This window comes from Stegastes partitus, unplaced genomic scaffold, assembly GCF_000690725.1.
Source record: "Stegastes partitus isolate 25-593 unplaced genomic scaffold, Stegastes_partitus-1.0.2 Scaffold647, whole genome shotgun sequence".
Lineage (NCBI taxonomy): Eukaryota > Metazoa > Chordata > Actinopteri > Pomacentridae > Stegastes > Stegastes partitus.
Genome location: NW_007578378.1, coordinates 204600 through 347590, shown reverse-complemented (window position 1 = coordinate 347590; position 142991 = coordinate 204600). Strand labels below are relative to the sequence as shown.

The 142991-nt window shown below is 41.0% G+C and overlaps 11 protein-coding genes across 13 annotated transcripts in view; 5 read left to right on the top strand and 6 right to left on the bottom strand.

Annotated features, from left to right (window-relative positions):
- The window catches only part of rtn2b (reticulon 2b), a 9070-nt gene extending 7812 nt beyond the window's left edge, over positions 1-1258 (top strand). Inside the window, exon 7 of the mRNA XM_008289962.1 lies at positions 1-1258. This exon is cut by the window's left edge and continues 2796 nt beyond it. The gene's annotated coding sequence lies outside the window, so the exon portion shown is untranslated.
- A 16009-nt stretch (positions 1259-17267) lies between these two features.
- LOC103363279 (poliovirus receptor-related protein 3-like) lies at positions 17268-31562 on the bottom strand. The gene is made up of 6 exons (XM_008289960.1): positions 31484-31562; positions 23528-23875; positions 22392-22691; positions 21226-21343; positions 20775-20926; positions 17268-18384 (listed from the first exon to the last, which is right to left on the bottom strand). The coding sequence occupies exons 1-6, from the start codon at positions 31560-31562 to the stop codon at positions 17714-17716; spliced, it is 1668 nt and encodes a 555-aa protein (XP_008288182.1). The 3' UTR covers positions 17268-17713.
- A 5144-nt stretch (positions 31563-36706) lies between these two features.
- Positions 36707-37636, bottom strand: or93a1 (odorant receptor, family 93, subfamily A, member 1). Its single transcript, XM_008289963.1, has one exon. The coding sequence runs from the start codon at positions 37634-37636 to the stop codon at positions 36707-36709; it is 930 nt and encodes a 309-aa protein (XP_008288185.1).
- A 4671-nt stretch (positions 37637-42307) lies between these two features.
- On the bottom strand, positions 42308-49123 carry ppme1 (protein phosphatase methylesterase 1). Its single transcript, XM_008289959.1, has 14 exons — positions 48861-49123; positions 46884-46977; positions 46559-46651; positions 46376-46433; positions 45848-45899; positions 45329-45483; positions 45052-45142; positions 44759-44824; positions 44545-44671; positions 44326-44455; positions 44073-44117; positions 43893-43957; positions 43438-43505; positions 42308-42679 (listed from the first exon to the last, which is right to left on the bottom strand). Exons 1-14 carry the CDS (start codon positions 48944-48946, stop codon positions 42676-42678), a joined length of 1134 nt encoding a protein of 377 aa, XP_008288181.1. The 5' UTR covers positions 48947-49123; the 3' UTR covers positions 42308-42675.
- Positions 49124-55889: 6766 nt separating this feature from the next.
- On the top strand, positions 55890-58759 carry LOC103363277 (mitochondrial uncoupling protein 2-like). The gene is made up of 8 exons (XM_008289958.1): positions 55890-55996; positions 56234-56365; positions 56620-56757; positions 56863-57070; positions 57156-57353; positions 57483-57584; positions 57689-57869; positions 57962-58759. The coding sequence occupies exons 3-8, from the start codon at positions 56632-56634 to the stop codon at positions 58074-58076; spliced, it is 930 nt and encodes a 309-aa protein (XP_008288180.1). The 5' UTR covers positions 55890-55996; positions 56234-56365; positions 56620-56631; the 3' UTR covers positions 58077-58759.
- A 4278-nt stretch (positions 58760-63037) lies between these two features.
- Positions 63038-64528, top strand: ucp2 (uncoupling protein 2). The gene is made up of 6 exons (XM_008289956.1): positions 63038-63163; positions 63285-63501; positions 63588-63785; positions 63871-63972; positions 64059-64239; positions 64400-64528. Exons 1-6 carry the CDS (start codon positions 63038-63040, stop codon positions 64509-64511), a joined length of 936 nt encoding a protein of 311 aa, XP_008288178.1. The 3' UTR covers positions 64512-64528.
- A 110-nt stretch (positions 64529-64638) lies between these two features.
- On the bottom strand, positions 64639-68660 carry dnajb13 (DnaJ heat shock protein family (Hsp40) member B13). The gene is made up of 8 exons (XM_008289957.1): positions 68593-68660; positions 68395-68498; positions 66721-66882; positions 66487-66635; positions 66149-66262; positions 65248-65361; positions 65076-65152; positions 64639-64820 (listed from the first exon to the last, which is right to left on the bottom strand). The coding sequence occupies exons 1-8, from the start codon at positions 68658-68660 to the stop codon at positions 64661-64663; spliced, it is 948 nt and encodes a 315-aa protein (XP_008288179.1). The 3' UTR covers positions 64639-64660.
- Positions 68661-69989: 1329 nt separating this feature from the next.
- Positions 69990-80344, bottom strand: LOC103363273 (ras-related protein Rab-6A). 2 transcript variants are annotated; one of them, XM_008289954.1, is made up of 8 exons: positions 80017-80344; positions 77428-77486; positions 77265-77318; positions 76486-76591; positions 75399-75510; positions 75028-75121; positions 72841-72907; positions 69990-71609 (listed from the first exon to the last, which is right to left on the bottom strand). In XM_008289954.1, exons 1-8 carry the CDS (start codon positions 80084-80086, stop codon positions 71545-71547), a joined length of 627 nt encoding a protein of 208 aa, XP_008288176.1. In that variant the 5' UTR covers positions 80087-80344; the 3' UTR covers positions 69990-71544. The 2 variants fall into 2 exon arrangements, with proteins under 2 accessions (XP_008288176.1, XP_008288177.1); XM_008289955.1 differs by lacking the exon at positions 75028-75121 and adding an exon at positions 73587-73680.
- Positions 80345-86410: 6066 nt separating this feature from the next.
- Positions 86411-103834, top strand: LOC103363272 (gap junction delta-2 protein-like). The gene is made up of 2 exons (XM_008289953.1): positions 86411-86481; positions 102967-103834. The coding sequence occupies exons 1-2, from the start codon at positions 86411-86413 to the stop codon at positions 103832-103834; spliced, it is 939 nt and encodes a 312-aa protein (XP_008288175.1).
- Positions 103835-119057: 15223 nt separating this feature from the next.
- LOC103363271 (transgelin) lies at positions 119058-125150 on the top strand. 2 transcript variants are annotated; one of them, XM_008289952.1, is made up of 5 exons: positions 119058-119233; positions 123091-123277; positions 123373-123544; positions 123719-123821; positions 123944-125150. In XM_008289952.1, exons 2-5 carry the CDS (start codon positions 123098-123100, stop codon positions 124092-124094), a joined length of 606 nt encoding a protein of 201 aa, XP_008288174.1. In that variant the 5' UTR covers positions 119058-119233; positions 123091-123097; the 3' UTR covers positions 124095-125150. The 2 variants fall into 2 exon arrangements, with proteins under 2 accessions (XP_008288174.1, XP_008288173.1); XM_008289951.1 differs by having other exon boundaries at positions 123088-123277.
- A 12824-nt stretch (positions 125151-137974) lies between these two features.
- The window catches only part of pafah1b2 (platelet-activating factor acetylhydrolase 1b, catalytic subunit 2), an 8262-nt gene continuing 3245 nt past the window's right edge, over positions 137975-142991 (bottom strand). Inside the window, exons 4-6 of the mRNA XM_008289950.1 lie at positions 142465-142581; positions 141866-141988; positions 137975-140408 (exon numbers count right to left, since the gene is read on the bottom strand). Of these exons, the coding sequence (XP_008288172.1) occupies positions 140130-140408; positions 141866-141988; positions 142465-142581 (519 nt within the window). The 3' untranslated portion in view covers positions 137975-140129. The remainder of the gene's footprint in view (positions 140409-141865; positions 141989-142464; positions 142582-142991) is intronic.

The following is a 142991-nucleotide window of genomic DNA, read 5'->3' as shown; positions in this document are numbered from 1 at the left end:
GAACGATGGCATCGTGAGCTTTCTGTTTGATGTTTTTGCCGGTAACAACTGATTACTTCCAGTGAGGATCTGACATTTGCATCAGTGCAGCTGGCTGCTGGCAGAACTCCATGTCAACACTTTCCAAATCAACCAAACAATTCAAGAATGTGGTTGACGGTTGTTTCCAAAAATAGCCAACAAATCACCTCATTAAGCAAAAAACTTTCACTGCAGCATAACAGGGAAAGTTTTCTCATCGCTCACCAACCAGCTCCGAAGAACACTCGGATTGTTTATGATGAACCTTTACCTTAAACAACACTTCAGTTGTGATCTTATGTGGAGAAATGCTCTTGTTAACTTGCAGTGTGTCATGTCTACATTTTTACCCCTCGCAAACGACAACATCAGCTGAAAGACCAACAAGTTACATGAGGATGAAGAGACAAAAATGTGGGTAACTTTTCCTTTATTGTGACAACTAGCTGCTAAACCTGAGCCAGTAAACTGTGAGAAAGTGATTTCAATGCAGCTGTTTAGCCGGGGAGTGGATCAGGTGTTAAAGACCTCGAGGTCCTCTGTTTCAGATCTTAAAATGATGCTGCACTCATACTAACATGTCTTAATGAGCTTAAGTTACACATGTACGCATACATAGAAACACATGTTCTAACTCACATCTGGTGATGTTGAATTGGGTACCGAGATCTGCAGACAGTTTTGCTCATAGGATGCGCCGTCTAAACAATACTTCTGGTTGCTGCTGAATTTAATCCCATCAAAATGTACATGTTCTATGCTCTTAATGCCGCAAACAGCATTTCATTCACCTCCTCCTCTATACAGGGAAGACAGCAAAACTTGGATGTGCAAAACTATCTGCTCGGTTTCAAAAACACAAAATAAAATCCTCAATCTCACTTTTAACGATGCGCCAGTGTAACAGTTTACTATGGTACCACCTGATGTCACTTTGTACAACTACAATCAGCACAACATCTGTTTTACCGCCATCTTTTGGCTATTGATCTTTTTCTTTTTTCTTTTCTTTAACTCTGTTAATCTTAATGCAACTGTCAAATGCACAACAAAATAAAAACATCCTTAAGGTCTTGCCAAATGCCAGCTGCCTAAAGCTCGGCATCAACCACTACAGCTGTCACTTTTATCTTTTGTTTTAGGTTTACTCAGATTTCTATAGGTATTTATTGTTTTTTATTGTTATTTCCTATTGTCATTTTGCTCCCCAATAAAAAAGTTATTTACTACAAATGAAGGTTAGCACTTTGTAATGACTTCTGGTATGTGTTGCCTGTATTTACTTCTTTTAACGGCAAAGTTAAAGGCCTGTTTCATAGCGGGTCAATGAGCCGGTGTGCACAATATCGGGATCCTGAAACTGAAGATCCATTTATCCATTATCTATACACCGCTTAATCCTCACTAGGGTCATGGGGGGCTGGAGTCTATCCCAGTTGACTCAGGGTGAAGGCAGGGGACACTCTGGACAGGTCGCCAGTCTATCACAGGGCTACACTTAGAGGGAAGCTCGTACACACCTGAAATTTAGCCAGGACAAACAACAGGAGATGGTGATTCAATGTTAGTAAAATGCTCTGCAAAACTCTGACCACATGGAAATGGCAACCCCTGAAATTGGTCAAAACACCATAAAACACCATCATACCAGACATGATGAATAACTGCCTTGTATGTGCTCCGATCGGCCTAAATCTTTACACACATGCTCCGACTCTCAGCCAGACCATGTTTCCACCACGGCCAACATGCATGCCACTGCGGCTCACGACTAAACAGTGGCTTGTCTAGATGCCGCACGTGTTCCGATCTAGCTAAACTTCAACAACACAAATCAAAGTCCCGCCTGCAGCTCGTTTCTGCCAAACACCGACATGCGCAAAGGCCAACAAGCGTACGGCGAAGACCCGTCCATCTCCATTTTATTATTTCTTCATGACAATGAAACGCGTTTTTGAGGTACTAAACGAACTTGCACACACAAAAAACTCTATCTCAGAGGCTACATATATATAATTATTACTTTTGTCAGTTTCTACTTATTTCAGTGACAGCTGTTTTTTTTTTTTTTTTCTTCTTTAATGGGAGGGTATGAATACATTTGAGGACGACTGTATTACCTGAAACTCAGTCTTTTATTGGTGTGTTTATAATCAGTTCTGTTCATAGCTTCCTCTACCTCTCCTGACCCCTGCTGGTGATTTGGTTTATTGCATGGCACCGCTGAAAGAAGTTATCACCATAAAGGTAACTTGTCTTGCTGGCTTGTTTTTTTTAGGGTGGAAGTCCATCCATCCATTATCTATACACCGCTTAATCCTCACTAGGGTCGTGGGGGGCTGGAGTCTATCCCAGCTGACTCAGGGTGAAGGCAGGGGACACCCTGGACAGGTCACCAGTCTATCACAGGGCTACACTTAGAGACAAACAACCAACACACTCACATTCACACCTACGGACAATTTAGAGTCACCAATTAACCTCAACATGTTTTTGGACTGTGTGAGAGGAAGCTGGAGAACCCGGAGAGAACCCACGCTGCACGGGGAGAACATGCAAACTCCACGCTAAATGGAATTCAGGCATCAGTTATTTTGCAATTTATATTTTTATACTGACAAGATGTCTTCTGTGAAAATGACAGTTATAGCTCCTCTACCATCAAATATAGTTTTTATCAAACACACTCTCTTTGACAAAGAGCAGCCAAAGCACGGATGTGCAATCGAGTGACAAATTAAAGGAAAAACCAACATACAGTCTCTTACTAAAGTTTTGGGCCAACATGTGCTGCCAGAACACTTTCAAAGCACCTCAGTATCGATTCTCAAAGTTACTTTGAACAACTTTTAATTAATTTACAATGACTCTTCTCTCTAAGGAAACAGTTCACCAACAAAATGCCCAAACAGAGACACTAGATTCCCTCACTGTAGGGGTCAAGGGTTCAGGTTTTTCTTTTCATTTGCATATATTCAGTGATGCACTGAGACATGTAGCCACTAGGTGCTGCCCTTGTAAAGTCTCTGCTGCACCCCTGAACAAGACGGAGAAACCCAAAGCACTGACTGATCCAAACAAATAAATGAGATCTGTCAAACATTTCCCCCATCAGCAAGGCATCATCACCACGTCAGCTCCTGCTTTTCAAACAGACATCAAATCATCTCGCTCGAAAATGTTCGTGGTAATAAAAAAACCCCAAAAAAACCTGCTTTTTCTTTCTGTTGTCGGAATCACAGTAAATGATGTGACTGTGACCTTGAGATGATTTCTTTTTTTCTTCTCAAAAACCCTCCACGCATCTGTTCAAACTCTTGCTCAGATCTTCAAGGACTTCTTGTCTTGTTTCACCATGCAGTGACTCAGAGCCTCGATCTCTTAGAGTGTTTGCTTTAAAAAGGTCATTGAACACCCCCATGTGCTGTAGAGCTTTCTGACTTTACACAGCGCTTCACAAGAGTCTTTTCTTTTAGTCGACTTTCTTGATGGTTGCGTGTGATTTTTTTCAAAAATGTTTGCGACTACGGACAAATTTGGCAACAGTCTGCGCTTTATTCCATATATCAAACAAGAAAACGGCTCATAATCATCTAGTCACATTGGAGGAATGTGAACGCTACAGCATGCTAAAGAGGGAAAACCCCCAAAATGTCAATATGGCACTTAAAAAGGTTAGTTTGCAGGAGCTTCACAGTAAAAGTCAGACTTCAACAAAATGTCAGTCTGATCTGATAGAGAGAAAGTGAACATTTTCCGTGTATATAAAAAGTCACATATCAGTAGGAGGTTACAGATCTACATAATAACACAACACAAAGGCTACATTTACACATTTACAAATCTACACGTTCTGCTGCCAAAAAGGATTGTGTCATAGCATTACGGGACACAAACACCTTAATGAATCCCTTTATGTTTGTGCTGCAGCTCGTATATTTTAAATATATTTTTATATTGAAATACTCAGTGAGCTTTTGAATTGCCCCTAGGGGATAAATAAAGTTATTTGAATTGGATTGAATTGGATATTTAGTGTCACTGGACCTCAGAAGTCGGGTCTGGTGATGTGACTGCGATACAGAATCACAGATTTACATTCTCCAAGGGTTTGGGTTTCAGTGCATCACTTTGACCCGTCTAACTGCATCTACTCAAGCACAAAGTGATTATAGGGAAGATATCGTGAGTTTCACTAAAGCACCATCTTCGTATCCTAGGAGATATCAAACACTGAAAGCTGATAAATACAGAATATCTGCAAATGATATAACAAAGTAAAAAAAAATGAACTTATGGGATATGTTCACATTGTGGGTAATGCACTAGTTGTTTCGCCCTGATTCCAGTTTTGTGCTAAGCTAACTGGCTCTAGCTGAGAGTTGTGTCAATCAGCTCCAAAGTGTGTAAAAACTGAGAGATGTTTTCCTCTGACGCCGCCACCTGTTTGCTCTTCCAGATCTCAGCGGATCAGTCAGGTGATGGGTGGACTGTGTTCACGGCGTCAGTCAGACGTAGTGTTCTCGGTGGTTGATGTACACTCGGTCCGTGCCGCTCTGGTGACACACCCACTCCAGACGGGAGGGCTGCTGGGTGGAGCTCTGCGTTCCCGCCAACACCGGCCTTGTGGAGGGCGGCTGCTGCCTGTCAGCGAGCTCGTACCTGCGCTCTGCTCTGCGAGTCTGCAGATTGAAAAAAAACAAAACACATCATCATCCAGCCAACACTCTTTCGTGACACAAAATAATCTTCTGCAATCGTCATGTTAAGCGTGAGAAGAAACAGGAAAGGTTTTCCCTTTAGGCCACATTATGGTGTGAGACTAAAAAAAAGCGAGTTGAGCCGAGAACACAAATTAAACTTTAAACTATCCTACGTGCTATGAGTGCAGCCGTTAGGTGTTCTGCCTCATAAAAACAAGATAATGACCGTCAGTAGGTTGGTAGAACTGCCTGTTGTGACTCAGCACTCATCATTAGCTAACAAGGTGTTAGAGATGTGATGATTCACACACAGGATTTTGAATTGGCTTGGAAAAAAAAAAGAAAAAAGGAAAGAAAAAAAAAGAAAAAGGGGGAGTGGGGTTTACCTGACACAGCCAGGCTACTTGTGATGCGTGGACTCCCAGAGGAACAGCCGGTGCTCTCTCGGAGTAGGGCGGAGGCGGCTTGTGCGTCGGAGGAAGGTCAATCCTTCAGAGAAAGACAAAGACGAAAATGAAACGGCGCTGAAGAGAGATTTTCATTTTATTTCTGGAGCAGACGGACTCCGAAAAAGAGGCAACACTGTAATTACAGTAGAAAGAAGCAGAATAAAAGTTTGTGCGGGGTGCAAAATCTATTATTGGATCAAATCCGAAGGACGGCCGCTTAAAGAAACACCTTGTGAGTCAAATGAAGTCATATTGATGTTGCACAGCTTATCTTGGCTTTGAGATTGCACATTTATAACACAGAGCAGCTCGAGGTGCGGAGTTTTAAAGGGCATTTATTAGGCAGGGAGGATCAAGAAAAACATGGGAAATGCAAGATCCAGCAATTTCGCTGCTTGACCGAATCTAAGGAATAAAAGTCAGTTTTTGACGGTTATATTTTAAAAGTGTCTCCTGCAAACCCACCAACTTTATGGAAGTACAATCCTAAACCATTCGGGTATCTCTTTAGCCATTGATGTCCAGTGGCGGTAATGGCATTTTAACTAAATCAAAAGGCTTAAAGATATTTGACAACACGAGGATAAAGGTGATGGACTTTCATACATAGCAGCAAATTAGAAGATTTTTGACAGCTGTTCCTCTAAACTCCTGTAAGATGCTGAAGTCAGAGTGATTCCTTTAATTTGCTGAAATCCCCGTCCACTACTAAACCGAAACCTCAGAACTGACCTTGGCCATTCATAAAAAGACACCATGACAGGCATTGATTTTCTAACGCTGTGCATCGCTTAATGCTTCTCTTTCATATTTGGGAAGAAGAAATTACAGTCAGTCCTCCCGGTGACCTGCCGTCCTACACTCACGTGTGATGAAGCAGAGGGACGAGGCCTGCGTCAACCTCCCCACCCCCCCCCTTTCGTTCCACTGGGACTTCCAGCCACGGTCACACTTAAGATGCTAAGTTTGTCGTGGCATTGACCAGACCAACACATGGCGAGATAGACCGTCCTGTAGTGTCAGCGTGGTGATGCAGGGCCCACGCCCCAGCACGAACACCGAGCCGTAACTCACGCTGTTTACAGTCGCTGCTCAGACAGTCAGCAGGCTCTCTGAAACTCAGTCTGAAGCAGGCGCAGTAAATTCCCTGCAAATTTCCCTGAAGAGGGTGCTGTCACTGAAATTAGGATGAAAACGTTTGCACAGGAGAATAAGATCTGATGAAAGAAACAAATTCATTAATTCATGAGATGACTGAGTGATTTTATTTAGGATAATCAGAGAAAACGTGAGATTCCAGAACCCCATAGTTGGGTGGACTCTCTCTGCTGTACAACTTGTACATCCGGTCAGTTTTGACCTTTAAAAAAAAAAAATGTATCCATGGGCAAAGGTTTCATTACAATACTGGGGAACATGCCTCCCCCTGGAAATTTTGAGCATCTGGTGACTTTTTTTTGCACAAACATGTGCCTTTTCTGCATTATTTATGGTAGAAATATCTTAATTTATCTGAAGGAAAACACAAAAGGTGACATTTTATAATAAAAAGGAAAACATCTGGATCCAATCACATTTTCCGCAATGGATTTGGTGGTTGCATGAGCTCATAATTCATGACTCAGTGCTAAAATAAAATAGTGAGTGCTGTCCGAGGCATGGTTGCGTCTGTTGGTAAAGGTATAGCGAAGTCTTCACGTTTTTATCAGAGGAGACTAGTGCGGGTGTAACATGTACATTAATGACATAAATGCAGCTGATGTGAAATCAGTATTCTGGGAGGATTTAGTTTTTTAAAAACTACAGTTAGGGTTGTCACGATATCAGATTTTTACGACATGATCGTCATGACAATAGGACTCATGACAGCAGTGAAATTCATCTCAAATGTGTGTTTTGTCTCTTTTTTGACAAATAAATGAAAGTTGGAAAGAGTCACCATAACTGTACTGTATGTTGTTGGTTTGTTGGATAGTTACTGCTTCAGGATTATTTGCAATGTCATCATATTTGTATTATGAACATGACATCAATATTTCATCCCTTAAATGTCACAGTAATTGTCCAGACAGGTATATGGCAACACCTCTGACTCTGGAAATGTAAAGTGAGCATGCTGAATCTCAAACTAACAGCAATGGATGAGGGGATCGTCCTGCAGCCTTCATGGCATTATGTAAGGGCCAGTTGGCTCATCAGCGGTATTTGACACATGAAGCTCACCTCAGAGTGGCTGCATGAACTTCAGTGTCAGAAGCAGAGCTAATCAAAACCTACAAGGTTTCATCTCGGGGCACTGGAACCCACGAAAGAAAGCATTTAATGTCATTCATAGGACTCGGGCAGAGTGTGACCCAGCTCCCTCTGTAAATAATTTAACCTCAGAGTTATTCTTCTTTGCTCTAACATTAACATGAGCGCCGGTGCACTATAGGAACAGACCGAACAAAATAGGACAAGGGCTCGCTGCCAAGACAGCAATTATCTGCCACCCCTCAACCTTGTCCCGCGGCCCTCCTGCTCCAGGCCGCACACCCGCTGCAGCACTCTCCACAGGAGGAAGCAGCAACTCCCTGAACCCACCGGTGGGCTTCAGTCACCTCGCGAGGTATCATGTCATTAATTAACCAGCCGAGCATGTTCTACAGCATGAATTATTTGTCAGACTTACACTTTGTCAGTGAAGGCTGTCGGAGGGGTTTTGCGAGCGGTGAGGATCACGATGATGAAGACGGCGATGAGGAAGAGGGCGAGGACGGCGCCCATCACGGCTCCGGCCACGGTGATGGAGTTTGACCTGTCTGCTTGGGACTGTTCTGAGGAGAGAGCAGAGAGAAACTTCCAGTACACCACAAAAAAAACACGGGGAAGAAAGAAAGACAAATAACGGAGTCAGGCTGTAAATGAATCAACGCTGGCATTGTTCAGGTTCTGTGTTATTTCAAAGGTTCACAGTGCAGCCAGTCTCAGGCCCACAGTCCCAGTACAGCTTGTTCCCTCTAGAGGCAACGAGAGCAGAGTAATAAGAGTTCCAACTTGGAGATACAGAACACTGCTACAGTTTTGACATTTGCCCTGTTTGCAGGTAAAGAATGATACAATTTGGTAGCTGCTTTTTCAGGGAAGAAAGTGTTCATTTTTGAAATGCAACATGTCAGACTTTTTTTTTGTTAACTGGAGCACATTTTGTTCTGCATAGCACAAGCTGCTCTGTCATTATGTGTGCGCTGTGCTCAAGGACTGCTATAGGAAAGGCGGGGTGTAAAGCAACTTTGAGCATCTTGAAATGTGCTCTAAGATTAAAATGTATTATTATTTTGAATAAAAGGGACCCCTGAACGTAGAACTGCAGGATTTTACATATAAATGAACTTCTATTACATCCAAGCCCTTTCTGAACGAGTTCACACAACGCTGATTAAGCCTGTCAGCTCCTGGTAAATCTCTCTGTATTTCAGAGTGTACCAGAGTTTTAAATCTGGTGTCTGAGGTGACATTTCAATGCATTTTAACTGAACTAGCAATGATCGGGTTGACAGAGCTCAAGGAGCGACCGTATTGATGCAGACTGAGCAGGACACAGCAACTAGGAGGAGCCTTTGGTGGAAAAACCAAGGAGGTGTCCAAGAAAAGTTTCTGATGTTCCAGATAAAAAATGGAACTTAGCATTCAGAGGAAGCCACTGCCTGAAAGGGGAGACAAAAGTTCCGCACTGCAGGTTTGAATAATTAACATATTTGCTGGATACTAATACAATATCTACAAATGAAGTGACCTTCTCAGAACAGCCAACATTTACACTAACTTGTCTGACTGGCACCTGTCTGGAGAATATCAATGTTTTGGCTGCATCAAAAATCTACAGACGGAAATAAGCTTGAAAGAAAAACAGCAAAAAAAATTTTTAAGCTTTAACATTGTTACAGCGTCAACTACAAAGCAAGTTTGAAATAGCCAGGCTTTCACTGAGTTAGGCAGCTAAACAAAACCTAAAATCTCATTAGAGATAATGGGTATAATGACGGTGGCCTCAATTGTCTTTGGTAACCAAGGTTTCCTTCTGCAGACTCTGTGCACATTCACCTAAAAGGTGGCGTTTAATGCAGCAATTGACTGTTGTTCTGCACAAAACAGACCGATTATGTGCCACCTACTTCAGTCAAGAGGAACAGGTTGGTATAATGGAGAGCTATGACGAATGTAGAAATATATTGATGCAAGAGAACAAGGCTGGTAGAAAAATGTTAATCGTGTAGCTTTTAAAGTGACTTCTTACCTTAAGTTTAAACTAGACATATGAGCAATATACTCAAGAAGTGCATTTAGGTCTGTCACTGTCCCATGATGAAGGATACGTGAAAATCACTTTAGTTTTTAGCCAAATCAAAGTGAAATTAGAGTTTTTGATTGAATATTCTCTGTTATACATACCAATAGACTAATCATTCTTTTTAAAAAAATCGGTTCTATTAGCTGCAGTAGCAGCAGTGTTCAGTGGTGTTACTAAAGTACACCCCAACAGGTTTGTGGACCCCCTAAACCGAGATTCTGTATTGATCATAGAGAATATAGTCAGGACAAGAACTGATGAAATGGTTGCACCTCTTACAGCAGATTTAAACCCCAAACTCTGAAGATAACCTCCTCTGTACTAGGTTAGCTGCACAGCATCATTTGTCATGCTGTACTATAGCAGGTTAAAATTGAGCCACCTTCATGACACTGGGCACCCTGGTCTTAGACTCAACATACCTCAATAACCCATTAATCTTGCTTTGTAGTGCATCACTTTGGTGTCTAACCCTCCAATGTAGTGTTTAATTTGTATACAGATGAGGATGTATGGTCCCCCCCTTGCAAGACTGGCTCCGGCTCCTAAAGCAGGGTTCATCCTATGTTCCCATCTACTGTTCAACGCACCGAGGATCCTGAATAGAGCGCCACCCCGTCCGGGCGTCCATCCCAGTGGATGCATTTGGGGACCAGAAGGAAATAAAAATGTGCTTGGCTTGACACACAGTGTAGCTGTGATATAAAATGAGCAGCTTGCCAATGTGCCTTTTGTTATGATTTTGTTGTATAGTTTCTGTGGTAACCTTGCACATGACTACAGAGGTATTTGTCTAACTAGCTGGGGACTGGGCCAGCTGTAGAGACTAACATTCAACATTGCTGTGTTTAGCGGCACTACAATAAGGAGTGCTGTTTGACTGTCCGTCATCTTTTGTTTTAGTAAAAGGCGTTTAAACTCTTAAGAGACCTCTTTTGGTTATATTTATTTCACTGATTTAACAGCACTTGGGAGGGAGTCCCTTTCCCCTTATAGGGTTAGCCTCAGACATTTTGTTTTGTCAGTTGCCAAAGCTTCTTTGTTAAAAAAGTAATTTATTTAATGAAAAACAACTGGTTTAACAGTGCTTTCATTCCCTCTCACAAGTTGGTTTGCAATAAACACAGTTGGAGGCTCAAGTTAAAACGGCTACTGGGTGGATGCTAGTTTTAACCGCAGCAGTTACCTTCCTTTCTAAACACGTATAAATCCAGTTTGACACAAACACAAATGCACCTTTCACAGAACATGATAAACATGACTACATTACAGAAAAAGTTTGGGTAGTTATGGGCTTATTGACCAGATGAGGACTGAAATCATTGTGATATCTATATGCTAATTATGAAGCTAGCTAGAAGTTAGCTTAGCTTTGAAGTCACTGAAGTAGTTTCGCACCTAGATTAAAACCACAAATAGTACTTTTCACACTTTTTTTGTCAAGACTAAATAAACAACATATAAGTAATAAGCTTTAGAAGTGTGGGTAAGTAGAATTTGTTGCTGTTGGACAAAGCCAGGCCAGTTGTTTCCACCAGCTTACCATCTTAATGGTATGCTAAGCAGCTGCTAGCTTTAGCTTTAAATTAAAAGGAAAAACACTTGATTACTGTCTAATTTCTCTCATTTTTGGCAGGAAAGCAAGTTAGTGTATTTCCTAGCCACTTTTTTTTCCTCTTTTTTTACAAGTTTAACCCTGTGACATTTAAATTACTGTCAAAACAAATGACTTATGGTGTATTGACACCTCAAGCACTTGCACAATGGTGCTTGTTTAGTGATTGTTTTGTATCCATGTCTGTCTTGGATAGCAATTACGTACGCAACTATAGTGGTCAAACAAGTAGGGAAACATAACTGGTACAATAAACTAGGGCTGTTGAAGTTGAGTTACAACATCCTGCATCTTTAAAACTCAGTTATTCTGAACCTTTCTCCGCCCATCCATGTCTCCACATTGTTGTTTCTCAGTCTTTTGCACGCGGGTTATTACAGCGTGTGCTGAATTAGCTTTGTCAGACCATATGCTTGCATATGCTCCATTCTGTCCACTGAGGGGATTAGGATTAATCGTGATTAAGATGCATTAAACTCGCAGAACAGCACGCTTTGGCCAATCAGCAGTAATGTGTAAAACTCTGAATGTGCGACACTGGAGGACAAAAAGGTGACAGGGAAGGCAAAATGTGTAATGGTCAATCCCACTTGATTTAGCGGTTCAAGTAGGGAGAAAAAAAAAAATCAATAATGTGCTGAGATAAGAATTCTAAATAACAGTTCAATTATGATGCAGATTAAACAAGCTGGGATTTCTGTGCTCGCCCCTGAAAGCCACTTCTTCCCCTCCCCCCTTCTTTCCTCTCCTCTCTATTCATGCTGTCCTCTAACAGTTTAGAACCATTCGATTACCTTTGATGGCTGCTGAACTATGACAAGGGCCTCTTGAGTTGATCAAAATGGCTTTAAAAATGTAGCTCATCAAGCTTGCTGCTTTAATGCCTGGTGACAGATGTTTTCAGGGACTTTCACAGTGTGATAAGGAATGAAAAAAAAAAAAAAAAGCAATGCAAGGAGCACCTACAGGAATTTATACATGAGTCTAAGTCCACATCAAATAAGGTCCTTGTGAATGGTCAGATCTGACTGCTTGGGAAATGTGTTTTTTTTTTACATGCTTTAGCTAAAAATACGATTATTTAGGACAATTGCATTGTTCTGTTTTGAGTTTTTCCTTCCATTTGAGCTTTTTATTGTTTCAAATACCATCCATTCTGGAGGGGCTTGGATTACTGGTGTTAGTGGTGGATCAACTGTCCCCACACTGGAATCTGGCTCCAAGCTCTTTCTGTCCCTTGCAAGTCTCTCCTACTTCAGCACTTTATCACACTAACATCATCGCTTGCAAAGCCAGGAGAAGTGCCTGCTGATGCCCAGCGAGGTCAGAGTGGCAGACAGACTTATTATAAATTAAACACAGCACACATCGTGGCCTGAGCAGAAGTAAGGGAACAAGTGATGGCAAGACATACCACCACCACCCCCCGCTCCCCTCTATTCTTAAACCTCAAGGGTCACGCTATTGCCTAGACAACAGACCCCACAGGGAGCAGATGCCGGTGTAACAGGGTGGGGGAAGGAAGGTTATTTCAATATTTTCTGTTCGATGACGGTGACAATTTGATCCCACCTCTGCCGGGGAGTTGGTATCAAAGTCTGTGCCTCACACACAGTTGTCAGTGCTGCATCCCTCTGCGCTGCCTGAGACGTTTGCTCACTCCTTTGTGTGTTGTGAAAAGTATCCTTGGAAACTGTTGTGTCGCAGGCAAAAAGCAAATCCGCTGATCTTCTACACGAGTGTCTCAAACAAATTCAAGCAATGCCGGCTGACATCATTACTGCTACTGAGCTGCTCCACCATGTATTTCCAGACTGAGCATGCCCCGTTTCAAGGTCAGAATGACAGCTGCAGTGACCATGATAAGATCTGTAGAAGGCAGAGAGGTCAGCTGAAATGAAGACTTTTAGGGGAAGTGTGTCTAGAGGACCTGGAGTGCAAGCTTAACAATGTCAAGGTCACATTGGTGTGATACGTCCTCATAGCCAGAGGAGCTCTCTGTGGTGCAGCAGGGCGTAATGGGCCATTTTCAGTTCCAGCAGCTAATTCTCTCTTTCTGCTCTCGCCTTTCACAGCAGCACAGTTAACCTCTCAGCTCCACGCAGGCCCCTGCATCCGTCTCCCTCCGCTTTTCTGTGGCCAGGTAGAGCTTGTAGGAAGACAGCCTCCATCAGCAGCTCCAGATGAGCTTGTTGCCATGGGGACAGTCAATGGGCTGGAGAGTGGGGACTTCGGGCCAGTCAGAAACACTCAGCGTTTAATTTTACCAGCTGGTAGACAGTGGGAGAAAGACATGGGGGTGGGAGGGTGGTGGATTCACAAAGGAGAGGAGCTGTAGGGGAGAGCGAGGGCCTTTCTGTCCGGAAACAAAGCACACCGGTGAAGAGGTGGCTCTGGGTGTCCCCCCCCTGACCACAGGAATACCAGTGGACAGGGACAGTTCAGGCTTACAGTATTGAACCAAGCAACAAAAGCTGTAAATGAACACACTAAATCATCATTTGTTAATAAAGAGTAATAAAGAGAAGATAAAGTGAGGGAAAAATGAGTTTGGATTACATCATGCGCAGCGTCCCACATACGCGTACTGGTTTGGGGTGTGTGTGTGTGTGTGTGTGTGTGTGTGTGTGGGGGGGATGTTACGCAGCGTTATGCGTTGGGGAGCTAGAGATGATGTCATTTATAGATGAACAAAGAAGCCGAGACTGAGCAGTCTGAGTAACGGCGAGCTCAAAAAACCTCCAGAGAAAAGAACTCACAGGTGCTAAGGTGCTTTATTGAACTTAAGTATCTCAAAAAGATCGACAAAATAATGCTCCACTGCCGTCACTGACATAAATATTTTTTTTTTTCTTCCAGAAACTTACATTTTCTCCCGTATGTACAAAAACAAACATAACCACAAGGTGCTTTTCATTGACAATGTGAGACCGAAGCTAATTCTTCGGTCCTTTGAACACCAGTGACTCTATAGAAACCAAAACCCCTGACAGGTACCTGTGAAGTAGAGAAGACGTAACTAATTTTACATCCAAAGTCATTCAAGCTTTGTCTTTTTGTGTGTGTGTGTGTTTTTTTTTAATGCCTCTAGGTCTGCAAATATACTGAGTCATTTACTGTCATGTGACGAGGGCAGAAAAGTGAATATGGCACTACGAATTCCTCCTAACACACAATATGCAGTGAAAATCAACACAAAGACGCAACAAATAAACCTCAAAGAGCAACAAAACAGGTTCCATAAGTAAACAATAAGACATTATTTATTCTTCTAGGTATCTAAGGCACTAGTTGTATTTCTCAACCCAAAATGAAGGACTTTTTTTTTTTTTTCAAGGTAGGGATATTGATGACTGATTTCTATACAAAATGTCACAGTACAAAAGAACTTCATTAATCCAGTTGCAGGGCTCCAAACAGACGAGCCAAGCGAAAATAGTGTATCGATTAGAGGAATTTCCGTCTTAGTGCATAGAAGCAAACACAAGGGTTCAGCCTGCCGTGCTTCCTCTTGTTTTCTGCATTTGTGTGAAAGTGAGCAGAAAGGCAGAATGAATAGGTGTCAGCGGCACGCCAAACCCAAAAACAATACTTTTAATTAGTCAATCTAAATGAGGCTATGCAGCCAACAAACTGCCAGCTGTACATTTAATTCCCAATAAAGGGTCGGTTCACCCACAAAACACACACATTCTCACCTAAACATCCCCATGGGTCGGATGCTTTGCCCAAGTTCTGAGATATTCGTCTACGCCTCCACCCCAGTACAACAGAGGCGGATGGAATATTGTTTGTGATGCTTATGACGCTGAAAAGCAGTGCTGAAATTTAACAGCAAAACATCTTTGCAGAAATTGCACCCTTGGTGCTTTACACAATTCACACTGTAAATGCTTTTCATTCAAACCACTCCCTACCAAAGAAATGGTGCGAATGAAAATGTCTGATAGTGTGTTTTGGATTTTATGAAAGACATGAAAATATTTCAATGCTTTTAGCACCACAGATGATATTCCCTTAACCTCTATGGTACAGGGTTGGCAGCAGAAATCTCAAAAAGATGGAAAAAGGGCACATTAGAGGAAAATGCTTTGTTTTGATAAAGTAGGGAGATGAATTCTTTCAGTAACATGAACATTAAGGTGGTTACTGAAATGTGCACCTTTTGTCTATGGAGATAAATTACTTCTACTGTACTGCACAGCATTCCAAACAACACGGATTGCCGTTAGGGGTCATATTCTCTTGCTTGCAAGTTACAGTGGCTCATTATCAAATCTCATGATGACAACTGCGGCCTATTCACTGCACAAAATTCACACCCTGACAAATAATTAGTGAGGGTTCATAACAACATAACAACTAATTCCCAATTCGACAACTGTTACTGTAATATTAAAGCATCTTTTCATTTCTATTTCAGGCTACAAGACCCTGTATACAACAGTGATACGTTAGTCATTTATATAAGCTAAGGATCAGTTGTTATCTAGTCAGTAATACTTATGTGAGACGCTGCCATCATCATATTTATACATAAACAAATATTTGGCATCTGGCAGCAAATATTGTATAGGTGACCATACTACTAAAGTTGGCATGTATTCACAACTAGTGTACATGAAAGAAATTGTTGGATCTCCTCCATGCAGTCTGGTAAACAGGTGCATGTGCCAAAACAACGTAGATTTTATCTGTATACAAAAAGCGATATTCGCCTTGGAATCCACAATAGCTTCGTCTACGTTAGACTCCTGCACTACTGGGGCTCCACCGCCCGATGACACACACAGGTACAACACTTTGTCCTCAGTTCAATCACAGTACTTGGTTTGTCCTGCAACATTTGAGAGTCTTGATTGGCAATAAAATGTGACTGGTTACATATGAATGCAGATTTAATTGTAAATCCAGCCTGAAATATGTTTAAAAAAAAATAAAAATTAAATAAAACACATGGTGTATTATTTTATAGCTACTTGATCTAATGAGTGCAACAAAATATAGCCTGTCCCTGTGCTGTGGATGAAACGCTGAGTCAAAGTGCTGATAATCACAGGTGAGAGTGACAACACATCCATCACGATAAACTGATTTGTCTACATAATGTATATTTTACTGTGTCAGTCCTACTAAATGTTAAATTGTAAAAGAACTAGTGAATGTGAGAGCATGCAGTTGCACACTCTAATAACGGATAAGGGACAATAATCCTATTAATGCCTCAGATTGTAACTGTGACACAGTCAAGTCTTGTTTCTACAGATTACTCAGACCAGTGAAACTAGACCATCAGTGGCTGACTGTGGTAGAGTGTACTGGCGGCATTCTTGAATGATTTCATTGTGCAACTAAATACTTTGTGACTAGGAGGCCAGCGTATGGTGGCTGCCATACTGTAGCCTGCTTTAAACAATGCCCCTGCTGATAGCACTCCTGAATTTCCAAGAGCCCTGGTTTGGTGCCAGGGTTCAAATTCTCAAACGGATCCATTATCATTGGACAGACAACAGGATAATGCAGAAATAAGTGTCTAACTGAGTTATTTCTGCTCATTTTGACTCAGACAATTTTGTGGCAGTTTTGCACACTAAGGCTTGACCTGTATGACAAACCAAGTTTGTTGTTACAGTGCATGGTGGACCGTTCATGCAGACCTCCTGCTTGTTCTTTTGCCATCTCTCCCTCCTGGGGATATAAGACGAGCTGAGAAAATGCAGGTGAAATGCTCTTAAGGTTCACACATCGCCAGGACATTCAGTGGTCAAGTCCTCAAGCTCACAATTCTTCTACTGTGATTTACATAAGCGTAGAGAGTTCAAAAACAAAACAAATGGTCTAATGATTTAGTTATCCATTATAAAGTTCTGCAAAAGGCATTGCAATACATTTTATGACCATCAGTGTGGCGCGGTCATCAGTCAAGTAGGGACCAGATTTGTCAGGGAGATAAATCTTCTTTTAGATAAATGTGTCTGCTATGGCTCTGCTGTGTCTTACTGAGTTTTGGTAAAAGGACAATCTAAATTTCATTGATTTACAGCCAGTCTTGAATTCAGTACTATTCTTGAATATCAGCTAATCACACTGAGAGGTCAGAGGTCTTTTGAACTAATGTGTGTGACCGTATCAACACATACAAATACAAATGATCTAGTGTCACAAAAAATTGGGATTTTGTAGAAATACACGAAAAACTTTCTTCTAAATAAACATGTGATCTTGAAGCCCCCAGGGCTTCCACTCACAAGACATTAGTAATGCTAAATAAAGTGTGGCAGTCCATGTAGTAAGGCAGAGACAACACATACATCACATCTCTTGTTAGTCTCTACACACACAAACTAGTGGCATGCCCAATTCTGTTACCATGGATGTTGACTGTCAACCTGGTTGTACAGTTCATAGTCTGTCCACATCAAAAACAGAAACATCTCAAGTGTCGACCAGGACACTTGAACAAAACAAGGGAACTAAAGAAAAGAGATTAGTCAACAAGTATGTGCGTACAGAAGAGAAGTGTTTCTTCCTAACTTAATTAACAAAACCTTTCAATTTCTGTTGTATTTCTGCTCCCTCAGAGCCAGGTAGCTTGTCAAACATACCACTCCCTACGTGAAATGACTGAGCCATCTGTGTGCGACACATAATCACCCTCGGGACCGCTATCGTAGCAGTCATCTGACAGGTAGGGGGAGCCGTTTCCCTGTGGTTTAGGTGAATGAGGGTATCTGGCACATCGGGCTGGCTGTGGAGTTGAATATTGTGCGTGTTCATGATGGTGATTCTGCTGATGGTTGTGGCGATTGCTCTCCCTCATTGCCCTAGTGTACCCATTAACGGGATACTCCTCTCCGTTATAGTTGCTATGGTGACGGCGGTCACGCTCATGTTTGAGCTGGCGGTCGCCCCACTCCTCTCGGTCGTGGTCTCGATGGTTCGAGCTGCTGCCAGCTTTGGTAGGATGGAGTTCATGCTGCGTGGGGGCCTTTTGAAGATCATTGGGGCCCAGGTACTCCTTGGTGTAGTAGTTCCCATGAAACGTCTGTTGTTTCCGCAGGTAACACACGCCAACCAGAGACAACAGCAGTAGCAGGAACAAGGCCCCTCCCACGGCCCCACCCACTATGGAACCAAGATTACTTTCAGGTAGGGCTTCAAGGGTGGGGGAGCTCAGAAGGACAAGGCCTTTCTCATCCACAAAGGTGGAGGGGGAAGAGCCAGTTAGGACAGGAGCGGTAATGGTGGAAGGCATGGTGGGAGGATCTAATGGAGGGAAGGAGGGTGAGAGGGGAGTAGAGGGCGAAAGGGGAGAGATGAACAGACAGAGAAGCAGAGAATGTCAATGCCAACTACATCAGCATTTTACCAAGAAGGGATAGGTTGACATATAACATCAACTACACTATGGCGTACATGCTCACAGCAGACATTTCTTTAGAGCTTCTGTGCGCAGCCTTTGATTGTTACACAGATATTAGTACATAAAACCTGAAAACCTAGAGTTTGGCACAGTGGGCTGACACACGATATGATGGACGAATGAGGAAGCTCGTCTCCAGCAGGGTCTGAGCAGAGCTTCATAAAAGTAAAGAGCAGCGTTTCTTTACAAGCAACAGCACTACATCCCTGACAAGTTCAGATTACCACGACAAGAGTAGTAGTGTAGTGGTTTTCCTCCAAGATAAAAGCCACTCATCACAGTACTTACAGATCTGACATGTCTCAAACAAGAATCCACTAACTCTTTTAATGTTTTATTCCAATTTATATGTAGTTTTCACTTTGGTCAAAGAAGGCCATGTTGTCTTGACTTCAGAAATCTCATACGCTGATAGAAATCTTTGAAGTCTTCATGTTTCTGTTCTTTGATCAGAGTGAATAGCTGACAGCTAGAAAATGACATGTTTTTGGATTAGTGAATGCAGAAAATCACAGAGATCCTTGTTTTATTTAAATCTTTACAAATATTTTAAGAGTGTGTTGTTCTGCATTAGAGTTTGTATTTTATGCTTCTAAAATTGTGTTTGACTAGAGATTCAGGTGTCCATGCTTGTACCGTTTTATTTGTATGCAATAAAGACACTTGAAAAAGTGATTCTGCATATCTTTGGAAATTTTGAGGCCGAGTACAAAAAAACCAAAGACTACTGAAGAAATCAAAGAGTATCTTGTACACAAGTGAAAAAATAAATAAATAAATAAAAATCAGGGCCCTCACACACAAAGGTAAAAGAAAAACATATCTTTAAGTATTTAACTGAAATTCTTTTGTATTTTTCCTGGCTACCACTTCGCACCTGTGAATCTAGCACATTTTAGTAACTATCAAAGTAACTTGTAACTGAGATAATGTATGCCAGTATTTTTGATAAAGGTGTGAACACATGGGAAAGCAGGCCATATCTCCAGACAATTACAATTAGGATGAATGAACAGTAAAAAGCATTTTTAAATGTAGATGTCCAGTCATCATATATTCTTTTACATGCAGAGAAAAACGTGCCTTAATGACCGGACATGAAAAAAAATGGTGTCAGGGATCTCTCTACATTTCCGTTTTATATATATATATGGTATGTTTTATTGCGTGAGAATGTCCGTTTAAGACCCTGGTTAGCGAGTATATTTTTCACTACGCCACGAATGAAACGGCAAAGTTGAAATGAACTGGATTAGTGGTTATAGCCACCAACAGACCATCCAAAGGCTGTAATCCTAAGGAGCTAAAGTAATGGAAAGAATCTGAGGCTAAAAGCTTTAATGGTGCTGCTAAATTGCTCTGCCACTTTAACCTCTGTGCCAGGCCAGATGTGAGGCAAAGATTCACATCTGAGAGATCAGAAACATGAACCCGGAGGTCTGTAGTCTAAGTATATAAATTGTACTACTCCATGTGGAGGCAGTGCACTGATGTGAGCACACCCACAGCAACACATACAATGAAGGGTACACCAACATGCGTAAGCTTGTGCACGCCCATACAGGTCCTCTCAAAGGAAAATGAAATATGGATGATAAATAATAAATAAGAGTTGAAAAGAACTAGTTAATGTTTTATGAATCTGGGACATCATCTCACAGTCAGGCTGCAGGCTTTTGCCTCTTACTGCATGACACATGCAGAAATAAAAGAAACACAAGAAGAAGGCGAGAGAGATGAAAAAGAAAATCACATCATAATCAGAACTTCATTCAGGAAGAGAGTTTCCAAAGGCAAGACAGATCTTGTGAAACCAGAGGAACATGCTCATCATACACAAAGGAGAGACGTGACACACTTAGATGCCAAGCCAGCAGGACAGAGCAGAGGCAGTGCACTGTGGGCTGAAGAGGCTCTAACTATTTGCAGCTGTTTGGCCCAGGAACTCCCCTTCTGAACATCTGGAGACTTAATGTTAATCAAGGCTAATCAGCATGCAATTATGGCTGAATCTAATATTATCAGTGGCAACACACTTTTACCATGGGTGATTGCTTGATAAGACTGTCAGTATGTACAGAATGGGCGAGAGTGATACAGTGTCACATTTCAGTTTGAAGGACAATGTCACAGGCAGTGATACCCTCTATGACGCGCATGCACGCACAGTGCTTCCTAAGGGATAAGGAGGCAATAGGAGTCAGCTGTGTTCCGGTGTGTATACTCCGCTCACCTTGTATGAGAATGCGCACATCCCGACTGCGGAGGTTGATGTCATTGGCAACCTCACACCTGTAAACTCCAGAGTCATTCCGATGGAGGGGACACAGGAAGAGCAAAGTGCTGTTTATTATTTCCACCCCTTCTGGCATTTCACTGTCCAATCTGGGTCACAAAAGGGACACAAACATTTAGACACACAGACAAAAACAAATGTCTTCAAACTCTAAGTAAACATTTTAAGATTTTGGATGACTGTGAAAACGTTTTTTTAAGGTTTACAGAGATGACTTCCCAGGCCACAGCTCAGCTTTTCAGCGCATGTCCTTAAATTCAAAGTTCAAACTGTGTATCACCTAAATACACTTGGAAATTATTCACCATTGTTCTTTCAGTGTTTGGTACGGGAGTGCGTTAACTCAAGGAAAACAGATAATGTCACATACAGACACACAGATACACACCTGATCCATCTGAAGTGGTGAGCCGGTGGGTTTGCATTGGCTTTGCACGTCATTTGAACATTTTCTCGTCCCACATACCAATCTCCATCATACCCCACAACTGAGATATCAGGAGCAACTATAGCGAGAGAGAGAGAAAAGACAAAACAACATTTTGAGACAGGACAACAAACTGGCCAGAAACACTGAACAACGTATCAACAGCCATTTTCGATTGTAGTCAGCATTTCTGCACTGTGCCTAGTAAAACCTTTTGGCATACGGAGGCTATTCTATGGAATACTAAGGTAAATTTGTAAATGCTAAAATATGTGCATTGATAATTCTTGTAGACACTCTGATGCTGTACGTAGTCTGAGCTCAGTAACGTCTCAACAACACAAGGCCTTCAGGATGCAAAGTAATCTATAAAAATCAAAAACATACTACAGTGAAGAGAGAAGCAAAAAACTGTCTGTTATGATGGTTCTCACAATTCAAAGCAAAAATCATTTACACTATTCCACAACTGTGGGCCCAGACGTCATGTTTTTTTTTTCCTTGACAGTATTTTGACAGAGATTTATACTACTCTAGCTCCTGTGCTGGTTTGCATTTGTTTCACAGCAAGCCACCTGTTCTACAAAGTACAGGATATTATTTTATAGAAAAATAAGTGCTCTATTTTACCCCGTGTCATATATTGAATCAAAAAAATAGTAATTCTTGAAAGTTGTCATCTGTCAAAAACAGTAAGTCAGACCAAAGAGAAATGCATGCGTCACTTTACTCCTTTCCCATGTCTGTCTGCAGCTGGTACGCAGAGACGCATTTGTGCTGCACAAAGTACAGACATGTACTCTAACATCTATGGGGACTTACTGACAGAAAACATTTTCACTTCTGACAGTTTAGGGACACATTTGGGCATGTGCTGACATAAAAAAGCCTAAAGATATATTGGATTTCAGGAAAAAAAAACAAAAAAAAAAAACTGGAAACAACAAGGACAGCCCTTCTTAAACCATCATTAATAGCTGTAAGGAGCCTGCATGAATTCTGGGAACTGTTGGAGTGCTTCAAATGAATTGAAATGAAGCAGAATCAATTTTAATCAGCAATTTACTATATAGCTCTCCGTCAGTTGTTAATTTGTTAGCCCACATGGCCACTCATAAGGCACCCACACTGCACATTGAGCTGGTAGGGGATCCTGAAGTCAGTCTGCAGAGCCGGGTGGCGGACCACACAAGTCAGCGTGTGGCCCTGGACGTGGCGTGTGGGATGCCAGATGTAGCGCACTTGTGTGCTGGTCGTGCCGTTGACGTCGTCGAATAGCTGCACTTCTGACTGGCCAAAAAGGTTGGACTCCCAGGACACCTCGGCAGGGGGCCGAGCTCGCTCAGCGATGCAGATGGCCACCACAGTTTCATTGCCACCATCGATCAGGGCGGTCGAACCAGCAGACACATAGACCTTTGGCTCCACTGTGATTCAGAGAGTGACAAGGAGAAGAAAAGAGAAAAACAACAAAAAAAGAATTTCCCAATTAGAATTTCAAGAGCCTTCTAAGGTTTTTTTTTAAACTGAGTTAACCGCACTGTTACATTACGTCTGTTTTTCCTGCATCGTTAACTGCATTCTCTTCACTTCTGTCATTCCACTACAACTGAGTCCAACCCATCATTAGCAGCTCTAGCCACCCCTGTGATCTGTTCTGTGAAAACAGACTGAGTGAGTATACACACACTCTGTGTTTGTGAGCCAGCAGTGACAACCTGTGATCCAAATGAAAACAAAAAGGGTAATCCCTTCAGCAAAATTGAAAACAGCACTGGAATCTGCTCTTGCTCTCCATCTGAACAAACGGCCTGTAATACAAGAACTGCTAGTAGACAGTGACCAAACTCATGTTTTCTGGTGCTGCAAAACTAATTCCCCGGCCTCACCCGCTCTGGAATTTTCCATTTTATCCCACTGACGACTGGAAGAAGCGCATGTTCCCAGTGTAAAAGGGGATACTTATAAAGTGACAAGGTTGAAAAGACAAAGGCATACATCAAATACCATAATATCGTGTTAATGTTCATTATTTTTTATTGAAATGTGTTGTTTAGTTACATATATGCATGGATATGTTTTATATCTTTATTGGATGTAATTTTCACCAGTGAAATAAACTTCACTGCACTGAACATCGTACCATTGTCAGTCAAAGTCATGTAAATTAATCTGAAAATATCTGATTGATTGGCAGTGACTGATGTCACCAACAGGAAAATGTAGTTTATTTTTGAAGAGTTAGACTGAAACACATACGTACCTAGCACATTGACAGTAGTGGAGGCTTGAGTGTTTCCCAGAGGAAACGTGGCTACTTTACAGGTATAGATCCCGACGTCAGAAAAGCCCACGTTTTCCAGTACAATGGTGGCGTCATGAGAGGAGGGCGAGCGAAAATACAGGCGATTGATAAACTCCGGAGGGATGGAGGTGCCAAACTCTGGGTTGTAGACAGCCACTGTGACGGATCCTGAAGGCAGACGGCGCTCCCAGGAACTCTGAGTAAGAGTAAGGTTTGTGCCAACCTCCACCCTGCACTCTAATGTTACATTCTTCCCCAGCACGGCACTCACCCTCTGAGGCACCACCACCTGACTGCACCACACACCTGCCAACGAGACACACAAAACAACACTGTCATGTACAATCACGCTGTTTATTTGCAAACAGGCAAACACCATTAATACATTATCTGGACACCTTAATCAAGGACTAGAGCATATTAATCCCTGCAAATGGAAATTTTAAAATGACACACAAAAAAAAAGTCATTATGCATGTGTACCCAAGCTGAAGCAATTAGTCGACTGATAGAAGTTTCCTCTCCAAGACGACTCATAATCAATGAATGAGAAAACTGAAATTACAAATGATGGTCATTGTCAAAAAAATATCTGTTAATTATTTGATATTCTTGATTAATTAATTAATCACTGTACATAAAAATCTATTAAGTTACAGAAGACTTGGAAAACCAGTACACCGTGGAATCAAAACCGCTGTTTAATGTTTTCTATCCATCAACTAACTAACTGACTAATTGCTTTAGTTCAAGCATCTCAAATGTGAGGATTTGTTACTTTTTTATGTTTCATATCATTTTGAAATGAAAAATGTTTGGGCACTGAACTCCTCAGAGTAAAGACATCTAAAGATATCACTGAGCTCTCAGAACAGTATTCTCACAGAGTCATCCATCTAATACTGAGTCAGAAACACGGGCTGTAGATAGAGATTGATGAACACTCTGTGACGTCACCAATAGGTTTTCTGAGGAGCAGTTTTAAGCTCAGTGTGCTGGCGCTGGCCGCCACCAACTTGGCAGTACTTGACTCCTCCTAACTCCCAGCTAATCCAAAAATGGGCAAAGAGGTGGAGCATGACGGCAGCTGAGTTGGCCATGGACTGACCTGTGACAGCAACCATCTGTCACTCCATAATTATACATAACTTTAAGCCTTAATACAATTTAAATAAGTGAGTTATATAAAATCCACCCCACCCATGCACTAAAAGGGAAATAACAAATCAAAAAGATCCTTTTTTTTTCTGTGCCAGGCTTTGAACATGTTTATTTCTGCTGTAAAGTTGGCCACTTTACCATGAGGGTCTATGGGGAGTGACGATTTTGGAGCCAGCCTCAAGTGGCCATTTGAAGAGCTGCAGTTTTTGGAACTCACGCGGTGGCTTCATTTTTCAGCCCTGGAGGCAGCTGCTTGGTGAGCAATCACCAATACTATGATGGCATCAGCGGGGAAAGGGTATTTCTGGTGTTGCCTTTGACGTCAGTCATTAAAATCCATTTCATATCCGTACAAGTTCAGTACCATCTGACATCTGTGGGTATCAGACTGGAATCAAAACTTGATACCACCACAGCAGGCATGGGGCTCTTCAACAAATACACAGCTTACTGTGTGACTCAGTGTTCCCATTGATGAATTTGTTTTGTCTCTATAGACTTCCTCCTCCTGACCTGAATTCAGGAATTAAAAGCAGCCTGTCTGTACGTCTTTTGTCCAAATATAACTAACCCATGCACTCTGTCACCTGCACTTGTCAGAAATGTGGCATGTCTTGAAAGCAGGAGCTCAATGTCGTGCTGAGGAAGGTCAAAGGGATATGAAGAGAACAGACTGCGACCGGCAGGAAAAAAAAAAAAAAAAAAACCAAGGGAAGAGATATGCTAACATAATGATGACATCATCGCTGAGAGAAGAAAAGAAGGCTGAGAGTGAGGAGAGACGAGAGCGAAGTCACATATGAAACACAGTGGGAGGAAACGTATCACGAGGATCCCTGTACACAAAAAACTGATGAACTACGTTACTGATTTGAAAAGAAAATATAACACTATTCGATTGCCACAGCCTTCAACTAGATCACTAATTGCAACAAGCTGCCAGCAGGAAGACATCATCATAAATCAAAACCTGCTGCGCTGCTTGGCAACTGACTCCAAATATTCTATTGTTGTTTTGCCAAAAACAGCTCACTCTCTGATCAATCTCGCTCTAAAAGGCCATGTCCTCAAATACTGGCAGCGCTAAAGGAAATTTTGCTGCCCCTAAAGTATGAAGTACAAATGTCTTTATTTATTTAGTCTTTGAATGTTGCTGTCTGTGGAATGAAGTCTGAATTTGTGAATCAATTGTGCTTATTTGTCAGTTCTTCCATTTTTCACAAACATTTTATAAGCTTGGCTTGTAACTTTCAAAGTCCAGATTGTTGCCACAACAAAACCATATGTAGTGTGACTGATTTTTGTAATTATTGTACATTGGCAAACTTCAGCATCTGTCGTATGTTGTCCAAGATTAAGCAGAAAATAAATATCTCAACACAAGCTTATTACATGTGAATATTTTCTGGTTAAGCTGAACATCTTAAAGGTTGTGGACAAATCAAGACTTTTGGGTTTGTCATCTTGGGCTTTGAAAAACACTGTTCCACATGTTTAACCAGTTTATTGCCCCAAAACTAATTCATTCACCAAGAAAAATAATAATAATTAAAAAATAAAAAATAAATTAACAGATTAATTAATAATGAAAATTATAGTTAGCTGTAGCCCTAATTAAATCCTAATGTCATATTTTCTGTATACGAGGTGTCATGAGTCATTTCACAGCTCATACAGAGAAAGGCCTGCAGACGTTGGTTACTGGGTGTAGAGACTGATAGAAATTTATGCAATTTCAATACTTTCTGAATCCACTGTCTCAGTGCAGCAGCAGCAGGGAGATATTCATCTGTGTGAGCACTATTCCTGAATTTATCTGCTACTTAGGGTTATACTCACACACACAAACACACACTTGGCCATCTGATTTGACTCAGCCTGCTCAAACATCATATTAACTTCAGATGAGCTTTGAAATACATATTGAGACAAAAAAAGACGACGTCATCATTTCTGTTGGAAGTTAGGAAGGGACTTTTTAATGGTCTGTAGAAAGCGATTCTTTAAAAGAAATCCATCCATCCATCATCTATACACCGCTTAGCCTTGGAATAAATCCTCCTACATCATGGCATCCTGCATTATTGGTAAATTAATTTGACATTATTACACTTAGTATTAACATGATTTCACCATTACTGTTAAGTTGCTTGCAAAGAAGCACTTCCATCTGTAGCGAGTTTTTTTCGTCAAACAAAACAATGACATGCGAGTCTATAGAAATCTGGATCTACTTTAGATGATTTATCAAAGTGAGATTGTCTGCGTCTTCTCTTCCACTGTTAGCTTGCAATATCTATCAGTCTTTTCACAAATGCATGGCACGACATAAAAGAGCTAACTCATTAGGTCAGAGCTTAGTGCTGTTGATCCCTTTTAAGTTTAGAGCCCTAAAAAAAAAAAAAAATACAAATGCCGGATGGACAGAATGGATGGTTTGAACGAGCCAGCAGCAGTAGAGCTATGCTACAAGAGGCTTATCCCACATTTCCCATTACACACAGTTCTCAACTTCCTCCAAGGAGGAGCGAAGCTGTTCTGAACACAAAGGGATAGCCCCAAGCGAATGTTTGCTATTGGTTCAGTTGCTGAAGTTAATTAGCGAGTCACCCCAAACAGAGTATCCTTGAAACGAAGGATCGAGTCAGGTGAAACAAGGAGGCAGAGAACTGAGAACACATTTAAATAAACTGGTACCTAATTGCAAAAACTGTGCATGTCACCACAAATGCCTTACAGCAAGGTTAACAAGGGCACACCATAAAAACATTAAATAGATTGTAAAATAAAAATCTATATGTGAAGAAGTGGGATCATGGACGCAATACATTATTCAGACTTTCTGAATGAAATCCTAAATCGCAATATTTGCCCCACTGCTGAAACAGTCGAGTGGTTTGTATTAAAAGCGTTAAATGCCACAGCTGAATTCAGACGGCAAATACTGAACAATATTCTGTAAATAACCATTTCCTGGAGAAGAAAGCCAATTTTATGAGCTATTTAACGATAAGACTGGAATTCCAGCAGAGTGAGTGGAGAGAAAGCAGCATTTTCCCTGCACTGAATATGTAATGGAAGAGGTATAGCGACTGTATTAAATTTTTATTGGTGACATGACGACAACCTTACATAAGCGTGCCCTCGTTTTCTCCAACTCAGAAAAAAAAAAAGTGATGAGAATAAGGGCAAAGTCTATCTGATCTTATGTGCAGCCTATCTTGACATAGCAATAGTGATTCCTTCTTTTCATGCTCGCACTGAGAAAGAAAAGAAATTGTTTTAAGTTCTTGCAGCCCTTATATCCTCAAACAGAGCAGCGTCTGTAGACACTCTCAGTTCGGTTTGCAAATTCAACACTATGTGTCTCATTGACACACAGAGTAGAAAACAGATTATAGATATCCTGGCATCAAGGACACATTGCTCCCCGGGGACACTCGGCTGCTCGTTCTCACTTTAGTCAATATTACCTTCACATGCACCACTTATGTGGCGGCAAGTGTATTAATATGTGTATCTTGCTAGAGGGCAGCGTGTCTTGTTAAAAGCGGAAATCAGAACATAAACGGTGATGGTGTTAGGGTGGAAGTGGCAGAGCCAGCTGTGCAGAGCAGGCAAGGACTGAACAGTCGTTTAATAGCCTGATACTATCTCACCTTCATATCAACTTTGGATTCACATGCAGACTCCTGAACTGGCTTGGTTCTGTTGAGCTGTCCATCAGTCGGGAATCACCCGAGGACCCATTCATTCAGCACTGAGCTAACGTGTCATTGTGTGCACTATAGGTGTCTACCTATAATGTGGAGTTTTTCAGCTCCACTGGTGCAGAACTATTTGCATCTTGTGATTTATTGACAGACACACACACGAACACAGAGTCGTAAATTGTCGCCCGTTTCCCCGGCGGACACTTGACCAGCTGTGAGTCTGAGCAATCGACTAATAAAAGTCGAGTTTACGCTGTCACTGCACCGGATGCAACGTACGGATGCAAAACTCTGTTTTGCTAAACCTGCACTGTACGCAAACTTAGTACCGCCAGATGTGAACTTGTTTTGGATGCTATCCTAAGCAGCCATCTGCCACACCAAACTCACTATGTTATCACAGTGTTGTGCTCAACAGCACATTATTGACTGGCACACAAACTCCTGCGTTTTCTTTAACCTGCAAGACTTGAATGTTGATTTAGTGAATTAGTGTTTTAAGTCATGCATGCTTACTAAATGGTTGAACCTATGACACATAAACGCAAACTGATGCCAACGTTCCTCCATGGCAGCTGGATGTGAACACACAAATGGTTTGCTAACAGGTTAAACATTTCAACTTTGGAAGATGAAAATGGCTCCATTTCTGTCAGCTTATTGTCATGTTTTTATTCTCACTGTGGCCAGCAGTAAAATTTGATAGTCGGTACATACACCATTGAAATTCCACAATTCTCTGAACCAAAAACAAAAATTAATCAAATGAATGTGTTTAAAAACAAACTATTTGACAATGTTGCTGGTCAGGCAGAGTGCCAATACATATGGACGCACAACATTGTATTTTGACAAGTGTCTACTGATGATATTAGTAGCACCCAGCTCACACTAGAAGTTATTCCAACATCAGTGTAAAAAAGATAGGATTTAGAAAGCATTTGTGAAAACTGTGTGGAGCATTACAGGTGCTGTGATTTGCAAATAATGACAAACATTTTAGGACATGAACGTTTGGATGAAATGTTGTTGACGTAAAGTTAAAAACTGAAACTTAATCATGTTCATTTCTGCGTCAAACCAGAATGACTTCTTACGGTGCTTCGATAGATTTGCCATGTTGAGTTCGACATGCTCTGTGACACTGCTAGCACCCTTGCTTTTAGTAATCCAACTTGTCCCTGATCATCTAACTTTAACGCAAAACTCTTGGTGCGTTTATTCCCTGAAGTAACCTGTTGCCTTACCTGCACTTGCCACTGCTATCACACACATATTGGTGTTACTGCCCAGTATCTTGGGCAGCATCTATGTTGCCTCTTATACTTTCTATGCTATAAAAACAACAAACAAACACAGATTGTTGTCACATTGTCAGAATTTTGGCACAAACTCTGTTCTTGTGACGCTTCTAGGGGCCAGAAATACAAAGAATGCAGCTTTATTGAAACTGTGTGTTTGGGTGAAATACATTAAGGTGCAAGAAAACAGTTGGTTCCCCTTTAAGGCCTAGGCATTATTAGCTCTAAGGATGCTGGCATCTATTTTGCATTCAACAAATGCACAAGGTCAAAGCACTCATTTCAATGTACAGCAGACATAAACTGAACCTAAACAATTGGGCACCTGTCTCCGCTCCTTACTTTCGATTTCCTAAACTGAATAGGATGGGGCTTTGGTGTCTCAGTAATGGCATGAGGGGACATGCAGTACGTGAATAATGTTGCAAAGGATCTCTGGGTCACTTTGCTCACGTCACGTGTTTAACAAAAGAGTTATGGAATCTTCACTGGGTTTTGTTCTCGTACGGGAGCTTCTCTTCTCTGCACACTGTCCGGTTGTTTAATTGCGAGAGAGGCCCTCTGCAACATCAAACACTGGTCTAATGCCGGAGCATACACACAAGTTTCGTGGGATGTGCAACATACCCACTTCTTTTTCCACTTTGTTGCATATAACTGCATCACACTGAAAGATGCCCAGTCAACATATTACTTCTCCTACCTTCAGATGAGAAACAGTGTGGGTGAGAAACAAATCATCTGACTGGATTCGCAGTAGCTGGGTGATGGTTATACCTGGCTGCAGAGGCACGGCACATAACTATCCATTATCCTTGGGCACAACAAAGATTTAATCAGATGTGATTTACATGTTTCTAAGTAGTGCAGTCTGTCTAATTTGGCATGTCACGCCTGATAAAAACTTGTCCATATGCTGTATATTTAAAAAAGCTGCTTGATAACTAATCTGATTGATTCGTGACTAAGTTAATTTGGACATGAACAACACAACCAGTCACGTATTGTTACACTGAGTCATGCATCAGACAGTTCTGCTCAACTGTTATATTCTTGCTTTTGAGGTTTTTATTTTTAACAAAGCAGCTGTGCACAAAGTTGGCGTGTTTCAGGGTGGAGTTAGTGAAGTGCCCGCTCCTTGATTAAACCGTAATGAGCTCAGGCTCCACTGCAGGCACATGGTGGCTGACCCTCATCCGGACCTGAGGGTGCTGCATTAGCATTGTCTTCTCTGCTCACACCAATCTAAGTTCCTCAACATTTTTTTTTATTTTTTCTAAAACTGGAAGCGTGACGAGCGTCATAGCATCACATTACTTTAACAGAAAATGTTTCTGGAGCTAATATGGCTGCCGGTGAATCTGCACTGACCCAAGTGTAGGTTGGGTAACGGTATATGTAACTCAGCAGGAGCTCCTCGGCGGGTTCCGTGGACCGGTTCTATGGCAGCCTCCGGGTCGCACCATCATCCGCGCTGGTGGCGCTGGCTAGCTGCTAAACTCCGAGGCGATGAAGTGAACTTGGAACCAAGTTTCAGTCACTAAATAACGCCCGCTAAACTTGCCGAACTTCAGATAATCCCCCGCTTGAAGCCCGGGGAGGAGGCGAGTTTCTACCGACTCCAGCGCTCAGCTTTCTGCAGGATGCGCGAGACAGTAGTCGGCTGCCTCACAAAACTTCTGTGTAACGTTGAAGGAACAACAAAAAAAAAAAACTAGCGCAGAAAATCCAGGACTCACCTGTAATACTGCACAGAAGGTGAAACAACGCGACCTTGCTCTGCTGTCCGAGGTAACTCCGGTGTGAAGACGGTAACATTTTCAAAGGCAGTGCAGTCGGCTGCTCCAGGACCGAGGCGTAGGATGCATGCCAATTTAACGGTATGTGCCGAGCAGTGGAAGCTCCTCAGCAACAACTCCGAACTGCATGTGGACTGTACCACCTGCTCATCGCGGAGCGGGGGGACCGGGAGCTCACCTGACAATTGAAGTAAACGGTCATCTGTCGAGGTTCTACAACAACCTCCCCCTGGAGGAATAATCCATTAATATACACATTACGTCATCTCTGTTGATAACCCGACATATATTGATTCATCAGATCACTTTTTTCTTTACTGGCACCGCCAATTACACACTGGAAACACAAGCTTGCTTTACTGCTACGAAAGAGGAATGTGTATTTGGTATTTTTTTTGTTTGTTTCTCTGGTTGTCAGCCAGCATGATTTAAATTTTCTCAACACATTCCAATAAAATTTGGTGGAAAGTAATTAGGCCAAGTGATCCAGAAAAGCTGGTTCATTGTTAGTGCAGATAGGGCCATGATGTGAACATTGAAGATGCTACATCTTTTCTTACAACTTTCGAACTTTAAAGGGTATAAGCATTTTTTTTTTTCTTGACTGCTTGGCCCAACCATAGACTGTATATAAACATAAATGTATACAGTCTAAAGGCTGAACAATTAATCCAAATAGTATAAAAATCGCTGTGTGGCCAAGTGTAATATCCAAATCACATTAGCAACAATTTTATGATCAAGCTAAAAATGTGTCATGGAAAGCCATTATAAATGAGGTAATGTGGTGCTACAGAGATGCCCCAGGCTACAAATCATATTCTCCAGAGATAAGGGAACACGTTGTTTAGTTCAGAAAGCAGCAAAAATCACATTACCATTTTTAAACATTATTTATTTATTTGAAAAGAAATAGAAAAATTCTAAGTAAAATTGTGAATCATATCCTAATAGCTGTCAAAATAATTGCAATATGATTTTTTTTATGTGTGTCTATTGTTCAGCCCTACTATGGGTTCAGCTATATGTGGATGCCCACAGAGACTCTTCATAGATCTCCCACCATTTAAATTCGAGAAAAAACATTTGATCAACCCTGTGAACATGGTGATATTTCTGTTTTTATATTCTTCACCGTTTTCCACAAAGATCTGGTCACATTCAAAATGAAATCATGCTTGCGTCATGCAACTGCAATGATACAGATAAAATGTGCCCTCATCAACTCTGAGCAAACCTCGGATTCCTTCTGGAATTGTGATGGCATTTGACCTATAGGTGGCATTACAGCAGCAAGCATGCATGGCACAATACACCTTTTTCTTTTAACAGGTGGCATGTCATAGCAGGGAATGCACAGATGTGATTAATCATATTAATGACGGCTGCGTTCCATTTCGTTTTGCCACTGCCATTGGCCTCCTGGGACACTTAAACCAAACTGAGCCATCGTTAAAGTTATTACTTCCACCTGTGTTTATATGACAAGTCAAAATGTCTGCAGTAAAAACTATTCATCCTTGTCGGGGTCCTTAGGAAAAAAAAAAGCATGACATTTAAACTCTCAGGGCAACGTGTCTGTGGAATTCAACAGTTTATGGTGATGGTATTTAAAGTCTGTGACTAAATTATCTCATATATAACCTTTTAACTTTAAAATATTATAATGTGCTCTATTTTTTTTTTGCAGCAGACTCACACTTGAATCAATGATGGCTATTAAATACTAAATATCTGCAATTACACTTGTTTTCTCTTCTGCTTCTGGGTGCAGAAATACTGTATGCGGCTCGAGTTGCTGCTCATAGTTCAATCAGTCAACAAGTCAATCTTTGCAGAGTAAATGTGGGTGGGATGAGGTGGGAGCTGGGGGGCGGCCCACCCCTCCTTTACTGCTTACAGAAAGCTAACCAGGTCAGTACTTTAATTTGAGTCACAGGGGATACAATTACTCTCCCACCATCCCATTCATCTGCAACTCTATAGCGCAAACGGCGGTGCACATCCGTGTCTTCTTGAAGCTGTTTTGAAGTCCACAGATGCATCGCGCATTCTCATTGTTCTTAAATTCAGTCAGATATTTGCCTTGAGTGCAATGCATCTACATGAAAGCTATATGTTGCTGTATGTTCTAAGAATCTGAGACGAGGATGAGAGAGAAGAGTGTGCTGAAAGACAGGATAATTCAATTTAAGGGCTTCTTCTATATCAGAATTTGTACGTTATAAAGTTCCCCCCTGACTTTTCCACAACCCCTCCTCGTGGAGCGGAAAACCTACCCATCCATTATTCCACTATTATCCAGTAGGCCATTTTTGTGTTTCATATTTTCCTTTTCTTTCTTCAGCATCTTACTTATGAAATTCCATTTCTTCCTCGTGTTTCAAGAACTTGCCAGATCAGCAAACACAGACATATTTTGTACGTCCGAGGGTTTCATGTGACGGAATTTAGATGAATGAAAGTGCTGTAACTGAGACACGCTATTAATTGTGAGTCAACAATTCTTTTCTCATATCATACAACAGAGATGAAACAGAGGGAAGGTTTCCATCTTTCAGACCGTTTATGTATTTGGGTCTTTGTGAACTCAGTGGAATCCCACAACACAGTGGACAGGGTGACCTCGAACCTGTTCGATCAAAGGTAAAACAGAAACTGCAAAGAAAGTTGCTGTTGTTAAACCAAAGCCACCGAGTCCACGGTTGAGGATGTGAAGAGTTTTGTGATCACGACAACAACCTCTCCCTCCTGCTCTAAACCAAGGCTGCTCTCTGTCACCAGGTACTTTCTCGCTCTGGAATGTTTTTCAGCCCTTCAAGTGCTCTTTCACGAAGGCCGGAGAGGTATTGAGAGGGCTTCAAGATTGTGGCGGAGTAAAGATCGGTTAAATTAGTCCACCTCCTGCTCAGACGCTTCTTTTATTCCGCGGGTCAGCACCTCCCTCGCTGTTTACCCACATAAATTGTTCCCCCTCTCTGCGCTCCGACTCAATCCCCTCTCCTTCACAAGTGTCCATCTGCACTGTGAGAAAGAGCAAGGGAGAGGAATTCCTTCAATAATATCACGAGACACTCATGAGATAGAATAAATCGAACTAATTTAGTCTGATATTGGATGCAGACCATTTCCCACATACAAATTTATGAGCCACATGCTTACATGCCATTAGGGGCTGCAGTTGGAGCCACAGTTTGTCCAGTGGAGCCATTTACAAACCAACGGTGACATCTGCTGGCTGAAATGGGAAACTTCACATACGATTTCAGAATCAGTATTAGTCTCTTTGTCAGTTTGGCATTAATTTTATAACATTTCATGGAACATATTATGTATTGTGACTTACAGTATTTGAGCGGTTTGGAGAAATCTGCCAAACATAATGACAACAGATTGATGAAAATAGTGACTTGTCCTTATCTAAGCTTAAGTCATTTGTTGCAGTTCACTGTTATTTGTTATTATGTTGTTATTATAATTTACATTTCATCAGATGGGGATAAAATGTTCTTATTTTCCGGATATGTTCACAAATTTTCAAACACTATAACATTTTTTGTCTTTCAAAAAAACTGACATTTCATAAATATTAACATTCTTATCCCGTGTGTGTGTGTGTGTGTAAGACGAACACCATAAGCATCATCTTCTTGTACAAACTCACAGTTATAATGAGCTTTTAATGTATTTTTATGATCGAGTTTACTCGTTCTTCCTATATTTTATCATTTTATTATCATCTTTACTCTTTGTATTCTTCCAATCTGTCCTTTTTTAAAGTCTTATGTGAAGCCAGATGTAACTTCTTTTGAGAAGTGGTAAATGAATAAAGGTTTTATTAAGTGCAGCTTTTTTTCCAACAGTGTTCTATATAAATAAACAAAGCTTGCTTTCACGTACAGATTGAATTCAGTTGCGTACCCTTGGTCTAGTGCTTTATACTTCTACTATTGAGTTCGTAGCATTCATTAATATATTTACACTGAAATTACAGAAAGCCAACATGCCTTTAGTTTTATTAAAATGTATTTACATAAGCAACAAGGCAACAAAGGTATTCATGAGGTAAACATGAAATATTTTCTTCTCTTCACTCACAAAGTGTTTCTATTTCTGACCTTGGATCATTATATTTATACAATACATAAAAAGCATCAAGTGGTTCGATGTGCAAAAATGTTAAAACTGTGATTCACAGTGTTGTGTGTGTGTTTTTTATTTGATTGGTGTTGTAACGCTTCATTTTTATCATTTCATTATCTTAACATTTAGATCTGTCTCTTAGTCATTGTGTTTTATTGTGTTGCCAGTTGTTTTACCTGTACTCTGTGGTTCAACTATTGTTGTTTTTAAATGTGTTTTATAAAGAATTGGCTTGTATTTTTATTCTTTAATCATAAAATTGATTGTAGGATGCTTTAAAAGAAGCTTTTACTGATAATACATTAACAAGGCAATCATTAATATAATGATAGAATACATTTATTTTTATATCTTATGTTCAGATTTCACTATGTGTGCAATAGAAACAGTGAAAATAACAGTCTGAAACATACTCTCTGATTTATCATTAAATGGTTTGATCATCACTTTCAAAGACCAGTTTCACCAAAAATATATTTTGAAATTTTCCTTAAAATTAAAAATAAGTCATGGAGAGAGAAAACTAATCTTATGAAAAATCATGAGTGTTACACATTTAACACAACAGTTCATCATTAGAGAGGATTATCAACTCTCTGTCAGCACATTAAAGACTGCCATGGATAATCTAATTGGCTGGTAATGATATTAGTTACGAAATGAAAAGAGATTGAAAGAGTGCTGCCCTTTGTTCCTGTAAACACTACGTTAGAGTTTATCTTTTGCTGCAGGAAGAAGTCTGATTTTTGACAGTTTGCTCTCAGACTTTAGAGCTTTTGAGAAAATAACTATTTGCTGCTGTGTGGCTAAATGTGCAAAAGCTAAGTTGTACTTAAACTGTGCATAACAATAAGCATAATCTTTAATCATCTTACAATATCAGAGAAAAGCAACAATGGTTTAGAACACTATCATTCGGACAGAATCTGTTCAGATACAACTTCTTAAAACTCGTCAGGGAATGACAAAGAGAAACAAAGCAGCAAAAAAAGCACACAAACGAACAGAATAACTTTGAAATCAGGACTTAGGAGATGGAGTAACTCTGGTTTTGAAGCCGAAGGTAAAATAGTTTATAAAGACATGCCTGAAGGTTTGATCTCTGAGGCCATATAGGAGTGGGCTCAAACACTTTGGGAGGATAATTAGAAACAAAAAGAAGACATACTGAATGTGCACAGCCACAATTCGCTTCATTTTCAACAGGCCGCTCGTGTTTATCATGTTAAACAGAGTGGAGGTAAGACACAAGCAGAACTGAAGCAGGTGCAACAGCATTGTCTTATGTGCTTTACTGGCTTTGCTCGCATTGGAAGAGGCCGACTTTGCAGTAATCATGATTGAAATGTATGTATAAATGATAATCACGCTCACCAATGCAAAATATACAACAGTGAAGATCTTGTTTAACGTGAAATAAATTTGTAGCCGGAAGACAGCGCTTTTGACGCAGGACTTTTGCAAAATGAAGCTCGTGTTCTCCAAACTAAAAAACACAATGAGTAGCATGAAGGAGTCTAAAGAGGCCACCGTCCATATGACAGCGATGGCCAAACCCATCGTCCTGGACGTGGCGATGTTAGGGTGCCTCAGTGGGAAACAAACAGCAACATATCTCTCCAACGACATAATGGCAAGGTTGAGGGGAGACAACTTAACAGTGCTGGTTGCAATTAGCACAAAAGTAATGCAAACATAGCTGACCATTCTGATCCTGGTCAAAGCCAGGACGTACAGCAGCATGGTCCCCACCAGCTGCAGAGAGTCAGTGACAAGCAAGTGACCGAACAGGACGTATCGAGGCGACTGCAGCAGGACGGGCTTTTTCAGCAAAGCAAACACCATGACACTGTTCACGTACAGGAAAAAGAAGCACAGCAGTGTGGACAGCACAGCTTTGACACTAGCATGAAGTGGCAAAACCTGGGACGCTTCTGTCGAGTCGTTCATGACTTCAGCAGTCTGTGGAGAGACGACACACACAAATGCATCAGACTGATCCTTAATCAACATTATGACAGTCCGGAAATCTGTCAAGTTACATCTTAAATAAGCACGGCATGATAATCTACATAGAATCTATGAGGCTAAATGTCAGTCAGTAGATTCACACAATACTTACATATCATGGGTTTGAGGAGAAAATCCACCTTCAGGGCTTCACGTCCTTTTTATAAGTCATCTGTGTATTGACATCATCACCTCTGCCAGTTAAGCAGCCAGTTAAATCTCATCAAATCATCATCTCAGCGTACATTGGCTGTGTGTGTGTGTGTGTGTGTCTAAAAGTTTGTAGACATTATGTCGCTAAAGGTGTCCATTTACTTTCTACTCTTTTATAGCATACATATATATCTGTTTTACACAAGCACATACAGTTTGCAATTTAGTATAGAAAAAAAACAACAATATTAATACATTTTGGTCAGAATCTATTTAGCATCACAAGGTATATACTTTCAATAATGTCACACATTAAAGGGGTCATTTAGTTTTATGTAATTTAAATGTATTTTATAAATAGTCTGTGTCGCTAACAGGTCCAACAGGAGAATCACACATCAGAAATACACCTAATATGATGTTTTTTGTTGCAAGTATTACTCTTTTAAGTGTCTAATGTGTTCAGATTTTAAATATTTCTGCTAAGCTCTAATGTCCATGCCTCACTACTTCCTTGTATTCGCCTAGTGTTTCTTGGAACACTATACATTGTTATTATTTTGCTGGGAACAAAATATTGTGAGCAATGGGTGCAAAAAAAAAAAAAGATGCCAGGCAGTTTTTAAATCCAAGATTTTTGATGGAGATACTTGTTTAGTCAACTGAGCCGCCACAGTAGCCAAGAGGATGCCCCGACAGCAAACAATGAAACTCAACAAACAGAAAGATACCAAACACTAATTTAATACAGCAGTAATTTTATCTTTGTGACGCATAAGACGATCCCTGCTGTATGTTGATAGGAGGTACGGTTTCAGAGGAAAGCGAGCAAAGAGAAGGGAGAGTTTTTGAAAGAACAGTTTTTATGTTTTTCTTGTTAAATTCTTTAAGGAGATTTTCATCTTGTGTCTTTAAATCTGTGTCTGTGATTGACAGTAACTTTCTCTGTAAGTAATCACTTTATGTGGAAATAACGCTGAGGTTTTTAACTCGTGTGCATGGCTCAATATACATCAGCTTGAAAACAGCGATGAAGTGTCTGCTGGTTAACATGTGGTGGTAACGGGCTGTGTTTCAGTCATTATGCCATACTTATAGTGTTTCTCAGTCGCTTTGGTTCATTTCTCAGATCAGAATTCTCAAAACTACTTGTTCAATCTTCACATCATTGTGTCACTTGTGCACATCAAAAAATCAGTTTTTCATTTCTTTGAACAAGTTCTAAATGCTTTGGTACATCCATCCAAATGATTATGTACAATTCTCTGCTGTTTCCTATATTATCAATAGCTTATGTCATGTTGATCAGAATGTATTATAGAGGGTCTCTGTTGAATAGTCTCACCCCCACAACATTTAGGCATTAGTTCATCACATAAGTCTTTACATGCAAAATAATTGAACAAATTGTCATAATAAGTCGAGCATATTTCTATACATTTCCATTAGACTTTTTTTTTTCTAAATCTATCCTGAATTGGTAAACTGCTCCCAGGTGAATCTTGACTTTCTCTAATAAAGCAAAGTGTGTGTAGCATCACATAGATAAACCAATGATAGACCAGGTTTCTGAAATAGCTCAAAGGTGCATCTTATGAACCATCAACTGGCAAGTATAGAGGAAGACTGCACTGTAATTCTTACAGCACTGCATGTACAGTTTTCCCTAAGAAGACTGTCTTATGTTCACATTTCTATTTTTGTTTTTGTCTTTGTGCTATGCAGTGCTGTCTTCTCCTTTGTGTTTGGCAATGACATGGTCTGTCAACAAATCACAGTACAAACAGTAAAAGCCTAAATGTGAATCTTGTCCAGTCTCTTGCAATCAATCTCCCACATACACTAAGGTGTAACTCACAATTTACAATAATTGTCATCAAAACTTTTGCCATAGTTTACATCAGAACATCCCTCCAGACTGTTATATTGACAACATGACTAAACAATCTGACTGTCTTATCTGGACACACTGACACAAGGACTTGTCATTCTGATGCCACTGACATGTTCACTGACACAGACATCTAGTTTTGAGAGATGAACTAAGGATTTTGAGCAAGTAACTGCTTTTTGCAGGTAATCCATGGTGTTTTGCTATTTGTATGAATTGTTATGAGAAATACACTTATTGTTTTGCAAATGTCGACGATGATTTGAGAAACCTACCAAAGCAACTGAGAAAACTGTATTATGTTGCAACAGAAGCAGAAAAATATGTAAATGAGAACAGCTTTGTTGGAAATTTAGTGGTATAAAAGTGCAGTATATATGAGAGCAGGAGATGAGCAAACAGATGTAAACATCCTCTTTAGGTTTTCATCATCTCCGAGGGTCCCTCAGCGTTACATTTTCCACAGAGCTCTGACCTGTGGCCATACGATCAAATCGAATAGTAGGTTAGCTAAATTAGCAGCAGAGCTCACTAACACTAAGGATATACCTACTATTGTAGTGACATTGCCATCAAAATTAAAAGTAATCCACTGGCTCTGCAGTTCCTTAATCACTGGGAGTGCATGAAGACTCTTGTGCTCACTCTTGCAGCCAACAGCAAAACATTTGGTGACCTTTTGGTGTTACCAGAAGCAGCTCTAGAAAGTAAATAAACCTGGTGGACTGAGAGGCAGCTGCTCATTCTGAATGGATTATTTAGAAGCAGGAGGCAGTGAGGCGGCAGGATTATACAAAGTTTGAGCAAGACGACTATTGGTTCCTCAGCTGGGAGCGTAGCAGGTCAGTAAAATTCACTTGTAAAGCTGGAAGGCTGTCTATTTATTGGAGGCTTAATGAATGGCAGTAGTAAATATATTTATTTATTTACATTACTTAACAGCTTTTAGAGCACACGTCCAAGTTTACAACAGCTACAACACTATAAAAATGGATTTTCACCATATCAGACCTTTAAAAAGTCTCAAAAGATGCAGTAGTGTTTGAAAAGTTTGTTGCGGTCGTTCAGTCACTACGCTATATTTTATATTTTGCAACATTTGACTTGAATTTACAGTAAATTAGTTCTACATGAGATTCCCAGAAGATGAACAGCTTTGTACAACAGCTAAAGTTACACAGCTAACTAAAGTCTGACTAATAGTTAAAGCTATGCTACAGTCGCAACATCAGCTGGAATTTGAAACTTTGCATGCAGTGTTTACCAGAATTTTTTTTTTTCACAATCATTTCCTTGTTCCTAACATAATACTGAGATTATGCTAACATTGGTAAGACCTTTTCTGCAGGGCCTTCAAACATTAGGCATTCTGAGGTGACACACTATTTTTTAGCATATGGAATGTTTCATTAGCATTAAACTCAAAGTAGACATTAAAATCTGTTGTGCAAAGTGTTGGGCAGGGGCAAAGTTTCACCCTTTAGGATCACAAAAGTTAATATCATTTTATCTTCTGGGGACAATGAATATCAAACATCTGAATAGTTGTGAAGATAGTTTCTCACCCTGGACCACCGATACATGTGACAGAGAGGAAACCTGAGTTTACATTTAATGTTCATAGAGACTCTTGTCTGTATTTCAGCACCGTAGACAACTCACACATGTTCAAGAGGCTTTAGCTTCACGACAGACTTCTTACAAATAATTAGCAAGAAGAAAAATAACTTCTTCCACAAGCAATGTCAAGTCGAAAAACTTGTCAGTATCTCATATGCATCTGCTCTTATTCACACATAAATCATTCATGGTAGGTACAAACTACAGTCCTTGGTTTGAACCTATCAGGAAAAAGTCAATATAAAGGATTAAACTCGTATTCAGGACATGTAGAATGAAGTTCACAATATTATTTGTTAAGCTGAAAATGATGCAATCAGAAAACTTCTGCCCCGTTTTAGAAAACTACCCCTTTGTTTACGGACTCGGCTCACAAAACGATCTCAGAGGCTTCAGTCCTTTGGAGGACGGTCATTATGGTTCATTAATAATTCAGATGTTTATGTTGCAATATCTCGGCTGAGTTTGTTGAGTCTGTTTATCCACTGAGGCGCAATTAAAATTGTTTTGTTTTTTTTGTTCTAAATACTTTATCAGACACATGAGAAAAGATGTGCAACCTGTCAGAAAGTTTAGAAGATGTAATCCTGAAAGTTTATCTGAATGACAGTTTACTATAGACTACAATAAGAACACTATTTCTGCAGTAAACTTGAATATTTTTCCATTACAGAATAATGCCCCTTGTAACAAAGGGTGACTTTCCAATTCATACATCCAACGGCATAGAAATGTACCAGAAGTATATAAAATGTGTTAACCAAACTTTAGGTATTGTTGATAGTGTGATGTGCAGAGTGTAGGAGGAAACGGAAAACTCAAGACCTCAAAAGAAAAGCTGAATAAATACTCATGTTTGACTTCTTGCACTGTGCACGTGTCTGCAATGAAACAAGCCACCACATTCTGAATAATCTGACATCTTTGAAGTACACAAACCAAACGGGTGATGTTGGCTGCATCCATCTTTAATCATCGTTTGAATTCAAACATTACAAACACACGTTAACAATGATGCAATCACTCAACTCGAAATTAAACAAGGAAAGCATTACATTTCAGAAAATAAAAAAATATGTATATTGTAAAGGAACAGTACAATCAAAACCCAATATTTTCAAATAAAAATAAGGCAAAGCTGAAAGGCAAAAATATCTACAAAACAAAAGCATAATAATAATAATAATAATAATAATAATAATAATAATAACTGTTATATTTTCCTTAATTGGCTGTTAAATTGGACAATGATGTTGATGAATCTTGAAACATTTCTTCTACGGCTGCTGGCTATATTTAGACTGAAAACTGGAAATTAGCTGTAAGAAAGAAAAGACAGTGTCATGAAATAAGACAAGACTTCATGTTTCTCTCCACTTTTGCATCCAGTTTTCTAAACGTTATTTTGCTCCAGTGTCCTTGTAACTCTCTAAGATGAACAGGTAGACAGAAGGAATAAAATCTAAATTCAAAATACTGCTGAGTTTCAATTTTACAAAAAAATTACAATTAAATAAAACGACTGTTACGCTACACGTAATCATTAAACCTATTGGAAAACTAACAACAGCTTTCTACTTCAAAAACATCTCGGCAGTCCCTCTCTGTGCCAAAAACACAGAAACCATCACAGACGCCACTTGCTTGAACTTTCTGAGAGACGGAGAACCGATTTGTTTCCATCGTTTGCTTTGATTCTGGGATTTGGGATCAAAGTGGTGAACAGATGTGTCATTCTGAGTCACGAATCTCCTGAGGAGTTTGGCTGCATCATCCTGATAATGAGCCAAAACTGTCTTTGAAATTTCCCATTCTTTTTCAACTTTTGATCTGGTGTCCTTGGGGTGCATTCCCTTTTCATGCAGACACCTGATTATAGATTTGGCTTCTTTCTCTATTATTTTTTTTTTTAGTTTTCCTCCAACTTACTGATTTTAAAAGGGCATCATCGGCAAAAAAACATCTGAGTTTTTGTGGACAGTTATATAAGGCTTTATAATATGCCTCAAAGTGGGAGCTACTGCCTTTGTTTCCGGATGAAGCCGAGAACTTCTAATTTAATTGGAAGTCCACTTACCACAGGTATCCTTCCTTAAACTCGGTGAATTTGTGCCGAACCATAAATGTTGCTAGAGCATCTGCTACCTAGTGACAGATGACAGAGGAAGTAAGTCATAAAGAAAACCATATGTGCAAATTTGAACTAACATGAGCATCACACATCCTAAAAAAAATCTCTCCAAGTATCTGACATATGAAGCTAAACTTTCACAGGTATCTCCATAAATATTCGCTGTTTATGACGGTTGAACAGCAGACCCCTGGTGATTTGAGATGGCTGTGTTTGATGCATTTCAGGTATAAATCGCGTTAAAAGACCAAAACCTGCACCGTCTATGACTCCACGAACAGTCCATGCGTCTGCAGAAACCACGCGGCTCGTCCTTTGCGTTGGATTTTCGAGATTGCCGACAAAAACATCAGACAATATGTAAAGTACAGTGAGTATATGTTGAGATAAGAAGCACTTACTTTCTCAGGTGCGTCCTCATGAACAGCATGACCGCACTGAGGGAGGACCTGCATCTGAAACTTCCCTGTGCACAAACACTGAGATTCTTAGTGTTTCTGAGACCAGAGTATTCTACAGTATAACATAAAACATGGAAGAAAACCAGAATTTACACATTATAAATGATTTGTGCTCTTTACCTTGCATCTGTCCAATAGTAAGGTCTTTGTCAAGCCTGTCCACTCCTGCACAATGGAACAAGTCAGGGGTGAAATTGTGCAGTCAATGGCAAAATTGCTTGGAATACAACTTGAATCATTAGTGCTCATCCAACGACTAAAAGGGACTTTGCTTCTAAACTACCTGTCCAGATGAGTTTTATACACGGAGTACTAAAAAATAATAATGCAAGTTTACTGTGAATAAATGTAAAAAAATAAATAAAAATCGAACCTGCAAGCAGGAGCAGTTTTGGCGCAGGGCAGGTGAGAAAGAGGGCAGACAGGCCTCTGAACCAGCCCTCCCAATATTTTTCCGTCTTTGACAACTCCACTCGCCAGGTGAAGATGCTCTCCTTTTTTATCTGCAAGGAAGAAATCAGCATTTTAAAGTAAGTTTTCAACCTCTTTCCAAACACATACAGGCTACATGAGAAAGACAGAGAGACGGAACCTCTTGGTCATCTTCCTTCATTCTTTTCTTGTTGGACTCTTCTTCCGCTTCCTCATCCTCCTCTTCTTCTATAATTCCTTCACCAATGCTATTCGAGACTCCTGGGCTGCTGGTGGATTCCTCACATCTGGATGTCAGAACAAAAGGAATGTAAAATACAGTCAATAACCCCACACAGCTCTTAACGTACAGACGAGAGATGGAGTAAACGTACTTCTTCACTTGGCCCCCCATTGACACCCGAGCTGACTCTATGTTTCGGATCTGACCACTCTTCACACTGAAAGCAAAAAAAAAAAGAGTTTTCGACACTTGAGATTGATTTCATGCTTGGATCTCTATGAATGGAGGCTCTATAAAGTAAAGCTGGAAAGAGAAAACAAAAACACAGCACAACAAGGCTCCTATTGATCTGAGGAAATCTTTTTGGCCACACTACAGAAGCGTACAGTGCAGTCCAATTACACTTCCACCATGTTGCGGTATGACTAACTGGTAAATGCTTACCTCCACTCAATGGCATTCTCCAGAGATTTAAACGTTTTTGGCCGACTTCTGAGGAAATTCTGCATACTGTTCAAAGCATCCATTGCTGTGCCTGAATGAAATTAACACAACTATTTGTCATGAACAAACCTAGCAACACTGAGCTCATCATCTTTATTAATCATCATCATTTAGATGATCTGCTCATGTGATGTGAAATATGAGCTAAAAACAAAGAATATAAGGACGTTCTTTGCTCAGATATGATGCTCCTTTTAGAGAATGTGCAAAAACGTACCTTCTACGACATCAATGACACACAGGCCGAGCAGGGATGGTATGTGATTGGCAGCGGCTGTGTGAACTGCGATGGCTCCACCCATGCTGTGTCCAATAATCATGATTGGAGGTGGGTTCTCCCCATAGAGTGCCTCCACCACTTTGCCAATATCCCTTTAAAAAGGAAAAGAACATTTTATCTGTTAACATTGTTACATGTCTATCCTATGAGTCAGAGTTTTCAGTCACTCTATATTTGATTTATTTAACTATCCTTTTACTCTGAATTGAATGCACTGTGAAATCAAGACTTTTTAAGGATGCACTAAAACACTCGCTGCCCTTAGCTTGGGAAGTGTAGAAATTAAAGCCGATTGTGGGTCAACATTCATTTAACTATTTACAGTCTTGTCAGCCCTACAGGATCATCACTGCCCTCTATGCTTTCCTGTAGTTTTGCAAATCGCAAGGCAATTATTTTGAAAGTAGTTTCCACCAAACCGGTGTCTGTCTTAAGTGCACACACACAACAACTTACTTAGCCATCGTGTCTGCAGAGAGATCTTCAGGATTTTTCACTTTGGTGTCGCCTGCAGGTGTTGACAGAAAAACCCATTTCAGCATCTGTTGCATCTTAGCTCATGAAGAGCATCATCAAGAGTGACCTGTCAGATACTGCTGTGACCAGCGCAGAGATGTGATCAAGCTACTTTGGTACAACAATTTCCTTTCCTAATCATTTGCAGTACTGGAGCTGCTTTTGAAATAAAAATCCAAAATGAACTGATGTCATTTTGCTGTTATTAGAAAATACAAAGTGACTGTTAGTTTAAGTCATCACATACAGTACAAATATTCAGGATAGTTTTTTATAGTCTGTAATGCAGATGGGATGCAATGGTAAACATAAACAGTACAATCAGCTCATCTCAATTTCTCATTTAGAATGACACATAATTATAGGATGTCTATATGTACATGCAGTTCCATGACATCTGCATTCCCTAACCTATGAAAAATATATGCCTAGCAATTAATACTGTGTCCTGCAACTACCTATATTTACCGTGAGCTCGAAGGTCCATAGCCACCACCCTGCAGTTGATCCTGTTGTATATGACGGCCTGCAAAGATACACACAGGAACAATTAAAACCCAAAAGTGTTAAGTGAATGAGTTGAGATTTTTAAAAATTATTACTATTGTAGAGCAGAGTGTTTGTGTTAGTCGTAATAACAATAATGCTCACAGTGAACACTGCCCAGGAAAGTGCAGAGTGGCCGCCTCCATGGAGCAGGAGCAGCACAGGACCATGGGAGCCACTGCAGTAAATTCTGAAAATGTTCAAGGTAGTCAAGGAAATACAAACCAGAGCTGTTCACAAGGTAAAGATGTTGCTCCAAACAGAGCAAACTTTAATGTTTCATAGCATCTTAAAGTTATATACTGCAGCACATTGGTATGAAGAAGCAGCTAAGTCTGAATTGACCTCGTTGGATTCAAGTGACACATCAAAGCATCGGTCATTCATGTGGAATCTCCTCCTGACAAACAGGAGCAGCAGTCAAGGATATATCTTTGCCATTTTCATTTTCCACCTCAACATCTTCCATGGTCTCAAAGTACTGACTCCAGGGCAGGGGGGAGAAATCTCTCTTCCGTCCAGGTCTGTACAAAGCAAAAAGCAAGAAAAATGTGAATCAGTGTGTGTCTGGTGTGTTTCAATATTGCAGCAGGATCATTAGACAGCATAGAAAAATGGATGTTCAATTGCAAGACAGAAATCTTTGGAATGTGTCTCTCCGAAGAAAGGACAAACTAGCTCTTTGATCACTTTTTTTTTACATTGATAAATGCTGCAACATTGAAAGACAAAAGATTGTTAAAGATTACAAACCATTCTCAGTGATCTAGGGGTCAACCGTTTTTTCTTTTATAAGACCGATGGCAGTAATAAGCAATCAAGGAGACAAATAATCAATATTTGGAACTGATTTTCTGAACAACTGCTGTAAAAATTATGATCACAACAACACAAAGTCCAACTCAAAACTGTGTTAAAATGTATGTTTGATTAAAAGAGAACCTTTAAACCACATCTTTTGGTAACTGTAATCTATCACTTGTGTAATAACCGATCAGTTTGTGCTGTGGGCAGGACGCTGCTTGGGAGCATGAAAGGGTGACCACAGATAAAGAGAGGAGGCTGCTGAAGTAGTGCGTTTTGAAATTATTTTTATTGGGCATTGGTTGAAATATAAATAAAAAAAGTGCTGGTTATTGTAAAACAACAACAACAACACAAAAACCTAAATATCTGATTCAATAACAAGCCTGGCCACTGTTAGGAAAATTCTTCAGTGGAGTACAGATTCTGAACAAGTGACTACAGATTCAAGAAACGTCGTAGCATTTATACAGGCATACAAAAGATTTCTCCTCTGCTCACATCTGCTAAGCACAGGCTTGGTTACTTTTTTGCAAGTTCTGTGCACGTTATCTTTCACGGCCTTCTGTATTTCAAGAGTTGGACAAAGAGCACTGAATCATAACATATAACACTGAATTTGTATGACACCTACATTGAGCTGATGGTTACAATTCAGTTAACTATGCCTGAAATCTGTTTCCTCTGCTTTGATCATCTGCTTGCAACATCTCCAGCTTGACAGCCACATGATGACAGTGCTCAGACCTCATGACAAGGATATTCAATAGTACTGCAGTAAAATATGAACTTCATCAAAACACTCAGCAACAAGATATTGTTTTAACCTTCAACCTTTACCTCAACTAAAAACAGTCACACTGACTGAGCTGTTGTAATGTGCTGCCTGCTGGGTACACCGCTGACCTGAAACCACAGACCCATCACAGAGCTGCATTTTCAGGGTCATATTTTTAGGGTTTGTTGGCTTCGCTTCAGTTTTTCTACACACTGTAAAGAGCCTGCTTAAGGTTTTATTCAGATTCAAATATAGAGGCGTGTCAAGACATGTACGGGCATAGGTACACTTTTACAAGAACTAAAAACAACTACTTTAACAGGTAAACAAGCGTAGTAAACAAGCCCGTCCAGGCAGGCTGTGCAGATAGAAACTGGAGAAGGTACAAATCTTGCAGCTAGACCTGTTAGCAACATAAGCTAACCTAGTTAGACAGACACTAGTGTTTGGAGAGACAGCTTTAAATGTGTTGTCATGAATGTTTCACTACCGCCATGGAGTTCAATAGATAAATGCCCGACATGTATCCATCAAGAAGCAAGAAAAGCGACGTCAATTTAATATAATGTAACATGTTTATATGCCAAAGCTACTAGCTAAAATAAACCGTACTGTACAACAGTGATGGTCTAACTCTGGTAGCAGCAGCTAGCTTAGCCTGGCTAACGCAGACAGTCTGTGCTGTCATTTGACGAACTGTAAAGATACGAAAACACTCCGGAGCTTTTGTCTCCAAACCAGCGGAGGTGACGGTCAACGCAATTAAACGTGACTTAAAACGCCAACACAGTTGACATCATGTCATCAGGATGCTAGCTCACTCACCCCATTTTCATTTTGGAGCTGGACTGAAAACCACCTGCCGTAGGAGGTCTGGAGGCTAGCAGATTCAAGTGTAACTGTTTCTCCATGGTGTCAGAAGTGGGCTCGGTCTCTGTCAGGAACTGCTTTTTAAGACCTTCCCTCTCTTTCGCAGCATAAGATTTTCTTCGACACCTGCGCCGACGTTAGCCACACATTGGATAAATTGCGTTTCTCTGACAAGCTAACAGCTAGCGCTTTTCTTCTTCTTCTGCTACTGCTGCAGTGATTATATTTGGATGTCTCTTCTTCGTTGTTTTGTTCCCCCAGTAGGTTAACATGGACACCACTGCCCTCTACTGGTCATACAATCATCTGCAGTGGAGGTTCACGGCCTTTTATTCAGCAACATTTGTATTATATATAATATCGTAGGGTCTTATCTTAATATTGAACTGATTCACATAATTTACAGTGTATTAATGGTAATATTTTAATTAGTTGGTTTTTTGTGTGATAAATAATATTGCAGGGACTTAACATTAATATTGAAATTGGTCAGCTAAATTAATAAAAAATAAACAATATCATCAACTTTAAATTAAAATTAGTCAGGTAAATTAGTAAAATAAATAAAAAATAAAATAAATTATATTGTAATGCCTTAAACTTTATATTTAAATTATTCAGGTAATTTTATATAATCTGTAATATATACGGGTCATAAACTTTATATTAAAAGTATGCAGATGGATTTGTATAAACGTCATTGAATAGCCTTAACATTAATATTTAAATTAATCAAGTAAATGTTTATAACCAATAATATTGTAAGGCCTCAAATGTTATATTTATGGTAGTCAGGTAAACTTGTAAATACATTAATATTGTAGGGGCTTATATTTTATATTTTCATTCATCAGGTTTATTTGTATAAATATTACTGTAGGGTCTTGAAATTAAGGTTTGAATTAGTCAGGTAAATCTTGGCAATAAATAATATCTTAGGATCCTATATTTTAATGAGGTAAATTTGTATAATAAATAATATTGGTCTTAACATTCATATTTAAATTATTCTGCTAAATGCATATAATAATACTATTATTGTATTGTAGTGTCTTAATCACAGTATTCATATCAGTCAGGTGAATTTGTGTAATATATTATATTTTAGGGTCCTAACAATAATATTTTAATTCTTCAGGTCAATTTATATGATAAACAATATTGTGGGGTCTTAGTTTAATGTATTTAACCTTGTTAGGTACATTGGCAATATTATCCTATTACTCTACTGGAGAGTACTCAGTGTCTGTTGTTTTAAATAAAGCAGTTTTTCCTGCAGAAGCTACAACTGGCCTATTAATATAAAATAATAAAATGACAATACACAATTGAGGGCAATGGAATAACCTCTAGTTTACGATACATTTTTTGAACAGAAGGTGGCAGCAGTGCATTCTTTACCCCGGCCACTGAGACTGTTTGCTCCAACAGTTCCACACTTGAGGTTCCGTTTACTCACTGTGCTTAAACCAGAAGTGTAGTGCCCTCTGTGGCTCTGAGGGAGCTTTATCTAGCTAGTCTAAAAAAAAAAGAAAGACCCTAAATGATGTCACAGTAATGTCATCAAGGCTGCCTCACCTTTGGACTGCAGACTGCAAGGCCTGAATGACAGGCTAGGTCTACTGAGTCTAAATGATGTGGGCGTTTATTAGGCTGGGAGTTCTAACAAAAGAGTTGCATTATGGGAAACATATTTTCTAGAACTTAACCATAAAAAAAAATTAAAACGGAAAAAGTAAAAATAATGAGCCAGCAAAAACATGCAGCTATTGAAACATGAAAATCATTGATTGGACCGCCGCTTTATAAAGCAGTTATTGAGCAGTCGTTGTTATTCAAAGGGGGACATTTGAGAGACTTGCAAATGCAGTTACATAAAGACTATGTTATCAGAGCCGATCGACGACAGCTGTAGACTTGCTAATTTGCAAGTAATCGAGACACAGGAGTGGACAGGAACAGGTGAAGGTGAAGAACAAAGTGGCTCAAATACAGACGGGTGACAAAGTGAAGGAAAAATCTGAACCCTTGACCCCATCAATGAGGGGGTCGAGTGGCTCTAGTGTGGGAGGAAACGGTTTGATTAATGAATCACATGCGATGGTTTACACCCAACTAAACACCACCATTATCATAACAGCAAACAATGGAATATCTTCTGGAAGACTGATGTTTATCCCTCCAGAGAATTGGTGCATTGGAGCCCATAGTGACCCAATAAGACAATTTGTGTTGGTTTTTCCTTTAATTTGTCAGCCATCTCTATGCACTGTAATATATGGTTAAAGAAAAAAAAAAGTAGAATAGTTATGAGTGGGTTTGCTGCACTTTTTACATGCTGAAATGATCAAATAATGGAATAATGTGGTCCCTCTGCTAACAAGCTCGCCTCTATCTTTGGAGAATCAAGACTCATTGAAGCTGTTCTGGCGACATGTGGTGGCCCAACCCCTTACCAAAGACGCTTTATACTGACTTTTTCTTTAATTCATCAAAAGCGTTTTAAGTGATCTAATCCTTGTGAGCAGTAAATTGAACCACCACAGTAAAGCAGGGTGATGGCCTTTCCTACCTGAGCAGATTTCAGTTTGTTTCCCTAATTCATACTATTGTCTCTTTTGTCTTCCTCTTTTTTCATATGTCAAGTACTTTGGTATTATAATCTCTAATTTCATTATTTAATACTGAGGAACAAATTTCTCGGAAGACGTTCTGCTTTTTTAATTCAGCTGCTCCTTGTTGTGTATGTTAACAATGATGGAATATTCTTCTTCTGCCAAGCATCTGCAGATCATCTTGTCATTTATAGTATCATCTCTATAGTCGCACATCAACACATTTTCACTTCCGTGGTTCAGTGTCGGGTAAATGGATTCACTGTGGTTCACACCAAACATACCTGACCCTGTCCCAAAGAGCAAGCAAGGTATTTTTCCTGGACACCACCCATAGAGCTGATGTTATGCAATGTGTTTCACGCTGTCTGAGTCGTGATGCAAACACTGATTTCCATTTATAAGCCCAGTGTCACATCTGAATCACCTGCTTGTCTGTTTTTCAGAAATGAAGTGTTCAAGTTACACCCTGTCCATGATGTAATTTGTAGGAGGAGGAACACTGCAGCTCTAATCAGTGGCACTATGGGTTGTTCTCTAGCTTCTGATCACTGCTGTAACTGTATATTGACTGATTTTTAGTTGACCACCCTGCAGTTGATCCTGCTGCACATGACGGCCTTCAAAGATACATAAAGGAACAATTAAAATCCAGTAGTGTACAATGAATATGCTGAAATAAAAGAGCAACTTCATAAATATTCCGCACTATGTTGGTGTCAAAAAACATAGCAGCACAGGACCACAGGGGCCACTGCAGTAAGTTCTGAAAATGTTCAAGGTAGTCAAGGAAATACAAACCAGAGCTGTGCAGATTCTGCTCAAAACAGAACAAACATTAATGTTCTGTAGCACGTTGAAGTTACATGCTGTGACGCACCGGTATGAAGAAGCAGCTAAATCTGAACTGACCTAGTTGAATTCAAATGACACATCAAAGCATCAATCATTCATGTGGAATTTCCTCCTGACAAACAGGAGCAGCAGTCAACGATACGTCTCTGCCATTTTCATTTTCCATCTCAACATTTGCCCAGAAAACTAAAGGAACTAAGCTGTTACTGGTTTGATTCAATACTGCAGCAGGATCATTAGAATATGTAGAAAAATGAATGTGCGATTGCAAAACAGAAATCTTTGGTCTGTGTCTCTGTGAGAAAGGACAAACTAGCTCTCTATCTACCTATTCACACTTTAGAATTAGTTGAAGTGAACACAGGTTTTCTAACTTGTGTGCCAGTGATTACGAGTGTATTGTCTACTTTGGGCTCTGCATATTCAACATAGTCTTTATAAAGTTTTTGTGATCATTCATAGGAGAAAATACTTTACTGTTGCACTTGACACATGATGTTGCTGAGGGCTGCACTCTCTCCTGTTGTATCCTGTATATACAAGACATTCTTTTCATCTTTGGCTTTCAGTCATCGCTGACAAAAACCTGAGAATAATCTCCTCTTAAGACATGAGTAGACATCATATTTTGGGTTATATTACCACAGTAGTTAATTTTAAATTAAAAAAAAAAAAAAGTGTATTATTTTATTATTATTACTTTATCATTGGGCTGCACCTTTGACTCGCAGCAAGAAGGTCGCCAGTTTGCGTCCCGGTGAGGACACCTGGGATCTTTCAGTGTGGAGTTTGCATGTTCTCCCCGTGCAGCGTGGGTTCTCTCCAGGTTCTCCGGCTTCCTCCCACAAGGTCCAACAACATGTTGAGGTTAATTGGTGATTCTAAACGTAGATGTGAATGTGAGTGTGTTTGGTTGTGATGAAGAAAGACATTCTTTTATTTTCATGATGATGAACAAAGTCGTTCTGTTTTCTTTTGATGGTCACCAGACCCTTGTATTCCACCTCCTGTTGCCATCCCATCACCTTTTGTCATGCATTTCCTACCTCCTATCACAAACCCCTGGTTCCACTCCCTGTTGTTCATTGTCCGCTTACCTCCTGCCATTTCATTAACAGCTGTATGTTAACTAACCACTATTCACTTCTGTATTTACATACAGGCCCTCCCCACCCTCTGACTCACCCTGTAAAATGTGCGACACTGCAGATGTTCGGGGTCGGTTTACCATCACAGATTCATGCTCTGTGTTGGTAAGCCCAACGTATACCAGAATACTAATGAACACCCACTATAGCAAACTTCACATGAGGACTATGGGTAAAGTTTCTTCAACAGTTGTCTGTCTCTAAGTGTAGCCCTGTGATAGACTGGTGACCTGTACAGGGTGTCTCCTGCCTTCACCCTGAGTCAGCTGGGATAGACTCCAGCCCCCCCACGACCCTAGTGAGGATTAAGCGGTGTTTTGATTTGTGAGCTATAGTCCTGATCTGTTTTCTGTTTCTTCTAATAAAAGCTGAAATAAAAACTAAGCTTGGAGAACAATGAAGGCAACCAAAACAAAGTATGAGCAATTAGCACACCGTTAAGTCATTCCTGGTACGTTGGGCCATTTGTTGTCTTGGTGAAATATCTCTCTGTGTGTGTTGTGAAATACTGTATGTCGAAATGAACTTCGAAAGTTTTTGATGAGGTTGGAAAAACACTAAATTGGGAGCCAGGTACATCGTGTTCAGATTGTTTACAGCATTTTCTAAATAATAGGAGAAAAAAACATGTGAAATAACAATGGAGATTTATTAATCTTCTCTTATTTAATCATTTGGTTTAATAAAATCAAGAAAATCTGAGCTAAGATGTGAAGGGAATTGACGAAAAACAAACTTGCTGAGAGATTCCCCTGTGCCCCAGTAACCTTTAAGTGACGCATTGGCTGGCTCTATTTCCAGAGTGATGCTCAGTATTTATAGTGTAATGGAGATTATCTCTTTCACAGCACTGATTCAAGGTTCGTGGTATTCAAAGTGGTGACGGGAGTCTGTCTGCTCAGTTTCATTTTCAGGAGGGCTGCTGGGGAGGTCACTGCTGACTGGTTGAAGCCGGACCAATGACTTGTTTACTGATCGGGCTGCGTGCTCAAAGGTTACTGACACTGTGTTCATAGGACACTGTTTTCAGTGTCGGGCGAAGAAAGCAGGTGGTGCTTTCTTCTGTATATTTCACGGGGGGGTACTAAATGCAACTGAAATACACTGTAAATGGATCATTTCCCCTTGAATTCTTCACAATTTCTACTTAACTCTATCTACTGCATATTTTAGTTAAGAAAGACCCTTTATTGTTAATAAATATGTAAAATAATGACAAATGTACAAGTGTAGGACATTTCAGAAGCCAGACTTTTGCCTTGTTTTCAAAAACTTCAAGGGTTTTGGGAAACTTGTCACATGAAATATGAAATATTAGTACACAGGAATATATTTACATTCCACAGAAAATGCAGCAGTATATGAAAAAAGCCCACAAGTGTTATGTTACAAAATGAAAAATTAGCGGTGGCGTTTGGGGAATAGAACAACACCCCAGCACATGTACCAGCAGCTGAAACTTTAGATGTTCGGAGGAGGAGGTTTTGCATAGTCAACTGTACGACATGACGCTAGCTTGAGGGGACCGTGACCTGGAGCTGCAATGGAAAGTCACATGTATAGAGGCATGCACATACAGACCTCCAGCACTCTACCTATGAAGTGTCTCCCCTCTCTAACACTTCCCATCTGACATCCTGTCTCCTTGTTGGGTGCTGCTGCTCTGCCTGAGTTTGAATGATTGCATTCAGATGCTGTGTGCATCCACCCACTCTTGTCCATCGAATGGATTGGCCGAGAAGCACGGCGGTTCCTTTGCTTGGAACGTTTCATAACCTTTATTGCTTGCAGGGAGGAGGGAGGAGGGAATTCCTAAAACTCCTGAAGTGCTTTTGAATTTCATTGTGGTACATTAGCACCAAGCGGAGGATGTGGTGCAAACGTTATCCAGCAGAGAACCCTTTTCAGCCAGTCGAGTGCCCAATAGAAACACTCTGAGAATCCAGACAGGCCTCTCAATCTGATTGGCTGCTTAAATCAACCAATAAAAAATGAGATACGCTCTGCTTTGTCAGTTCTGTAATATGAGCTGCTGTCTTGGCACGTTTAAGCAAAACTTCTGGATTTAAAACTTGAAATTAATAAAGTCATAATATTTCGAACAGGTAAATTTTTCAGTAAAATCAGCTGCAAAATTACACAAAAATATACTAAATGTTTACATCTGCTCATGTGGTCCATACCAGGCTGCCGTTGTGACACCGTTAGGAACTGATCAACAAGTGCTCAGATATCCGGCTGTGTCTCACAGACTGGTAAACATGAGATTCCCATAACAGGTGTGTACAACTTGTTAGGTTGCCTGCAGTCATGTGTGAAAGGTGCCTATAAATTGAGCGGCTACTTCCACAGGGGAACAGTGAGTCCACAGCATGAGGCAGGAAGCAAGCACCCCAAAGGGACTATTTACCTAAAGGATTGTATATTTTTATTTCTCTTTGCTGGATTATAACTTTCTTGGAAAACATTCAAGGTAAAATGTACATCAGGATATCAGTCATTTAAAAAAAAAAAAAAAAGATAAAGCTTATTATGGATTCAGACTCAACTACATCACAAGTAGTGGATTAAAATGTAAAATATACATATTAAATGTTTAAAGTGTACACGTTTTATATGTTATATACCTGCAGTATACTGTGATGTATCACTCATGAAATCAAAAGTACAAACTGTCCATAATTCACAGTGATGAATGTTTGTTTTTCAGTGAGTGGTGGTATGCTGACCTGCCTTTTTCAAAGAGCGTTTATGGCCCACGGCATTTCCACGACAGAACCACTTGCAAAGACTAGTCTACTGCTGGAGAAAACTTGAAGCTTGTTGTTATTTTCACTTACAGGTATGCACGACTTCTGGCATGAACACTTTAAGTCATACTAAATCGCTCAATAACTAAATATTACTTAGACACAGTTTTTTGTTTTTATCGGAATAGACAAAAGTCATTCAGTGTGGAGAAACATGAAGTTGTTGTCCATGTGTGTCTGTCTTAAGCTGAGTAATGATCTTCTTCGGTGCACTTGCTGTGTGTGTTCTAATATAAGGTTGTGGAAAAATAGCATTAAGAGCACATCTTTCCATTTATGTCATCAGCCAAGGCTTGAAATGGTTGGCGTGAAACCCAAAGACATGGTGCCCTCTGCGGCTGTCAAGTTCTTCGGAGCGGGTACCGCCGCCTGCATTGCTGACCTCGTCACCTTTCCATTAGATACTGCCAAAGTCAGACTACAGGTGAGACATATAGTGTTGAAGAAAAGCTTTCCTTTCCAAATACGTCTTATTAAACTTTTTATCACTGTGCTAATGAGAGTGCTTAAATGTCATTCTGCCGTCCAGATTCAGGGAGAGTCTCAGAAGGCTGCAGGCGGCGGTGCAGTGAAGTATCGGGGGGTGTTTGGTACCATCACCACCATGGTGCGCACAGAGGGGCCCAGGAGTCTCTACAACGGCCTGGTGGCGGGACTCCAGAGGCAGATGAGCTTCGCCTCCGTTCGTATCGGCCTTTACGATTCAATGAAGCAATTCTACACTCGTGGCACTGAGAGTGAGTATCAGGTCCCTCTGGAGGTACATGAACATGGTAGTTTCTCTGCTGCGGTGTCGTTGTGACTAACACACGTGTTGCACAGGTGCTGGGATTGTGACTCGGCTCATGGCGGGCTGCACCACGGGGGCCATGGCTGTGGCTTTTGCACAACCAACAGACGTGGTGAAGGTGCGTTTCCAAGCCCAGGTGCGACTGGCTGACGGCGGGAGGAGATACAACAGCACTCTGGATGCCTACAAGACGATCGCCAGAGATGAGGGCGTGCGAGGGCTTTGGAAAGGTACTCGTCTCACCTGTTTGCTTCAAATTTCAATTAATCATAAGAATTCCTTCCACTGATTTTGACTTAGCTATCCTCTGCTTTCTTCCAGGCTAATTACTTATCCTTCTCCATACCTCTATCACTCAGGTACAGCTCCAAACATCACCCGTAACGCCATTGTGAACTGTGCAGAGCTGGTGACCTATGATATGATCAAAGAACTCATCCTGAAGTACGACCTAATGACGGGTGAGACAGCAGAACACTATCAGTCCAGAAAACATCTTAGATATCCAATATACAAACTACTAAATACTGCTCCAGGATGTGACTTTGCCTCTGCTCTCCCGCAGACAACCTGCCGTGTCACTTCACAGCTGCCTTCGGTGCAGGTTTCTGCACAACAGTGGTGGCTTCTCCGGTGGACGTAGTGAAAACACGGTTCATGAACTCAGGAACTGGTCAGTACAGCAGCGCAGTCGGCTGCGCTCTGACAATGCTGAAAAATGAAGGACCTACAGCCTTCTATAAAGGGTAAATACACACCAAAATGACAATGAAGCAACTTAAACAAAAAATAACTCTTTGGGACACTTCTTGACTTCTCTTTCCTTTGTTTCCTTTAGGTTCATGCCGTCGTTCCTGCGACTGGGGTCCTGGAACATTGTGATGTTTGTGACTTATGAACAAATAAAACGAGGTATGACCAGAGCACAGCAGTACTGGGAGTCACCGTTTTGACAGCAGGGATCAGAAGCTGTTTTTGACACAACGGTCTAACATGCACCACAATGCGGTGGTGACTAAGGGTTGGAAAAAGGAGACCTGTAGGAGGCCCAAAGCATCGAATGCTTTCGGGGCCATCGGTCACATTACTGACGTGGCTCGGAGGTGGACTTTACGTAATAAAGACTTGTGGCAGGGAGACTTTTGGGTCATCGGTGCAATACCAGATGTAAGGATTGGAGTATGAAGAGACATTGAATGTTTTGTAATGGTCAGTACTTCCATTGCAAGAAGCTCCTTCAGGTATTAAAGATGGCTGTGAAATGTTTAATCCGGAGGTTTGTGGCTGTTTGAAGGTGACGTTTACAAGAATGAACTGATAGCTCATGTGATTGATTTGAACATGTATAATATTTATATGGCGTAATATTTATGTTTTTGTGAGTTTTCAATGCAAACAAAAGAGATACTGAAACCTAAACAGTGACCATTTCTACAGTATGTCCTTTACATTGTCGTCTGTGTTGTGAATTGTTTACACTGTTCAGTATTGTTTGTGGTTCGTAGTCAGGGATCTGTAGTTGAATGTACACGATTCTCATGGTCAACTGTATGATTTGTTGCTGGTCGATGAGTCGTGATCATGTTACGCACAATGAAACGTGATGTCAAAATCAATAAAGTGGTCTTTTTCCCCCTTTTGTCTGTCATTCGGTTTAACGGAAGCTTTGATAGTTGTGTTATAACAAATGAATCATGAAATACTATTTAAATAGTGATTAGTCACTTCAGAGGAGGTGAAAGCTTTTTTTAGAAAGTTGATACTGTGGGATTTAAGCGAGGCAGTATTCAGCTTTAAGGTGGTAGAAATCTGCATTCAAAAGTCTTAAACAGAATTTACTTCACATCTTTTACTTGAAGAATGATGATTTTTCAAAAATCTTATTGCAAATTCAACATGTCACTTGTATGAACAAATAAACAATAGATTTTTAAAAAAATTTGGTTTCTGATCATTGAAACCAAACACCAAGCCTTCATGGTTAAATTAAAATCTCTCTCCAGTCAATGATAAAACCCCTAAAAACTGTGTGTCTGACTAAACGCCGTTTTGTTTGGAGTGTCTTGGAACATTTGCACCTGCTGTTGTTGCTGCATTTTCACAACTGGGTCAGACACATATAGAAGCTCAGCGGCGTTGTGCTGCTACATGTACGGGACAACATGTACCCAAGCATGCTCATTTACAATACATACATTTCATCAAATATGACAACTCTCTGGTCGTATTTGCTGAGCTCTAACTAATAAGACAATGCTGTCAGGGTCCTATGAAGGGAACATAAAGTCTAACTATTCAGACACACAATATTATGTGGCTTCATTTGCAAAAATGTGTATTGAAAATAAAAACAAAAACTCCTCATTGTGCTTTTGCCTACTTCACAGTATTAACAGTATGCTTCAACTTAACACCTAATGAATGCAGGAACAACGCGCCATGGAGCACGTTTAAACCAAAAATGTGGTGAGACCATTACCCGTCTGAACATATGGCTCTCATTTGGCATGCAGTGTGCTATGTGTTCTTGTGTTTTCAGCATGACTCAGCATCTCCTCTTAAAGTCTGATAATGCCACACAAAGCCCCAAGCAAGCAACAGATGTAATTATATGAATTTAGCAAGTTAAAAAAAATCTGCTTTACAGAACTTCACAAAGTAAAACAGAACTAGTGTCAGACGTTTGATGCTGCTGTTGGTGTGAGGACACAACAGAGAGGAGTTTAAATTATGAAGTCAATAAACAGACAAATGTGTGCATCAGACAAATGCAACGACAGGCGGTTTCTCACATTTATAGTCTGTCCATCTGACCTGTAGGCAGCCACCATGGGTATAATTGGAGCGGGGCCCCATCAGTAACACATGCCATGATGTAACAGCATCATGGCAGTATTTAAGGAGAGGGCTCTGTTCCTCACACTACTGTATCCTGTCCGCTTCAGCTCCAGCGGTTCATTTGGATATTGGGAGGCATTTCCACTTTTCACAAATCAAATCACGGTACAATCAAACTCTTTCACATGACTTTCTTTCCTGCAATCCTGGCATTATTGTTAAGGTTCTGTTACACTGCTATGTTTGCTTTTGTTTTTTTTTTTAAGCTTCTTTCTGCTTTTCAGGATTCGGAGTATGATTTTACGGCTCTTCCCTTTTGAAAAATCTTCTATGGAAAAACAAGGAAACCAATTCATAGCTGGGACAAAGTTTAGCCAAAGGGACACCTTTAGAGAATCTTGATCTCTAATGTTTCTGTCCTAAACGGTTCCAGGAAGGGTAAGAATTACTAACTAAAGTTATTCATTACAAAGATGTGATATATGTATATACTTCTATTGTTGAATTTTCAAAGCTTTTTCTTTGTTCTTGTGAGGGCACATAGTGTACTTAACAACTGTCTTTATTTCAGCATCACTAAAGCCTCCACTTAAGGATGTTGCTTTGTCTTCATGGACTTGTTAATCAGTTAAGCCCTGAGCTATTTTCCAGGCCTCTGCTTGAAAATTTACATACCCATAATAAAAACAGTTCATCTCTGCAACCACAAGGTCTATTTGAATAATTATTGTGTCATAATAACAGGAACACTTGTAAGATTTGTTCAGTCATGTAAATATCAGTATATATGTTCCTGGTTAAGAGTAAATGAAGATGGCACACAGCACAAATGAAACATTTTCAGGTTTGCCTAAAAAAAAAAGAGAGAAAAAAAAGCACTTTCAGGATAATTATGTCTTTGCAATGATCCACCTGCAGCTCTAAACCTCTCCCAGACCATAGCACACTATGTGATCATTCTCTCTGCAAAGGTTGACTCTGAAAAAGTGAAGCAGAACTAAATTGCAAAGTTTTTAGTACAGGCAGTTCAGCCACACTTTGGCACATTTTTGCACAGTTGTGACCATCTGAATGTTCTTAGGTACAAACTATATATTTCACTTGTGGTTTGAACATTCAACCAGTCTGTGTTACGCGTCCTGTGCGTGATGCTGATCAGACTGCTGTGGAGCTGAAGCTGTGGAGCTGCGGAGCTTTCAGTGATTGACATTGCCTTCAAATCGTTAGAGCCAATAGAATATAGCGATAGCCACCAAAATGAGACTGACAGCACTTTTAGCCAATCAGAATCAGCAGAATGCCATCTTGTAGAGGAGCTGCTTGCTGAGCTAGTGCTCACTAGTTAGCTCCCTAAAGCTAACGGAGCCTCCAAAAGATGCCCGTAATGATTTCAGTGTAACACAAGAAGTAGTCCTAGCTGATTCTGGTGTGGATTTACCAATAATTATGGTAGATTAATTATAGCAACTGGACTTGCTTGAGTTTGTTGAAGATGTTTCACCTCTCATCAGCTCTGACTGACCAGTTGGGAGTTCCACATACCTGTATCCTTAAGGAGCCATTAACACCTGAGTTTCAATATCAATTGGGGGTTTGTTACTCCTTCCCCTCGTTATGCGAGTCGTTACTGCGCCCCCTGCCACAATGGGGTTCGTTAGGGTCTTTTGTGACTAGGTGTTTATGTAGTTTCATCTTCCTGGGAGAGATCTTAGGACTGAATTGTAAACAGGTGAGAGGTGATGCCTCAGACCTCCACCTCTGTTGAGGGATGGTCTTTCCAGTTTGATGCAGATGGCTTCTTTCACCCCTCTCTCAAACCATCTGTCCTCCCTGGCCAAAATCTGTACGTTGTTGTCTTGGAATGACTGTCCTTTGTCCTTGAGATGCAGGTGGACTGCTGAGTCCTGTCCTGAGGAGGGGGCTCTTCTGTGCTGAGCCATGTGCTTGTGGAGCAGTTGTTTAGTCTCCCTGATGTACAGGTCTGGGCATTTCTGGCTGCACTGGACTGCGTACATCATGTTGTTTTGTTTATGTCTCAGTGTCTTGTCCTTAGGCTGAACCAGTTTCTGTCTCAGGGTGTTGGAGGGCTTGAAATGAACTGGAATGTTGTGTTTGTTGAAATTCCTCCTGAGTTTTTCAGAAACTCCTGCAACATAGGAGATGACTATGTTGTTTTGTTTCTTGGTCTTTTCTGAGAAGAACATAGTCATCCCCCCGAAGACAACAATGTACAGATTTTGGCCAAGGAGGACAGATGGTTTGAGGGAGGGGTGAAAGGAGCCATCTATGTCAAACAAAAGACCATCCCTCAACAGAGGTGGAGGTCTGAGGCCTCTCACCTGTTTACAATTCAGTCCTAAGATCTCTCCCAGGTAGATGAAAGTACATTCACACCTAGCCACAAAAGACGAACAAAACGAACCCCATTGTGGCAGGGGGGCGCAGTAACGACTCACATAACGAGGGGGAGGAGCAACACACCCCAACTTATACCGAAACTCAGGTGTGTCCTTAGGATATAAGTATCTGGAACTCCCAACTGGTCAGTCAGAACTGATGAAGCTTCTTGGATGAGAGGTGGAACATCTTCAAGGAACTCAAGCAAGTCCAGCTGCTACAATTCATCTACCAGAACAACCATCACCTGGATGACTGAGGACCTTCACAGACATTTACCGACAAAATATACCATTCATAGCAAAACAGCTGAGGTAAGAGAGGTTTTACAACTACAGTTTTTGTTCGGTTTTTGCTGTTCCTTGGGTTATTTCTCTCACACTATTTCTTTGTGTGAACCAGGAGGCCCCCAATTGGGGGCATAAAGGGTTAAATGAGCCTGTGATGCCCAGCAGCTGGAGGCACCAGTATAGAGACTAGTAGTGTGGAACAAGTAAAAAAGGCAGATCCATAAAATATAGCAATAGCCAGGTTGTGACTCTTATGTGCCAATTTGAACATGATATACAACTAACTTTGGATGGAATTTGTGTTTTTCAGATTCTGGAGAAGCTTTACGTCCTGTCCTCATCAACAAACCACCCTTCGGTCCTTGCATTAATCAAAATAATTGTGGAAAATGGTTGGATTTGGACCTGCAGATGTGCCTCCATCAGCAGCTGTGAAGTTTGTGGGAGCAGGAACTGCAGCCTGCATTGCTGACCTGCTCACCTTTCCTCTGGACACCGCTAAAGTGCGGCTGCAGGTAGGAAAACATCACATTTTACCTTTTCGCTTACTGCCTATGAATTCAGTAATTGTGAATGTTTCTCTATCACCTGGAGGAGATAAGTAACCCAAGTCTGATTCCATTATGTCCTGCACAGATCCAAGGAGAGGTCAGAGCCTCAGCAGCTCCAGGGAAAAGCCCTGCAGTGACATATCGTGGAGTGTTTGGCACCATCACCACCATGGTGCGCACAGAGGGACCTCGGAGTCTTTACAGTGGACTGGTGGCCGGACTGCAGAGACAGATGAGCTTTGCCTCCGTCCGCATCGGTCTCTATGACTCTGTTAAACAGTTCTACACTAAAGGCTCTGATCGTGAGTATCTACTAATGTAATGTTCATTGAGCTGAGGGAGTCCCACACCGGTCAGGCTTGACATCTCTCTCTCTCCATTGTTACAGATGTTGGCATCGGCAGTCGGCTGCTTGCAGGATGCACCACAGGTGCCATGGCAGTTGCTTTTGCTCAACCTACAGATGTGGTAAAAGTCCGCTTCCAGGCCCAGGCCAGGTCTGGTGAGCATGCTAGACGCTACTGCGGCACCATTGACGCTTACAAGACCATTGCTAAGGAAGAAGGTGTTCGTGGACTATGGAAAGGTAGCTCAGATTACAAAATGCAAGTGTATCTTAAAAATGACCTTTTCATTTCTAATGACAAATCTTTTTATGCTCTGACATGCAGGTACAGCCCCAAACATTGCACGCAGCGCTATCGTTAACTGCACAGAGCTGGTGACATATGACTTCATCAAGGACATGCTTCTTAAGTCCACTGCCCTGACAGGTAAATTCAGCCCAACATGCTCCTGGTGTGATTTAATACTCAAATGTTTCCATCCTGTAGTGTAACGCTCAACCTGTACTCCACAGATAACCTGCCCTGCCACTTTGTATCGGCCTTTGGTGCAGGGCTGTGCACAACAGTGATCGCCTCCCCTGTGGATGTGGTCAAGACAAGATATATGAACTCTCCTCCTGGCCAGTACAGCAGCGTCCTCAAGTGTGCTGCTGCTATGATGACCCAAGAGGGACCACTTGCCTTTTACAAGGGGTAAGAAATGAGTGCATGAACGATATTGAAAGAATTAATGGAGTAAACACAATACATTACACATTCACAGAGGAGGCTATAAACAGCTGCAAACACAATGACAGCTATTATTATGAATGGATTGCAATTAATCATGTTTTTCTCTTTTCTTTCTCCCAAGGTTCATGCCATCTTTCTTGCGCCTGGGCTCCTGGAACGTGGTGATGTTTGTCACATATGAGCAGCTGAAACGAGCCATGATGGCAGTGAATCACCGCCACACAACTATATAATCACTATTGTCACAAGGCTAATGTTGAACCACAGTTGTTTTTATTTTTGTTTCCTCTCGATGTATATTTCAACTCCAGGTATTGCAGATTGTATCAGTCCTTTTCTTTCTTTCATGACAGAGATGAAGTCACATGTATCTAAAATGGGATCAACATTTAAATGCTAGGGCTTGTTTGATCAGCTGTTTCCTCTCAGCCGAGAGCTTCTCAGGGAACTGGACATCAAACGTAATTATGAGGTCTCCTCTCTGGGAAGGATCCTGGGACAGCGGCATTCCCTCTCCAGTCAGCACTTTTCTGTACGTGGGGCTGATATGTTATGACAAATCAGGAGGACATTAACTGATGAAGATGATGCATGAAATCAAAACATAGAGTTCTGTAAAATTCCCAGTTTAAGTGTACTGTTGTACTGTATTATTATTAAATGTTTGAATTGTACATCATCGCCTCTCTTCTGATCTTTTAGTATTTTAGATGAATGTCAATTTAACAAGACTACAAAATCAGATATAAAACATGATCATTGTGTCATATTGCACTTCAACATGGGAAAACACTCACTGCACAATGTCATTGATCGGGATTCTGAGTAGCCTGCCATCTAGTGTCTGCACATCCACAGAGAAGCCAGTCAACGCCTGTGGGAAAAGGAATCAACTTGCATATTCACTGTCTATCCAATAAAACAAAAATCTTTAAGTATGAGCAATATTGAAACCCTAACAGGACTCACCATCTCCAGAGAGATCTCCACTTTGTACATCAGGTCATCTTGTTGTCTTACAAACATGGGATGACTCTTCTGCCGCACAATAAACACGATATCTGCAGGGATGCTGTTTGGTCCCTGAATTTCAAAAAAACAGAAAAATACAGCAGGATCATTTCCATGCATGATTCGATAAAGAATAACCTTCTGCATATATTTTTGTTGGACTAAATTTGATCAGATCAAATCAAATAAAAAGGCTGATGTGCGATGACCACACCAGCATCTACTGAGGCCACCAACTAAAAAAGCAGATTCAGCCGATATTAAAACACTCCAGGATTAGGGGTGCACATAATGATTATTTTCTAAAATGTATCCTTTAAGATGAATGAATCAGTTGATTTAAAAATGTCTGAAAACTGTGAAAAATAAAGATGACGTCCTCAAACGTCTTCTGTTGTCCACAACCCAAAGATATTCAGTTTACCATCAAAGTGAGAGAAAGAAGAATTCTAATTTTAGGGGTTGAAATAAAAGATTTTAGGTGTTGTTTCTCGACAAAACGACTCATACTGATGAAATAATTATTTAAAAAAATAGTTGGTCATTAATTAAATAGGTGACAACTTATTGATTAATTCAGTAACTGTTGCAGTTCTATACCTGAATAATGAGATAAACTTTTAGATGCTTTAGAAAATATTTTATGCTTTGCTGTTCATAGAAACCCTACTTTGCTTTTACTCATACTTCCTGGATTCTGTGGCTTGCAGTAAAAACAGGTTTCCAGTTTTAGGGGCACCATCATAAAAATCTTTCAGTACTAATTACAATAAAACATAAAGGAATATAGTTAACACAAATTAAATAGAACACGTACAAATACACGTGGGCACACTAGTATTTTTTCTTCTTCATTTACCTGATCTCCCTCTTTGGAGAAAACAATTCTTGTGCCTTCCTTCCACCCAGGCTTGACATTTATTGTCAGGATCTTGTCTTTGATACTTGACGCGTTTCCATCTTCATTCATAACCTGAAAAATTAATAAGCCATCGCATAATGTCTACTAAAAAAGTGAATAAATGTATTTCAATTGGCGTGTTTGTGTGGATGTTGTTGTGAGTGATTGTTGGGTTGATGGATCTAAGTCGCTTGAATCAGAGTTCATGAGGAGCTCTCAGTCTAATGGAAGTATGAATGATTTAACCACTCAGAAGTTATGGGATAAGAAAAGACAGTTCATACAGCAGCTCTTACCCGCCGAGATATCTTAATCTTTTTTGTGCATCCGTGGAAGAGGTCATCCAGGGACAAATGAATGTCTCTCTCTATTGGAGAATCTTGTGTCTTTACCACTCCTGGCTGCAGGCCGCCCAACTGCATCGGTGCATCGTTTGTATAGAAGTCTAGCAAAAAAAAAAAATATTGGTTAAATGCAGCTGGTTTAAATTGTGAAAATCACTGTATTGTCTTTGATGCTATCTTTGTCACCTGCAAATGGGTTGTCGCCTCCAAAAAACTGCCTGAATGTTTTATCAGGATTCCCGTGGTAAACATATTTCGATGACCAAGCTCCACCGCTGCCAAACTCGGCTGGGACACCACCCTTTAGACCCTCCTCACCAAACTTGTCGTAGGTTGCCTTTTTTCGAGCTGTCATGAAGAAAACAGACACGGTTTCATGAACATGCTGTATGTCTCTTTGCAGAAAATACTACCTGTAAATACACCTATGGATTAAATATGTGTATTGTGATAAAAGGTGGATAAAAGATTAAGTCAGATGATTAGACTGACAAGTAGCCCCGCCTTTTGTTAGAAATGCAGCATGAATACTGCATATTAGCCATAATTCTTCTCATTTTGGTTAGATTATGTTTATTATTTGTTAATAAAAGAGGTTTTCCTATATTCAAGCCCTATGATAGTTTCCTTGTTACACTTTGCAGTACAAATATGTTACTGCAACTTTATGTTTTGTATTGCTTGATTGCTTTTTAGTCCTTCTTGAGCCAAAAGAGCAGAAAGGATAGCAATCAATTTTTGCAGCATTAAAAGCTGTAATTAATAAAAAAATAAGGGCTGTATAATTATTCACTTTTCTATTTGTGTGCTCATCTTTAACTCTGTTGCATGGTACTTTTTGCTACTGCAATGACTCAGAGTGTAGTAGAGTAATGTGATACAGTTATTTAACCTAAAATCAGCAAGCACAGGCTACACTGAAAAAAAATCCATAAAATCTTTTCATTTTACTATTTAAAAAAAAAACTTAAAAATATCAGTACATATAAAAAAAAAAGCCAGACTTTACATATCTAATTTAAAATAACCAGTAAAAACAAGAAAAAAAAAGAAAACAAAATATTTTACATAAAAAGAGTGTTATGGTGTTTCCTCGCGTTTAATAGATGAAATGACTTAAATTCAAGTTTAATACGGTAAACATATTTCTAAAATTCAATACAGTTATTGACAAATAACAGAAAAAGGACTAGCTCTGTAACTTTATGTGGATTTGTTTGTCCAAAAACAGACATCGTGTTTAATTACAAAAGTTTTCAGAACAAAAATGTTGAATTAATTTGTTTTAATTTAAAAAGATCTGTATGTACCAATAAACTATCAAACGACAGTTTTTTTTGTCCTTCATATATTTTCTATTACATATTATTGGTAAGTTTATTGTTTGCCATGTAAATATTCTTCAATAATCATTAAAGGTTAAAAGAAATTAAGGCAACAGCTGCTTTGTAAACTCTCGCGAGATTTACAAAAATGACCGAAAACAGTAGTTGACTCTTGCATTCAAAGCTTTGTTTACCATGTAAATATTCCTCAATAATCATTAAAGCTTCAAAGAAATTAAACGTCACAACATGAAATAAGAGCTAGCAAATTTATTTTAAATTTTGGAATTACTGTGTTTTCATGAGAGGTTGCGTTCTGGTCTTCTTTTTCGTATTATTTTATTTTATTTTATTTTATTTTATTTTATTTTATTTTATTTTATTTTTTTTACTGCACACAGTCATTGGTGCACCCAAATATTTGACGTTAATTTGTCATTACAACAAAATTTCAAACATACGTGTAGGATTAAATCAACTAAATAATTGGTCTAACGTCAACATCCAGTGTAAAACAAACTCTTCTTCTACTTACGGTCGCTCAGAACATCATAGGCTTCACCGAGCTGAACGAACGTCTCGCTGCTTCCAGGTTCTCTGTTGCTGCTCGGATGAAACTTCAACGCAAGACGTCGATATCTGTCAAGAAAAACGAGGAAAACTGTGACGATGAGCACAAAACGCCTGATATAAAACACCTGCTTTAAGTTTTAACATCTGTTAGCTGACTTACGCCTTTTTGATATCTGCGTCTGTTGCGTCTCTGTTTATTTCCAGAGTCTCGTAGTAATCGCTGCTCATGTTGGAATTAAATATTATATCCCAAAAAACCAAAGTGAAGCTCAGTGTGTCAGTAAAACGAAGCAGCTAAAAACACAGAGCGGCCGCTGTGTAGTTTGGTTTCCAAGGTAACAGCTGCTTTGCAAACTCTCGCGAGATTTGCGAAAACGTAACAGTAATTGACTCCTGCATTCAAAGCTGTAACTTTTTGTTATAGGCTATTAAAAAAAAAGCCAAGCTGACTGTAAACTTGAAACAATATATAGATACATCAAGATATTGTTTTAATATTGTATACGTTTAAATAATGTTTGTTAATGTTGCAAATGACTTACTTTGTTTTTTTGTTTTTAAGTTATTATAACGAGGAAGACTAATGAATTGGAATGAATAATGTTATTAGTATAATTACACCATATTAAAATGTTTTGCTTAAAATTTAACAAAAACATCAAGAATATCTAAAAAGCACAATTTGTTAGTGACATAAACTTACAAAAAGGACAAAATAAGAGTTTCAGACATTAATGTTGGTACGTCTAACTCAATTTCAACCACTTTGTGATATTCAGAGATTTTATTAGGGCTGTATAGCTGCTTTTGACTGTAATATTTACGGAGCCACTAGATTACTTTTAGAGAGAAAACATCCTTTGTAGTGAAGCCGTTAAAAACTCAGACGTGTCTTTGGCTATACATTGCTTTTGTAGAATCCCATACCTTTAGAAATCACAGATTTAGTTTTTAACAATATGCCATATTTCAAAAGCTTGTTATAGTACACATTGGGTATTTTTTTAAATCTTAAAATCTACTAAAGCTGTGAAGTAAATTTGGTGGAGTATATTTGTCTCTGAAATGCTTTTAGGGAGCCTAGAATCTGGGGCCCTGAAGTGAACTGTTTTGCAGTTCAGCCTTGTTAGTTGTTTACTAGGATGTCTATGAATGTCCTAAAAGCTCTTTTATGATGAATATTAGTGTCACACCAAGCCATAGAAGACATCCTGGTAGCAAAAATTACTGGTTTCTAATTCAGTTTAAAAGTTCATATTGTACATGCTGGACTTCCATCATGACTCTATTTCAATCTCAGCTTTTCCTGCATCGACAAGTCAAAACGTCTCCAATAAAAGATCTCCTACTGCAGCGCACTTGCAGGACAGGTACTCATTACACAGCTGCTTCCTTTCTGCTGCAAGACCCCAGTGAGAGGACAGCACAGTCACAGCAGTGTTTATCTAACTGCTGTTATCCCATTGTTATCACTGCTAAGTGTAAAAAATCTCTCCACCAGCTTGACTCACTGGTTTTAAAACTGTTAGTTGTCAATAAGCACAGATGAATTCCAGCAGCGGTGACAAGTGTATTTTTATTCTTTCATTTAAAACCATTCCAGACAGAAACGTTAAGGACTACTATACTATACAAACTGGACTCCCTTCCATAAGTTCACACACAAAAAAAATTGCACAATATTATCAGTATGATCAAATTATCCCTCAAGAGGTGGTAGAGGAATCAGCAGACACTCTCTACTGATTCAGTTAAAGGTGGTCCTTATGAATGCATATTTTGTAATCAGGTCAGGACTCAAAAGTGAAGATATTAACAGCCATATAAAAGAAACATGAATCCAATAGAAATAAATATTACAAGTCATTGTGGATTAAATACACATGTAGAATAATCACTAACAAAAGATCAATGCCAAAAATAAAAACAAGCAAAAGGAAATCAAAGTGTTCATTAAACGGCATACCGAACTTAAACTAGATAAACCCAAAGCCAAGGAAGCCCTCTTCTACAATTTAACTCCAAAAAGGCATTTATCTCCATAGTCTAATGTTTACGGTGGGTTTTTATGAGAAAATCCTCCTGGAACACTACCATCAAAGAAATAGTTGTAATCTATGATAGCTGTAGTCTTTAGGGAAAAAAATAATTAAAGATCTATCGCAAAAAAAAAAAAAGTAATAGAAAATGGAAGCCAAGGTAAAAATAACCCATCTCAAAGGACACGCATGAGGAGAGGGGAAGGACGGTGACGTTGGTGGTGCAGTCGTGTCGTGTGTTTGTGCTGGTGTGTGATGATGTGGTGGTGGTGGTGGTGGTGGTGTGAGACTGTGGTTTCGGTCTCTCGATTTGTCATTTCATGCTGGTATTTGTTGCAGGACTGTGACTCTGCTGGTACAGGCACCTCAGAGTGTAAAATAAGCCTTCAGCTGCATCATGTGCGCATGTCTACACCAACATTTTCTAAATGGTACTGATTTCCCTCAAGACAAATTTTGCAACTTTCCCACATAATATTCCAGACAGGTTAAAAAAACACAAAACAAAAAAAAGAACATTTTTTTCCCCCAGTGTCATTAAAACAACTCACGAATGAATCTTTGCCAATCAGCTGCAGCGGCACAATTTATGTTAACTGACAAATGCACACAACATCCACATTGTGCTTATTAAGCTTAAAGCAGTATTGGACTTTTAAAAAATATTTTCGCTCTTAAACACGTACTTCTATTTGATAACGTACACATTTTCTTTGTCAGTTTGGTTCAACAAATCATCTTTAGACACAAACTACACCAATACGACTCATTGCAACACTTTGTCTGAAACGACGGGCAGCGGGAGCTCGGCACAGCGCTGAGCTCGGCACAGCGCTGAGCTCGGGCTGTAAATACGCTTCCAGTGCATGTGTGTTACAGTGCAAATATTTAATTTATGTGATTCATGATTTTCAGAGCATCCCGATGAGAGAGCAGGTTTTCAAAAATGGCAAAGACGATGGATGTAGTGTTCTCTTTCTGGCTGGGGAACAGAGGTGTGTGTGTAGTGAGGGGTACATATACAGAAAAACTGAATGGGTTCCAGAAAAAGCCAGCAAACACAGGCAAGAACATTAGCAGGAACAGCCGCTTTCACTGACAGGTTGCTCTGGTGGCTTCTCCAGCTGAATGTTAATCACTGAAGGTGTTGGGAGTTAAGGAACATTCAAAAAAGAAGAGAGGAGAAAATGCAACTCTAAAATGTACAATAAAACCTTGAAAGAAATGTGCATAAGGCATACGGGAGTAATGCTGTGTGGATCACTTGGAGCCACTTTGTTTGTCTCAGTTCGAGCGAGGGCTGAGTAAGAACACCAGATTGTTTTTAGCATATTCGCAGAAAGGACAGCTAGCAAATCATATTGACTGGATTTTACAGAAAGATTTTTGGATCAGAATCGCAAAATATTAAAGTTTTGTACACATGTAGGCCTGTGGGACACAACATGCTTCAGAAATAAATGATAATTGTATACCTTGTTTAATTGACTACTATAAAATAAACCCAACAGTCAATGCTTGAGCTCAGAGACACATTTTCTACGCAACATTTAAAAAACAGTAACCGCAAATACCTGTTGATCGATATCAGCCGGGTTGATTTCATTTTTGGTAGTCTGCATTTTTCTGATTAAAAGAATCGCTATTTGCTTTAAACCAATTCCCAATAAAAGAAAATCATTTTAAAATGTGCTACGTTGGCCCTTTAACTGTAGTCACAACACCACTGTCTCCAGCAGTGTCCCATCCACAGCACCATCTGATAAACTGCACATCACAAACAATAGCCTGTGGACGGTGAATGGTAAATGTATACAAACTCTACTTTAAACACGTGCAAAATAGAAATAAACAAAAGTGTTTTAATAAAGATGAAAGTTGAGGTGGTGTTATTCTAAATTTTAACACAAAGATTTAAATTTCTACCACAATTTGTTTAAATTCTCTAAATATCAGCTAAATGGAACTGTGATTAGCAATGATCAGGAGTGTATTAAACATAACAGTCAATATCTGATCTTACATGTTCTGGTGGATGGTGATGTTGAGGATTTAGACTTCACTTATCCAAACTGATGGCTAAACAACTACAGATCTTTGTGAACACCATGTTGAAAATGTCAAGTATTGGTGCAGACAAAATTATACTTTTTAAATACCCTGTTTGGAAGCTTACACATATTTTTCTTTTACAAAACTTTTCTCAGCCATCACTGTCCAATCCTATTTCATACCAACAAAACACACCTTTTTTTTTTTCCTTTTTAGAAGTTCCTTTAAAGTTATATTCAGTAAAAAACAAACTAGGAGACCTCCTGACTCTTGTTAGTCACATGTGACACAGACACTGACATGACCACAAAGGATACTGCCCTGCGAACTCTTGTCCTCTGTGGTATCCATGCCGGGGAGGGCGGCAGCAACACGACGGAAAAGCTGGAGGGAAAGAGGAACAGATGTCAGACAAGGAATATACTCAGAGTATGACAAAACACAAAACATAATCAAGATAGCGTGCTGTATATAATCCCATTATATGATTTAGAATAAGGTTCATTTGAAGCTTGCACAGAGGCAGACGCCCAACAGAGCTTTTCCAAATTTGATTTTGAATTTAGCAGCTTGTGTCTGAGCTACAGCAAGACCATATTTCTGTGCAGTGCAAGATTTGAAAACCGGATGAAGTTGTGCTTTACTGATATCTTCCACTGACAAAGCATGGAGGATGTTAAGTGATTGATGGATCCTCGTGAAATTTAGGGAAAGTGCGTCGTATGTATGACATATAACGTGCCCACCTCCCACTAAACAGCCTCACATGGGGCTAAACTTGACAACATGCAGATTTCACAGCAACAAAGATGCTGTTACTGTGCTAATCAATGGAGGGCGGGGCTTTGTTGTGCAAACTCTGACCCCGCCTTTAAGGCTCGGCAATCCAAAGTTGGCCAATACCAATCAGTAATATAGTACGTGGGGAGAGAGCTTGAAAAACAAATCCATGTGCCTCACTTATGCCCTTTATGCACGCATGCGTGTGTGAAATAGAAGCCAATCAGAAGAGAGAATGAGCACTATGAACACACACACACACACAAAGGTGCACACGCTCTACCTGTTTGACATTGTAGCCTGTCTTTGCACTTGTTTCAATAAACAGAACATTCATCTCTTTCGCTCTCTGTTCTCCCTCCTCTGTGGTTATCTGTCTGTAAAGAGCCACCGCGAACAACAAACAAACACCCACCAGGAAACGTACATACCGCCACAGACATCGACACAAAGACAGGGGAAAAGAAACATAGACAGTGATTACATTGAAGTGCATCAACAAGTCGTGCCCCTTCCTGCTGCTACTGCCACCGATGCTCAACACCAAAAGCCTCCCTGTTGGCCACCAGGGGGTTCAGTGTGTTAGCTAATTTTCCAAAACAGGAAGAGAAGGCTGAAGAGACCTGAAATTAACAGTTCAACATTTTGGGATATGTGCATATCTACTTTCTTGCAGGGAATTTGTGCAAAGATCTGTCATGTCTGGCTCAGACGACAGGAGTTTTAAAATCCTAACAGATTTTGAAAGCGGGCTGCATCCTGCAGATAAGGAGAATCTTAAGAGATATTCTTTTCTCTGATCTCAGACATGTATACACTATAAAACTGGCAAATGACGGCATATCACAGACTACAGAATAAAAAGATTGTTGTGTCAGAGGGAGAAATGAAGGAGCAGTGCACCACCTCATGTGATCTCATGGGGATGCAGGTGTGAACCAAATGGAGACTGTGGTGTGACAACTTATGGTACCGTTAATAATACACTGAAATTTTAAGTTTAGTTCTGGTTATATGGTTTCCAACAGAACAACATACCAGAGACAAAAATCTGACGATTCTTTCTGGTTTGACATTTTCTGGCGATGATAATTGTTGCAATTTTGGCTATTATTTAAAGATAGCATGCCTTTCAAGACATCCAGTTCTGGGGTTCAAAAGGCTAGGAATAAATCTGTAAACCCCTCACTTTACCAAATAATTTGTGCTAAACATCACTTCAGACCAAGGTCCCAGTCTAGACAACTGTTGTGTTGAGGGGTGACACGCTCCTGTAGCCTGAACTTGGAATAAGGTAAATATGTAATAGTACCTTTAAAGGAGACCAATTTCTGTGTTATTTCTTCAGTCTAAATACAAGAAGTAAAAACAACATTTCCCTTCATTACAAGGGGTTGTGTGCTGGATTATGTTTTAGCCAGTATCAGTTCACTGTTCCTAAATTTGCATGATTTTAAAAATGTTGTTGGGTAAAAAGATTAGACTGAATATAAGAGTGATATCAATCTTCTTTCTTGATCCTCTACAAGAAAGTGAACAATGATTTCCCAAATGTTTTCATGTTTCTTTAAAATTATGATAAAGAATGACGATCTAAGAGCCATTTGCACAAGTCCAGGAGGTCAGCCTCTAACCTCCAATTTTAGGGGGCGACCTTTGGAAGTAGAGCTCAGGCAGCAGCGTCTGCAGCAGGACTACAGAGCACGACTCACACACAGTCTTACCTGCTTTACGTTGTAGCCCGCTTTCGCACTAGTCTCAATAAACATTACATTTAGTTCTTTGGCTTTCCGCTCACCCTCTTCAATTGATACTTGCCTGTGGCAGATAAGGGGGTTAAAAGATGCACAGCGAGAAACAAAGCAACTTCATTTAACAGCTAGACACTCTGAGATCAAACATCTGAAGGAATAATTCAGTCACAGCTTTGATATTCATAAAGCGGAGAGACAACTTGCTCTGAGCCAGTGCTGCTTCAGGAAGGGCTCAGGAACTCAGTATTGACAGACGAGCAGTAACAATCAATGATTTTACTGGCATGCTCTTAATGGAAAACCTTCTGACATAGAGGTGGGAAGAGGGAGGAGATGACTACCTTTTGTCTGCAAGGTCTGTCTTGTTTCCCACCAACATGATAATGACATCACTTCCTCTTTCCGTTCTCACATCATCAATCCATTTTGTGGTTTGCTGGAAAGAGTTGACATCTGAAAGGGAGACAAGGGGGGAAACAGGAGGCAGAGTATGAGTATTGAGGAGATGAAAGGCCTCAGCTGTGAAAACGGTTGGGTTTCTGACAGGAAGAAAAGGACAACTACAAGTCGAACACATCTTGACCCAGTCCCATGTATTTAATTTAATGTTTTACGGCACATTTGCTTGCATCACACTTCACAAAAAATTTGAAAGGTATGTTATCCAAAAAAAACAACAAAAAAACCCTACATTTTTTCAGAGCCAGTAACTCTAAAAACAAAAAGAATCATCAGAAGCTCAACTTTAAGCTTAAATGAATCACATCTGATGTACACACATCAGCTCTAAAATCATATTTATTAAAATGACTTGATTCTACATGTCTCATATTAAAACAAACAAAAATATCTGCGTTTCAGGACAACAGAGAAGCCAAGTCATGTAACAAACATTCATTGACTTTTTGGCTGAACTGCAGGCTGTGTTTACACAGGGGCAGAGAGGAGGTAATTAAGGAAACTGATTAGAAATTGAGAGGAAAATAAAACCCACTTCAGTAAAATTAATGTAGCACAGTTAAAAAATAGTATAGTGTAAGTTGTCAGCAAGTTGTTGGAGGATATATTCAGCATGATGACATATCTTTGTAGAGTTGATGGGCAGAAGTAGTGTGAAAGACGCCTTGTTTGTGGATCTTGCACAAATGGAAATTGTAAAATACCTACAGTAGGTGGACCCACTTGAGTTCTCTTTACCTCTAGCCATGGTTTGGCTGTTTCTATAGAAGTGCGGTGCTTTATACTGTAGTGAAAATAAGTGAGTAAAAATATCTCAGGAGCAAAAAAATGTCCTGAAACTTCTTAAGGTTCAAAGGGTTAAACAAACACTAACTTAAAATAAAAAACAAAACAAAACACAGTGCACATAACAGAGGACAAGACAAATGTGGTTTCATACAACATTGCAGTGACATGTAATCCACCTACTTGTGATGTCGTACACTACGACAGCAGCAGCGGAGTCTCTGATGTAACTTGGGATTAGGCTACGAAAACGCTCTTGCCCTGCCGTATCCCACAACTGCAACCTGATCTGTGGGGCAGGAAAAGGGACGGGGATGGGACAAAAAAAATAAAAAGAAGAGAAAAAGAACAAAACAGAAGGGATGAAAATAAAACAAGAAAAAGCAAATAGACAAATGAGGTAAGTTAATGTGACAAAAAGCAAATTGAAAAGAAAACTAAATAAAGTCAGACTAATGGGGAAAAGATAGAGAGAACAGAGAGAGAGCGTAGTGCATGCAGGTAGTGAGTGACCACCAGAGAGAGCAAGCTGTCTGGGCCTGAGGGGGGGAAGAAATAAATAATCACCCTTCACTTGTCATCAACCCTCCTCTCTTGATCAAGTAAGGTGTTTAATTTTAAAACAGTGATGAGAGAATAGATGGATGGGGTAGGAAGGAGAGGAAGAAAACTTATGTTGAGGGAGGAAACAAACAGAGAAAGGGAAGACTGCCCGGGGGGGCACGGCATCCTGATCACTGCAGCGGGGCAGTACACATGCTGTGTGTGTTTGTTAGAAAGAACGCAACTGTCAGAGAAAGAAAGAAACAAGATAAAGCCATGTCAGATATCAGCATCTGAGTGCCCTGATAACATTCCCGGCACCTTAACCTTAATATCACTCAGAGAATTTCTCAGATCTGTACAACAACACACAACAACAAAGACTGATTATTTGCTGGTAGTAATGAAAGTCAACTTACTGTTCTGTCTTCAAGGTACATGGTTTTTGACAGGAAATCTATTCCTATTGTGGCCTGAAAATGGACAAGATAGTACAATGTTCATAGCCATCTCAAATTGTGAGATCTGGATAATATAAGCATTACATGTGATGATAGGAAACAGTAAAGGCATTCGTCTCACTTGATAAGTATTGTCGAAGCTGTCATACATGAACCTGGTTATCAGCGAAGTCTTTCCCACTAAAGAAATGAATACAAACAAGAAGAGTGCAATGATTAACCTTTAACTTCAGTCTAAAATGGAAATACAGTCAAGTTATAATCACATTCAACAAAGACACAAAACAACACAACATTATATAAATAAACTTCTTCAAAAACAATAAAAATCTGAAAAGCTGGCCAGGGGCTACCTGCTATTTGTACTTGATGAACAGCTTTAACCAATTGTCAAAGTTGTAGCAAGAGTCATTTTATGTTGATCCCCTGCTCATTTCAGCTCTAATCAAAATTAACAATATTGTAGGACAAATACCAGCCTTAACTGATCATACCTAAATCCCTGAGCAGCATGTTATTAGAAACAAACTAGACAGATTATTCTCAGCTGCTCCTAATGAAATGTTTGTGAAGTTATTAAATTCCCAAGTAGTCTCCTGTGCAGTCTCACTTAACAAGAGGCCTAAAAAAAAGAGGCAGAAAGTGTTTAGATATAAGCCAGCCTAGTTTATAACCTGTCTGAGAATATGAAATGTTAACAAATAACATAACAGGATGGACTGTCTATAGCAAATTGAGTTTAAAAGGCAATATAGTGACAACATCAAATCTGTGTACAGCTCATAAGCTACAGGTGTGTCTTTAAAAACAGACTAAAGTTGACAGCAGCACATCAGACAACTCCCTCTGCATTCGACATTGTTGTCATTTCAAATAGTTGAGGAGAAGTTTGTGGGTTGAGGAGGGTTGAGACACAAGTAGGTTTGGGAACCAAGTTCCTCATCGATTTCCGTTTAAATTTCTGTTTTTGGTCTTTGCCAATCCCGGCCTGAACTGACCTACCATCAGGATTTTTGGTGCACATTTATTCTAAAACTTCATGTTACATTCCATCCTATTCTCTAATCTCTAAATGTGCTATCTGGTTTCCAAGTTGTTTTTAAATTGTTGCTGATATTTACGAGTACAATATCCCTTCTAGCACATTGGAGGAACACCAATACGGTTGCTTTGAGACAGTGCTCCCCAGCCTCGGACTGTTTTTGCTAAGCTCGAGTTACATTATCAGTTACAATGTGCATCAACTGATGATGACATGGCTAAAGCCAACACTGCTGTTTACAGCACTACAAGAAGCCACAGCTGATCACAGACTGTCTGACAAACACTAAGTCTGTCCGTCTTATCTTGATGGGAGGGAAGAGTCACATTACAGGATTCAGCGCCTGAAGAAAGACATTACTGGCAGAGCAGAAACTGTCACATTTTCTACACGTCCCTATCCTGTTTCTACATTAGAAGCACACCAGCGTGATCAACTACATCAGCATCTGTGTCAATACTGACTTTTTTTGTGATCGGGCCTTTCGGACAAGATAACAGACTGATCTACATTAAACATAGTTACTTTATTCATGTCATACAATTCAGTGTTTCCACTATCAAATTCCTTCAGCTGTTTTAGAAGTAAAATAACACCTAGCCTGGCCTCACGTTTCCAAGGTTTAATTAATTATTTTGTTGTTCTTAGCTTGCTCGCAGTGGATGAATTATTGGATGCAACACCTTGGTTTGGACAACTGACTGCTTTTGCCTTCACTTTAGTGCATCTGTGGCTGTTAAATTAGATTTAAATTGATTTTGGACAAATGCACTACAGAAACTACAAGTGTCACATCGGTATATTACACACTGTTGATGGCATCAGCAGCTCTAATAAAGAAGACAAGGGAGGATCAGTTAATCACAATTCTACATAAAACCCCAAATGTGTCCGACACAGCTGGCTTTGTGTTGACACACAGCTGCAGAAACAGATTGGTTAACCAACATAAGCCGCACCTTTACCTTTGTAAAAAGATAAATGATAGTTAAGTATAGGCCTTTTCTTGACAACTTCCCTGCCCCTCTATAAGTCTTCCTGAGGGTTCACGTTGGACTGGAAAGGTGAGAAATGAGACTGTAGGAATGCTGCAGGATGGGTCTGAATAATTGGGACATGCCCACAGGGTAGCAAAACAGATTTATCGAAGCACTGTAATATCTTTGTGGATTTAACCAGAGACAGCAAACACAGGATGTGATTTACAGTCTGATTAGCCTGTAATCTCTAAATGCGAAGTAATAATATAACTAGTATTATTACACAGGAATGTCTGTCATTCCTGTTTAATATATTAACCCTTCAGTTTCATTTCTTCACGAGCAATTCTTGGTCACTTTCTACTGGTTGCCACTACCTCTAATGAGTACATTATCGAAGCTCACCGCGCAGGTTAGACAACAAGTGGACATTTCCACACGTATGACTCATGTGCAGGAAAATGAATTGCACTTCCAGCGTGGACAAGCAGCTGTGAACAAGTTACGGTGTCGCAATGCTCCAACTGTGCCAAGTTTAACGATACGTAGCTAATGGTAGCTAGCTAACCGGTTGACGTTAATCACCCGACCAACCCATCAAACTCTAGCTACATGTTAGCCAAACGTCCCACAAAGCACAATTCAGCCTCCAGCTCGCATATAGTTTTAACGTCAGCATAAGACTTACCGCTCTGCTCCCCAAGAAAGACCAGTTTAAATTTTCTGAGAGGGTTTCCGAAGTCTCCGGCCGCCGACATGACTGTATCAAACAAACCCTGGCGTTACTTTTCGGGAGCTCCACAGCTAGCCAGCTAATGCTAGCTAACCAGTTATCAAAGGTCCGGGGTCCGTAACGTTTCGCCGGCTTGCCAACCCTCTTGACGGGCCTCTAGGAGGTGTTCCGTGCTCTACAATCACTCTGTTTAGCCTCAAGACACTTTTAGGTAACTCTCTAACTACGGCAGCCAAGTTAGCATTACTCTGGGTTCTCTGACATGTCTACCAGCAAGCCACCCCGGGCCACTCTTCTTCTGACACGGTTGACGCTGCTCTGTAAGTCCGGTGTTCGTCGGTGCTGCCCTCTACCGGCCGAGCAGGAAACACACAAACAGCCCTGCGGCAGAGGAAACACGCTGACGAATTTGACGCAAAAACAGACAGGCTGAATGCGTCTTTCACCTCATTAGTGGGTCAAATGGTGGTCAAACAAGAGCTTAAAGACCAGAACACTAGAACCAGGTTGGGCAAAGGTATGTTGTTTTTATATCCCCACAAGGGGGCGTGGTCATCCCGCAGCCAGGATTTCACCTACTAAGCAACTTCTACTATAATCTCAATCGTGAGTTGTTTACTGGAATTTGGACGTAGTTTGTATTAATGTAGCAATTACATGAAAAAAAATTCTTTTTGAATCAGTGTTCTTCACGAAATACCTCCCACAGGTATTTTCTGTAATAACTCAGTACATGTGCTATTCCTACAGTCGTCCTCAGATTTATTCATCCCCTTCCATTACAGAAAAAGGAAAATTCAGTAGTCACGCAAATATCTAGAAACTTTAAAAAGTAATAATAAATAATTAAACAAAATGCTAAAGAATAGCTTTGTGAAATAAGGCATTGTTTTTAAATTGTGGTTACAAAATATTAATTTAAAAACAAATTACAGCACTTTGCTGATTAGCAGTGGACCAAAATACCTGTCAACAGGTGCAGAAGTCTGACTGAGAGTTACAGAAACTCTTGAAACACTTGATTGCAGTGATTGGCTCAAAGAGTTGTTCAACGAAATATTAGGTTACGGGTCCCATCATGCTTTTTTTTTTTTTTTTTTTTAATATTTCTGTTGAACCACATTTCGAAAGCAATGTCATGATTTTATTACATTTTTATTTATTATTACTTTTGTAAATTACAACTAATTTCAGTGACAGTTGTTTTTTCCCCTTCTTTAATGGGAGGGTATGAATACATTTGAGGACAACTGTAGATGTGATCCATCACCTGCAGCTTACGTAATTTAGATATTTTGCATTTATTTATTTTTACTATTGGAAACACTTGTTCCTCACTGTACCCAAACCTAAACCTTGAATAACACCTTCAATGTCAAACAACATTTGCGTGTTCTACATAGCAGTTGTATATAATTAGAAGGAAAAAAAAAAGAGTTCAATTTTGCAGCACCCTCACTTGATAATATTAAGCAATCCTAACAAGTTTTTTTTTTCAAATTTGTTTTGAAAAAATGGTATCACTTTTTGTTCAGGACAGGCTATTTTGAGATACCACTGCAACATGCACATGTACGCTCTTATATTCGCTATAATAATGCCAGGTTTTGCTGGCAACCTCTCAGCATCAAGCCAACTGGCATTAATTATTTTTGTGAACAAAATAAATTCACAGTTATGGGTAGCAGTATGTAGGTGTGAAAGAGGAAATCGAAATTGTTAGGTCTGTTATGTCAGACACTTTTAAAAATTGCTATCAGGCTGCAATGTTTACAGGACGCACTGTAGCTCTTATTGGATTGCTCATGACCTCCAGCTCATTGGACAGCTGGTGTCCTGAAGGTTGAAGTCCCGAGGCAACAAACAAGGTGACTTGATTAACTTACCCCTTCAAAGTCAGACATCAGTGAAAATACTGGTATAAACAGTTCATGACTCAATTAGGGAGCTCGACCGATACTGGATTTTTGCAGCCGATGTCGATACCAATTTTGAAAGGGTTAAAAATCCCGCTATTGATATATCAGCCAATATTCTATTTATATTTATATGCACACACATATACAGTATATGTGAGAGTGACACTGAGAAGGTAAAATGATTTCCAGCAATGTATTTCACAAAGCAGTGTGATGCTTACAGTGAAGACACCACGTTACTCCGCACCACCACCTGCTCAGCTGCTTTACGTTCTCTGCTACATGTGCTGCAGACAGCGCTGAGAGTGTTGTAAAGAGTGGAGTAAGAGCTAAACAAACTGTGTGATGAAAACATTTCTAAATTGCTCGAAGCATATATTGTTTTGCATTATGTTCTGTAGAAAAACAGTATTTCATATTGGCGCATATTAGAAAACAGACACTTTGATATCTGACGACAATATCGGCTAACCAGTATATCAGTCAAGTTCTACTTAGTTGTTCTGCATTTATTTGTGTTTAATTTGTGTCTAGCTTTAGATTAATAGCAAGCTTTTAATTTGAATCTATTATGAGTTTGAACTAAATGTCTCAAGAACATTAGATGACCTTGAGGTTTTTCAACATTTTCTTTTCTGTTACCCTTTTAGACAAAACGAAGACTGAAATTCAAATTCCAGTACCATCAACCACTTAACACAAACCTCTTACATCCCAGAGGATTCAAGGTGCCTTATTCCATCACAGCATAACAACTAAGGGTTTAAAACACGCTGCAGTCGACTATTTCACAGCGACATAGAATGTAAAGAGAAAAAGTATTGAACAGAGCTTCAGAAGCAAGAAACTAAATATGCTGGCTTTATTATTGATGCTTCTCCAGACACACAGAAAGAATCCACTATGACATATTTATGAACAGCAGACCTTCTGCTGAGGCGCCCTGACAAAGCCGAAGTCTCCTCTTTCTACCTGCATTCATTTGAATACCAAAGCAGGATTCATCCTAATCACACTTCCATTCATTAATAATCACCTCTGATTTTAATATTTTATTTAAGTGTCCTTGTTGTCGGATAATTTTCATTCTTACATAACTCTCTTATAAACTTAACATGGGCTTAAATATTGATTAGCCCCGCAAGATGTGTACAGTGCATGGGGGCATATATCGGTTATGTTGGCATATGCATCTTTATGAGATCAAACATAAGCTGTTACTGAAAAGAAATAATGTATGTTTTAAAATGTGGGCCTCTACTGGCTGTACTGTACATACTGTAAGCATGCTGGATTCTACCCCTGGATTTCTTTTACATGTACTGTAGCAGAGACACATCTGGCTTTTCTCTACATACAGGACATTTGCACCAACGTGGATTACATTTGTGTTATAATTGATCTAAGTGTGTATATATATAGTGATGCGTTATGAGTGTGTGAGTACAGTAATGTGTGTTTATGCCTACTTGAGCTGGCTGTTCTAGGTCAGTGAAGAGAAACCACACCTGTGCCCCTCTCTCATTCATGCGCCATGCAGCTTGGAAGTGTTTTCTCGGGGCGCTGACCGGCTGATGCCAGTATTTCATCTGCTCTGTTTGCGACCCGAGCCTCGTCCAACTAGAGCCATCCCTCTCCACCGCTCCTCCTCCCCTCCTCCTCCCCGCTCTCCTCAACAGCACTCCTACGCCATACGTCCTTGGTAAGGGAAAGACCCCAAGTCCCCCCGCTGAAGATGCTGAACTGACAGAATCTCTCTTGCTCTCTGTCTCCCCCACTCAGTCTTCCTCTTATCCACACATACAGGGGGTGGGGGGGGGATTTTGTGCATGCGCTCACACACACACACACACACACAAGACAAATTGATCTCTAATACACTGTAGAGGTTGTTGTGTAAGGGCTGGGATTCGGAATTTGCTCACCTGACTGCTTTTTGCTATTTAATTTTTTTTTCACACCGGCACACAGGATTTAAGGACGTTAAGGTGGTATCAAATTTTCCCAAGCGCCTGATAGAAAAGCACCTCATTCTTGCAACAAATAAACTGTCAGATGGAAAAGCATGTAATCCAAAATCAAAGAAGCGTAACTAAAAGGAAGCGCGGCTCGAATGAATTGAACTTGTCACCTCAAGCCATGGCTTCATCCTTGTGTGCTGGTTTCATGTCATCCCACTGCATCATTTACTTCTGCAAACTTGACTCAGTCTTCCAGATGGGAAAACCTCGCTATGACTCACATCCTAAGAAGAAAAAAACAAAACTTGTGGTTCTTTATTCTTTCTTGCCAAGCATCCTCTGCTTTCTTGCTTTTTAGATTAAGACACAGGTTTTTTTGTTTGGTCCATAGGCATGTGAGGATGTTAATTACATTCCATACATCTGCCTGTATGCGAGCGTGTAATGGAGGGAGACCATCACATTTCCACCTTAATATAAATCTAATGAATGCGGCTTTCAATGTCACAGCAAAGTACAATACGGTGCTCATCTCTCCTGAGAGGGAGAGGGAGCACGGGGGCTGCAATGGAGGAGGAGGACGAGGAGGAGGAGGAGGGGAAATGGACAGAATGAGGAACAGAAAGAGGAGATGAAGAGAGGAAATATAGAAAGGGCACGAGGGCTGGGTCAGGGTAAAATAGGTGTGTTGTCATCCCCAATACAGTAAGATGGGGAAAGGGAGGAGATAGATGGGGGATGGGGTGGAGCAGAGCCACAATTCTCCTGTAATCCTCCTCCTGGAAGCATGGGCTGGATGATGTGTGAGTGAAAAAGAAAAAAAAAAAAGAAAAAAGAGAAGGAGGAAGAGAGCATTTGAAGTGTAGGGGAAACACCGCCGAGCTCCCAGACTGGAACAAAGGATTGCAGTGAAGACGGGGCAGAAGAGCACGGTTAGATCTGGAATCCGTCTTTTCTGTGCAACATCAGGCAGGAACAGACACAGCAGTACGGTGGGAGGCATTCTTGCAAGCATAAGTGAAGCAGCGATCAGGGTAGCAATCCAAGCACATTTACCAGAGGAGGCAGGGAGGGGAGGAGAGGGGAGGGGAGAGAAGGAGCGCGAGGGATGAGAGGGAGCAGATCTATGAGAGGAGGAGGAGGAGGAGGAGGAGGAGAGGGAGGGGGGGTGTTGCATGCTCACAGAGTGTGACAGAGATAGAGCGATGAACGAGAAAAGAGACACAGAGACAGAGAGGAGAGCGCAGAGCAGAGATGAGGACCGAGACAGAGGTAGTTGGCAGGACTGAGATCTGCACACAGACGTGAGCAAAAGAGGGGAAGGAGGAAGAGAGTGGAGGTTGAAGGAGAGGGGGGGAGAGAGAGAGAGAGAGAGAAGGGGGAGTTGGAGGGGGATGCAAGATGATGGAGCCCAGAAATAAGCTTCACAGGACAGCTTTTCATCCCTACTTTCTGCAGCAGACATGACTCTGGGCACTGGACTGTGCTGAAATTAGCCAGGGGGACAACACAGGACAGCAGGTTTGCAGCAGACTGCTTTGGTTCAGCTTCGCTGGATGCAGCAAGGCAGCTGATTTATTACTGAGGGGCTGGGTGGCAGTGTGTTTGCATGTGTGCCTCTGAGTGAGTGTGTATGCAGCTTTTTATGGGTCCTTGTAGCGCTCGGAGCTGTGGGAGCGACCATTCCTCCAGTCATAAAATGACATTCAGCAGGCAGGAGCTTTGTGTGCTGGTGTGGATCTGCAGTCCTCAGTAGGAAGTGGGAGAGTGGGATTCAGAGCTGTCATCGAGTGCAAGTGTGTGTTTACAGTGCTGCTGGCTGAGGTGAGCCAAGGAGGATCAGCTATATGTGGTGTGTGTGTGTTTAGGTTAGAGCAGCAAGGGTGCAGCAAAGGCAAAGCTCCTACACAATGCAAGGACGAGCGCAGAGCACCACCGATGGCAGAGAGTGCAGCTGAAGTGCAAGGAGTGCCCTGGGGGTAGGGTGGAGGACGAAGACAGGGACAGAGGAGGAAGAGGAGTAGAGAGCGAGGGGACGGAAAAGAGAGGGTGATCATGGCTGTCATACAGTGAGCTATAGCATATGCTGTAGCGCAGAGCAGAGTGGTGCGGCAGGGGGAGGACAAGCATCACCGCACAGGGGAGGGGGAGAGACTGAGGGAGAGAGGAGGGGGAGGCAATCAGCTCAGCACCTCTCCTCCACCAGGAAGAGAAGAGCACAGCGGGACAGGCCCGGCAGAAGACACTCACTGACAAACACAAAGGCGCACTGACGAGCGACCAGGTCAACGTGTAGAGGTCAAAAGGGAGCTGGTGTGGGACCGGAGGGGGGGGTTTGGTGAACTCCCGCCGGTCCACGAGAGCGCAGGCTGGTCCTGGGAGAAAGAAGAAGAAGGAGTCCGCTGGGGGGAGAAGTGTCGGCTCCCCGAGTCCTGTTTCTTCGGGTCACTCTGCCACCTCTCCATCACCATGGGAGAATGGACCATTTTGGAGAGGCTGCTGGAGGCGGCTGTCCAGCAGCACTCTACCATGATCGGCAGGTAAGGCACTGATTGATTTTGTGTGGAAAGGTTTCTGGTTTAGTATCTGTGGTTTTTGTTCATACCGGTGAGCTGCGTGTTTTTATGTACAGTACGTGTTATTTTGTGTGGATCAGTTGTTGACATCCCTACTGAGACCCTTCTCCTCAAGGCTTGTCCCAGTGCTCTCCTCTGTTCTACAATCCCCCACAGTCTCCCCTGTCCTTTCCTCCCTCCTGCTCTCCTCACTCTTATCCTCCACACCCGTCATTAGTTAAGGGATAAACTAATTGCACATAATCAATAGCAGGCTTTACTAGGCATTATGGTTAATTCAGAGAGGTTCCTGTGTTGATACTACCTAATAGCCTAGCTATTGATAGATTATGCTTGATGCTGTTGGCCACAGACCAATAGGACAGAAGGAAGAGAGGGGAGTAGGAGTGAGAGGAGAGCAGAGGTGCGGAAGATGAAAGGATGGTGAGCAAGCAGGTGTGGAAAGCAGAATCAAAGGGGGAGTAAATGACTCTAAACTCTGACAGAGAGAATTAAAAAAAAAAAAAAAAAGTTCATTCAATTTGCTCTTGTCGGCAGACACTAACTTGCATCATAGTGAACGGTTTGTGGTGGAGAGTTGAACAGATGAGCTTTTAGTTTGATTAGCAGTGGAGACATGCCATGGAGACATGCTGTAAAATCTGTGTGAAATATGTGCTCCACATCATCTCTGTGTGATTAATTAAATGCAAAAATGGAATTTTCCACCCATTGAACACAATCCAAATGTCATGCTAGGATGCTCATTTGGAAAAGTGAAGCGTCAACATGCTTTAGCCTGTAAAACCTGGATGTGAAGATTTGTAATATCAAAATTGCTTTTGAAAAGCAGCCCGAGAAGACAATGAATGTGATTGCACTGCTGTGCTCATTAACCCAAATCACAGGTAATCTGCAACAAGGGCATGGCCTAACCTTCTCTTTGCTCCAGTTGCTGTTGGTGTGAGTGTGTGTTTCTTGCCCCGTGCGCAAGTTAAAGGAGTGAAAATTGGCTCATGCATTCATTGACTACCCTGTGCCCCGTGTGCACCGAGCCATAAGGCTATATCCTCTGTATCAGCGATGTTGTAACTGCATCAGAGCAGCAGAGATGATGTGAGCCGCATTATACCAAACCTTCTGTTGATCAGGGATCTGAGGCCATGTGCGGTGGAGATTTTCCTTCCAACCAAATACTATACCAAGTCATTTCAGTCAGTTCTTCTTCTGTGGTTGAAAGTGCATTAACCAATGAAATCACCTGGTCTAGTCCTCAGATGGAAAGAAAACCTGCATGTTGACTTGATTTAAAGATGCATTAAGCAATATTTTTTGTATTATTTACTCATATGACTCCCTCCCACGTATGGGTTCGGTAGCGTCGTTGCTACCGCTGACAATTCACATCCCACCTTGAAGCTCTACGTGGCTTCAGTCATTTTCAGCTCATTGTTTTGGTGCTCGGAGCCACAAAACCCAAAACAATGTTGGCTCGTATTCGAACAACTGCTTCCAGCGCAGAAGCTAAAACAAGCTACCTGTACGCTAACCTCCCGGCGCGAAAAGGCAACAAGCCGAAGAAACCGGAGAAGGAAGTCGGACGTTTAGCAAAACAAAAAAGAGCCAGATATTTCTTTTTCATGAGCTGGAAGACCAAACAAGGGCTAGAACGCCAGTGAATATTGGAATTACATTCAACAGGTGGCCAGAAAAAGGAGACCAAAGGGATGTCCGTGTTGCTCTGTTTCTGCTGGATATGTGAGTAGGCAACTGTTTGCTAACATGTTAGCCATAACCACTTGATAAGCTAGTTGCTAACTGTTGTGAACTTGTTTCGGAGTCTTTCCGCCCCCTAGTGGTCAAAAAAATTACTTAATGCAGCTTTAAAATCCAGTCCTGGCAGCTGAATCAGTATTACCCTGCGAGCACAGGGTACAAAGAATGCTGAAAAATTAATCTCTGGATGGTTCAAGCCACCTTCAGTTTTTCAGAGGCACAGAAGCAACTCTCAATTTGTCTGCTACCTCTTTCAAAAGTCAGAACGAATACTGTGATGACGGTTTCTTCTTATATGCTTAATTTGAGCTATTTGTTGATCATGCACTTCACTGGCTGAACATTAAAAAGGGTTCCCTGAGTACCTAAGACGTGTTTAGTAAAAATGAGCCGTGCTTTTCTGGTACAAGAATAGTCCTTTTTTTTTTTTTTTTGCATCAGTTTATGTTTGCCATATGATAGATTCTTCTAGCCTGATGACCCACTGTGTCAAACCTTCTAAAGTGGCATGACATTAGATATTTAAACCACTAAAGTAGTAAGAAACTCCCTCACACAGGAATTAGCTTGTACAGAAACCACAGCCATGTGCGACTGTGCTGAATTCAGTGAAATGCTTTGTAAATGATCCCTATGTGTTTGGCTTTCCTCACACTGTGTTTGTCCTACAAGGCTCTTTAGTTGGCCCTAGAGTATTAGCTGTAACATTAGCTGCTTTCCAATGGGGTTTCCTCCTTCTACTCTGCTTGTCTATGCTTTGTGAGCCAGGAAACATTGTCTTTGGAATCACTTTGCACAGTATTTTTTCGGTTGTAGGTCCCTGATTTTCCAAGCTGATTTTGATTTCGTCCCTTTTAGTTAGCTTGCTTGCAGGATAATTCAAAAAAATGCATTCAAGAATTCTTTAAGCAGTCTGGAGAGACAGATGTTGGGTTAACTTGTAGCTTCCTATAACTAAGCGTTGGTCTGGATCTTGGCTTTTTACCCAAAGAAAGGCATTTTTAGACATTAGACCTTCTTAGGCAATCTTTAGCAATAATACAAAAACTACTAAAGATAACCACTTGATTCCTAATCCTAAGCATGTGTCTGCATGGTCAGGAAATCAATGACACTTAACATTTAAATGATAAGAATGATGTTTCTGGATGTACCAGCAAGTTGGAGAATTGTTCACCACTGGCACAGTTTTGTGCTGTAAAGGTGCCTCCTAGATTGTTAATGAGCAACTCCACACCAAATTACGTGTGGAGTCAAAATTGTTGCACTGACCTCTATGGGTTGAAAGGTTCGAGTCTGTTGCACCACTGACCACACCCAACGATGCAGTTGGGTGTGGTCAGGTGTGGTCCGTTGCCCTTGTGAACACAACCAACTGTGATGTAGTGTTGCACTGTGGTGCATTGTGAAGTCCTGCACTTCACAGGGTGTGGCCGGAGCATGCAGCAACTGCACAAGTAGGATGTTCAGCCTGTGTGTTGACACTTTTCAAAGAGTTTGCATGTGTGCGCTTGCAGTTCAAAGGATGCAGTTCCAAAGTAACAGAACAGTGATGTCTCCCCATGGCTGAAAAGTCTCCCCTGCATCAAAACTTTGGAACATGGTTGCATGTCAGTCATCTTTTTGAGTGCCAACATGAGGATGTAGCTCCACCATGAGACACTGTCAGATAGCACTATCACATGTCTAGACTGTCTTATCCAGCTACAATTAAGCTGTTTCTTAATTGTAGGTTTTAAGCTAACCTATGCCCTGGCATAGGATAGATAATTAGCGTAGGAATACAGAGCGGTGGTAAAAAATAGAAACGGACCAACTCTACACAGTGGCATAGGTTAGCTTAATTATGGTCTTTGAAAGAGACAGACAAATTGAGAGTTGCTTCTGTGCCTCCGACTAACCACAGGTGCCTTGCATATAATGACTCATTCAAAGATTAATTTTGTGTATTGTGATTTCCATAAGCTTGACTTCTAACTGGGCATTGTACGGTGTGTGCATGGATAACCAATGACTGTAATCATGATTACACAGCGAAAGAAATCATTGTCAAGGCTGCATTCTTTAGCCGAAACCAAATTTACTGTATATTCACAGTTACAGCGACCCTGGGGCTTTCAGCATTAGATAACCAGCAGTTCAGTACGGCCTGTAAAGTGTCTCAACCTGTCTCACTCAGTCTCTTAATTAAGGAAATTAATTAATTTTCTTCTCTTGATGGACAGAAGAAGGTTGCTAACAGGTTATGAAAGAACCCGGGCTGTATGTATGTACATATGTACACCGGTTTTCATTCTTATTCGATCAAAATTCGCAATGGAGGATTTTCAGGTGCAGCTACTTGGCGTTGTGCTCTCTGTGCCAGCTGAAGATTTCTGCGTGCCGAGTTGTTGCCACCAAAATCAATAAAATATGTTTTCGTGTTCTGACCGTAAAGCCGCATTTGTGTAAAATATGACACTTAGCAGCCTTGATAATGTTTGTGGTTGTCTGATATGTCTCAAAGTTTTGTGCACATAATAATGAATTAATACATATTATTACACTTACATAGATTATTTCTGTAACTGATTAAAACGTCGGCAGGTTTGCAGCATATCTTACACTGTTGGTATGAATAGTTCAAATAGTTTTCACACTAAAAAATGGATTTACTTTTCATTCTACTTAATATTCTTGTTCATCAGGCCAGTATTTGAACACCTTTACAATATTAGAATCTAGTGTTTATTCCAGTGGGACAGACAATCTGCCAACTGTCCATGTAGCGCTGCAAACAATTGGATGTGGAGCGCATTTTTCCCCCCCATGTGTGATGCCAGTTATTACAGGCAGCACAACATGCAACATATAGAAATCCTAATTTTCTGCCACCTATTATTATAACACATTTGAACACACTCTAATTAAGGGCAATAGTTCCATGGCATAATAAAATATTTTTTCTTTGTCATACGTGGAGCTCAGATGCTTTGCAGACCACAGGTGTACGTTTATGTGCGTGGAAAAAGGAAAAAAAAAAGACGCGTTCTACCGTGATGGAATGAAACCTTTGGGTTTGACTTTTATACCTTGCAGGTAGGAGGAAAGAGATAAAGGAAGTGCGTTGATGCATCTTCCCCTAGACTGCAATGCTGTAGTGAGGTCAGCGCCAAAGACAAGTAGAGCAAAAAAAAAAAAAAAAAGAGGCAGAGATAATGGAGGACTGGAGTGATCTAAGGAAGATAAAATAATAAAGGTTGCCGGATGGATAGAGAGGAGATGATGTGAGCTGTGGAGGCAGAACAACAACAAAAAAAAAAGGGTACAGAGGTTGGGGTGGGGGGATGTGGGAGACAGAGGAAGGAAGAAAAGTTTTCACTCTGCAGAGGTTTGGTTTCGGAGAATCTGTGTCAGAGCTCCTTCCTCTGGAGCTGAGTGACCCTGGTGCTGAGGAAACAGCCTGCACACACACACACACACACACACAAACTTAATATGTGTCCTCTGCATTGATGAGATTTGCTAAAAATACACCGGACCTTTTGCGTTTTACTAATTTCGTCTGCAAAGCAATGCTCATAAGTTAGCTCTTGTCAAAGGTGATGCCGTTCCGAGAGAAACGACATGCAAAATTCACCGTCTGTGCAAACTGAGCAATACAGGCTCGGCTGAATAAACAGCACCTTTAATAAGAAGCAGGAGCTCCCTGTTGTTGAAGCAATGAAATCCCCATGTATTTTGCATTACATTTTAAATATTACACTTCAATCGGATGGATACTTATTTTAGAAAAATAATGTTTTTTTTGTTCTTTTATTCATGTGCTCTTAAATTTTAAATGTCCACGCACCACTTATTTGTTTTTACCTGCGTAACTGAGTTAAATAATCTATTATTTACTGTCTATCACTCTCTACTTGAGCATTATGAATCATGAAATCTTAATAAATGTTATGCAGCTCTTGTTGCAAGTTGCAACCGATGTCAGGTCATTCATTAAAAATGCATACATGGTTGACCAGCTTTTTAATGCAACGGACAAAGTGGTCTATGAAAGGCCTTGTTGCACTTTGGTTTAAAAAAAAACCCTTCACTTGAGTGGACAGTCCGAAAAGGTTTGAGGACACCAAACATCCTACATTCCCTTTTTTTGTCGGCTCTAAAAGCAAAACCCAGTTTGCTCCTTTAACACCAAAGTTGTTCCGTCCTGTAGTTTTCGCAAAAACATTTTTGTCTCCACTTTTCCTAAATGGGTCAGGATAGCCACAAGAAGGAGTTACCCTACTTTGTGAAAGGCACCCTAGTTCTCTCAAAATAATTTGAGACGTAGAAATGCTCTGTTTCAATCGAGGGCATAATCCTGTCTGAACCAGAATATAATTCACGTATCGCTAATAGTCACCTTCCTGGATAAAATCTATACCGTCGGAGGGGATTGTATTACAAAGCAAAACAATGGCGTCGATATCTCGGCGTTTGACAGGATTAGTAATCCATCATCCTGCAGCGCGGAGCGGCACCGTCTTTCAAATGAAACCGTTTTTCTGCACATCTGGAGTTGTCATTGGTTTATTTGTGCAGCAATCCCTGATGTTGAATGCTATTGATTATACTGTTTGACGGGGGATTTTGCCAGTAAAGCTGAGCTCAGCTTTCATTCAGCGCGGGCTATTATTCATTTCGGCAACACATCAGTGGGGTGCGTATGAGCTTTACCGACTCTGTAATGTTTCCATTTGCATAGCTTAGATGTTCTCTATTCCTGTGACTTCTCACATGGGGTGAAAAATCCTAGTTAGAGTAGGTTAGGACTGGATTTATTCACTGTTTATGATCTGTACGCGTCTATTTTAATATAAAAACTCATAAAGAACACGAGAGGGTTTGCTGAAATGAACACATCATTAATGTAGTTTAGTAAACACAAAACCATGTAACAGTAAGTTATTTGTACCGACTGAGGTAATCATAAATTTCATCAAGAGAAAATCAATGTAATTAAAATAAATAAAGAATGTAAGGCGATGCATCTATGTCAATTTTTGTGCAGTACTGCCATGCACAATTTAACAACAATCCATCATCCCTATGTCCCAGGCAGACACAGAAACAGATTACTGAGATTTAATAATCATTGTGCTTTTTTTTTTTTTTTTTTAATTGATGTAGCTAAACTTTAACTTGAAGCTGGTAAAAGGCACAAATAACTAGGAGCAGCCAGCACTGGTAACCTCTACAAAATATATGAAAGACAAGCACAATGCTTTCTCTCCCACAAACTAAAATACATAGGAGTAAACAATGAAAAGAAATGGCAGCTTTCCTCTACAAACGCCTAAAGAACAAAGAAGTCATCAGCATGCAAAACGCTACAGATGGTCACAGATGCAAGTGTGACCAGTTGGCAGTGGTGGGAGAGGAGAATTCCCCCTGCACTGTGTTTTTATAATTATATAGTGGTTCATGGAACCAGCCAAAAGCAGGGACAGATAGCTGGGTGTTAGCAGAGGAGACACATGTCCTGTGTCGTCTCCTAAACACTTGCCCTCGGCCTTGATGGAAAACGTCATGAGGGTCAAAGAAAGCAGATTTCTTGAGGACACCGCAAAAGAGCAAAGCGATAATTCGACAGCAGATGTTGTTGACGTGCCGTGGATGGTGCATCGCGCTGAATATTGCTGCCGCCAGGAATTGTGGGGTGACCTTATCTCCTTACCCTCCTTAAAGGATGGTCCAGCGTATCCTTTGCTGAAGGAGATAAGTAAGGAAGCATTGAAGCACCTTTCCTTAGCATGTGCAGAATTCGACCAGGTCTTATCACGGCTGCCACTTTGACACTTCTGGGAACCTCCGAAAGCAAAAAAACACAAATTCGATCGCAACTCCGGTCTAATCAGTGACCTCGTCATCGCAGCAAACTCCTGCTTCCGTACACACACATCCACAGTTTCCAGATCAGGAGAGAAAACACACACTGAGGCTACGACTAAATACATTCTCATTCATAACAAATACATTCTCCGTAATAGCGTAAGCTATTCCGAACGAAAACACATATATTAGATGGAGGTCGGGGAAGTTCATTAACGTGCAGAGTCTATTTTTAATTACGGCAAGTTATCTTCATAATGACAGTGCTTGACTGCAGTAAGCTATTAGATAAGTGGAGTTGCCTCAAAGTGTTTCTGTATCAGTGAGCCATCTTGTTAGTGAGCTTTCATTTTCCGAGCAGATCGCTGATTAAAATTTACACTGGGGGACCAAAATTACACAAAAAGGAGGAAGAAGGAGGGAGTCACAGGTGGGGGGAAATTAAAAGGTGGTGCAAAACATAAACTCTAACTTCAGAAAGAAAAGTTTTTTAGAGTATTATCAGGAAACAGGTTGCAGAAAGTTAGCAGAATCCATTAGGGACAGATAGTGCTGTTACAGAGATGATGGCCTTAAGACGTTCTTGTTCTTGGATAAAGACAAACTGAAGTTTTGAGTGCAACCCTGGATGTTATACAAACAGCAACAACAAAGCTTACTTAGAGTCACAAATACTACGTGGGACATCCTTTACAAATAATATGCTCATGATGTTTTTAAATTAACAAAGGCTCCATGTGCAGTTGACTAATTCTGCAGTTTTCCTCAGTTTGTAGAGCATGTTAGTGTCTTTCAGCCTATTGTTTTGGGTTCACAGCATATATCTTTGCTGTTTCTCCAATAATTTTTAACTTAAGGTGGCTGTACTGAACATATCCTAGGCAACGTTAGCAACTAGCTGGTAAACGTATTTTGGAATAAGCTCCGAAAGAGCCAGACAGTGTATTTCTGACTGGGTGGAGACCCAAAACAGAGCTAAAAGGAGAGAGAATAGTGCATTTATATCCATCAGCTCTGACTCAGCGCGAATGTTTCTCTGTGTTTGCTAGACACGTAAATAGGCAACCGACGTTATACGCTGAAAATATGTCAGTTGTGCATTTAAGCTTCCTCCTTGTGGCCACAAATAAGTTAACAGGGCTTCAAAGTATTCTTCAACACATATTTTAATTACAGCATATATAACGTTACAAATAAACTCACTGTCTTTGTTCAGAAAAGGTTCTGTTTACTAATTTACACTTTAGCAGCCCAGTTATTTTGTACCGAAACTTTTAAATGCAGTGACCTTCTCAGACACTTGTTAAAAGCAATTTTATGTGTTTTTCAAAATTATACAGTCGGTTGAAATGCCACCATGTAAAAATGAAGGTTAAACGTGCTGTGAGTAGCACAGAGCGTCAATATTGTTTGAGATATTAGGAAAATAACCTGCAGATAATTGGTAGTGTGCAGCTTTGAAATGTGACATTGTGTTCGCCGTCAGTAATTCTGGAGCAGCAGCGCGCTTCATTTGTTGTTTGGATTAATAGCTTGAATTGGTGGTTCATGTTGTGGAATTAACTACGCTTTTGGATTTTTGCAAAGTACAATCTGCTCATCGGTGTGCTTTACAAACCGACAGAGTAAGGTGCTTTTCTTCAATCATTGCTTGCTAACTAGGTTATTGATAAAGCCTCCTAATCGACACCTGACATCTTGAGTTCATCAGTGTCAATGTGTTTGGAGCGAGGCTTCATTGCGAGAAAAAACAATTATGAGCATTTTGTCGTTCACGTCAGGTCAGATTTATTTCTACATCCTTGAATCCTCCGTCTTCGACTCGGCCAAGTGGGGCAAAGCCTAGTCAGCCGAGTCAGTGAATAATGTGACTGATTAGGTGAAGTCTTGTCAGTCCCATGTGGTTCTGGTTCATTTGAATACATAATAAAAACATGAAAGATATTCATTGACATATTAGTGATTTATTAGATCAACATGATTCTCCTCAGTGCTCTGTGGACCAGACTGCAATGCAACCGCAAGAGGAAGTTCACTTTCCCTGCAGCTACACCTAAAAACAAAGGGTCCTGTAGTGAGTGAAAACATACAACCAGAGCTAATGGTGTTCTATAAAACAGGAAAAAGGGGTATGAGGTAAAGTACTGATGAAAACTATTTAAAAACCTGAGTTCAATTTCCTTTAAGTGCTGCATTCAGAGGAACTTATTGGTGCGAGTTAAGGTTCGCTTGTGTTCTTCCTCGCCAAAAGAAAAAGTGAGATGTGCTGAGCAGAAACAGATTATGCACATAAAACAAGGGAGCTGATGGGAGTCAGCAAATGGGAATGACCCCATTCTAATCTGTGTCTTGCTGCAAAATGAAATCGTTTTCTCTGGGTGGAAGTTCATCAAAAGCCCATCTACAGTAGCTTCAGACACAACATCCACACATAATGTAGAACCATTCTGCAGGTACATTTTATAATCCTTGTTGTTGTTGTTGTTGTTTTGATTGTGTAGAAACCTGTCATTGCTCCAAAAAACTGAATGGCCACAATGTGATTTATATTATATTTAATATTCTGAAATCATACATCGATGCAATCAGCAAAATGCACTGGTTTAGATCCAAAGGGGGGAAATGCTGATATCATTCATTTGAAGGTTTTTAGCTTTCAACTTATTTTAGATATAAACAGCTCCTGCATAATGTTTGCCTGCCTTAGCTTGAATTGAGATGAAAGGGTAATTTCAGATGGCATAAAGACAAATGGGATGGAGGAAAGCTGCATCTGGTACGCTCTGCATCATCATCACGCATCGTTAGGCCGTGGAGTGAGTTAATAGAAAAAGTTGTGAGTGGAATTTCTTCAAACATAATCTCCCCCCGCATTGAGTGATTGTAATGCTGTTTGTTTCAGCAAAGCAGTTTCATTAAGCGTACGCATCTGAAGAGCTTAGCGCAATCTGTTTATTGCGTTTTCTTATCGCCATTGTTTATGGCATCCAAGCTAAGATGCTGTTGGTGTCTGTCAGGCTGGATGTAATTGGCACAGATACCTGTAGAGTCTCCCCCAATTAACTTTCTCTGTTTCCTCCTTTATTCCTGAAAAACAGCTGGAAGCCATTTCCCTCAGAGAAGCTGAATGAGCAAGTGACATAATTGCATTTCTTGCACGTGTCGACTCTGTGTTGTGGCACAAAGGAAACCTACGGCCTTTATGAATCTAAAATCGCAAAGTGAAAAAAAAAAAAACAGACTATTTTTATGCCGTTTACACTCTCTGGAAAATTATTTTAGGAAACCAGAAGTAAGTGAACCGCCCCAGCTTAAGGCACGCGAGTTTATCTTCTATTAATGCATTCGACACGCCAACTCTTAGCGGCACCTCGGGCAGTCGTGCACGTCTGCCTGATACGTGGGCAAGACTTTAAACTATTAAAATACTTTGAGAGAGGAGCAGTGATGAGGGGCGGGAGGAAAGAAATGTCTGCACTCTGATAATTAAGCTGCCTAATTTCTATGCCTGCTAAGGTCTTTATTCATTATGTGCTGCCATCAGCAATCAGTGGAGCTTATTATTGAGAGCGTATGGGCGGGAAGAATATTTTTACCCAGAGCTTCTCCACAGATAACACTGCACTTATCCAGAGCTTCAGAGGCCTGTCTGTGAATCTACTTGCAGACGCTCACCTTCGTATGTTTGCTACTCGTCACTCATATACAGTAAAGAGAGATTCATTATATATACAGTCTGTGTGTGAGAGCGAGTGTGTGTGTTTCCTCATGCATCTGCTCTCGTGCTCGAGGCCGCAGCTCTCCCCGGAGGCTGGCGGCAGCAGCTGCCGTATGAATGAACGTATGCATGTGTGTGTGTGAAAGCCTCTGGGAGAGACGGAGCTTGCATGTCCAGCTGACACACCAGCTGAAGAGCACCTACCACCACACTGTACGCGCAAATCTCACAGGTCGATCGGCCGCCCACGGATCACTTTGAAAGTTTGAAGCCCCCCCCCCCCGTGTCTTTCTCTTTACTTCCTCCTCTCACCGACCCTCCAGACATTAACATTAGCACGCTCTCGGCTTTTGCACTTCATGAAAATGTCAGCTGTCAGTGACGCAGCTCAAGAAAAATGGAAATGAGAAGAGAGGTTTCGCATGTGAGCGCAATCTAAGGACACAGACGGATTAATTTGCTTCCAAATCGTATTAAATCTGTCGTAGAGCGTTGGGGATTTAGAAGGTCTCCCAAAATGTAATGATTATTCTTACCTTGAAGCTTTTCCTCTGGGGAGCAGGCAGCTAAATGAGCTGATGAGTGGTGACAGAGGTGGGAGATAATTTACCAACCATTTAGAGGAAGCGTGTGATGGAAAATGTGTCACAATGCCTGACTCTTTCATGTTGTCTCTTTCCAATTGACGCCGCAAGTGAGTTCTTTTTTTTACATTCTGTCCCTCAGATTTGCGATCCTGAAAATTCTGAAGTCTTTTTGATCATTTCTGATGGATATTGAGTATTCTGCAGGGTCAGGCCTCTGGGCCGCCCTGCTCCAATCTGCTCTAACTTACAGTATTGGCTAGTTACTCTGCAGGACTTGAAACACTGATGTTTGCAGATAACCTCCGCGCACCGCTTTCTGCTAATGCAGCAATCTGCCCCGTGCTGATTATCCTGTTATCCAGCAGGAGAGAACACACATACACAAGCGCACACGTAAATACACACACAGGCTTGCACAAAGCGCTCAATACGTGCAATGTCTTGGGATTTTTTTAATGACAAACAAAAAAAAAGAAGGCTAAAGTACTAACTGAATGACCAAGTATCCACTATATTGTACTGAGGAAAGTTTTCTAAGTGCACTGGAGAGTTCTCGCTGTTGAGGTCAACAGAGGTGCTCTGAGAAAACTGCAGTGACTGTTGCATTATTGTGTCGCAGAGTTAGCGGGCAGGTTTTGTGTTTAAGCGGTTGGAGGCTGCTGATGAATTTAGAAATGGACCTATGCGATGTAAAGTGAGCAAACTGCTTTTTTTAATTGTTAACAAACCTGGATATTTTGTCATTTACACTTTAAAAGAAGAGTTTGTGGTGATAAACACATGATGCTCAGATACAACTTGTGAATTCCACAATAAATCCTGCATTTAAGGAAGAGATGTAGGTTTAACCCACTCAGCTTGAGTCAAAATGAGGCACATTTGTAGGCCAGTTTAACCTTCTGCAGTCTGTCGATTAACAAATGAATGACCTTGTTTCATGTTGTGTAGAGACAAGCTGAGGAAATTAATTGGATGTGCTAATATGGGGGAAAAAAATAAGTTTACATATAAATAGACTGCAGTATAGTTTTACTTTTTACATTTTTTGTTTGCATTTCTGTGCAGTTAGATAACGATCATTATCAGTTGTTGTCCCTTCCTCGTGGATATGGCTAGTAGACACACTCCACCACCCACTAGTTTGCTCGGCGATGATCAGACACATATAATATGTACTAAAATAGTGTTAAAATGTGCATTCAGAGACGAACAGGTTAGTAATGGCATAACTCAGTTGCAGACCTCTGAACTTACGCCCAAGAAATTGAGGTTTTTGTCCCGTGTGGTACTTTTGTTTCACTGTCGCTTCTGACTTTTCAGTGATTGTTTGATTAGATGAAGGCACCTAAACTGCTTGGTTGTGGTTCGATTTGCCAACGTAACCTGGGTTACTTTATTTTATGAACAGAATGGGTGATAGTTAGTGTAGGCGTCCCAATCTGAACTATAATTATATGAGTGTTGATTAATGATAACAGCGGTTTAATGGGCTGATAATATTCAATTTGGGTGCTGAACTACTTTTATAATAATAGTTTTAGTTGATATCACGAGGGATAGACTAAGATGGACTTACAGTCTGTCTAAACAGTTTGTTCAGGGCAAAAAAGGACAGTGCATTTTGTGTCAGGGCAGCTTTAAAGGTGCTATAAAAAGACAAAACGAAAACATAGAAAGTCAGCAAGAAATTATCTAAATGAGGCTGGAATCTTGACGGTGCAGACTGTCCCTAAAACCAACCTCAGATACAGTACAGTCTGATGCATGGTGTGTAGTGGGTATAGGTTAAAAAAGAGTCCATGGGTAATGAGGATGTCACAGGTCTGCACAGAGCACATTGCCTCGAGACTGCTTCCAGTTGATGACAAAATCGTTATACAGAGTTTGTGCTTTTCCTCTGCAGAGATTCTATGCACCATTTAATAGTAAAATACGAACCATCTTTTACTGAAAACATTCTAAAAAAAAATGTAACTAATGTCTCGCCGTAAAACATCTGTTCAGTCTATGAGCTTCTGTCTTTATACATAGCTGCGACGAGCGAGCAGACTTAGTGACATTTAGTTAACATCATTACGATGCAGTAATTACCAGTCGGGATAAGAGGAAACAGAGCTTGAACAGAAAGACAATGTGAATGCAGATCTGCTGTAAGCTGCTCTTTATCCGGTTATGTAGTTTTAAATCAGCTTCCTGCACTGCAGATTGTCACAAAGACACACTGAACATGAGTTTGTCATATTCCCTATATGACTTAAACAAGTATTTGCATATAAATGAGCAGCGTCGACCACAGATTTCCATCTCAGCGAGCAGTATGCGTCAAATGACTCCTTGTGGTGCAGAGCACCATCAATATCAGCTCCTCGGTCAGATCCACTGTTGTCAAACCACCAGTGAAGGCAGATACACATAACTGCAAAGGATGAGATCGTGACTTCCTATCTTTATGTAAATGATTTACATTATTTGAAAGTCCGAAGGTGCAGAGAAGCTTTAGTCTGCTGCATTTTCAAACACACTGAAAGTCAGTGTAGCGTATACACTCGCAGCTGCTCTGAGCACAGGCGGCTGGACATGTTTGCCATTTTGCACAAGTCATACACATGGCTGACTCTCCCTCTTTGTCTCTGTGTCCTCGTGTCTGTCTTTCTCACACAAAAAAACACACACAGGCGTGCATTCGCAGGTGGAGCAGGAACAGTCCTCCAGCGGCGCACTGCTCTATTTTTTCTGTTTGACGCTAACACGTGTTCCTCTGCCGTACCTCTTGCCTTCACCTGTCCTCCATTGCGCTTAAACGAGCTGTCTCTTTGATTGCATCATTCAAAGACATTTAGTTTATCGCTACCCAAAGAAACACAACTTTAACTCATTAGACATTTCTGACTATTTTAGGCTGTTTTTTCCTCCATACCTGGGTGTCTACACCCGCCTCCTACAGCCCTGTACTTGTCTCCACATCCTCACCTTTCACTGATTTGCAGGTTGCTGTGGTAACTGGCCATGGAAGTTGCAGTGTGGACATTTTGAGTCCTCATTAAAAGATAAACTGTGGAGTCTCATTTGACATGTGGATAAAAACAACAGAACAAAAGACCTGCTTTTTATGTGTGAATTAAAGAGGACAGGAATCGTGTTGCCTTACACCACATTAAGGACCGTTGTCCTATGTAGCTGCCTTTCACCCCGATTGTTCTAACCTACCGGGGGCGAGCTCCCATCTATCTCTGTCCCTTTACTTGCCTTGGGTGGCCCTCGTGTGCTTGGAAACAAGTGTGCTCTAAGTAATTGGCTCCTCCAACCAGGGAGCATGCACATCCTCTGCATTGTGGCATAAATACCAGGGAGCCCCATGATGCGCAGGCTTTCCTCACTCATTAGAAAGAGCTGACAGTGCAGCCCAAAAGCCCCAGTCCTCCTCCGCAGTGCCCATGCTGGATCGACACCAGAAGATAACAGTACAGCACACCAGTCTCTCAGAGGTCTTGAGAAGCAGCTGCACTACTCTCTAGATCCGCTGCTCTCTGGATGCAGCTTTCTATAACTGCAGCAGTGCACTAATGATGCTCAGTGGGAAATCAGTTTTTTAAAAGTGCTAGCTGCGTGGTTCAGCAATAAGTTGCTAATAATCAACTCTCCCTTAGAGAATGAATGCCTGTATTTTGGCAGATTTGAGACAACTTACTTATTTAGGATGTGAGCTCTTTAGAAAGGTGCATCTCTAAACACTGCAGATGTGACAGTTGTTGCCTTTTAATATGGTGCCTTCCTCTCCCCTCACTTGAAGGTCAAGAATGAAACAAAAAGAAGTCATTTATACATCAATTTAATGTATATTAATTAACTTTTCAGCAACCAAATATTTATGGTGAAAGATAGCATGAATTAATATTATCAGAAGAATCCTTGCAATGTTGCAGCACTGATCCTTAAATCAATGGATAGCTACCAGTGTTTCAGCCTGTATGAGCAGTCACACGCACCGACCACTGTGTTGTGTTTGTCAAACGTGTTGTTCTGTTTCTGCCCAGCGGTGAAGATGAGTGTGAAATCACCTTTATCTTCTGACAAACCCTCCTGTCTAGTCTCATATGATTAGTGACCTGATGTGTACATGCTATCTGGAGCGCAGCTCCACCATCCTACAGTATTGTTTGTCACAGCGGATGAGTGATAACACGTGCAACACATTCATGCATGCACATACCCACGCACAGACACACAAGCTCATACCTAGGTCTGTTCTAAACCTGAAAACTATTTTCTTTCTGTTGATTTGTAATGGTTTTTAATTACAAGGCAGATATAGTGTCACGTTGTCCCTGTAGATGCAGAAAAGCCAATACAAAAAAACACATCATATAACCAGTTCCTTTACACTAAACAAAGACGTGCAGCCAGTTTTAAAAGGGCAGGGTCACATCCACATATTTCCAGAACCTCTGTGCATTTATTCCTCATTAACTGATGTTGCCTTTCTCCCTTTTCCCCCTCCCCTTCCTGCCCTTTCCTTCTCCTTCTGTCTCTCTGCAGGATCCTGCTGACAGTGGTGGTGATCTTCCGTATCCTAATAGTCGGCATAGTGGGGGAGAAGGTGTATGAAGATGAACAAATCATGTTCATCTGCAACACTATGCAGCCCGGCTGCAACCAGGCTTGTTATGACAAGGCCTTTCCGATCTCACACATCCGCTACTGGGTGTTTCAGATCATCTTGGTGTGCACGCCGAGCCTGTGCTTCATCACATACTCTGTTCATCAGTCTGCCAAAGCGCGCGATCGAAGCTACTCTCTGCTGCACCCTTACATGGATCACCATGGTCACGGTCACCATGGTCGCCATGGTCATGACCATCACGCTCGCAAGCTTCACTCTCGCAACATCAACGGCATCCTGGTGCACCCCGACAGCAGCAAGGAGGATCATGACTGCTTGGAGGTCAAAGAGATCCCTAACGGACCCCGGGGACTCCCTCAAACACACAAGAGCGCTAAAGTGCGACGACAAGAAGGCATCTCCCGTTTCTACGTCATCCAGGTGGTGTTCCGCAACGCACTGGAGATCGGCTTCTTGGCCGGCCAGTACTTCCTGTACGGCTTCAACGTACCGGGAATGTTTGAGTGTGACCGCTACCCGTGTGTGAAGGAGGTGGAGTGTTACGTGTCTCGGCCCACAGAAAAGACTGTGTTTCTGGTCTTTATGTTTGCAGTAAGCGGCATATGCGTGCTGCTCAACCTGGCTGAGCTCAACCACCTTGGCTGGAGGAAGATAAAGACGGCGATCCGAGGCGTTCAGGCCCGAAGAAAGTCTATCTGTGAAGTGCGCAAGAAGGATGTTTCACACCTGTCCCAGGCCCCGAACCTGGGCAGGACCCAGTCTAGTGAGTCAGCCTACGTCTGACAGAGGCTGCTCTGCCTGGGGGCTCGAGGACCTTTTAAATTTTGGAGAAGAGCTTTTCCCTGGCCCCGAACCCCCGATCAGTAGGGCACAAAACTCACCACTGCATTATTATCATTCAGGAGCACAGACAGACAGACTCTGTGTAGTCACGACGAAGCATTAATTCACCATGTAGTTTTTGACACTTCAAGAGACAAGACTCTCCTTCCTATAAAGGCAACCGTGTTGCTGCAACAAAGCTTACATCTGAAGCTTACATTTTGTGACTTCTGCTTTGCCTAGGTGACACTAGGTGCCTTCAAAGAACCCCACGGATAAAACTGAGCAATTACAAATAATATTAAAATACTGTAAAGATAGTCTGAGGTGGAATTATCTGAAGGTCTTATTATTTGCCTTTGCTGTAGGTCAGAATAATCCCCTCATTTTCCAATTATGTGTGCATATGCAAGAGCTTAAGCGTGTGCATGCATACGCATGTGTGTGTGGGAAAAAAAAGCCAGTCTGACTTTGAGTCAGGAAATTGAATGCTAAACTAATCTGAGCTACTGAAAGAGAGATAACGCTATTTCGCATTGTCCATTATGTTCGAGTAAAAACTGCTGGACAAACAAGCACCTTTTTTAACAAACACAAAGATGAACACAAAAAACTTTCAGCACTAAAATGATCAGCATTAACTGGAACACGGTATTTGTTGTTAGTGTACCAGGCTTTTTCACTATCCTTTGTATTCTTGTTGCATTAGGTGCCAATCAGACTACAGACTAACATTGCCTGGGAGCTCCTGCTCAAAGTGAGACACAGAGTGCATTGAAGATGAGTTAGATCTACTTTCCAACACTGTGTTAACGCACCGCGATGCTCCCAGTGCCTGCGAGGCATGCTGTTTACTCTCAGAACCCACTGAAAACAGTCGAGAAAAGTGTGCCAGTGATTCCATTTTGGCTTGTAAAACGTGACGGCAGTTGAAAGCTCATGAATGGAATTACATACAGACTTTTTTCAGTTAAGCAGGAAAAGTATTGTAGTCACAAATATTTTAACGTGTAACCTCAAGCTTTTTTTCACAAGCAGATTTGGTGCCATATTTCAAAGTTCCTGTACATAGATGAAATGTAATAATTACACTTAGCCTTTTCCCTGTGCGGTATAGATAGGCTTTACATGGGTGGGAAACAAGGGTTTGGGTGGATATGAAGATTAATCATAGATTGCCAGCTTTAACAATATGTATTATTAATGTGCTCTTTGTTATGCCTTCACCCTCTAATGGAGACTATATGTTCCAAGAAGTGTCCCCCCCCCCTTATGGACTCTGAAAAAGGCATGTTACTGAAGCATTAATAGAATGGATAGATTATGACATGTAACTTTAAAAAGAGACTGTTTTATTTATTTGCATCCTGCTCCTGTGAAATGTAATACTCAGCATGCATGAAGATGAAAAATATAAAGAGATATGAACATAGAATCTCATTATGGGAATATTGAAAGTGAATACCTGAGAGGCGCCACAACTGCAGCAATAATAATATATAGTATGTGAAGAAAAAAATAATATGTGAATAAATTATTATGCAGTGATTTTTGGCTGTGTCGTGTTTAACAAGGACGTGATAATTACTGTGCATGATTGTCATTTTGTGAACGTCTACAACACCACAGTACATACGTCAGCAAAATGCACCTGAAGGGTCAAACATGGAAGTGCTCATTATGCAGAAAAATGTCCCCTATGATTTTATATTTTATTAAGTAACCTTTTACATGTCGTTTACTTAACCTTTTACCCTACGGTGTATTGAATGTAATCTCCTTTATACACTCTGTTAAAAATTTGCAGTTACTCTACGGATCGTCTATTTTGTTTGATACTATGTAGTAAAATCACAGAAAATAAGTATTTTCCCTACATGTTAGCCCTCCAAAACAGGCCAAAACAGTTAATAATGTCCACAAGTTTATTTTTAGAAATGGTCATTTGTTCTTTTGCCACATTTGAACGTAACATGACACTATTTGTTACTGTATTTAAATCAGAAATCAGCAAAAAATGTAATTATTTCACTGATGATTTCCATTATCTAAAAGAAAAATGATGGGTGTTCAGGTTTTAAAAAAAAGAGACAATATTTTTCTAACTACTATTTTATAGATATACCTGTTTTTTGTTCAAATACAGATAATATCTACCAAAAATCACAAGACAAAAATAGTTGTTTACATGATAACATCCACATTACAAACCTGTATTTGTTTTTACAGATTTTACAATTAAAATTATACTGTTACACTGTTACACTGTATTTGAATAAGCAAAAATACTATTATTTTACAGATACTTGCTGTTATTTTCACTGTTGACACAGATTTTGAATGTTACAGAGGTCCACCATTTATTTATGTAATTTTTCTGGCACCCTTGCTGTTTTTTTGGCATGATATAAACATGCATAATAATTTAGCACTTTATGATATTCTTTTTTGGATATAAGGTGAATGGAAAGAAATAAAATTTCAATGTGTCATGGCATACAAGTATAAAGCAGCGTGGAAATGCTGGAAATGCTAAAGTCCAAGCACTGGCAGGACACATGACAGTGTGGCGTTACTGTAACATGAAATATACTGTAGCTCTTCATGCTGTGTGGGATACATAGGCGGCGTACATCCATCACAGAGTGCCAAGTACAACGCAGGGCCTTCAGCTGCACAGATTTAAAACCCGCTTTAACATTTATTATTCAGCACTGAGAAACGATACATCTCCAAGAGAAACATCAGCGCGCTCTCCCAGCTTCTGTTGATAAATTATAGATATTTAATCTGTTCACTTCCATGATATAGGACCCATGAGTAAAGTCAATTTACCGCACACCAAGCAAGAAGTTCTTCGCATTGTGGTTTTGCTCATTTACCTTCACGCTTCCATCATTTCTAACAGTAAGACGTCTCTGATGCTCACATCATTGTTTCCTGGACTCGCGGTGACTCACAGGCAGGTAAGTTATTAGATCGGACCTGATAATTTCAGTAATGAGTGAGGTTACCAAGGGAGAGAAGAGAGAGGTGTGGGGGCGGCAAACCTTTTAGCGTTATTAAAGCTTCAGTCAGTGCAGGCGGCATGTGGCCACGTTCTGGGAATCACTAAAAGCAAAGAGGGAATAGAAGGAAGAGGAACAAAGGTGATGGAAAGGAGGGTTAATAAACTTGATTGTCTGATACGATGCAGAGTAATGAATGTTGTGGTTATTCATTCACTTAAAGGCGACACTGCGTTGTTATTGACGTGCGGATGGCTGTGATTGACTCTCTCTTGATATACATCACATCAACATTCACACGCGCAGAGTCGATAAATACCTAAACAAAAGCGGCGCTGAGGATGTAACCAGGCTGGTTGCTGTGGTGACAGGAGGGCAGTAATGATGTTAAGGCACCACAGAGACTACGGCAGTGAAGGGCAGAAACAGCACTGCGCCACATCTGCTGCTGCTGCCGTTGCTCCACGTCAACCTACAGAACACACTCGAGCACAGAGTCTTGGTGAAAGTTAGAAAAACGCTGTGTTGGGCTTTATTCTGCAGCGTTGCAGCTGCAGTACAAGTAGGAGCTAAATGACAGGTAAGTACAGTAATTACCTGCAGGGTGTAATGACAGTAATGAATGGATGATGGAGCTGAAACTGCATTTGTACTTTGAAGCTTTGACATCTATATTTAATTAATTACAGAATTTCTTTTCTACTAACCTTATAATACTACAAAGTCACATCCTATTTAAAAGATATCCGTCGTGCTCAGATCACAGCTACTGAACCTCCGCGTTTGTGATCTCAAAACAGTATTAAGTAGAGCACAAGTGAATAAACTTCAGGAGCTCATCCTACCTGCTTACTCAAGCATGAAAGCATGCAACTAGACGGTTAACAGCACCGTGTAGGAATTAGGCGCACTGCAGGTTTATTTAAAGATTTAAAGAAAGGAAGACTGTGTACAGGGGCCTGATGTTAGACTTCTATAACACATTGCCTTTCTTTTTCAGCAAGGACAATAATGTCAGATAGCACCACTGACTTTAAGGGACTTATATCCATTGCTTTCACATTTTTTCTCAGCTTTAGCAAAACATTAAAGACCCCCTTCTGGTGAAAATAACTTATCTTTTGCCTTGCTGAAGTGTTTCATATGCTGGAAGACACGAGGGAAATAATCAGTCAGTACCATGGCCGAGCAATTCCACCTCAAAACTGCGGTGATGATTTCAAGAGCATGAATTCAGACATTCGTACGAAACAAATCTAAGGAACCAATCCTGCCGACGTAGAGTGGTTTTTAAATGTTTTAGCTAAGTTATGGGTAAGCTGGTGTGCTCGAGCTGCAGCGAGCGGTTGTTAAATTGATAAGTGGAGAGGGAAAATCTGTCCATTCTAGACGAAGCAACTCTTTAGCATCACATCTAAGTCATTTTTAGGTGGGAAGGGATTATTTTCAATGCTTCTAAATATGTACCTTTAAAAATAACACATCCTGTTAAAAGAGAAAGAGCAGGTCACTACCAGGTTTCTATGAGGATCGTGGTGTGTTTCACAAGTTAAAGGGCTCACATTTTGCCCCTGAACCACCATGAGGAGGATGAGCTCTTTGACTCCAAACTGCTGCCCTGCAGTGTTATGAGTCACAATCCGTAGCTCCTTTCTCACACTTCACACAGACACGACACTCTGTGCAGTTAACTGGCTTCATCGGTTTCACCTTCAGCTAACTTCCTCACATTTGTTTGTGGATCTTGATTCGATTATATCCATCCATTATCTATACACCGCTTAATCCTCACGAGGGTCGCCTATCCCAGCTGACTTAGGGTGAAGAGAGTCTATCGCAGACAACCAAGCACGCTCACATTCACACCTACGAACAATTTAGAATCATCAATTAACCTCAACATGTTTTTGGACTGTGTGGGAGGAAGCTGGAGAACCTGGAGAGAACCCACGCTGCACGGGGAGAACATGCAAACTCCACCAAACTGGAAATCTTTATTTAGTTAATTAGTTTCAGTGTTAAATTGGCCACAACTTCAAGAAGCCCCTGAATCATTTTGCTACAATCCAATGTTTTGCTGGAAAACCTTGAGTCATCTCAATCATGTGGATGCTACAATGACATGTGCCACCCATAAAACACAACCCCCGTAACAACACCACTCCCAGACACCGGCGATGTCTTGCAGTATGTCAGCGTGTCCCACAGTAACTGCTCAGGAACAGCTCGAGAAAGAGACCAAGGTGTTGACCTGGCCTTCAAACTCCCCAGATCCCAATCCAATCGAGCTTCTGCTGGATGTGCCAGAACAATCACAACCCACAGAGGCCCCACCTTGTAACCCACAGGACCCAAAAGATCTGCTGCCAGCGTCTCAATTTTCCAGACACTACAGGACACCCCAGAGGTCTCCTGTCTACGGTCCGAGTGGTCAGAGCTATTTTGGTGCTACGGGAGGGGGGACCTAGACAATTTTAGGCAGGTAGTTTTGTTAGTCTTGCAGGTCTTCTACATTTATTTCCCCATTGTGAAAGAAACGGGCTGATATCTGACCTTGTGACGTGTATTAAATGACCACTCTACATCCTTTTACAACATTTTTTTCCTGTCACAGCCTATTCTAGGACATTGTTTTGTCACTCAGAGCAGCCGCACACGACTTTTGCTTTGGAGCACGATCATCATTTCCAACTGGCTCCTGTGTAGTTTTGTTTTTGTCAGCACCTACATCAGATTTCTATTTCTGTGGCAGATCCCATCTTTGTGTGAGTCTTCCAGCGCAATCCTCAGTAAAACCCAAACAGGTGCAGCAATGTTGTCCTGGGCCTATTTCTGACCTCGACCCCAAATAGATCTAATTTAAGAGCATATAGAGTTTTTATTTTTCCCCCTCTGGTTGATTGGCACCAGCCTTTGACAGAAATTAATCCTCACTTCCTCATTAAATATTCTTCTTCTGTGACCTACTCCGCTCAGCTGATTCATTATTGTGATAAGACAGCGCTTGGAGGGGAATCATTTCATTACTCCTCTCCTGTGTTCCTTAGATGTTTCCCCGTCTGCCTCTTCACTCATTCATAAAGGTAAAATTGGAGTTGGCTTATTCTTCTCCGGAGCCTTCTCCACTTGTAGTCTCCTCATATCTCAGACCATCAATTTGTGTCAGTCTCTATTCGGCTCTCTGCGAGCGGCTCGGTCTCCTTTTGTGATATCCCTGCTTGGCACAGTCTCTCTGCTCTTCCTCTCTCTCTGCCTCCATCTGGTCCTCTCCTCCTCCACCTTCCTCTTGCTTTCCACTGCTTCCTCCACCTCCACGTTTTCATTCTGCCCTCCTGCCTTCCTCTGACCTTCTCTGTCCTCACCTGCTCTGGTTTTTCCCACCTGGATCTCACATTAAAATCAGCATTCGTTCAGTCACTCGCCGATCCTTCTCCTCCTTGTTTATATCTGCCAAAGCTGCGGAAGCTAAAAAAAAAAAAAAAACAGTCTTGTACTTTACTGCAAGAAAGCTCTTCCTCATCCTCTTCTCTCCCCTAAACTGTCTTTGACTCTGACTCTTCCCTTTTCTGCCATCACAAAGGATTTTCTCGCCTTTCTCAAAGAGACTGCTGACAAAAACCCGAGACACTTCACCAGCTTTCGTTTTCTCCTTTTAGAATTCTGCTGCCGCTGGCCTGACATCTCACTCGCCTCTCCTCTGCGTTTATAATCCCAAAAATATGATCTGTATGGAGCACACAACATGTATGCTCTGTGAGATTTGAATATTTAAATCTGCAAAGTTCCTCATCTCTGGCTTTCTTGACCCGCTCGTGACTGTTCTGGCTTCTCAAAGGATTATTCATCTGTGTGTTAGACAGATTTGGGGTATGTCTCAAAAATACCCTCAATAACCCCTCAGCAGTGGGTTCAAATGCGTTTGTTTTGGCAATTTAGAAAAAATTAGGTTTTACAAAGCCAGCATCATAAAATAGTGACAAGAGACACGTTTGCCTTTTTTCAGTTTCTAATCATCTACATCGCGAGTTGCAAAAAGAAAACAGAAGTTGTGCAAAAAAATAAATACAGCAACAATCTTTTGACAAGTAATAATATTATACTTTCCCTCCTGTTGTCATTAAAAGCCCAAATGCAGTCAGTAAAATGGAAATCTCTCCATGCAGCCTATAGAGCCGAAAAGTAAAAACATCTTTTAACAGCTGTGTCAACATGCATGTGCATGCACACGTACGATGTAGCCGTTCCTCACAAATCCTCAAAGATCCTGCTAAGGCTCTAATCCTCCACTGGGACCCAAATTAGCCACAGCAGCAATGAATTCAGTCAACGTGGACACCAGAGGCTCAGTCTGTGTGCTGTCCTTTTAGCGTCGACATGACAGTCTGACATTCCTGGTGTTTACAAAGGGGCTGATGATGTGAGAAGAAGTTGTGGGTCATGTGCTGCTCATTTTATTTATGTAGTCACACGTGGCTGTGAAATCGACTTTCAAAAACCCACAGTGGAAACCTGGGAATGTGAATGTAGGTTTATTGTAGCGCTTAAATCTTTGTAGTTAGTGTACACCAAGCAGCAGCCTCGGGGCTTTAAAAAGTAAGCTAATGCAGAGATGCCCAAGATTGCAGTTCCTCAAATGACCACTGGAGGCTGGCTCTAAAAGTTCCCATAGAACCCCATGTTAAAATATCCAACTTTACTGCAGGAATAAACATGTTTACAGACTGGTGCAAAAAAGCAGTTTTGGCCTGAATGGCTCATTTTGCCATCGTGACAACTGTGCATGGTATGAGTTTTTATAAAATTAACGCATTTAAATTTTGTTAAGGCTTAAAGTTATACTAAATCAAAGGCACAGCTGCTTTAAGTAATGGGTATGAGCTGTCAGAGCTTCATTCAAGCTTCATTTTTTTGCTCATTTTTGGAGTTATGCAGAAGCAGGCACCACCTAGATGGCAAAAGCCACCACACCGGGCTTCAAAACTGCTGTTCAGCAAACCTTGCGTTGATGTCACAGAGGATTCATCTTTATATACAGTATCTTCATATGCAATCTATGTTGCATACAGACAGATTAACAGGTCTGGAAGTGATCCCTCTTTGGTTTCAGTATGTCAGTATGGCATTATGCATGTCAGATGCCTCATCTCCCAAGGTCATGATTTACAGGAATAAACTATGAGCAAGTTTAATAACTGTAGCTAATAAGCCAGCTCATCCATGTGGCCAGAGATGACATGCAAGAACAACATACACCTCCTGCAGGAACTGTTCATAGAAACAAACAGATAGTAATTTATATACAACGATAGAGAAATAAACACATAAAAACACACAAATGCTTCTTCTTCTTCTCTTTTTTTAAACATAAAAATGGGCCCTGGGTCTTTCTGTGTGGACTTTACATGTTCTCCCTGTGTAGCGTTGGTTTCACTGGGTTCTCCGGCTTCCTCCCACAGCCTGAAAACATCCATCCATCCATTTCTATACACCGCTTACCGCCTATCCCAGCTGACTCAGGGTGAAGGCTGGGGACACCCTGGACAGGTCACCAGTCTATCACAGGGCTACACTTAGAGACAGACAACCAAGCACACTCACATTTACACCTACAGACAATTTAGAATCACCAATTAACCTCAACATGTTTCTGTGGGAGGAAGTCAGAGACCCCAGAGAGAACCCACGCTGCACGGGGAGAACATGGAGACTCCATACAGAAAGATCCCAGGCGTCCTCACCGGGACATGAACTGGGGAGCTGTGAGGCTGTGAGGTGATGGTGCTAACCCCCAAGCCGCCATGCAGTCCTGTCTAAAAACATGTTGAGGTTAATTGGTGATTCTAAATTGTCTGTAGGTGTGAATGTGAGTGTGCTCATTTGTCTTTCTGTGTAGCTCTCCAATAGAATGGCGACCTGTCCAGGGTGTCCCTTACCTTCACCCAGAGTCGGCTGGAATAGGCTCCGGCCCCCCTGGCGACTCCAGTGAGGATTAAGCGGTGTATAGATAATGGCTGCATGGATAATATTATGTGTGTGTACCAAGCTGGATTAGAAGCTCAGAGCAAACCAGTGCAGAACTGGCTGCAGTCAACACAACACACGCTGTATTGTTTACCTCCCATTTTTTTCCTCATGATACGACAGTCAGCAGGACCACAAACACATTAAGCACCATTCGTACACACACAAGGTTGTTCATGGACCCTTGGCTCACCATTTGTGCACCCATCCCCCACCTATTCACCTCTGCCTCCTGGATCAATGAACACAGGTCACATAAATTAAGTCTAAGTCTAACCTTACTTTGTAATTACACCAGATAGCGTGCAGTTCAGCTGTGTGCAGTCAAGTCATGAAGTTAGGATGCAGATGTTCCAACCACAGGCATGACTTCTACAAAAACCTATAGGGATGAAGTCACTTTTCCAAAGAAGAGCGGGAACAGTCATCTGATTTGGAGTCGCTGCTGTGAGTGACTAACACACAGCATCTCCACCTTGAACATGTCTATTGCAGGGCAGACCCTTATTTTCTGCACAACTGGTTCCTGTCTCACAGCATTATTAGAGAGAGGAGGTGGAGAGGGGAAGATTTATATGGACATTTAGGGGTCACAGTTTAGAGCTGAGTGTCAGCAGAGTGAATGGTACGTTTGGTGGCGAGCATCACACAGCGCCTCCAGGAGGACCAAACCACTCACTGCGGCTCTAATGTAAGAAAAACATGCAGATTGGCTGCTGTTGGTCGGTCAAAGTCAAGTCGTCGTGCATGTCGGCAGTGTTTCTGCTGTACATCGGAGGTCAGCCTGCACATATGTTACTCACGGTACAGCATTTAAAATCGCATATACATGTAGTGTGGTCACCTTGTGCAGATTTACAGACTGAATTTGAATGAACTGTCATTTAAACAGATGCTTCCTGCTGTATTTAACTGGTATTTTGTCCTAAAGGATGAGACACTGCTGGACCGCCTGCTGTCTTAATCTAGACCTCTGTATTCATCCACATATCTCATCTGCTCACCTCCTGCAGCTCACTACCACTGATGATCTCTGGCAGCGTAGACAAAGAGGTGATCCCACACACTGCCTCAAAGCGCTTTCTGATTAATAATACAACGTTGAACAAGTAGTTGTGAACTTCTGATTCTTTACCATTTATCCTAATGGATGCTTTTTCATCTCCTGTCCCTTAAGAGAAGTGCAGGGTGACATCCTGTACGCATGAAAAGTTCAAAAGACTAAAGAAACGGAACTGAAATAATCATAATTCCCTTTTAACTCAGCGTGCGGAAACCCACTTGAGCATCTACAATCATGTTAGCATTTAGTTTCAAGCTGGCATTTGGCCACAGGAGCCATTACAGAAATATGCAAACATAATGAAGGTCCAATATGAAGAGTGGAGCGAATGCATTAAAGGTTAAAGGAACAAGCAGCATCCTTGGATTGCTTCCAAGGATTTAAGCTTTTATGTTTGCATTCCCATGATAATCATAAAGGAAAACATGTACATGTTATTGTGTACATCTTGACATTCCTACCTAATTCCCTTTCTCTCTTCAGATTGTTTATGCTTATGATGCTCTAAAAAGTCATCTGCAACATGAGTCCTAATCTGTATAGCACGCCAAATACAATATAATATAAACGATGCAATCCTTTTGCTCATAACAGGAAACAACAAGAGTCTGCAGCAGCTCTGTGTAGGCGCAGGAGTGCTTTGAGTCAAATGCTAACGTCTGCATGCTATTTTCATAATGACAGCTGATGTTCAGCATGTATGTTTGCAGCGTTCACCTTCTTAATTCAGCACATTAGTATGCCATTTGCTAATTAGCACTAAACAGAAAATAGAGCTGAGGATGAAGGTAACGTCCTTGGCTTTACAGGAATTTGGTCATAATGGACCAATAAAACGTGATGTGATGAAAAGTTTAAGAGTCATCAAACGTATCACAATTCACCCTGAGGGGAAGATAAATGTGTGTACCTGATTTCCTCCCAATCCGTCCAACAGATGCAGTGTTATTTCAACCTGGACTCACCAACCCACCGACCTGCACTGTCCAGACATCACCAATACCAGAGCTGCGTCACGTTGAAAAGATAAACTCTTATTTCTTATTTAGTCATCTATTTATTTTTAACCAAAGACAGACCACTCTACAATGAGTGTTTGGAACTTTCTAAAAGTCAGGAAACATTGAAACAGATTTTATGGAACATAAGATATTGTTTTGGTTTTTAGATCTAAAATAGGTTGACAGTTAAATTATTTAGTTCTGAGGCTGAAAACAACAGCAGAACCTGCACCACTTTTCTCTGACGGCCCCCCTGACGTTGAGGTTATCTTTTCCATCTGTTTCTTTTTTGGGGGGCAGCAGCTTCAGATTTTACACCCTGATGACATTATAGTGTTTTGTCCACCGGGCAGCTCTTTTTCAATTAGCAACTCTCAGCGTGATCAGCAACACCCAGCAGTGTGTGCATGTACCTGAAATTAAAACGAAATCTGTTACTATTCTCACTACAAGGTTAACCACAGAGGACAGTGAGTGTAATATATCAAATTGTTCTCATTTGAACAAAATTACAGTCTAAACATAGCTCACTGGGGTGGGACCACGATGCAGCTTCTAGCTGTTTGCACCCTTGCAGAGGGAGAAGCAGTGAGGACATGTGACCTGATATCTGCCTCCCTGAGCCACCAGATGTTGCTGTAGTGCAGATACAGACTGCAGAGACTCGGGGAGGCTCAGTGTCAGGGTTGAGAAAAAAGAGCTGCAAAACAACCTGAGCTCTTACTTTCTGTTTAACAGAGTTTATACAGAATGTGACTCCACTCATCATAACTGTCATAACTTGATGTTCTGTGGACATTTGTTGGGCGCTCTCTCTTAGAGGTAGCAGATAAATGCCATTGGCATGTCTTGAAATGTTGCCAGTTCATGACAGATGTGCCCGAGGTGGGTTGCCAAGTACATCACTGTGTGTTGATAATGCCTGTATGTCCACTGTGTGAGCATATGGACGGGTGACCACTACAGTGAGAGGATCCAGGGGCTCTGTTGTGCTGTGGGGGCATTTTGCTGCTATGGTTTGGGTCCATTTGTCCTCTTTGACAGAAGAGTAGCTGAGTTCTGTTCTGAGTGATCACCTTTATAACTACAGAGCCCTAAGTAGAGGGACATAGTTGCCCAGTGTATGCATGTTTACCTGATTCTGTGTTTTAATGTGCTCCTACTTGAGGATGAACTTGCCTTGATTTTGCCTTAAAATGATTCATAATGTAATAAGAGCTTCGTCTATCATATAACACAATTAATTTGCATGGAGGAGAAGCATTTTGCTGGAATTTACACCTACGGCTAAGCATCTAAGATTTATGACCTTGATCTGTTGTCCAAGGTCAGATGTCACATCACCAATATGGTTCCTATCAGATTGCAGTAAAAAAAAATAAAAAATTCTTTATCTTACACCTTTTCCAAGTTATAATGGATTTAAAATTTGTGATGATTTACGGCCTTCAGTGTAACCTTGACCTTTGTCTCGAGGTCATATGTTATGTCACCAGTTTATAGGCCTCGAATGTCTTCCTAAGCTAGTATTATAAATTCATGTCTTTTTGTGCATTTTCAGTCATACAGAGCTGTTTTGGGGAAATGTGACCTTTAACCTCTGAGTCACTGATGCATGTATTGACCCCAAAATCTAATCACTCCGAGAAGGGACCATACTGAGGTCATATATGAAGTTTCAGGTTCAAACTCCTCTCCTGTAAAGCGCTAGACTGTTAACAGACAAAAAAATAAAAAAAACATTCACGCACACACACACAGACTTACAAAAACAAACACACAGGCACGATTACTCTATAGCTTCCCATCGATGGGCAACTATAATGAAACATTTCTGTCTTGATAGGAGGCTCCTACAGGATGACAATGACCTCCCATCCACAGGGCACGAAGGGCTTACTGAATGGTATGATGGAAATGATGCAATGTGGCCTTCACAGTCACCAGATCTCAACCCAGCTGAACACATAGGGTACATTTTGTACCGACAGGTTAGACAAAGCATCATCAAAACATCTAATGTGGGAATATTTGTAGAAAGAATGGTGTTTATCCTGTCAGTGAAGAATCAATGCCAGGGGGCAGTGAAGCTGTTCTGGCAGCTTGTGGTGATGCTTTATGTCGTTTATTTATTTAATTTGCCAGTCTGTGTGCGCACTGTGGTATGTGGAAAATGTAAAAGAGTTATGAGTGGGTTTACTACACTTTTTATGAGCTAAAATGTTTAGAAATTAGCATGATAAGCTAGGAAGTCTGTCTTTAAATTGACTTGCCGTTCTTTCGTCATGTGCTGTTTTGAACCAACGTTGTGACTGTTGCTGTCCAGATAATAACGGCAGTAAGAAACGATAAGCAAGCCTTCCACCTACCAGGTTCTACACAAAGCTATGCAAAACAAGTATCTTATGCTTTTGTGTAATAGTATTTTGATTGTGGGTAAATTTGCATACTCAAATGTAACTTTTTTTAAAAGTTGCAAATCTATTTTCAATCCTCATAAGAAAAACGAATAAGAGGAGTTTCCTAAAACCTTTTGAAAATTCACTGACCCCCTAAAGTTCACTTCCAGGATTAAAACACTGAATCATGCTCAATTTAATTTGGCTTTTTTGACAAAAAGTTACAAAAATGACTCTTTCGTGTCAAAGTGAAAAGGAGATTTCTACAAGGGAATGTCAATTATTTAAAAATATGAAATGAAAAAGTAGTAATTGTGAAGCCTTTACTCCTGTAAAGTCAGTACTTAGTTTAAAAATGAAAAAAACTTGGCATGACACCTTTAAGTTCAGGAGAAATAATACTGTTGCATTTCAAGGGAGGCAAAGCGAAAGTCAGAGGGGATGAATTGTTACTACACTGGCTGAGGAAGATTCTGTGGAAAAAAAAAAAAAAACGCTGAGTGTGTTTCCCTCGAGCTCAGAGCTCACCCACGTGTGGAATTTCACATCTTTGTGTCTGCGGCACATTTACAGGTTCACTGGATAACGTTCCCACACAGATGTCAGTCAGCTGCTTGAACGTGGACTTTGCTCCTAGTTCATGTATGTTTCTGCAAACTAAGTAAAAATTGATTAAGCCTTCAGTACGAGTCCCTGTTCTTTGTCATTCCGGACATAAAGCGTATCGGTTATGACAGTCAGGCCAAACAATGAATGAAAGATGTGACAGCAAAGTAAAGCTGGCAGCTTCTGAACATTCACAGTTCGTGAGCCGGAAAGACAAGGTCTGTCCTAGTCCGTGTCCTGCTGTTTAAACATCACAGTCCTGTCTGGGTGTAAAATCAATCACATAAAATGACGCAAAACTGATCTGACAGAAACATGCTCCAGCATTTTAAACACCTGAATTTCCCTGACTGATGTCTATGACTTTACACACTGCCAGCCTCTCACAGTGTCCCACCATGTCTGATGTCATTTTTCAAAGACCTGCCAGGTCCTGACCAGGTCCTGACTTGCTGCCGCCGACGGAGCTGACAAGGATGGAATGTCTCGGAGAGGAATGTCCCCGCGTCTTGTCATATAAGCTGCCTTCTCCGCTGAAACTGAGCGCAAAGACAAGAGTCAGTTCCAGGATTTTCAACTCTTTAGAAAAAGCCTGTTGTGATACGTTGTGACCTGTTGGTCTCCTTCCTCTTTATTGAGTCTTGACATGAAACTCAACAGAGAGGAGGGGGATTCACGTTCCACAGCCGCTTACTGTCTGTTTCAGTTTCAGGCAGATTTGAAAGAACCACAAAACGCCACCGGTCTGAATGGAGGCGATAAATAATCTCCTACATGTGCTCCACTGCTCTCTAATTACTGTAACTCCCTTCCTGTGCTCCCTGGAACTTCACTGTTCTCCAGGATTTTATCATCCCCTCCCTCCCTCCTCTCCCAGTAATCCTGTCTTGTTCTTCGGTGGTAGAGGGAGAAATTTAGAGAATTCTTTTCAGTGACCACACCAAACTCTCGAGTCACATGTTCTGTTTTTCCTTCCCGTCCTTCTCCTAAATAAGGAATTACAGTTTGAGGAGGGAAGAAGAAAAAAAGAGGCCAGGGGCGGGCCGTAGAGTGAAATAAGAGGACCTGGAGGCGTCGCTCTCTCTTGCTCCCTCTTTCTGCTGAATGTGGTGAAGTCATATATTTCAGACGGGGGTGTTTGCTGTATTTATATTGGCAGTCCTGTACAGTGCACTCTGCGCTGTGTTGTAGAAGAAGAATAGCGGGAGCAGAGCATCAAGAGCACAACTCCACCTGAATTCACCTGAGATCTACTGCACAAAGTAAGTGAACGCCACGCTTCTTTCCCGCTTATCAGTCTCAGTTTTCTGGACTCTCACTGGCAGTCAAAAGATTTCTTTGTTGCTCGGCGGGGCTGGTGGGGGGATTCTGTGCAGGAATCTGTGATATATCATCCACCCCACCCTTTGCTTTCTGTCTAATTTCCTCCAGCTTATGTTAGCTCATACACAGACTGAGGCTGAAAGCTGAGTTAATGTTTAGCTCTCCCTGCCTGCCCTCTGCATGAGCCTCTAAATTCTTGAGTTATGAAATTCTGTTTCTTATCTACCTTCTCCTCCGAACACTCTCCTCACGTCATGCAAGGCCTGTAGCGGTTTCAGGGAGTGTTAACAGGTTCAATCTCTGACAAATCCCTCATCAACGCTGTCTAATAGTTTGTCAGCTCCTCATTTAATACCTGCTCTAAACACTGAGCTGCCACATTTGAACGCCACACATTCAGTCACATTTATGAACCGTGGTTAACTTTCTTTCAGCGGCTGTACCGTTACGTGGTGTCTGCAATCTTTGATGGTAGGAAAGCTGAATTAACAGTTGGGCCATGTGCGGGATAAGAGAGAAACGTGGCCGTGAACTCTGAAAGAAATAATCCCGCCAACTATTTCAGGTCCACTGTGGTCACATCAGTTTCAGAACTGAGCCGATGACGCGTTTTTACGACGCCCTGTTGTAACTGCAAGAACGTTGTGAAACATCTCATAGCGGTTTACTGCAGGTTACTATGACATGAAAGTTGAAGAATTTGGGCGGAGATGAGACGTATGACAAGTTAAACAGTAACGACTGGAGTTGGGTCTGAGTAAGATGCTTCACATGCAGTATGGGAGCAGCAGAGTGAACAATGTAGAGCAGGGAGTTTGCTGAGAACAGCAGTTAGATGTTAGGAAGTGTGAACTGTGTAAAGAATACTCATGTATAGTTTCACTGATGGGTGTTTGAAGGTAATTTCTATCATGCAGGAGTTTTTCAGTGTGCTTTTATCTGAATAAATAATGATAAATATAAAGCAAATTAGGTTTTTCTCCATAATTTGACTTTTCATGTGCAGTAAGACCATTTATAATGAACAACAACAGCCAGATTAGTGGCAACACAGTCATGTAGCAGAAGCCAGAAAGGTACATCTGGTTATTTCAGAGACATTACAGACATGTATGTTTGAGGTTAAACAGGGAACAACGTGGAGCTCAAATCTACGGACTGAAAATGCAAATGAATGAATATCTATTCTGCCCTATTTTTATCGTTCTTATTTTTATCTTTACAAATCACCTCAGTAACCCCGGCAGCTCACGCAGCGTGGTGGTAGTGGGGGGTGGTAGCTGCGACTCTATGATTACAAGATGTTCCCACTAAACACTAGGCAAGGCTGCTCATAGTTGATTTTTTTTTTTTTTTTTAGAGTACATGGCTCCACATAATCTTCCAAAACACACAAACACCTGCAGACGCGCCCCGCTTGAACGGTCCGTACTTGTTGCAGTTTACAACCGAGCCCACCATAAACCCTACCTTGTAAATGCAAGATATGATTGAAATGCACAGTGTGGGGTGACACTGACACGACGCACATGCGTGATCAAGGTGCAAGGCCCGATAGAAAAGTCTAATCTAAGTGAGAGGCTCTCTGACTCCGTTATCCCTCATCGCTCGCTCAGATAAGTCGTGATGTTTGCAGCTGCTGGATGTTCTCTGGGCGTGCCGGTACACAACAGATGGAACTCCTCTGTGTTGAGAAAGAGACTGTTCAAGAGTTCTTGGATGTTTGAATATTTATTTCATTCTTGTTGCTGTAGCAGACTGGTTTTGGAACGACTTAGCAGACAGGAAGACACTTATCCTCCACATGCCTGTAGAACCACTGTGACCTCAGACAATGAACAGAGCACAATGTGTGTGATCCATAGCAGCTCCAGTGTGGGACTGTTGGACACAATGATGATTTGTCAACCTATCATCACATGTTGTGCAGGACTCACAAGCCCACAGGGGACTTAATAGGTGTGCCTCTCTGCCCACGAGAAATAAATGAGTGTATGTTAAAGCTAGTGTGCCTGCAATAACAAAAGACACATATTTGCACAGATGCATGTAATCCTACACTGAATCTCCAGCCTGTTACAAGTCAGAAAGGCCAGTTTCACCACATTTGCAGAGAAAACATTCCATAGATTTGCAGTGTGCACATAGAAGACTTTCCTGTCTGATATAAACATCTTCAGATGTTGTCTGGACTCTGTAATCTGCACAGGCAATAACTGCATGGCGGTGGTTCCTGTGTAGGCTGATATTTTCATAATTTAAGTGGCTCGATGTAGAGTTTGTTTGTTCTTAAAGGCCGTTCCCATAGAGAGCAACAGTGTGTTGTTTTGTTTAGATTCCTGTATGCACATAGCTACCTTTGTCAGGAATGGAGGAAGGAAGTGACAGCTGAATGAGCAAACAGGATGCAGTGAGCAGGGCGGTCCTACTGAGGCCAACAGGAAGCTCATACTGCATTAATAAGTGAGATAGGCCCACCATAATTACTCACAGAGAGCAGCAGGCTCGTAATTCCTCAAGACATTTAGCATTTTAATTTCCATGGCGCAAAATGTCATTGTTAAATAATTACACTGCCATTGTCTGGATGGTGGGAATACAGAGCGTCACTCTGTCATTGTGTTGCACACCATATCATTAGGATTAATGCTAAAGATGATGGATTATTCTAAAACTGGAGGAGCTTTGCTGCGTTATAGAAAAGCAGAGACAATGTATACGTCAACTTTGTATTGACTTCTTTCTTTACTCCTTAATCCTGCCTTTAAAGTTTGGAAAATGTTGTTACTGTCGGACAGTTTTTGGTCTTTATGCTGAGCTGAGCTGAATGGCTTTAGGCTGTAGATCTGTATTCCATACACGTATATGAGTGTAGCATGAACCTCTGACTTAGCTCTCTATCGCACAAAGAGTTCTGTAAAACAATGGTCAAAATCTGGCTTCAACAGTGTCTGAAAAAATATGTTAAAAAATAGAGGAATATTGTAATATTTAAAAACCAAAAAACAGTAAAAAAATGAATGAAAAATTATATTTCAGCTGATTTAAATACATTTGCTTTTGTTCGCTTTTTTTTTTACAGTTAACATGTAAATTATGACTTTTTCTGTGATTTTACTACTTATTATCTGTATTTTAACAAAACAGGAAAAATATGCAAAATAACAGTTTAATACTTGTTTATTTTTGTAACAATTTTTCAAGCCTTGAAATGCTTTTTCATTTCAAATAATGGCAAATATCTATAAAGTACCAATATTTTTGGCTGATTTAAATACAGTAAAAAGTAAAAAAAAACAACAAAAAACAAACAGATTTTCAGTTTTGATCTTTTTTGTAACAATTAAAATTTAAATGAATAATATCTTTTCTGTGATTTGATGCGTTACTATCTACAATTTCACAAAATATGTAAAATAACAGTAACTGTAAGTAAGTAAATATTTGCAATAGGCAACAATAAAACAGCCGCTGGAGGAAGCGAGGATCAGCCAGAAAAAAAAATTTGGCTCACATTTGAAAATTGTTCTCATTCTAAAAGCTTGAAACTAAAAGCTTCTCACAAAACACTAAAAACACAACAGAAACACATTCATGCACAAATCAGGAAGAGAATGACCAAAATCTTATTTGTTCTGACTGCAGCCAGGAATGTTGGCATGAGCAGGGCAGGGATTTGTACGTGAATGTTGTTCCATCTATGAAATATCCACATCGAAAAGGACACAATACACTGGCAGGGAGGAAAGTTTGCTCAGCTCCCGGCCTATCTAATGCTAACTTTCCCTCCCAGCAGGATCAACATGTCAAACAGAGGTCCTTCCTACGGCCTGACCCGCGAGGTTCAGTGTAAGATTGATAAGAAATACGACCCGGAACTGGAGGCGAGGCTGGTGGAGTGGATCATCGCCCAGTGTGGCTCTGGAGTGGGTCAGCCCGATTCATGCAGGGCCGGCTTCCAGGAGTGGCTCAAGGATGGATGTGTGAGTGTTGGGTTTGCACAAGTACATGGATCCTTGTAATTCACACTGTAAATGCAGTATGCTGAGGAGGATATGTGCTCTGTGTGTGTGTCTAGGTACTTTGTGAGCTCATCAACAGCCTGTACGGAGTCAACAAGCCGTTAAAGGGCATCAAGAAGTCTGGCATGGCATTCAAGCAGATGGAGCAAATCGCATTGTTCCTTCAAGCTGCTGAAAGATATGGAGTCACCAAAACGGACATGTTCCAGACTGTAGACCTCTTTGAAGGTAAGACCACCAGAAGACCTCGTCTGCATTGTAACAGTGAAGCCCTGTTGAGTGATTTGCAGACTTTCTTCGGCATAAAACTGAAGGTGCATTCAGAGGTGGCGTGCACAGGTCGCTGTCTCCTCCCTGTAGATGTGTGTGTTCTAATCATGTGACGCTGTCCCACATCTGCAGGCAAAGACCTGGCTGCCGTCCAGAGGACCCTGATGGCCCTGGGTAGCTTGGCTGTCACGAAGGATGATGGGAACTACAAAGGAGACCCAAACTGGTTCCATAGGTGAGTTTTGTTTGAGGATTTTATTTGTTTTTTTCGTTTCTCTCTGTGTGGAAAGCTGAAAAACAAAGGAGGTGTGAGGAATGAGATTGTGGACTGACGGATGCGTGTTTGTGTGTGAGCAGAAAGGCGCAGGAGAACAGGAGGGATTTCACAGAGGAGCAGCTGAGCGAAGGCAAAAATGTCATCGGCCTGCAAATGGGCACAAATAAAGGAGCATCTCAAGCCGGCTCGACGGGCTACGGGCAACTCAGGCAGATCCTCCCCAAACCCTGAAGAACCGGAGCAACGCTGAAACCCTCCTCCTCCTCCTCCTGTCCTCGAAAAGGCCAGTCAGCAAGGAGGGAGAAACTCTGACTCTTACCTTGGCCATGAGGAGAAATGTGACCGGACTGTTTTCAAGATCAACTGGACCAAAAATAGGGACCAACATGAACATGCGCACTTATGCAGCACACACATCACGTCAAGCACACACACATAAGTAGAGACCTTTTAACTGTTAAAACAAAACAAATCATTTTCCGCACTTTCATAACTACCTTCTGCTAGGCTGCTTGTAAATAATATTTTTTCTCAAAGATCATTCCAGCTGCTGTGCATGTTTTAGCTCATTACCTTAAAATCAAATGTACTTTACATGACCGCAAACCATAACATGTGACATCCAGATCGTTTCAGTACACCGTGCAGAAATCAGTCATTATCAATCTGTCACATTTAGCACTGAGTTTGCGTCACCCTTTACTTTAACATCTACATTACTGCGGCTTTTCTCACATCTTAAATGGATGAAACCACCACGTCCCTGATTTATTTTACACCGTGTCCTTGGTTGCTTTTTTGTGCATCTGCCAGTAGTGTCCTTGTGGCAACACAGCCATCAATTCTTGGATGTCACGGTGTTCTTGAATGCACCACCAAGGTTAGTTTTTGAAAATGTTCCCTGCTACAGCTGCAGGACTGTGCCGCAATAATGCAGCTTTAACAAAAAAAAATAATGATAAGAATGAAAGCTGAGCAGACAGATTAGCTCTAGAGCAAGAAAAACGTGTGCGTCGCGTTGTGGTTTACTGTGATGTTAAGTATAGAATTTATAGTTAGTAGGCTAGAACAAGCACATCCATCAGTCAAGTGTAAGTAAGTTTAGAAAGGTTTAAAAAGGGTTTGAGAATGACAGTCATGTGTGTTTTACCTGCTCCATAACACCATCTACAGTCGTCAGTCAGTTAACTTCTAATCAAAATGTTGGACCATCTTTTTAGACTTTGACAGCTCATAGGTTATACAGTCACAATGACTTTCAAATAAAGTTTGACTTAACTTTTCAAACGCCTCTTGTGTGATGAATTAGAACCCTGACACTTACTTACCAAAACTGCAACGAGAGCAGCTCCCTCCTACCTGAACTCTCTCATGCAGATCTACACTTCCTCTCGCTCACTACGCTGAACCAACAAAAACCGCCTCATGCAACCACCATAGCAGGGCACGAGGTCGATAGCTCGACTCTTCTCCTCTGTGGTTGCACGGTGGTGGAACGAGTTACCAAGCTCTGTTCAATCTGCTGACTCCCTCACAGTCTTTAAGAAAAGACTAAAGACCCAGCTCTTCACTGAACACCTCTGCACTTGACAGCCAGAAAACAAACAAACAAAAAAAACAAAAAAAAAATCCTATTACCTCCCACACAGCCTGCTATTGGCATCAACACCCATATCACACTTAAATTTGTTCTATGGCACTTATCTAGATTGTTTTCTCCTGACTAGATCCTTGCTTACTGTGCTCTCAGATGTGTGTCACTTTGGATAAAAGCTAAATGAAATTGTAAAATTGTAGAACTGAAATACTAGTAGGTTTTGTTTGCACCTGCTGATAACACTATCGATTCTACGCCATGCTGTAAAAGTAGCAGTAAATGAGTCAACGATTAACTTACGTGCATAGCAACCCGTAATAAACAAGTCAAAGTTTGTGCAGGCAACCAGAATAACACCTCTCGCACTATTTCCTCAAAAACCAGAGCTGTGAACCACACACAGATCAGCAGATGTGATAAAAGTTTGCTCAAGAAAAAAATCCCCCAGAGGTGGGAGGAGAGAGCGAAAAAGAAAAGATTGGGACAAGAGAAACCAAAGGGGGGATTCAGAGGAGGACTATCAATATCTCCTGCCAAGATGTTGTTTACACTGTTTTTGCTTGAGTAACATCGAAGGCGTTGAGCAAGAACAGACTCCGAAAAATACCAGATATGAGGAAGATAGTGAAACAGGAAAGGTATTTTTGATGAGAGAAACGGATTACAACTGAACAACAGGGGGAAGTGGTAAAAAAAAAAAAAAGAAACATCCAGATGGAGTGAGAGGAGTTTAAGGTGTGTGGGGTCAGAGGGAGGAAAGGTCACGAGGACGACAGAAAGGACAAAGCATTTCCAAAAAAGGAGTGAGCACTGCAGAGGGAGGGTTAAAAGAAGACTTCCCTTTCCTCTTCCTTCTTACTCGCAGTGTGCGAACAGGAAACTCTATGACACAAAGGGATGAATTAGTGAATGGGAAATTCATGAGAAACCAGTATGACACAAGCAAGAGGAGACACTAAACAAGTTGTCTGCCAAAGGGGTTACGCATTCATATGCTTTGTTTCTTTCAGTTGTAGTTTCTACTACTGCTGCTCTCCTCTGATGGAGTCATTTGCTCCTTATAATGTCCTCGATATTAAAACCGACTCTCTTGTTGATGAAGCTGCAGCACATTAGTCTCTGCAGGACAGCAGCTGTTATCTCAGCTGAAGCCCAGACAATTAGAATTTCCAAAAAGTGTTTATTATTTCAACACTGATATTTATTTCAACACGAGCAGCTTTGGCACGAGCGAGTTCTGGAGCCTCGCACTACTCGACACATCTGCCCAAGTTCGTCTCGAGGGTCCATTAACATAATGTGTGAGCTATTGTGTCCCTGCAAAGCCATATTTCACACTCGATTCTTTGTCACCGTTGCAGCAAATATGGCGGCCATGCTGTTGACTGTCAGGTCTAAAAGACATAAAGGTCTCATTAGATGCTGTGAGAGTCACAGCAGGTAAGGATGCTGTAATTAAACAGAATCATTTAAAATAGATTTATCTCTTTAAAATGAGATAGTTTGAATGCTTACTGCTAATGAAGCACATTAGCACATTGGAGGATCATGACATCAAGGAAACATAGGGATTACTGAAGGATTCACTTTCCCTCTATAAGAAGATTTTTTAAAAAATATAAAACGAGGGACACGTGTCGTGCATTTGAAACCAAAAATACGTCAACTTAGAAAATGTATCTAATATAGTATAAAAGTCTATAATGAATACCAACAAATGTTTTGCACATATTCTTTCTTGGGGTCCAATGGACCCTGAAAGACCTTCTATGTATGACAACATGAAAGTCCTGAATAGGGTTAAAATGGCCCACAAGTTCCTCCAGTGGAAAATGAATGATTAAAACGACCTTTCTAAAACTGTGTTGGTGCTCCTTGGTTCCCTAAAAAAGCTCTGACCTTCTGTTGGAGCATGAGACCTTTGGGAGCATCCTGTGGTGTCTGGCACTGGGATGGTGTGCAGAAGATCTGTTTGAGTCCTGTGGTTTGCCAGGTTTTGGCGATAAGACTTGTTCTGATGCAGCGCATGGACAGTCAGTCAGACTTGGATTTGAGGAGTTTTGAGACTGAATGAATTCTTTGGGCTCTTTATCGTGTTTCTGAGCTGTTTCGTTGGTGTCAGGTGATGCTGTTGCCATGAGGGTGTTGGGTGGCACACATCAAATTAACATCCACATGAATGACAGAACCCAAAGTTGCCCAGTAGAACATTGCATAGTAACAAATTGATCAGTGTCATTTATTTCATCTATCAGTGGTTTTAATGTTGTGGCTGATCAGTGTATAATCCCTCTGACTTTATGATTTTTGGCCCATTTTCTGAATAATCTCCCAATCCTTTCAAGGAATTTCTGTTTGAATGGGGTAAAATCCTAAACAAAGGCTTGCTATTATTTCATTGTACGTTCAAAAAAATGTCATTTAGGCTCCTTTCTTCTCGGAAGAAATTCAATTTCCTGCACTGATGACTTTCATTTCATCATTTATTGACCAACTAAGTTTACAACCTTTAAGGATATGGCTCTCCACCTTTGTCATCTTATCAACTATTCTTTGTTAATTCATGATTCAGTTAAGTGACTCATGATTAGGTCATAATTAATGTATTGATTGTTTTAAAAAGTGGGGAAAAAGGTTACCCTGAAAGCTTCACTGAGGAAAGTACTGTGAATAAAGTGAGTAGGAACATGTCGGTCATGGCAGCAGAAGCAGCTACTGAAGCTGCTTGTAACTGGATCTGTGGGGATATATCCCCAGAGAAGAAAAACCACAGTTCCTCTATTTTATATGTAGCATTCCCTGAGAAAAGGTACATTTCTCCATAAAGCACTGCAGCGGAGCTAAACACAGAGGTTGTGTTATTTTACTCCCAGGAAAGGGCTCGTAAAACTATTTCAACGTGCATAAAAATGGACGTGCTCAAATAGCAGCTTTCAGGTAGAAGCGCTAAGTCATAATAATCACTTCTGACCTGCCAGAGTGAAAGGCAGCTGAAATTAATGAAACTGAAACTCCCATTTGTCACATCTGAATTATTCCCCAAACACGCTAAAACAAACCTATCACTCAGTCCCACCTTTATTTTTATCCTTATCACACAGTTTCAATCTTTCTCACATTTCTGCGGCTAATTGTAGCGGAGCAGCGCAGCCTTTTCGATAGAGGAGCTATTTCTTTTCTTTTTCCTTTTTTTTTTTACATTCCATCAAGGTTTTAATGAAAGTGTGGAAACACCAACACATCGCTGGCCTCACTGCAGTGGAATGTACCGCGCTGCCATACAGGGGCATAACAGGGCCGATGATAGCCTTCAGGTTACAGAGATGACCTTTTGACTGGAAGGGTGCCAGTTTAAATCCTTAGACTGCCTGGGAAAAGATGAATGGGGAGATCTGATGTAACGCTTTCTTCGCTATTGTGCTGTTGAGCAAGGCATGTAGGGTGGAACCTGCACTGCTCTAGCGGCTACCAATGACAGCTGAGGTCATTAGCTGGTCATTTAAAAGATGAGGAACCACATGACTCTGAATGTTTTCAACATTTGTGTCTCAAGAGGAAGTAAATATCGCAAACAGATGCCACAAAGGAACATAAAGAACTCTTGTGATGTGCAACTTCTCTACAACTTCCATACAAAGTTATTTCAGAGGTTTTAAGACCCACACTTGAGCCAGTCAGGCTGAACTGAAGTCACTTGGTCCAAAACTCAAGACCTAAGTCAGTGAAGTGACCTTTCAGTCTGATTATCAGGCTGGAACTAATCCCACAGTTAGTAAAGTCAGTAAGGCAGGACACCGAGTGACACAGTGGAAAAAGTTGTCACACAGCACAGCAGAGCCTTGGCTTCAGGCCCTGACGGTGGGGCATCTGGCTTGGCTAAAGCGGGCATGAAGCCAGTGAGAAAACAGGCTTTTAGCAGCAGGAGTGACTCCTACTGGCTGCTCTGTGTGCGCTGTCTCACACTCTCATTCCTCTGTGGAATAAAAGCTGGTTTATGCACCAGATCTCACTCCCAACTGATCATATGTGGTCGCTTTGCAAGACCCCCTTGGCATCACATTTGAACAGGCATTTTTGAAGGTGCAGGGTAGTTTGATAGACCTATAAAAGTCTGTGAACATCAGAAACAGATGCCACAAGTCCAGAACCAAATGTTCTGTTTTGTTGCTGCTGCTCATTTCAGGCAACGAAAAATTTGCTTTGTAACTCAGCAGACCACCGGCATCTCAAGGACAAAGCACAGTCATTCGAAGACAACAACGTACAGATTTTGGCCAGGGAGGACAGATGGGTTGAGAGAGGGGTGAAAGAAGCCATCTACGTCAAACTGGAAAGACCATCCCTCAACAGAGGTGGAGGTCTGAGGCGTCACCTCTCACCTGTTTATAATTCAGTCCTAAGATCTCTCCCAGGAAGATGAAAGTGCATACACACCTAGTCACAAAAGACCCTAACGAACCCTATTGTGGCAGGGGGAGCACTAATGACCCACATAACGAGGGGGAGGAGCCACAAACCCCCAAATGAAACCGAAACTCAGGTGTTGATGGCTCCTGAATGTGGCGGGGTTAGACCAAGGGGGGGGGGAGTGGGGCGTAGGAGAGAGTAATACGTGAGCTGTACCAGTATCTAGAGAAGCCGACAACGCCACCTGGGGACTCTCACCCCAGGAACTACAAGTTAAATGTGAACTACCACAATTAGTCACACAGGTCACAAAAGGTCACACAAGTTCGTTTGCTAAGAGAAGACAGAGACGTGGTTCAAATCCAAAGAAACTGCAGTTTATTGATTATTTGGTGGAATGTTTGATTAGTACTAGATTTCTGGAGTGCCTGCGGGAGAAGCAACCTAAAAGCCAGTACAAAAACAAATCAAACCATTGAAATGTACAAAGATATTTATTTAATTAATGTAATTCTGTTTAACAATAAAACTATTTTAAAACAAAGGACTCTTCCAGAATAAAATGAACCTGGAGAGGGAGCAAAGTGGATGGAAGCCAGCGGGGGGAGAGAGGTGGTCAATTACTTAAATATCCAGAGGTGAAACAAACCAACCACTCGTGAGCGCACAGCAATCTGTCAGGACTACCACACCGGTGTCAGATCAGGTGCCCCAGTGCTCTTACCACTACAAGCTGTGAAAGAAAGTCACACAATGTCCAACCTCCACCACCAGCCGGCAACCTNAACCTGGAGAGGGAGCAAAGTGGATGGAAGCCAGCGGGGGGAGAGAGGTGGTCAATTACTTAAATATCCAGAGGTGAAACAAACCACCAACCACTCGTGAGCGCACAGCAATCTGTCAGGACTACCACACCGGTGTAAGATCAGGTGCTCCAGTGCTCTTACCACTACAAGCTGTGAAAGAAAGCCACACAATGTCCAACCTCCACCACCAGCCGGCAACCTTGTCCACCACCTTATGGGAATTGTCATAAAAACCAGTTCGTTCACTCTAAAAGGCGACCACTAGGCTAACATAGCCAAACTAAAACAGGCAAGGACAAAACAGAGGCAACCAAGAGCAAACAAAGGCAAAACAGCAGCTGATAACACCCTACAACACAACAAAAGACATTACGTGTTAATAACAGGTTTATAACATGATTATAACATGGTTATAACAACTACCTTTTAACAGTCACCCTTCTTAACTGCTGAGTAGAATAATCATACCTTGATGTAACAGTCTTTGTTATACGGATACTAGGGAAATCAGCAACGTCCACATTAAGCCAAGGCAGGCAAGCTTGGCATAAACCTCAACCAACAGACACCAGTACGCAGGGAAGACTGTCAAACAAATGAATGTCACCATCATGAAAATGAATTACAGCTTGAAAACCGTCAAAACCCTGTCCACAATCCACACAACGCACCTACCTCAGAGTCACCAGCAGCCCATGTGGCACTCAAGCAGACACAAAAGGGCAGCCATGATTCCACAGGTGCTTTAAATACCCTCAATCAGGGGCTGGGCAATGGGAGGAGCTGACCTACATCTGATGGTGTGTTCAAGGACCATCTGGAAATACAAACTTTCCAGACAGATGCTCCCACTACAATAAGTATCTGGAACTCCCAACTGGTCAGTCAGAACTGATGAAGCTTCTTGGATGAGAGGTGAAACATCTTCAAGGAACTCAAGCAAGTCCAGTTGCTACGATTAATCTAAGAGAACAACCATCACCTGGATGACTGAGAATCTTCACAGACTTGTAACTTAACAACAGTGACCCAAAATGCTTTCTATTTGAGATAAAAGCTTAACACTACAAAATAGTCACCAGACTATTTTAAAGCTGAATCACAAGACACTTGCATACATATAAATCCATGTTTGTTCCATTTAAACCCTTGCCAAAGGAGCTCATGCAGTGCTAATTAGCATCTACCAGCAACGATCGGTTTGCCAGAGCTGAAGAGAGACGCAACTCAAGCAACAAAGACACAGCAGGCCACGGCAACTGTGAGTAAGGCAGAGCTCAGGCAGAATAAAACCAAAGAAGAATCCAAGAAATGTTTCTGATGCTCCAGATAAAAAAGAAACTCCACATTCAGAGGAAGGATTCCAGTCTAAGTGTACATGTCTCTGGGCCAAGGTCTTACCTGTGACGACTGGTCAGTCAAAGTGGCCACACCTTAACTATGCATCACTTTAAGCCTTAATACAATTTAAATGGGTGAGTTACATAAAAAATCACCCCCCTTGCAGTTGATATGAAGAAAAAAATATCATAATATCAAAAAATATTCTCAAGAGGAACCCAACAATTCTCTTTGAGCAAGCATGTGGTGAAAATGAAGAGGAAGAACTGCCTTTTAACTGGATGGTCAGATCCTAGTCTTCACAGTCACAGACTTAAAGGTACATTCTTGCTCAGGGCTCGGGGCTGTCAAATCCAGCGCATAAGGGCTTTCTTGAGGGTTCTTGCGTTAAGATGGTCGCCCTGCCTCCCCTGTTTATCTGTAAGGGACAGGGCGTTAGTTAAATTTTCAGTCAGATGTACAGAGAATTTAGAGATGTTCTTGGTTTTGCTCACTTTTGGTACGTAAAGCTAAAATGTATAAACACTGTAATGTCACAAATGGGAGTAATCGGTTGAGCTGCTGATCAAACTGCAAATGAAACAGGAATCTGAGAGGGTTTCGTGCTTAGGCCTTAGGGTGGAGATTAGGACTGGGCTGAAGAAATCTCCAGCAGAACCAGGTTCAGGGAGAGCAGACATCTTCCTCGACTGGTTGCTGTTAGGGTGGCGAGACAAGATGATGCCCACATCTCAACAAAGATCTCTGATTTGGGGGAAATTCTAAAAAACACCTTTATATTATTTATATTTTAAGAGTAATAAAGGATCCTTTAATAGAAGCAAATAATGTACAAATTAGACGGAAATTCAATGTTAATGTATACTGTAGGTGAGTGTGATTTTAATACATAAAAGGGATTCGCCAGTTTTCAAAGGCCACAATGCCACTGACTAAACCTCACCAAAAAATGAGGAAGACATGTCAGAGTTGTTGTGAAATGTGAGGAAAACAGATAATACATTTGCAGCAATTTAAACCCTGCAGAAAAAAAAGCCTGTTAAGACACAAACAATGAGTTCATGCCATGGAGGCTAAAGGTCGGCTCCTCCTGCTGAGAGTCTGACCCCTAACTACTTTTAAACACCAAAAATTCAGCTTTGTACTCTATGGGAAAAGGTTGCAGGCATTAATTAACAGGAAAACCGTGCTAAGCTGCTTGGGTTTGTGTGCAGCAGGGTGATGTCGGGCCGAGGTCATTAAGGGACGCCACACAAGGCTGCGGTCAAAAACTGACTGGTGAAAGGTTGAGGAAGTAAATAGGACGTGCCGACCCTGAGCGAAGACCTGCTGAATTAGCTCTCGGACCAAGACAATTACCGAGAGGTGCAGTGCAGAAATCAATTGGTGTGGATGAATTCCGATGACCTGGTCACAGAGCAGGAAAGTCCCTCTGGAACTCTTCTAGTGACGCTGTTACACAAGTGTTAATGCAGGAAATCAGCCCCTTTTGCAAGCAAATTATGAGACACATTTTTTGCATTCTAAGCATTCCTCCATTGCCTACTGAAGTGTAATTTCCAGATATAATTTGCTGTTGCGTCTGTGCACGAGTCTTCCAAACGGTGAAAGGCAACTTGTGTTGTGAAACAGAGAGACTGCAACACCGAATGGTTAGCATGGAGGTTACGTCGGATAAACGCTGGCTACGGGCTTAACATGGAAACTGAATATATACGTGTGTGAATGACTCATGTGCCTGACGAACGTGGTTGATGAGAAAGCGCAGAGGAAGGCGCTGTGGTGTGACTTCATGTGACGTGAGCTCTTCGTGTGGTGGAACTGAATGATAAGAGAGTGAGAAAAAAAGGCAGGTCACAGGAGTATCAGGTGAAAACAGCGGGTAATGCGAGTCGGGAAGCAGGTGTTTCCCCCGCTGTTGGTTTGAGGCCAAATATTGAGTTCTGAAAGTTGAAGCACCAGTTCAAACCCCGTGCGGGAAAGACAAAGCTGTCAAAGCAGAGGGACGAGTTGAAAGCTCAGGGTGTGCAGTTAAATATTCATTTTAAGCTTCAAAGCTTACTTTGAAATTGCTGGCCTTTTTATTTCTCTGGAACCTGCCAACACTCAACAGCTCGCCGTGAAGAGCTCGCAGTTTATCACCTAATCAACAAATCACTGTAGTCTAGCACCTTATTGTTTGCTGCTGTGAAGGCGTAAAGTGCTTTCTGCAGAGGTGGAGCACCTCAGTGAAAGTGATGTGGTCTCTCGACTGTATCTGTCCTGAAATTTGAGCCGTCGAGGCTCCTCATGTGGCTGAAACACAATTCAAACAACAAAAATAAATTCCAGTTTCTTAGCGACAGCAAATCCAGAATACTGATGTGAACATTCGCTCGGATCCATCAAAACAACCAGTTAACACTTTCTAAAGTGGACTTGGGTTTTCTGGACTTCTGCTTTGATTATGACAACAACTTCTGCATTTCATTTCCCTCTGAAATGATAGAATCTGATTGTGACGTTAAGACACATGACAGGTAGATTTTGACTTAGGATTAAGAAATGCAGCTTCACAAAGCAAGACATATGAGAGCTGTCACACCAAAAAATACGAATCGCATTGCACCATCAAAGAAGATGAAATGTGACTCATTTGGACTGGAAACAAAGCAGCATATTTTCAAGGAAGCGATATTTATTTTGGGGGAAATTCTTTTGAGAACACATTCATGTTTTATTCATAGGCTCGCTCTGAATTTCAGAGCCACAGAAGGTGAAGGGACAGCTCGTTAAAACAGAACCACACCAGCGTTGTATTAAACTGTTTCAATTATTCGCACTGTTGTTGAACATTTGTTTCACAGCGGTGCTACTGCCGAAGCAGCAGGAATGTTTGTATAGTATATGGGTGTATGTGCCCTGTACAGAACCTATACTGTCGGTAGCAGATGAAATATAGGTCTAATACCCCGAAGCATGTTGTAACCACGGCGCCATTCATCACACCTGGCATCGCGTTACAAACCCTGACCTGACAGGGTCATACGTAACATCACAAGACATGGATTTGATCAGGATTTTATCTTTTTGTTGTTGTTGTTGTTTGCAGTCAGCCAGCAAACACTGCTGTGTGTGATTGCACAAGATGAAGCAATATTGGGTGACATGATGCAAACTTATTGTTTGGAAGCATTTGTTCACGGAGAATTCAATTGGTTATATTTGTCATCTGGGGTGGAACTAGTATCCGGATACTTCATTTAAGTATGAATAGTGAGGCAGTGAGAAAGTACTCCATTACAAGTAAAAGTCCTGCATCAAAAATCCGACTTAAGTAAAAATAAATATCTATTAGAAGCAAATTGTAGATTAAGTATTAAAGTAAAAGCTCCGGACCCTCTAACTGATATATTATTATATGTGGCATCATTAGATTATTATTAGTGAAGCATCAGTGTGTCAGCAGCTTGTTATTGTTGTAGCTGCTGCAGGTGGAGCCGGTTTGATTACTTTATTTACAATTTTACAGCAGATAAATGTGTCACATGATTAATGGGAGAGAATGAAAGAAAAAAAATTCTAATACATAAATCTGTTTTTCCCAAATCTAGGATTTTTGGTGAAATATTGGCTCTTTTAACCCTATTCAGGACGTTCATGTTGTCATACGTAGAGGGTCTTTCAGGGTCCACTGAACCCCAAGAAAGAATATGTGCAAAATATTTGTTGGTATTCATTATAGACTTTTAAAACACATTTTCTGATAAGTTGACATATTTTGGTTCCAAATGCATGACGAATGTCCCTCTTTTTATATGCTAAAAATAATCTTCAAAAATAAAAAAAACAATACCTGTCACCTAAACCAAATGGCCTGGGGTCCAAAAGACCCCAAAAGTCCTGAATAGGGTTAATCAGTTGTTTAAATGTGAGAAGTTTAGAGAGAAAATTTGATTGCGCCGTTAACAACTCAGACGTCTGAAAATGTGATCCTGACACCAGAAGCCTGAGGCTAAAAGGGTTGACAACAACTGGTTTAAACTTTAACAATGTGTTTTATTTGAAAAGCTTGTTTTATTAACCATTGTGTAGAAGTCTTATAAGCAAGCCAGAGAAATGTAGTAAAATTGAAAATATTATTTTTTTCTTCTGAAATGTAGAGGAGTTGAAGTGGAAAGAAGCATAAAATGAAAATACACAAGCAAAGCCAAGCACCTCAAAATTGTACATAAGTACAGTGCTTGAGTAAATGTACTTTCCCCACTTTGCCATTATATATATATTTTTTCAGCTCTGGCCTGATTGATCTCCAACGGAGCAATGCTTGTGAAAAGGTAGCAAAGGTTTGGATGATATAGCGATTATGGGCGACTCATATTTATGCAACCACGGCGGCAAAACAAAGCAATTATTTACTTTTCCCCCCGAAAAAGAGCAGCTCAGCCAAAGATGGGAAATGGGCTGTTACTCAGGCTACTTCAGCCCGGCCTTGTGCACATCCTTGGGCCCTTCAGATGCCACAGTAAGTAGTACAGATTGCCATTATTACACAGGTCAGTAGAGCAGGAACAGCAGCCAAGGCCAGCGGTGGGTTTTTTATCAGGGTGTAGCTAACTTGCCGGAGACGCCTCCGTCTCGGGTAATGCTTGTTGGGATTAGAAAGTTATTGTTTCCCATTTCCAAACAGTGCGCTAATAGAAGGAAATATTTATCTAGAGTCTGCTTGGCCGGCTTTAAGACTTACAACAACATTAAGGGGATATTTAGATTTACCAGTCATGCTGTATATTTGAGTTTTTTACATTTCCTTGTGTTTAACTTTAAACTATTAAGAGAGTCCTGCTTTGTTTTTCTTTTTACACAGCCACAAAAATGGAAAAACTTGTAAAAAAAAAAAAAAGAACAGTTTTAACTCCTCAGTCATTCCTGTGTCAGAAACATAAAAGCCAAACTGTGAATCCAGCATACAGTTGTCCTCAAACGTATTCATACCCTCCCATTAAAGAAGGAAGAAAACAGATGTCACTGAAATAACTTGCAATTTACAAAAGTAATAAATAAAAATTTGATGAAAATCATGACATTGCTTTTGAATTGTGGTTCAACAGAAATATTGAAAAAAAAGAAAAGCAAACAAGCATGATGGGACCTGTAAACTAATATTTTGTTGAACAACCCTTTGAGCCAATCACTGCAATCAAGTGTTTTCTGTAACTCTCAGTCAGACTTCTGCACCTGTTGACAGGTATTTTGGCCCACTGCTCATCAGCAAAGTGCTCTAACTTGTCTGGGACAGTTGTTTTTTTTTAATTATTCTTTTCAACCACAATTCAAAAGCAATGTCTTATTTCACAAAATTATAATTTAGCAAATTTTTATTTATTATTACTTTTTTCAGTTTCTAGTTATTCGAGTGACTATTGTGAATTTTTCCTTTTCTTTAATGGAAGGGTATGAATACATTTGAGGACAACTGTACATGTACTTCAGCAGCAGCGCTTCAGGCTTCCCGCTCTGCAGACAATCTGCAGCACAGACGGACTTTTCCTCTTTGCCGGGGAAGTTTTGAATCTCAGTTAAAATTAATGAGAGAAACTTTAAAAGTGAGCAAATGGTTTATTAACAGGGTATTTTACAACTCGTCCTGCCATCACATCCACTCCAGCACGTCCTAATTGTTTAATGAGGATGTCTTTACACGAGACTACGCTGCCGCCGAGCGCTGTTGAATTATTACAGCATTAGAGAGATACACTCGGTGAGAGCAAATTAATTAAGCAATAAGGAAGTCTCTGGCTAAAAGAGAGGAGGCGAGGAAGGAGCGTCTTTGTCACGTTTACTTCTGGTGCAATGGTGCCCTCTACTGGTGAGTGTGTCGCGTTTACACACAGCGCTGCCAGGTCCTGCAGATCTCCATTTATTTATGACTCATATGACAACTAATCATCTCCTAATGACTACAAATAGAAAACGCATGATTAGTTCATGTTTTGTTTTTTTATTTGGAATGCTTTACCTCAATAACATGACAACGAGCCAAAACAGTGCAAATACTGTATCACAGCAAACACAGACTCCCACAACGTGACCCCCTCCTCCTCAGTCTTCACACGTCCTATGTACACCCGGGGTCACTTCTAGACACTCACACGTCCAACTTCCACTGTCCAGTACCAGACATACTGTACACAACCGTCCTCATCAACACGTAAGGCACACACACATACACTATTTATATTTAACACATCACGCAAATGTGCAGAGCTTAAGACAGCAGTAATGTTGGATAACTCGATGCTCGACAAGAGACTCTCTGCCACGGTTTGAACAGAACTGAGCCATGTACAAACAGCCACAGTTATAAGCTCACAGACGAATGTTTTTTAGCTTTTTTGTTTTTTTTTTTCTCTTTACATGACCTGTGATTGCTTTCTAGCATTTTAGCGTGATAATATTCAGTATAGCTGTGTTCAGTATAGCTTAACCATGTGGCTACGCTTTATTCCTAGAAAATACTCAGTAACCATACCATGTAGAGAAGTGAGGAGTTCAGGGTGGCAGGGCTGGGTGAGAGTCGACTACGAATACGACAGGGTCAGAAATTAAAGAGGAGGTGAGGAGTCAAATGAAGAAGTGCTTCTAAGAGAAAATACAGTATATCCATGGATTAAGGAGGTAGAGGGAGAGAGAGCCTGTACCAGTCAACGTTTGAGAGTCCGACCGTGAACGTTTGGATACTGAAAGAAAACTGTGGCACATCGATCTGTAGTTGTAACTCTGTGTAAGTTACGATTGTGAGGAGAAAGCAGGACTGCAGCTATTTTTGTTTGTTCAAATTTACTTTGCTGTTAAAAAAAAAAGAAGAAGAAGAAGAAGCGCACCGTTGCTTCGGAACAAGTATTTCTATTCAAACCCATCCTTCAACCCAGATAACTAGCTCAGAATGACATGTAGTTTTTTTCTTTTTACTTTTAAAATAAGTGTCACTGGATTGTTTTGGACCCAAATTGTATAACTCTACAAATTCAATGTAAACACATTTGCTGGATGGGATAGAAGCTTTGCACCAAGGCAGCGCATCTGGAAGACCTACAGCTTATTGGACGATTAGATTCAGCAGCGATAACGTCACTAACGAATATGCACGGATACATGATATTGATTGACTGTGTGTATTTAAATACGGAAGCCTTTGCACTACGAAGCTGTGGCTCGCCTTATAAGATGCATGCAGCGAACAGCGACATCAGGGTTGAGCTGACACAGGATTTACACTGTGATTTACCTTCTGTGTGTGTGTGTGTGTGTGGTGTGTGAACAGGTCAAATATGCAAGGCTGTATTGATTATTGATTAAAGGATAGTTACACACAAGTTCAAAGTGAACATTTAATAGGATAGGTGCTCCTTTTCTTTTGGCCAATTATATGAAATAGTCCACAAAGGCAAAATTAGTGAACTATTATTCAAAGTTTGTGTCTATTATTTAATATGCTGTTTGCAGGATCATTTCTAACACTGCTATATGTTGCGTACATTTCAGCAGTCTGCCCTCTGCAGCAGTCCACCCTAACGTTTTTGATTTGTGGCTCACTGAAAAGACATCACAGTAAACGTGACTCATATTTTTCTTCCTTGTACAATTAGTGATTCGTCGAAGAGGTGACAACATTCTCTAATGTTGGATTCTGTTCTACCAAGTACAGCCAACTGTTTAGTGGAGATCAAAACATGGAGGAAGATATTCAACGGCGTTAGAGGGAAACACTCATTTTATCCACAGGCCAAGATTAATCTGTGTGTGTGTGTGCCACTGCAGTCCCACATGGTTCCGTTACACCTGTCTATGATTCAGAGGAGTCTGACCTTGGTGAATCCTTCTTGCAATAGAGCTTACTACGGCAATCACAGTGTCTATGTTTGTAGTGAGGTCTCTCTCCCTCTGCAGCACCTCTCCACACCCAACCCTCCACTCATGAATGTGATCCCACACCCCAAGTGGGCTCCCTCACATCAGGGTACCTCGTCCCCCTAAAGAGTGAGCCCTTCCTCCTCCGGGTAACCAGGGGCATGTCTCCCCCACGGCAGCGGGTGAGACATGCCTCTGGATGAATGCGCCTCTTGGCCACGGCCCTCAAACCAACGACGCCCGTCTCTCCTCCGGCGTCTCCTCCAGTATCTGAAGCAGCAGGTCGCTGAGGGGCTTGGCCATGGTGCGGTAGCCTGTCGACGTCAGGTGGAGGAAGTCAAACATGTCCTGCGCGCTAATGGTTCCGTCGGAGTGGACGAACTCCCCGCTCACATCCAGCAACTGAGCCTGGCCCAACCGTGGCAGCCAGGAGCGCAGTAAGCCGTTAACAGCAGCGTTTTTCTCCCTCAGCGGGTTGGGTCGCTCCCCTCGAGGCAACAAACCCTGAGAACGGCAAAACATTTCCCACTCATTTATGGAGATTAATATGATTGAGGGACAAGATGTTACACATCAAAACATGCTTGTCACATAAAGGTTGTCCTAAAACCTATTACAATCTTTAAAAATTCTTACTGGAATCCAGACACACCTGCACCGAGTCATTTCACCATGTCGGAGGTATTAAGAGACGGCCGTAAAGCCACTTATTCAGACACGCACAAGAAGTTGCACTACAATCTACTTTCTTAATTGTTAAGACAAACCAGCAGCTTGTTCATTTGATAGATGTGAGTAAAACATTTTACAGGACTTCAAGCAAAAAACTCAACAAAATCTGTGCCTGAATTGTGTTTCACAAGGTCAAGGGTTCACGAAATGAAGAAATAACTGAAAGTAAACATGCTTATTATCACAACTGATACAAACAAACAAACAAACGTAAAAACGCACACAACGAGAAGACATTAGAGATGCTTTCTTGGTTTTAAATACTCGAGTGAGCTGCAGGCTGCAGAGCAGATGGATAACAGCTGTAGCACAGATCACAACCAGTTTCAGAAAGAGAAAAACTCAAATCTAATAGTTTCTAAATGAGGCAAAATGGTGGAAAAATGCATCACTACGACCACTCATCCTTTGCTCAGCCGGGGTCTGTTTACTGTATCCAATCCAAGCACAACTTCCAAACCATAACATCCAATACACTTATCTTTAGATATTTTTTATCGCTTGTTCCTCTGTCGGTCTCTAAGCAGCATCGGCAGCATAACAGGCCCACTGTTTGATTGCGACGACGATATGAAAACAAAATGAATAGCCTATTCACTGTGGTGCTTCTTTAAAGTCACGCGGTCGTGAATTATTGAGCTGACACTTATTGCTGAGCCAGTGTAAACAAAGATGTTTACTGATAAAGCAGGTCTACTTTATTACTACAAAAGACAGAGTTCCTCAGAGCACAAGATACATGGATGGATATTTTTAATAGATACAGAATTATCTATTTCTTTCATCTAAAATCGCTCTGCCCCTGTAATTCAATCCCACTGCCTGAGAACTGTGAGCAATGTTTTCAATTCAACACACTTACAGCAAAAATAATTCAGTTTCCATTACCACATACTGATGTCATTATCTGTTATATGTTTAATGTTTACATCACTGCAGATTTTATTGTAGCATAAATTCATAAATCTTCACCTTTAGGCACCTGAAATCACGCTCATGTTCTATAATATTGATATAAATGTTGACGAATGACCAACATAAGCCGGGTCAGACAGCTGGTTGTTTCCGTGTTTGCTCTGCAATATTATCACATCAAGGGGCCTCTTACTTTAACAACCTTTCTTAAGTTACTTCTGTGTTTAACCAGCTCTTGAATGGAGGAATGCATAAGAAATTACGGTAATATGACAAAAACTACAACAAAAGACAAGAGATGTGACCAAACTTACCAGTACGACTATCTTTGCCTTTGGGAGGCGAGAGGTGAGAAGTTGTGCAATGGCAAGAATCCCTCCTGCAACCTGCTCTGCTGTGTTTTCATAATTGTTGGTTCCTACCCACAACACCACCACCTGGACAAGAGTACAGACACTTTGTTCACTTTCACTGAACACAGACTAATCAGCAGAACTGAGATCAAAGCACATCATATGCAGTTATAACTAGGCAATACATTGTTAGCGGTTTTGGGCAGACAAGCTTAATGGATTGCTGTCAAGGTTAGCGAGTGAGAAACACAAGCTGTCCAAAGCGTCTACATCATCTGCACTGTACTGTGATACAACAGCTACAGTTTAAAAAAACATTTCACAATAATATGGCTAATGGGGTCACAACAGGCCATCTGCTGCTGCCAAACTCCTGATAAGGTGGTCAGGGACAGCTACATGTGTTTCTTGCAAGGAAGACAAACAGTGTATATGATATGTCTCTCTGGGCCCAACGGTGCAACTGTGTGTGCAGATGGTGTTTTGTATAAAATATGTATGCAAGAGGTTGGTGTGTAGAAATGATTGCGTCCTAAACTGTCTGAGCAGGCTCGTCTCACCTTGGGACGGATGTTTTCCAGTTCTCCATTCTGCAGCCTCCACAGCACATTGCAGGTGGTGTCGCCCCCGATGCCAAAGTTGAGCGCATGAAGAGGAGAGAACAACTCCCTCCAGACCTGTGGACAAAAGCATGAATCTGCATTTTACACAAGCTTTCTCCAATGCATAGAAAAAGCATAAATACATTTTTTGGTTTTGATAGTCTACATTTCTGATGGTAGAGAGTCCTAGAGCTATCAAACTAGTCACTGATGCTGGTAATGAACAGGGGACTTTACACCTATATGTGTAACACTAGCAGTGACTTAGGTCTATACAAGAGATATGAACCTTAATCACAATTTAGGCTCTCCGCTATTAAATGACCACAATCAACAGTGTTTGATGTTTAAAATGCTCTTCACATAGAAAAGTCTGCTGAATATCTAATAGCAGTCAGCCACCAAGGAGTGATGAAGATGTTTTGGCTTCACTTTCTGTGCAAAAGGTTCTCTAATGTTGTTCCTGCAGTCTGATTAGAAGCATT

Excerpts from the sequence above, each read along its gene's own strand:
- LOC103363271 (XM_008289952.1), top strand. The coding sequence starts at position 123,098 with ATGTCAAACAGAGGTCCTTCCTACGGCCTGACCCGCGAGGTTCAGTGT. Across the intron at positions 123,545-123,718 it reads GACTGTAGACCTCTTTGAAG|GCAAAGACCTGGCTGCCGTC; the intron begins GTAAGACCACCA and ends CCACATCTGCAG. Across the intron at positions 123,822-123,943 it reads GACCCAAACTGGTTCCATAG|AAAGGCGCAGGAGAACAGGA; the intron begins GTGAGTTTTGTT and ends GTGTGTGAGCAG.
- ppme1 (XM_008289959.1), bottom strand. The coding sequence starts at position 48,946 with ATGGAGAAACAGTTACACTTGAATCTGCTAGCCTCCAGACCTCCTACG. Across the intron at positions 44,672-44,758 it reads ATGGGGGGCCAAGTGAAGAA|ATGTGAGGAATCCACCAGCA; the intron begins GTACGTTTACTC and ends TCTGACATCCAG. Across the intron at positions 43,506-43,892 it reads ATGAGGACGCACCTGAGAAA|GTAGCAGATGCTCTAGCAAC; the intron begins GTAAGTGCTTCT and ends ATCTGTCACTAG.
- or93a1 (XM_008289963.1), bottom strand. The coding sequence starts at position 37,636 with ATGAACGACTCGACAGAAGCGTCCCAGGTTTTGCCACTTCATGCTAGT.
- dnajb13 (XM_008289957.1), bottom strand. The coding sequence starts at position 68,660 with ATGAGCAGCGATTACTACGAGACTCTGGAAATAAACAGAGACGCAACA. Across the intron at positions 68,499-68,592 it reads GACGCAGATATCAAAAAGGC|ATATCGACGTCTTGCGTTGA; the intron begins GTAAGTCAGCTA and ends TTTTCTTGACAG. Across the intron at positions 66,883-68,394 it reads CTATGATGTTCTGAGCGACC|CTCGAAAAAAGGCAACCTAC; the intron begins GTAAGTAGAAGA and ends TCTTCATGACAG.
- LOC103363277 (XM_008289958.1), top strand. The coding sequence starts at position 56,632 with ATGGTTGGCGTGAAACCCAAAGACATGGTGCCCTCTGCGGCTGTCAAG. Across the intron at positions 57,585-57,688 it reads GAAGTACGACCTAATGACGG|ACAACCTGCCGTGTCACTTC; the intron begins GTGAGACAGCAG and ends GCTCTCCCGCAG. Across the intron at positions 57,870-57,961 it reads CCTACAGCCTTCTATAAAGG|GTTCATGCCGTCGTTCCTGC; the intron begins GTAAATACACAC and ends TGTTTCCTTTAG.
- LOC103363272 (XM_008289953.1), top strand. The coding sequence starts at position 86,411 with ATGGGAGAATGGACCATTTTGGAGAGGCTGCTGGAGGCGGCTGTCCAG. Across the intron at positions 86,482-102,966 it reads CACTCTACCATGATCGGCAG|GATCCTGCTGACAGTGGTGG; the intron begins GTAAGGCACTGA and ends GTCTCTCTGCAG.
- LOC103363273 (XM_008289954.1), bottom strand. The coding sequence starts at position 80,086 with ATGTCGGCGGCCGGAGACTTCGGAAACCCTCTCAGAAAATTTAAACTG. Across the intron at positions 77,319-77,427 it reads GCTTCGACAATACTTATCAA|GCCACAATAGGAATAGATTT; the intron begins GTGAGACGAATG and ends GTCCATTTTCAG. Across the intron at positions 71,610-72,840 it reads GGACAAGAGTTCGCAGGGCA|TGATTAACATTCAGCTGGAG; the intron begins GTATCCTTTGTG and ends CAACACCTTCAG.
- ucp2 (XM_008289956.1), top strand. The coding sequence starts at position 63,038 with ATGGTTGGATTTGGACCTGCAGATGTGCCTCCATCAGCAGCTGTGAAG. Across the intron at positions 63,502-63,587 it reads CTACACTAAAGGCTCTGATC|ATGTTGGCATCGGCAGTCGG; the intron begins GTGAGTATCTAC and ends CCATTGTTACAG. Across the intron at positions 63,786-63,870 it reads TGTTCGTGGACTATGGAAAG|GTACAGCCCCAAACATTGCA; the intron begins GTAGCTCAGATT and ends TCTGACATGCAG.
- LOC103363279 (XM_008289960.1), bottom strand. The coding sequence starts at position 31,562 with ATGTTACCGTCTTCACACCGGAGTTACCTCGGACAGCAGAGCAAGGTC. Across the intron at positions 22,692-23,527 it reads CACTACTGTCAATGTGCTAG|TGGAGCCAAAGGTCTATGTG; the intron begins GTACGTATGTGT and ends TCTGAATCACAG. Across the intron at positions 20,927-21,225 it reads CACCACTTCAGATGGATCAG|ATTGGACAGTGAAATGCCAG; the intron begins GTGTGTATCTGT and ends TTTGTGACCCAG.